The following is a 144,179-nucleotide window of genomic DNA, read 5'->3' as shown; positions in this document are numbered from 1 at the left end:
TCTGTTCTGAATTTGTATTCTGGACTGACAATAATGATTTTTTTAAACTCCTTTTACAGGATATTATAAGTAGAGGATTTGCAGACAGAAATCTCAAACCAAACTCCACGTCATGATCTGACAGAATCACTCAATTCACCGGGACCTGAATATTATTGGCCTTTGAATCTAGAAGGAGAAATGGTTGTCTGTTCTGTTTTCTTCGAAAGGTTTTAAATATCACTGTGACTGGAAAAGCACCGAGACACACACACCTGAGTGAGAGTGTTCCAGTGCACTGACTGTGGAAAGAGCTTTAACCAGTTACACAGCCTGAAAGAAACATCACACCATTCACAGTGAGGAGAGACATTATACACGTTGTGTGTGTAGGCAAGGCTTCAGCTGATTGTCAGTCCTGGAGAGACACAAGGACACCCGCACCATGGAGAAACTGTGGAGATGTGGGGACTGTGGGAAGGAATTCAAATACCCATCTCAGCTGGAAGCTCATCGACGCAGTCACACTGGGGAAAGGCCATTCATCTGTTCTGTGTGTGGGAAGGGATTCACTCATTCATCCACCCTACGAAGGCACCAGCAAATTCACACTGGGAAGTGGCCATTTGCCTGCCCTGAGTGTGGGAACAGATTCAGACAGTTATCCAGCCTGCAGTCACACCAGCAATTTCACACTGGGGAGAAGATGCCATTCATCTGCTCTGTGTGTGCAAAAGGATTTGCCCACTCATCCAACCTGCTGAAACACCAGCGAATTCACACTGGGGAGAGGCCGTTCATCTGCTTTGAATGTGGGAAGGGATTCAGTAATTCATCCGACCTGCAGAAACACAAGCGAGTTCACACCGGGGAGAGGCCGTTCTCCTGCTATGAGTGTTTGAAGGGATTCAGTAACTCATTCAACCTTCTGCGACACCAGCGAGTACACACTGGAGAGAGGCCATTCACCTGCTCCGAGTGTGGGAAGGGATTCAGTCAGTTATCCAATCTGCAAACACATGAGCGAATTCACATCAGGGAGAGGCCGTTCACCTCTGAGTGTGGGAAGAGATTCCGTAATTCATCAGACCTGCAGAAACACAAGCGAGTTCACACCAGGGAGAGGCCATTTACCTGTTCTGAATGTGGGAAGGGATTCAGTAACTCATCCGACCTTCAGAAACACATGCGAGTTCACACAGAAGAGAGGCCATTAACCTGCTCTGAGTGTGGGAAGGGATTCAATCATTCATCCGACCTGCAGAGACACATGCGTGTTCACACTGGGGAGAGGCCGTTCACCTGCTCTGAGTGTGGGAAGGGATTCAGTCAGTTATCCAACCTGCAGACACACCAGCGAATTCACACCAGGGAAAGGCTGTTCACCTGCTCTGAGTGTGGGAAGGGATTCAGTGATTCATCAGACCTGCATAAACACAAGGGAGTTCACACTGGGGAGAGGCCATTCACCTGCTTGCAATGTGGGAAGGGATTTGTTGATTCATCAAACCTACTGCGACACCAGCGAGTTCACACTGGGGAGAGACCGTTCACCTGCTTGGATTGTAGGAAGGGATTCAGTCATTCATCCGACCTGCAGAAACACATGCGAGTTCACACTGGGGAGAGGCCATTCACCTGCTCTGAGTGTGGGAAGGGATTCACTCAGTTATCCAACCTGCGGACACACCAGCAAGTTCACACCAGGGAGAAGCCGTTCACCTGCTCTGAGTGTGGTAAGGGTTTCGATGATTCATCAGATCTGCATAAGCACAAGGGAGTTCACACTGGGGAGAGGCGGTTCACCTGCTCTGACTGTGGGAAGGGTTTCAGTGATTCATCAGACCTGCAAAAACACAAGGGAGTTCACAATGGGGAAAGGCTGTTCACCTGCTTTCAGTGTGGGAAGGGATTCAGTGATTCATCCAACATGCTGCGACATGAACGAATCCATACTGGGGAGAGACCGTTCACCTGCTCTGATTGTGGAAAAGGATTCACTCAGTCATCCGACCTGCAGAAACACAAGCGGGTTCACACGGGAGAGAGGCCGTTCACGTGCTCTAAGTGTGGGAAAGGATTCACTCAGTTACCTAACCTGCGGACACACCAGCGAGTTCACACCAGGGAGAGGCCATTCACCTGCTCTGAGTGTGGGAAGGGATTCACTCATTCAACCCACTTGCTAAGACACCAGCGAGTTCACAAGTGATTATCGGGGCTGGATTCTGTTGTTATTGCTGCTGTTAATCACATCCAGGACTGAACCATGTTCATTCTGACACTTGGCGAAGTGGGAGGGTCGGTGGGTTTCTTTCGGTGGACTGGCTGGTCTCACGACTTTGCTTCCAGTGCTCTTTGAGCCTGGGAGTGCACATTTCCACTGAAATGATCCACAAAAGCTGATGAAGGACATTTATTTTATCCTGGACAGTACATAGTGTTTTTCCTACCACTACTGGATCTAAAATAAATTCAAGAAGTTTAGGAAAACTCAGCAGGTCTGGCAGCATCTGTGAAGAGAGAGAAACAGAGTTAATTTTTCCAGTCCAATATGACTCTCCCTCAGAATTTTAGAGAGGGAGAAATGTGATGGGTTTGATGCTGTTGAGAAAGGAGGGAGGGTCTGGTAGAATAAAACGGAAAGTCAGGGATTGGTTAGAGGGCAGACGAGATTAAATAACAAAAATGTCATGGGACAAAAGGCAAAGGGAGAGGTAATGTTTGCAGTAAAGAAACAAAGCATTGGTCCAGAGTAAGTGTTAATGGCAGAATAAAGGACAGCTCTGTCTGAAAGCACAAACATGAAAACAAGATGCAGACTGGCACTTGGCAAAAAAAGAGTCAAAATGGAGGACAGAGTTGATGGTCTGAAGTTGTTGAACTCAATGTTGAGTCCAGATGGCTGTAAAGTGCCGCATCGGAGGATGAGGTGCTGTTCGTCCAGCTTGTGTTGGGCTTCTCGGGAACATTGCAGCAGGCCGAGGACAGAAATGTGAGCATGAGAGCAAGGTGGTGAATTATAATGGCAGCAACTGGAAGGTCAGGGTCATGCTTGTGGACTGAGCGGAGGTGTTCCACAAAGAGGGCAGCGAACAGGGAACAGATGAATTAAAGAGAAACCATTTGGGTCCAGAACATTGTGCACATCCTTTTAGTCTGATTGTCTTCAGTCCTCAAGTAATTTTCTGTTTTTTAACCATGTTCTGTTTCATTAATAAACTTGTATCAGTAAAAATATTTGATTTTTCTGGCTTTTTCATGGTTAGATTTCTACACTTTAGGGAAAGTGGGTGAGAGGGGTTGGCAGGCTCTTTAACAGAGAGTGAGTCCCTCTAAGGTAATTGGCAATTTGCAGGGCCAAGGGGAAAAAACAGAGCAGTTGGATGAATCAGAAAGTCTTTTCAAAGAGGTGGCAGGGGCACGATGGGCTGAATGGACTCCTTCTGCCTGTGAATCTGAGCCTCCTGCTTTTGTGCAGGTTATAAGGGACAGATTTCATTTCAGCCTATTCCTTGTATGTGTATTTAAAGAGACGGGTTTCTGTTCAGCTCTGAGTGACCGATATAACAATGTCCCCACTCCTCTGTATATTGAAGCATCGAACAAAAATTGGCATGGCCAATTAAAATTAACAGCCTTCCTGTAGCTCTCTCTGGACGCAGCAAAAAATGTTTGCTTTACAATAGTGGTGTCCCCTGAAAATAATTCAAACACCTGAACAAAAACAACCTGCATTTATGTAGCACCTTTAAACATCCAGGGAGCTTCAGAGGAGCGATTACTGACACTGAGCCACGTTAAGAGATATTAGCTCAGATGACCAGTAGCTTGGTCAGAGAGGTAAGTTGAAGGAGAGTCCTGAAGGAGCAAAAAAGATCGAGGGGCAGAGAGGTTTAGGGAGGGAATTCCAGAGCGTGGGGCCCAGGCAGCTGAAGACACGGCCCCCAATGGCTCTGCAATTGAAACCGGAGATCATGAAGAGGCCAGAGTTAGTGCAGCACAGATATCTCGGAGTGTTGTAGGGATGGAGATGATTACAGGGATGGGAAGAGTGAGAGAGACCACGTGGTGATTTGAAAAAAAGGCCATGGAGGGATTTGAAAAGAATGAGCCAGAATTTAGCTCAATCAACATCCCTTTCATTTTTATAGAGGTAAATTGGGCCCAAGGAGGAGAATTTTAAAATTGAGGCATTGCTTGAGTGGGAGCCAATGTCGGTCAGTGAGCACAGGGGGTGATAGGTGAACGGGGCTGAGTGTGAGTTGGGAGACGAGTAGCAGAGTTTCTCTATTGAAGAAAACTGGTCCAGTTCTGTACATTTCCCATCACACCCCTTATGTCTAAGATCAAGCTGACATCATCGCATTCCATTGGGATTGTGTAATCTGCTGATGTCAGCACATTCTAAGATGACATCAGCTTGTTTGTGATTCCACAATCAGCTGACACCAGACTACAGACTTCATTGGGAGTGTGGGATTAGCTGATGGTTGCACATTGCTTTATCATTGTGCATTGAGCAGAAATGATTGTTTGTGTGAGCTTTTAAACAGAATTTTAACAACATGTGTAGAATTGCTCTTCAGATCTGGAAAATGATCTGGATCTGGAACATTTACCACTAAAATTAACAAATTTGCTCGTGCAAATGTATGTGACTTTTTCGACGACAGTTTGTTATCATTGTTTACAATAAATTGTTGTGGAGAAAAAAAACATTGGGTGAAATAATCTCCCAAGAAAAAGCCCCTTAAGAAAACGGAAAAGGGGTTGTAATAATCTACTACAACTAACACAGACGTGGTCCACGGGCTCCACAAGGCTGTAAAAAACGCAGGCATCTTGGGAATCTGTGAACCCCCTTAACCTACGGTTGTCTGGGACTGCTGAGTGCAAAACCCTCCACCACAGGTCCCCGATGGAAAGGGAAAGGACACCATGTAGAGAGCCCCCCCCCCCATCCCCACTGGGGACCTTCGCCCCCCCAAATGGTAAGAGAGGCGTGTCTGGCTGGCGGGCGAAGACAAGGAGGTGAAGGGTGTGCAGCAGCAGCCCAGACAGGAAACTCCTCCACGGCGAGCTAAAAGGCACAGAGCGCATTTCCACGAGGCAGCTCAGGCTGTGGGGCCCAGGCTCCTGAAGGAGGGTAAAGGGCTTGGGGCCAATGTGGAATTCTGTCCGAGCAGGGGTACACTCAGACGGGAACCACCGAGCACCTGAGTGTTCTCTAACCCACGTGTGCCGTTGGGGCTGAACACCACTGTTTGAAGCTGCTGGATGACATCGGCCGCGAGCTGGACACCCACTGACGCACGATGCACCAGTTCAAAGGAGGTCATCCAGCCCACTCCTCCCCCACCAGCAAATAGAGGTGGGGAGGGTTCTGGAGAGGGGACACATAGGCTTACAAAGCTAAAGGATATGGCAGCATTGCAGGGCAGCTATTTAGGTAATGATTCCCAGAGTGTGACAGGAAGGGACAGAGTGTACAAACATAAAAACAGCAGCAAATATGGTCAAAGGGGGGAAAAAACGGTAAAATGAATGGCTCTTTACTTAAATGCTCCTAGTGTTCGGAACAAGATAAATGAATTAACAGTAAAAATAGAGGTTAATGGGTATGATCTTATAACCGTTGCGGAGACATGGTTACAAGGAGATCAAAGCTGGGAAGTAAATATTCAGGGGTATGTTACTTTTCGAAAGGACAGGCAGGAAGGAAAGGGTGGTGAATAAGTGCAAGAGCAAGAAATGATCTTGGATTGGAAGATGTAGAATCCATATGGGTGGAGGTAAGAAATAGCAAAGGGAAGAAGACATTGGTATGAGTGGTCTATAGTCCCCCTAACAATAGCTGTACTGTAGGGTAGAGAATAAATCAGGAGATAATGAAGGTATGTAAAAACGGCAGTACATTAACCATGGATGACTTTAATCTTCATGTAGATTGGGAAAATCAAATTGGCTGAGATAGCCATGAGCAAGAATTCCTTCAGGACAGTTTCCTAGAACAATATGTTGTGAATCCAACCACGAATCAGGATATTTTGGATGTAGTAATGGGTAATGAGGCAGGTTTAATAAACGATCTCAGAGTAAAAGATCCCCTCGGAAACAATGACAATAACATGGTAGAATTTAGCATTCAATCTGAGAGTGAGAAACTTGGGTCAGAAACAGCTGTGCTAAACCTAAATAAGGGAAGGGAATTACAAGGGAATGAGGGCAGAGTTGGCTGGAGTGGACTGGGGAAGAAGTTTAGCCGAAAAGATGGTTGATGAACAATGGCAGGCGTTTAAGAAGATAGTTCATGACTCACAACAAAGATACATCCCAGTGAGGAAGAAGGATTCTAGGAAGGGGATAAACCAACCGTGGTTAACCAAGGCAGTTCAGGATACTATCAAATTGAAAGAAAAAACGTACAATGTGGCAAAGATTAGTGGTAAGCCAGAAGATTGGGAAAGTTTTAAAAACCAACAAAAGATTACCAAAAAAAAGGAAGAAAATAAACTTTGTGGGTAAACTAGCAAGTAACATAAAGACAGACAGAAAGAGCTTCTTTAAGTATATAAAAAGGAAGAGAGAGGGAAAAGTGAACAGAGGCCCCTTAGAGAATGAGGCTTGGGAGATAATAATGGGGAACCAGGAAATGGCAGAGGAGTTGAATACATACTTTGCCTCAGTCTTCACAGTAGAAGACACTAACAGCGTTCCAAAAATACTAAATCATCCAGGGGCAAAGCCGGCGGCGAGTGGTGTTGGGGGAGGAAATAAATACAAAAACTATCACCAGAGAAAAAGTACTAGGGGAACTAATGGGGCTAAAGGCCGATAAGTCCCCTGGACCTGATGGGTTGCATCCTAGGATATTAAAGTAAGTCGCTACAGAGATAGTGGATGCAGTGGTAGTGATCTTCCAAGAATTCTCTGATTCTGGAAAAGTCCCAAAGGATTAGAAAATTGCCAATGTAACACCCTTATTCAAAATGGGAGGGAGACAAAAAAAAGTAACTATTTGCTTAACATCTGTCATTGGGAAAATATTTAGTCTACTATAAAGGATGTAATAGCAGAGCATTTAGAAATACATTATATAATCAAGCAGAGTCAGCTTCATGAAGGGGAAATCATGCCTGACAAATTTATTTGAAATCTTTGAAGAGCTAACAAGCAGGATAGATAAAGGGGCCAGTAGATGTAATATATTTGGATTTCCAAAAGGTATTTGATAAGGTACCGCACATAAGGCTAATTAATAAGATAAGAGCCCATGGCGTTGGCATGGATAGAGGATTGGGTAACTAATAAAAGACAGAGATTTGGGATAAGGGGGGCATTTTCAGGATGGCAACTTGTAACTTATGGTGCGCCAAAGGGATTGGTGCCACAATTATTTACAACATATATTAATGAGTTGGATGAGGGAAGTGAATGTACTATCGCCAAGTTTGCGGATACACAAAAATAGGTGGGAAGGCAATTGGTGAGGATGACACAAAGAGTCTACAGAGGGATATAGACAGGTTAGGTGAGTGGGCAAAAACTTGGCAGATGGAATATAATGTGGGAAAATGTGAGGTTATACACTTTGGCAGGAAGAATAGAGGAGTTGAATATTATTTAAACATAGAAAGACAACAGAAAGCTGCAGCACAGAGGGATTTGGGGGTCCTTATGCATGAATCACAAAAAGTTTACATACAAGATCAACAGGTAATAGGGAAGGCAAATGGAATGTTGGCCTTTATTTCAAAGGGAATGGAGTATAAAAATAGGGAAGTCTTGCTAAAACTAGACAAGATGCTTGTTAGACCACACCTGGAATACTGTGAACAGTTTTGGTCCCCTTATCTAAGGAAAGATATACTGGCATGGGATTCAGTCCAGAGAATCACTAGGTTGATTCCGGGTATGGAGGGATTTTCTTATGAGGAGAGGTTGAGTCGGTTGGGCCTCTACTCATTGGAGTTTAGAAGAATGAGAGGTGACCTTATTGAAGCATATAAGATTCTTAGGGGGCTTGACAGGGTAGATGCTGAGAGGTTGTTTTCCTTTACGGGAGAGTCCAGGACTAGAGGGCACAATCCCACAGTAAGGGGTCGTCCATTTTAGACAGAGATGAGGAGGAATTTCTTCTCTTATGGGGTAGTCAATCTGTGGAATTCTTTACCACAGAGGGCTGCAGAGACTGGGTCATTAAGTATATTGAAGGCTGAGATAGACAGATATTTAATCAGTAAGGGAATGTAGGGTTATGGGGGAAAAGGCAGGAAAGTGGCGTTGAGGATTATCAGATCAGCCATGATCTCATTGAAACGTGGAGCAGACCCGATGGACCGAATGGCCTACTTCTGCTCCTCTGTCTTAGGTCTCCAATTAGTGTGGCTTTATACTCTTGATTAAACCAATTAAACTAAATTAACAAATCAGGAACAAAGTGAAAAGCAGCCCCTTAAAGGGATACTGCAAAAAGTAAATAATAATCTTAAAGGAAACTTACAGCCTCAAATTAAAATGTGATTCGAGAGGTCAATAAAGCACCCCAGGCCCCACTGTGCCCACCGGGCACGGAAGGCCTCGATGGTACCGACAGACACCGTGTCTCCCTCTCCAGGGACACCCGGCCGTGAATGTAGCCACGGAAAAGGGGCAGACAGGCTGGACGACCCCCTCAATCGCCCACTGCCTGTTCCTGTTGATGACCACCTTAGCCAGGCCTTGCAGCAGGATTATGAGGAGGTCCTCCTCCCTCCTCACCCCCCTCCACAACGCTTGAGTGTTGCTTTATGTGTGCTCAAGTAAGCATCTAATCAATGCCCTCCATCTGTATGTGCTTAACCTCAATTCATTCAATTAACACCCTGAACATAAGCCTCTCTGATCAGGGTGACTGCCAGGGTGTCTCAGTCGGTTGGATGACTCAGTGAATCCCTTTCCACACTCACAGCAGGTGAACGGCCTCTCTCCTCCATGTGTACTTGCCTGTGCTTCTGCAACCTGGATGAATCTGCGAATCCCATCCCAAACTCAGAGCAGGTGAACGGCCTCTCCCCAGTGTGAACCAGCTCATGTCTTCTGAGGCTGGAGAAAACCCCGAATCCCTTCCCACACTTGGAGCAAGTGAACGTCCTTTCTCCACTGTGAACTCGCTGGTGGGTCAGCAGATTGGTTGACCGTGTAAATCGTTTTCCACACAGGGAGCAGGAGAATGGGGAATGGTCTCTCTCCGGTGTGGACCGCCTGGTGTCGCAGCAGGGTTGATAACTGAGTGAATCCCTTCCCACACTCAGAGCAGGTGAACGGCCTCTCCCTGGTGTGAACTCGCTGATGTGAGTGGAAGTGAGATGGCCGAGTGAATCCCTTCCCACACTCATAGCAGGTGAATGGCATCTTCCCAGTGTGAACTCGCTGGTGATTCTGCAGGGCAGATGAATTAGTGAATCCCTTCCCACACTCAGAGCAGGTGAACAGCTTCTCCCTCACATGTAGTCGCTGGTGTCTCCACAGGTTCAATGAAAGAGTGAATCCCTTTCCACAAAGGAAACATTGGAATGACCTCACCCCAGTATGAACTCACTGGTGTCTCACGAGGCTGGATGAATCGCCGAATCCCTACCCACACACAGAGCAGATGAATGGCCTTTCCCTGGTGTGAACTCGCTGGTGTGTCAGCAGACTGGATGATCTTGTAAGTCCCTTCCCACATTCAGAACAGGCGAAGGGCATTTTCCTGGTGTGAACTTGCTGGCGTGTCAGCAGACTGGATGATCGAGTAAATCCCTTACCACATTCAGAGCATGTGAATGGTCTCCCTCCAGTGTGAACTGCCTGGTGTCAAAGCAGGGCTGATAAATGAGTGAATCCCTTCCCACAAATGGAGCAGGTGAATGGCCCCTCCCCGGTATGAACCTGCTCGTGCGCCAGCAAGTTGGATAGTGAGTGAATCCCTTCCCACACTTGGAGCAGGTGAACGGCCTCTCCCCGGTATGCCATGTGAGTGTGTCGATGTGTTTTGAGTTCAGATGGTTCTTTGAATCCCTTCCCGCAGTCCTCACATTTTCAGGGTTTCTCCATGGTGCGCGTGTCCTTGTGTCTCTTTAGGTTCTACAATCAAATGAAGCCTCGTCCACAGAATATGCACGTCCATATGCACGGTCTCCCCTCACTGTGGATAGCGATGTTTTTTCGGGCTGTGTAACTGGTTAAAGCTCTTTCCACAGTCAGTGCACTGGAAAAACTCTCACTCGTGTGTCACAATGTCTTTAAGAGAGAGAGACCTGGGCCAACCTTTCCAGAGTCTGCACCCTCCATGGATTCACTTCCTTTCCCTTCAGTTCCTGCAAGTCAACAATTTACCCCCAGAATGAGAAAAGAAATGGAAAAGGGGAAACATTGATTTCCTCACACATGTTGCCCAAAGGAGGAAGTTGTTCCCCCTCCCTCTCCACCTCCTCGAGCCAAGGTTTCCAGGCAACCAGCTGACGGCTCCGACCAGAGCAAGAAGCCGCTCGGAGAACTCGGGAGAGGGGAAGTTGCGCATGTGCGGGGCAGAGCCCGCCCCTTCCCGAAATGCTGAGGAGTTGACCAATGGGAAAAGTTGGAGGACCGGAAGGACTCCGGTCCTCCAGCCAATCAGAGCGCGGATTTTGTGAAAATGAAGCTTGAGCTTCACAGACTGAAGCTTCTTCTTGTGTCCAACATCTGTGAGTAAAACTTTCTTTTCTCCCCCTTTCCATTTCTTTTCTCATTCTGGGGGCAAATTGTTGACTTGCAGGAACTGAAGGAAAAGGAAGTGAATCAATTTAAAGGAAAATCAGCATTTGTTTTGAAAATGCTTCTGATTTTTTTAGACCCCAAGGGGATCAATGTTGGGTCCCTGGTATCTGCCCGGGTGGGGGGAGGGGCACCAGACCTGGCCTCAGTGCCACAGGAGACAAAGCCGGGATTCCTGCTCCTCACAGTGATCCCCCGGCTGGGTGGGAGCCTGGGGTCTTATTCATCAAGAATGTGCCCCCCTCACGTCGGTCCCGGAGGGTCATTTGGCAAATGATGGAGCCAACGTGCAGCCAGTGCCAGGTTGTGAAGGGTGGACACTGAGAGGCTGTTTCCCCCTGGCTGGGGAATCTAGAACATGGGGGCACAGCCTCAGGATAAGGGGCTGATCATTTCAGACTGAGATGAGAAATTTTTTCACTCAGAGGCTTGTGAATCTTTGGAATTCTCTTATCCATCTGGTTCACCAATGCCTTTCAGAGAAGGAAATCTGCCGCCCTTACCTGGTCTGACCTACATGTGAATCTGAACCCACAGGGATGTGGCTGACCCTTAACTGCCCTCAGAAATGGCCAAGCAAGACACTCAGTTGGACCAAACCACAACAGAAAAGTCACTCCTGATGGACTGCAGAGGCTCACAAGGTGGCTCAGCCCCAACTTCTCAAGGGCAACTAGGGAGGGGCAACAACTATTGGCCTTGCAGTCACTCCTACATTACATGAAAGGATAATAAAAATCCCAGAGTGTTGTGGGTGCCCAGTCGCTGAGTATATTTGAGCAAGAGAATGATAGGTTTTTGAATATTATAGGATGAACGGATTTGGGGACAGTGCAGGTCAGGCATGATCTTACTGAATTACAAAATAGGCTTGAGGGGCTGAATGGTTTCTTCCTGCTCCTATTTCTTATGTTCTTATGTTACCAGGATCATCAGGAGAGAATGGGAATAATTAACACGTCGAGTAATCACTGAGGACAGAAGGAGGGAGGGGAGTGAGTGTGGGTGGGTGGATGGGTGGGGAGGATTGACAGATGAGATGGACGAACAATTGAATCCAATCAAGGATTATCTGTTCTGAATTTGTATTCTGTACTCACAGTGATGTCTTTTTGTCTTTTGTAAACTCCTTTTACAGGACATTAGAAGGGGAGGATTTACAGACAGAACTTTCGAATGAAACGTGACGTCATCGGGACCTGAATATCATCGGCCTTTGAATCTAGAAGGAGAAATGTTTGTCTGTACTGCCTCCTTCAAAAGATTTTAAACATAAGTGTCACTGGAAAAGCACTGAAACACACACACCCGAGTGAGAATGTTTCCAGTGCACTGACTGTGGAAAGAGCTTTAACCAGTTACACAGACTGAAAAACATCACATCATTCACAACGGAGAGAGACCTCTCATGCATTCGCTGTGAGGACGAGGCATGAACTGATCGTCGAATCTGGAGAGACACAAGGATACTCACACCATGGAGAAATCGTGGAAATGTGGGGACTGTGGGAAGGGATTCAAAGTCCCGTCTGAGCTGGAAACTCATCGGCGCAGTCACACCGGGGAGAGGCCATTCACCTGCTCTGAGTGTGGGAAGGGATTCACACAGTTATCCCACCTGCAGATACACCAGCGAGTTCACACTGGAGAGAGGCCATTCACCTGCTCTGGGTGTGGGAAAGGATTCACTAATTCATCCAACCTCCTGACACACCAGCGAGTTCACACTGGGGAGAGGCCGTTCGCCTGCTCTGAGTGTGGGAAGGGATTCAGTGATTCATCCACCCTACGAACACACCAGCGAGTTCACACTGGGGAAAAGCCGTTCACCTGCTCTGAATGTGGAAAGGGATTCACTCAGTTATCCAACCTGCGGAAGCACCGGCGACTTCACACCGGGGAGAGGCCGTACACCTGCTCTGAGTGTGGGAAGGAATTCAGTGATTTATCCAACCTGCTGGCGCATGAGCGAGTTCACACTGGAGAGAGGCCGTTCACCTGCCATGTGTGTGGGAAGAGATTCACTCAGTCATGCCACCTGCTGAGACATCAGCGAGTTCACAAGTGATTACAGAGGTTGGATTCTGCTGTTAATGCTGCTGTTAATCACATCCAGGACTGAACCATGTTCATTCTGACACTTGGTGAAGTGGGAGGGTTGGAGGGTTTCTTTCTGCCGGACTGGCCGGTCTCATGACTTTGCTTCCAGTGGCGGATGCTCTTTGAGCCTGGGAGTGCACATTTCCACTGAAATGATCCACAAAAGCTGATGAAGGATGTTTATTTTATCCTGGATAGTAAATAGTATTTCTCCTACCACTACAGGTAGATTTCAAATAAATACATCTGTGAGAAATGAGTCATTGAATGAATGATAATTTTGAGCATAGATATAGAATTCTTACAGAATTTGTTGTGTTACATAACTCTGAATTTAAAAAACACATAAATCGTCTCTACAAACAGGCTCAGGTTCGATGAGATGATAGTGTAGTGTAATGTCATCGGATCCGGAGGCCCAGCCTAATGATCTGGGGACATGGGTTCAAATTCCACTGTGGCCCGTTATATGAATTTGATTAATTATGTTTGGAATATAAAACTGGTCTCAGTAATGGTGACCATGAAAGTATCATTGGTTGTTGTAAAAACCCATCTGGTTCACTCATGTCCTTTAGGGAAGGAAATCTGCTGTCCTTACGTGATCTGGTCTGTCTGTGATGACAGAGCCACAGCAATGTGGTTGACCCTTTACTGCCCTCTGTAATACTGTATCCAGGAGGTATTAGGAATGAACAACAAATGCTGTCAGCAACACCCACATCCCATGAAGGAATTTTTGACAGGTCCCTGGAAATGTCGAGATCTCCTGTTTCAGGTGTCCATGTCGACATTCCTCAGTGGATAGGACAGCGTCTTGTCGCCTCTTCTCTGTACAAGTGCCTGGGAAGAGCTAACAAATGGCCCTCAGCAGGAGCTAAACTCAAAAGTGTTGCTGAAAAGAGAGACATGTCGAAGCTTTTCATCTGGCACTCAGCAACATTTGAGCAGCAGCTGAAGCTCGCTGTTTCACGCTGCTGCTATGCAGTAGCAACACGAGTGGTATTCACCACTAACAGGATGCTGCCGCCAAACCAAAAAAGCATTCTGCCTATCAGACAAATGTGTAATGTGGGACATGAATTTTAGTGCCAATGTGATGCTAGTGTTAGAAAATAGAGATAGTTTAAGGAAATTATATTTGTATTTGTGGGTGTTAGGAATGAGCTTTAGCTTTAATGTTTAAGTTTGATTTGTATTTCTGTATCTGCGTGTTAATAAAGGTCAAATTGAGGTTTAGCTTCACTCTAAAAGGTGCCGTGTTTTTCATGAGTTTTATGACTCCTAAACAGAAGTTAAGCAAACACAAGAGTCGAAAAAACAGTGCTTCTGCCTAGCAACAGGGGCCCAAAGAGACAGGTCCCTGCCACAGCTTCCAGTACGAGTAAGTGAATCACACTACGAGACCAGCTGCTAATCTTAAATTGATTGTCAGTTTAATTCTTAGCACAATCAGGATTGCTTAGCAAGTGCTGTCCATTCACAGAATCACATCTCACGTTGGACGCTATGTTTTGAGTTTTGCAAGCACAGGCTGATTGGGTACAGTCAGTACTTTACCCGTTGTGAACAGCTGAAGGAACATCCTGTTTGACACAACCCACCAGTTGGGACATATGACCTACATACCTGGCATCACACTAGCACTGAAATTCATATACCAGTCGCTCACTTGTGTGATAGGCGGAATGTCTTTTTGCCTTGACAGCAGTATCCTGTTAGTCGGGAATACCACTCAAGTTGCTACTGAATAGTTCTGTCCTACCAAATGACTATTTGCTCCTATTTCCTTCTTCTACATGGAGGTCACAAATGTTAACAGTACACCCAGTGGAGTCGTAGTATGGAAAGAATCAGGTGAAGCATTTCAAATCTTTCCTTTTCAAAATGAACACTTTTATGGACTCCTCACTCACTGAAGCTAATAACGAAAACCCCAGGATAAATGACAGGTTTTTGACAGACAAATGTTGAAGTTTTGGTTTCGAGCCACAAGTTTCAACTTCCCATTTGAGCCTCCGGCACCTTTCTGTCTCCCTATTGCTCATGTCAGTGACAGCCAAGCGACGGAGCTGAGGGGTGAATTTTGCTGAGAATAATGGGGCCTGCACCCCAGTTGGGAAATTGCCATGGCCGTCGCACTAATAGAGAGACAGGAAGGTGCTGGAGAACTGACTGGGAAATGGGCCTCCAACCAATCAGGGCACGGGAGGAGGTGACCAGGGCTGAAGGTGATACCACCCCCGGGGTTCAGTGCCCCCGTGTACAAAGCGGGGATTCACGGGAACAGGGTACAGAGGATCTGAAGAGAAACCATTTGGGTCCAGAATGTGTGCACATCCTTTTACTCTGGTTCTCTTCAATCCTCAAGTAATCTTTTGTTTTTTTTAACCATGTTCTGTTTCATTAATAAACTTTGATGAGTAAAAATATTTGATTTTTCTGGACTTTTCATGTTTAGATTTCTGCACTTTAGGGAAAGTGGGTGAGAGGAGTTGGATTGGATTAATTAAGGGCTTGGGAGAAATAATACTGAGTGAGAACTCTCCACAAGTTGGACAGGGGTAAGGAGAGAGCTGGAGAATCTTTTACATCCATGCTTGATCTGTTATTTGAAGCCTATATCCTTATGTACTAGTAACCTAGAACTCATGGCGCTCCTTCAGGCTCTTTAACAGAAAGTCAGTCCCTCTAAGGTAATTGGCAAAGGAGCCAGAGGGGGAGATGAGATTTTATTTTTGACACAGCGATGTTAGAAAATGGGGTTCAGGGAGTCAATTAACCTTTTATCCCCTTTTCCCAAACTCTGAAATGATTCACAGTGATAACTCTTATTGGTGACAGTGGTTAGATTTTATTCAGTATAAATAAGACCTGACATGTGCTCACGTCTGAGCAGTAGTATCAAAGTGCAGCAGCATTACCATTACACTCTGGGTAGAAGCACCATCTCCACGTAAATGCTCCCTGGTCTGCCCCAGATGCCATGGCACCAGTCAATGCAACATGTAAAACCTCTACAAATCTCTGTGCTCGGGGAATCCCTTCTGATACTTTTTTACATCACAAAGTCGATGGAGACTGATTTAACCCAATCATTGCTGAGCTAACATTTGAACGGACCAATTACAAAACCTGTCATTGAACCATCTGTACCTGCCCAAGCCACATCAAACTCTCAAACAATTGGCTTCCCACGCTCCGTCCCCGGTACAGGGAGTCAGCATTCCCATGCCAAGCAGTGAAAACATGGTGGCCTTGACACCCAGGTGTTGTCTAGGATTCAAGACACTCCTGTTTTCTATGTCCTCAGGGAGCTGTTCATCTCCCTGTTCCCACATAGCAAGTCGTCTGTTCTCAGCTGTGCCAGATTTCTGCTGAAGTTTGGCCCCTTTTACACCTTTCGGATCAATAAAACATTTGGTCAATGAAGACCCAAACCACAATTTCCCATCCTGTCACCGGTCAACCATCCTCACCCAGAGAGTAATCACAACAGGAATACAAACAGAAGTGTAACAATTAAATTAAAAAAAATGCACAGCCAGTCATAGTTTTTAATTTAGTTTTCACTAATTAGCAAGAAAACCCGAAGTAGGGGGTCCCCCAGGAATCTTACAGTCCACACCTTGAGGGAGAGGAGAACTCTCTCTCCGACCCCTCACTCAATTTCACTCCATTATTTTCCAGTTCTGTTCTGGCCCCGCCTGGGGTAACATCTACTCAGTCTTTTCTTCTCCTGAAGCAGCGCCATGAGTTCTAGGTTACTAGTACATAAGGACATAGGCTTCAAACAACAGATCAAGCATGGATGTAAAAGATTCTCCAGCTCTCTCCTTACCCCTGTCCAACTTGTGGAAAGTTCTCACTCAGTATTATTTCTCCCAAGCCCTTAATTAATCCAATCCCAATGTTTATCTCTGTTACTTCAATTTTACTCATTTTGTGACCATGACCAGTGTGTTTAATACTACACTGATTGTTTTAAAGTCAGTTTCTCTCCGGAGTATGTGTCAATACCCTGTTAATGTCAAAATGTCGTCTCATTCACCTGGTCACATTAACTATTTCACGTCATGTTGTTTGTCAAGTAGCTGGGTATGTTTGGGACCCAGTCTTCAGTCCTCTTCACCATGAATTAAGGTGGACAAAGAAAAGCTGTTCCCATTCGCTGATGGTACAAGGAGGAGGGGGACACAGATTTAAGGTTTGTGGTAGGAGATACAGGGAGGATGTGAGGGGGAATATTTTCACACAACGAGTGGTAAAGACCTGGAACTGGCTGCCAATGAGTGGGGTGGAAGCAGAGATGATTCATAATTGGATGGACACATGAAAGAATATGGCCTTGATGGGCTGAATGGTCTCCTTGTATGTCCAAATGACTCCATATTCCAAAGAGAGAAATTTCAGCTGCTGCAGTCTCTCCAGCCAACTTAAGTCCTTCATCCTTGGTGCCATTGTTGTCAATCTCCTCTGCTCCCTCTCTAAGAACTTCACATCTTTCCTAAAGTGTGGGGCCCAGATATAGGGTTCCAATCTAGAGGGATAGAATTGAAAAGCAGGGAGGTTATGTTCAACTCGTTTCAAACCATGGTTAGACTACACTGGGAGCACTGTCAACATTTGTGATCTTCATTTAGAAAAAGGAAATAGAGGCATCGGAGAAGGGGCAACAAAGATTCACAAGAATAATACCAGAACTGAGAGCAGGAAAGGCTGGGGCTGCTTTTCTCTAGAAAAGAGAAGACTGAAGGGTGACCTGATGGAAGTCTTTAAGATGATGAAGGGGTTCAATCAGAACCTCTTTACCCAGCGAGTGCTGTGAATGTGGAACTTGCTACCACAGCGAGTGGTTGAGGTGAAGAGCATGAATACATTTAAGGGGAAGCTAGATACATACATGAGGGAGAAAGGAATATAAGGATATGCTGATGGGGGAGATGAAGAGGGGTGGGTGGAGGCGCATGTGGAGCATAAATACTGACAGAGACCAATTGAACCGACTGGCCTGCCCCTGTGCCGTAGACTCAATGGAACAGAGACAAATGTACTTACTTCAGATCTACCTCCACTCGTAAGAAAAGCATTATTTACTATCTAGGTTAAAATAAATGTACTTCATCAGCTTTTGTGGATTATTTCAGTGGAAATGTGCACTCCCAGGCTCAAAGAGCATCAGCCACTGGAAGCAAAATCGTGAGACCGGCCAGTCCAGCAGAAAGAAACCCTTCGACCCTCCCACTTCACCAAGTGTCAGAATGAACATGGTTCAGTGCTAGATATGATTAACAGCAGCAGTAACAGCAGAATCCAACCCCTGTAATCACTTGTGAATTCACTGGTGTCTCAGGAGGTTGCTTAACTGAGTGAAGCCCTTCCCACACACAGGACAGATGAACGGCCATTCCCCTGTGTGAACTTGCTGGTGAGTCAGTAGGGTAGATGAATCTCTGAATCCCTGCCCACACTCAAAGCAGGTGAATAGCCTCTCCCTAGTGTGAACTCGCTGATGTGTCCGCAAACCAGATGAATCACTGAATGCCTTCCCACAATCGGAGCAGGTGAATGGCCTCTCCCCAGTGTGAACTTGCCGGTGTGTCTGCAGGTTTGATAACTGAGTGAATCCCTTCCCACACTCAGAGCAGGTGAATGGCCTCTCCCCAGTGTGAATGCGTTGGTGAATCTTCAGCTTAGATGGGGATCTGAATCCCTTCCCTCACTCAGAGCAGGTGAACGGTCTCTCACCGGTGTGAACTAGTTTGTGTGACATTATGTTGGATAAATGACTGAAACCCTTTCCACACACACAGCAGGTGAACAGTCTCTCCCCGATGTGACTAAGTCTATGGATCGCCAGCTGAGATGGGCCTCTGAATCCCTTCCCACAGTCCCCACATTTCCTGGGTTTTTTCATGGTGCAGGTGTCTTTGTGTCTCGCCAGGTCTAACGGTCAGTTAAAACCTCCTCCATACACACAACATGTACAATGTCTCTCCTCACTGTAAATGGTGATGTTTTTTCAATCCGTGTCACTGGTGAAGGCTCTTTCCACTGTCAAACCACTGGAACACTCTCACTCAGGTGTGTGTGTCTTGGTGATTTCCAGTCACACAGATGTTTAAAACTGATTGAGGCAGACAGAAAAGACAAACATTTCTCCTTCTGGATTCAAAGGCTGGTGATATTCAGGTCCTGATGAAATGGGTTGCTCTATCAGATCTTGATGTGATGATTACATTGAGATTCTGTCTGCAAATCCTCCTTTTCTAATATACTGTAAAAGGCATTTACAAAATTCATCACTGTCAGTACAGGACAGAAATTCAGAAACAACAATTCTAGTCTGTATGGAGCATTCTTTCCTCTCTCATTCCCCAAAAGCTGTAAATCTCCATTCCACACACTCTCCCACCATTCTCACCCTGCTGCACTTGATGTACACCCTCCCAATTCTCCTGAAGGTGCCGATTCATGCTCATCAAAAGAAGCATGCTCACTGATTCCTGTCCAATACTTGAAAATCTTCATAGAAGTTTATTTACCGGTGAAAGCTACAGGGAGAATGCGAGGAAGAACTTTATTTCAGCAGCGCATGGTCACGATCTTGGACTCGAGTTGCCAAATGGACTCTTTCAGTGCTGTAATGAATGTAAGGTTGGATATATATAAGGTAGCTACACTACTATATCACAAGACTAGAAATAATAATAAATGAGCTTGATTACACAGCCAAAAATATATTGAATATGTAAGGACCTACATGTATTAAAAGACTAGAAATAATAATAAAAGTACTTTATTCCTGAACCATAAATAATATATCTAATATGTACTATATAACAACATTGGACATATCCCTGTCCTATATTAATTTACTGTTCCCTTAAATGTCGGCCATCTCCTGGGGAAACCACCCCTTTAATTGTGAACATTAGAAAAGAGACCATCCTTTTAGCCAGACAAATAAATGGCAGCAAAGGATGTCAATATCTCTAAGAGAGAGAGAGAGAGAGAGAGACCTGGGCCAAGATCGTGACCATGCGCTGCCGAAATAAAGTTCTTCCTCGCATTCTCCCTGTAGCTCTCACCAGTAAATATACTTCTATGAAGATTTTCCAGAGTCTGCACCCTCCCTGGATTCACTTCCTTTCCCTTCAGTTCCTGCAAGTCAACAATTTGCCCCCAGAATGAGAAAAGAAAGTGTTTTACTCACAAATGTTGGACACATGAGGAAGTTTTAGTCTGTGTGAAGCTCAATCTTTATTCACACAAAGCCCGCGTCTGATTGGCTGGAGGACCAGAGTCCTTTCGGTCCTCCAATTCTCGCCAATGGTCAATCCCCGGCATGAAAACAATGGGCAGCGTAAGCATTCGGGACGGTGGGAAACACTTTGACCCCATGTCGCATCAACTGCTAGCCAATGAGGAACGCCGCTCTCCGCACATGCGCAGCTTCCCCTCTTGCCCCCACCCCCTTAAACCAGTTTATATTTCACCTCTGTTCTATTTTTACTTAGTTCTGTTGAAGGGTCATTCGTACTCGAAACGTTAACCGTGTTCCTATCCGCATATGCTGCTAGACTTGCTGAGTTTTTCCAGGTATTTTTGTTTTTGCTTTTGTTTTATCTTCCCCTCTTCCTTGGACATGCGCAGTCACGGGCCGCCCGTCAGCGCGGCGGATAGAGCTGTTCCACCACCGCGGCGGATTGTGGGAGCTCCGGCTACCATTACTAATCCGGAGCCCAGTCTCCATACTCCTGGGACTGGGATGGAAAGTCGGGGTGGGGGACGCAGTGACCCCGCCCTGACACCAAGTACATGCGTAATCACTGGATTTGATTGTGATGCCCCCTTACCTAAACAGTTTGTTTTCAGGTGTAAAGATTTAGACTGAAATAGAAAGAGAAAGTGCTGGAGACACTCAACAGGTCTGGAATCATCTGTGGAGAGAGAAACAGAGTTAACGTTTCGAGTAGAATATGACTCTCTTTCTGTAAAGATGCAGGCACCTGGGTGACATATTGGGGAGGGAAATAGGAAATGGAGGAGATCTTGTGGAGCAGTGGGTAGTGTCCCAGCGTTTGAGCCAGAAGCTCCTGGTTCAAGTCCAACTCCAGGACTTGATGGCCAAGGAAAGTGACTTCACGATGCAGCCAAATAGGTTTAGTATCAACTTGTAAAACCTTCCAACACAACAATGGCAGGTAGTAAGGGCAGGAGAGATTCCTGCTCAGCCACATGGTGGAAGGAAATTGGAGCCATGACCATCACTATCCATAGCTCCAGACTGTGAGTTGAGTTTAACAAACAGTGTATGTTGCCACAGCAACTCCCACTCCTTGGGATGCCGGTTGGCTCAGTCGCCTGGAAGGTGAGTGTATATTGGATTGGTGGAACAACCCCTTCTGGCTGGGGTGGATTCAGGATCTGCCTCCTTGCCCTACCCACCCGTGGTGGAGGTCGTGGCGCTGTGGATCAGACCTGTCTTTGGGCAGATAACTCAAGAAGGAGGAAAAGGATTCACTCCCTCAGTGAGAACGATTACAAATGTGTGAGGCCATTCACCTGCTCCGTATATGGGAATGGATTGATTGGGTCAGCCAACCTGCTGGCCTACCAGCGATTTTGGACTGGCGAGAGGCTAATTAAATGTTCTGAATGTGGGAAGGGATTCACTCACTCATCCCACTTCCTGACACACCAGTGAGTCCCTCCTTGACTGCAGGGGTTGGATTCTGCTTTTTATTGCTTCTGCTAATCACATCTACGACTGAACCATGTTCACTTTGACAATTGGGGCCTGTTTCTGCAGATGATAATCCCTGTAACTGGGCTGGAGATTAATATTCTGGATAAATGTCAAATCAATCAGCTTTGATTTGGACACACAGTTTGTCAAGTCTCTGATGTCACTTAGAGAAGTAAAGGTACGTTTTAAGCACAGACTTAAAGGAGGATAGAGAGAAGTAGAGGGGTTAAGGGAGGCAAATCCAGAGTTTAGGAACCTGGCAGTTGAAGACTGAGTGTCAGCCCTGGATAAGGGGGACTCGAGTCTTTGGAATGGGGATTGAACCCACAACCTTCAGACTCAGAGGCTAGAATATGAGACTGACTGAACCCTGGTGTTCGATGTGAAGTCTCAGTTGCCTCATCCTTTCTCTGTCCTTCATCCCATTCCAGGATCAGCAGATCGAGCTGAGAAACTGGGCAACAATTAAATGGGGCAAGAAGAAAGTTAAGAGAATAAAATGCTTCACCCAGAGAGTGGTGAGAATGTGGAACTCGCTCTCACACAGAGTGGTTGAGACAAATAACATAGATCCATTTATGGGGAGCTTGGTATGTTCAGAAGGAAGAAAGATGGGGCTTGATGAAGTAAAACGGGAGGAGACTCGTGTACAGTGTAAATGAGATAGACTGAATGGCCTGGTTCTGTGCTGTACATTGTGTGTGAAGAATTTGTACCACACAACATCTTCCAGCCCCTCAGCCAATGAAATACTTTTTTTAACGTGAGGCATTTCAGCTTTTTTTTAACTAATGTAGAGTCAAGGGGTTTTAACATATAAACCACTCCCAAGTTTAGGTTCAGGATCTTACTGCACAAACAGCCACACTTATAAACATAGAGATAGCTGGGAATCAGAGGATAGTGGCTAAAGATCAGGAAATGGTCAAGTTAAAACCTGCCCAGAATGCAGCAGGATGGGCTGAGCAACGTGACGCTGAGCTAAAAAGGGTTTGTGTACATGCAGACTCTGATTGAAAGGGGTTTACATATACACAGACTCTGATGGAAAGAAGTTTGCATACATACGGGCTTTGACCTAAAGGGGTTTGCATATACACAGACTCTGATCGAAAGGGGTTTGTGTGCACACTGGCTATGATTGAAAGAGGTTTGCATACACACAGGCTCTGAGCGAAAGGGGTTTGCGTACACAAAGGCTCTGATCAAAAGGGGTTTGCGTACACACGGGCTCTGATCAAAGGGGGTTTGGGTACTCACAGGCTCTGATCGAAAGGGGTTTGGGTACACACAGGCTCTGATTGAAAGGGGTTTGCATACACATGGGCTTTGATCAAAAGGGGGATTGAACCCACGACCTTCAGACTCAGAGGCTAGAATATGAGACTGGCTGAGCCCTGGTGTTCGATGTGAAGTCTCAGTTGCCTCATCCTTTCTCTGTCCTTCGTCCCATTCCAGGATCAGCAGATCGAGAAACGGGCAACAATTAAATGGGGCAAGAAGAAATTTAAGAGAACTTTGATCAAAAGGGGTTTGCGTACACACGGGCTCTGACTGAAAGGGATTTGTGTACACAGGGGCTCTGATCGAAAGGGGTTTGTATACACACAGACGCTGATTGAAAGGGATTTATGTACACATGGACTCTGATGGAAAGGGTTTGCATACACACAGGCTTTGATCGAAAGTGGTTTGCATACACACGGGCTCTGATCGAAGGGGCTTTGGGTACACACAGGCTCTGATCGAAAGGGGTTTGCATACACATGGATGCTGATCGAAAGGGGTGTGCATACACACAGACTCTGATGGAAAGGGGTGTGTGTACACACGGGCTCTGATCAAAAGGGATGTGTGTACACATGGACTCTGATTGAAAGGGGTTTACGTACACTCAGACTCTGATCAAAAGGGGTTTGCGTACAAGCAGACTCTGATTGAAAGGCGTGTACGTACACTTGGACTCTGATCTAAAGGGGTTTGCATACACAAAGACGTTGAACTAAAAGGGTTTGCAGACACACAGACCACGAACTAAAGAGGTGTGTGCATACACAGATATTGAGCTGAAGGGCTTTTCATATACACAGACCCGGAGCAATTGAGGTCCAAGTCAGGATGGTGTGCCACTCGGAGGGGAATCTCAACTGGTGCTTTCCCCATGTGTCTGTTGCTGTTCGAGATAGTAGAGATAGTGGAGTTGGAAGGTGATGTTCAAGGAGCCTTGGTGAGTCAATGCAGTGCATTACACACTGCAGCCACTATACATCACTGGTGGAGGGAGTGAATATTGAAGGTGGCGGATGGGGTGCCATTAAAGTGGGCTGCGTTGTCCTGGATGACACAGACTCTCCAATTTGAAAAAGACTGGCTGATAAATAATAATTGTTTTAGGAAATGACTGGGGCCCAGTAAATTTAAATAGTTTCAGTCCAAAGTTTTATTGGAACAAATCACTTGAGATATTTGTAGTTGAATTGAATGTCTTAGCTCCTCACTTGGACATTTGACTGACAAGAGGCAGTGATTGGACAATAGCTGGAAGCAACGAGCTGAAATGTTCTTCTGTGAGTTAAACTGTTTCCCTTTAACCCAAAATGGACAATGTCAGAGTTAAAGGCAATACCAGACTCAAATACATTGAATATACAGCACCAAACAGGCCATTCAGCCCACCCCATCCATGCCAGTGTTTATATTTCACTTGGGCCTCCTCTCATTCTTTCTCATCCCACTCACACTGAATCCTTCTGTTCATTTCTCCCCATGTGTTTACCCAGCTTCCCCTTAAATATATCTATGTTATTCACCTCCACTACTCCCTGTTGTGGCGAGTTCCACGTTCTCACCACTCTCTGGTAATAAAGTTTCTCCTGAATTCCCCATTAGATTGAGAAATCACTGTCTTATGTTGGTTGTCTCTAGTTTTGCTCTTCCTCCTACAAGTGGAAACATTCTCTGTGTCTATCAAAACCTTTCAGAATATTATAAACCTCCATTAGCCCTCAGCCTTGTCTTTCCAAGAGTGAAGTGACCCAGCCTATTCATCGTCTCCTGGTGCATTAAACCTTTCAGAGTGAAAATCTGAAGACAAAAATGTTTTGTTCACACGTGAACTCAACACAGTGAGAGAGCAGGGACAGAGTCACAAGGGAGCCTGAAAAGAGGAGATTCACTGAGATTGGCTGGGCTGGGCTGGCCTATGGTGTGATTGTTGATCAGACTGTTCATTATGGGGGTTTTGGAATTAGGGGGCAGTGAGGGAATTCAAGTGGCAGCCTTCAATAAAGCAACAACCTGTATTTCTAAAGCACTTTTACTGTAACATAACGTCCTGTTTCTGTGCTGTATTTTCAATGTAATTGAACCCAGTATGGTCTTGAACTCGGACATAGTCCATTGCGGGTTCAAGGTCAAGGTCCCAAGGAGCATTTTGAAACAGAAGTTGACAAAAGCTGATAAAGTTGTCTATGTCATAGAACATCCCACTCCCTTTTCTCAGTCATTTCTGGGATGCGGGTGAATCGTCCCAAATTGTTCAGAGGCCATGTAAGGGTAAACCGCATTGCTGTGGGTCTGGAGTCACATGTAGGCCAGACTGGGTAAGGACAGCAGATTTCCTTATGGAATCAGAAGGGTTTTTGCAACAACTGGCAATGGTTTCACTGTCATCATGAAACCTTAAACCCCAGGTATGCGTTGAATTCAAATTTTGCCAGCTGCCGTGGTGGCGGACTCGGGTCCCCAGAGAATTACCCAGGGTCTCTGGAATACCAGCCCAGTGACAATGCCACTATCCCACCGTCTCTCGAGGTATAAATCTCTGTGCCCCAGACATTCCCTCATCCCTATTGATTGTAACTAAATCATCCGATTATTCTCCTCCAGCTTTTTCCCTAATTCTCCTCCCCTGAAGGTGCTGACTCTCGGGTTCAGTTTCACATTCACCAATTGCCCTCCCCAATCTGTCACCCAGGTGTCTAAATCTTTACACCTGAATTTAACAAACTGTTTTGCTAAGGGGGCGTCACAATCAAATCCAGTGACTACCTACATGTACTTTGTATCAGAGTGGGGTCATTCGCCCCCCATCCCCACTTTCCATCCCGGTCCCAGGAGTTTGGAAACTGGGCTCCGGATGAGTAATGGCGGCAGCAGCTCCCACAATCCACAGCGCCGTGGAAACCGCTCTATGCGCCGCGCGAGAGGGCGGCCCGGGACTGCGCATGTCCGATGGAGAGGCGAAGCTGCGCATGTGCAGAAAGAGCCCGCCCCCCCCCCTCGTCATGCTGAGGGACTGACGAATAGGATGAGTTGGAGGACCGGAAGGACTCTGGTCCTGCAGTCAATCAGAGCGCGGGCTTTTTGTGAAAAAAATTGAGCTTCACACAGACTAAAACTTCATCCTGTGTCCAACATCTGTGAGTAAAACACTTTCTTTTCTCATTCTGGGGGCAAATTGTTGACTTGCAGGAACTGAAAGGAAAGGAAGTGTATCCAGGGAGGGTGCAGACTCTGGAAAGGTTGGCCCAGGTCTCTTTCTCTCTCTGAAAGACATTGACATCCTTTGCTCCCTCAGCTTGACACATTTATTTGTCTGGCTAAAAGGATGGTCTCTTTCCTAATGTTCACAATTAAAGGGGTGGTTTCCCCTGGAGATGGCTGACATTTAAGGGGACAATAAATTAATAAAGGACAGAGGTATGCCTAGTGTTGTTATGTGGTGCATATTAGATATATTGTTTGTGGTTCTGGTGAAAAAATACATTTATTATTATTTCTAGTCTTGTAACATAGTATAGTATCTACGTTATATATTTCCAGTTCCAGGATCATTATGGCACAGATGGAGTCCATTCTGAAACTTAAGTCCATGCCAACTTTGTGGAGTAATCCAGTCAGTCTGGTGAAACTTCTCTGAATTGCTTCTAATCCAAGTATATCCCTCCTTAAAGAAGGAGCCCACAACTGTATACAGTACTCTAGGTGAGGTCTCACCAATACCCTGTACAGCTGCAGTAAGACTTCCCTACTTTATACTCCATCCTCCTTGCAATAAAGGCTTACATTCCAATTGCCTTCCTCATTACTTGCTGTGCCTGCAGACTGACGTTTTGTGATTCATGTGCAAGGACACCCAGATCCCTCCGTATTGCAGCATTCTGCAGTCTCTCTCCATTTAAATAATATTCTGCTTTTCCATTCTTCCTGCCAAAGTGGATAACCTCACATTTTCACACATTATACTCCATTTGCCAATACGTTACCCCCACACTAAACCTTTCGCTATCCCTTTGTGGACTCTTTGTAAAGTCCTTGCTTCCCTACTTATTGTTGTATCATCAGCAAATTTGTCTACAATACAGCCAGTTCCTTCATCCAAATCATTCATATGGATTGTAAATAGTTGGAGCCCCAGTAGTGATCCCTGCAGGACTATGGAGGCCCCAGGTTAAATATATTCAAGACAGTGATGGATAGGTTTTAGATATTGAAGATATTAAGGGTTTTTTAGGATAGCGCAGGAAAATGATGCTGAGGCAGATCAGCCGTAAACTGATTCAATGGTGGAGCAGACTCGATGGGCCAAATGGCCTACTCCTGCTCATATTTCTTATGATCTCTGATCCCTGGACAGGAAGTGGTGCACATGGATCTGTTGATCAGCATGAACCTTAAGGAGAATTGGAAGGGTGTATGTTAGGTACAGCAGAGTGAGAATGGAGAGAGTGTGTGTGTGACAGAGATTCAAAGCTTTTGTGGAATGAGAGGGGAAAGAATGTTCCTTAGAAACTGGAATTGTCTGTTCTGAATTTCTATTCTGTGCTGACAGTGATGTCTGTTGTGAATTCCTTTTACAGGATACTAGAAGGGGAGGATTTGCAGACAGAAGTCTAAAATCAAAGGTTCAGATCACACAGAGTCAGTCGATTTATTGGAACTTGAATATGATCAGCTTTTGAATCTAGAAGAAGAAATGTTTCTGTGTTCTGTCTGCTTCAAAATGTTTTACACATCAAGGGGACTGGAAAAGGCCTGAGACCCCCACACCCGAGTGAGAGTGTTTCCAGTGCACTGATTGTGGAAAGAGCTTTCACCAGTTACATAGCTTGAGAAAAACGTCACCATTCACAGTGAGGAGAGACATTATACATGTTCTGTGTGAGCACAAGGCTTCAACTGACCATCAGACCTGGAGAGGGACACAGACAAGTGCACCATGGAGAAACCATGGAAATGTGGGGACTGTGGGAAGGGATTCAAAACCCCATCGAAACTGGAGACTCATCGACGCAGTCACACTGGGGAGAGGCCATTCACCTGCTTTGAGTGTGGGAAGGGATTCGCTCAGTTACACCACCTGCAGTCACATCAGCAGGTTCACACTGGGGAGAGGCCGTTCACCTGCTCCGTGTGTGGGAAGGGATTCGCTCGGTTATACAACCTGCAGACACACCAGCGAGTTCACACCGGGGAGAAGCCGTTCACTTGTTCTCAGTGTGGGAAGGGATTCACTCAGTCATCCAACCTGCTGACACACCAGCGGGTTCACACCAGGGAGAGACTGTTCACCTGCTCCATGTGTGGGAAGGGATTCACTCGGTCATCCAACCTGCTGACACACCAGCGGGTTCACACTGAGAGGCAGTTCCCCTGCTCTGAGTGTGGGAAAGGATTCACTGAGTTATACAGACTGCAGGTGCACCAGCGAGTTCACAATGGGGAGAGGCCGTTCACCTGCTCTCGGTGTGGGAAGGGATTCGCTCGGTTACACCACCTGCAGTCACACCAGCAGGTTCACACTGGGGAGAGACCATTCACCTGCTCCGTGTGTGGGAAGGGATTTGCTCGGTTATACAACCTGCAGACACACCAGCGAATTCACACCAGGGAGAAGCCGTTCACCTGCTCTCAATGTGGGAAGGGATTCACTCAGTCGTCCCACCTGCAGACACACCAGCGAGTTCACAAGTGATTGCAGGAGTTCGATTCTGCTGTTTTTGCTGCTGATAATCACATCCAGGAATGAACCATATTCATTCTGACAGTTGGTAAATTGGGAGGGTCAGAGGGTTTCTTTCTGCTGGACTGACCAGTCCCACAACTTTGTCCCCAGTGGCTGATGCTCTTTGAGCCTTGTTACAAATATCTAATTTCATATTTCACAAAGATCACAGAATGAATGGGTGTTTGGAATGTAAAAGATATTCAGTTTGCATTTCTGTTTGGAACCCCCCAAAGCATGCCACTTTGCTATGGAGATGGGCTGTGCTGGCTAGATGGTTCTTTTGTATCCTTTATCTGGGTGTTTCTCACAGAAGAAAACTATCACCGTTTGAGGGTCAAGTTGGCTGTGGTAGATGGGAAACTCCATGAAAAGTTATGACGGTAGACAGGCAATAGCTAGCATTGAAGGAATTATTACACATTTACAACAAATATAAATCCCTTTAAGGAACATAAACCCAACAGGAAAAGTGATGCAACTGTGGCTAACGAGAGGAGTTGAAGATTGAATTAGGTCTCAATAAGTAGTAAGCCTGAGGATTGGAGCGTTTTTTTAGAATTCAGGAAAGGAGGACCAAGAAAGTGATAAAGTAAGAGAAAACCGAACATGAGAGCAAACTGGCGAGAAACATAAAAAGCGACTGTAAAAGCTCCTATAGGTATGTGAAAAGGAAAAGATTAGCAAAGAGAAATGTGGGTCCATTCCAGGCAAGAGAGGGGAGAATTTATAATGGGGAATAAGGAATTGGCAGAGAAAATAAACAATGTGTGTCTGCCTTCACAGAGGAAGATACAGAAATCATCCCAAAAATACTTTTACTTCTTGCTTATCAAGAATCTATCGCACTCTGCCTTAAAAATATTCAAAGACTCTGCTTCCCCCGCCCTTTGAGGAAGAGAGTTCCAAAGACTCACTACTTTCTAAGAGAAAAAAGCTCTCCTTTGTCTTAAAGGGGTGATCTATTACTATTAAACCCCAATTCCCAGATTCTCCCACAAGAGGAAACATCATTCCACATCCACCCTATCGAAGCCCCTCAATCAAGTCACCTCTTACTCTTCTAAACTGCAGCGGATACAAGCTCAGCCTGGCCCACCTTTCCTCATAAGACAATTCTCCCATTCCAGGTATTAGTCCAGTACACCTTCTCTGAACTGCTTCCAACACATTTACATCCTTTCTTAAATAAGGAGACCGATACTGTACACAGTACTGCAGATGCGGTCTCACCAATGCCCTGTATAACTGAAGCATAACCTTCCTACTTCTAATGATAACATTCTGTTAGCTTTCCTAATGGCTTGGTGTCCCTGAATAATTAGCTTTTGTGATTCATGTACAAGGACACCCAGATCCCTCTACATCTCAGAGCTCTGCAATCTCCCACCATTTCAGTAATATGCTTCGTTTTTATTCTTCCTGCCAAAATGGACAATTTTACATTTTCCCACATTACGCTTCATTTACCAGATCTTTGCCCACTCACTTAACCTGTCTATATCCTTTAGTAGTCTCCTTTTGTCCTCTTCACAACTTACTTTTCTACCTGTCTTTATGTCATCAGCAAATTTAGCAACCATACCTTGGGTCCCTTCATCCAATTCATTTATGTAAATTGTCAAAAAGGTTGAGGCCCCAGCACTGAACTCTGTGCACTCTATTCGTTATATCTTGCCAACCAGAAAATGACCCATTTATGATTACTCTATTACCTCCCACAAAATGAGCCTTTGTTTTCCACAATAACCTTTGATGTGGCACCTCATCAAATACCTTCTGGAAATCTAAGTTAGTGTTCCACCGGTTCCCCTTTATCATCAGCACATGTTACTTCTTCAAAGAACTCCAATAAACTGGTTAAACGTGATTTCCCTCTCACAAAACTGTGTTGACTCTGTCTAATTACCCTGAATTTATCTACATGCCCTGTTATAACGTCTTTAATAATAGCTTCTCACATTGTCCCTCTGACAGATGTTTAGCTAACTGGCTTGCTTTCTGTCTCCCTTTTTGAATGAAGGAGTTGCACTCACAATTTTCCAATCTAATGGAACCTTCCTGAATCTAGGAAATTTTGGAAATTTCAACCCACACATCAAGTTTCTCACTGGCCACTTCTTTTAAGACCCTGGGATGATGTCCATCAGGAGCTGGGTTCTTGTCAGCCCAAAGCACCAACAATTTGGTGATTGCAATTTTCCTGAGTCCCTCCCTCCCTTCCATTTCCTGTTTTACAGCTATTTCTGGGATGTTACTTATAACCACTGTAGTGAAGACCGATGCAAAATATCAGTTCAATTCATCTGCCTTCTCCTTATTTTCCATTATTAATTCCCCAGACTCACTTCCAAAAGACCAATGCTCACTTTATCTCTTTTTTAAACATCAGTTTCCAGCTAGCTTTCTCTCATACTCTAATTTTTCCCTGCTTATTAATCTTTTAGTCATTCTTTATTGTTTTTTTATATTCTTTCCAATCTTCTGACCTGCCAACCATCCTTGTGCAATTACATGCTTTTTCTTTGAGTTCGATGCTATCTTTAACTTTTGTAGTTAACCATGGATGGCCAGTTCTCCACTTCATTTTATTCTTTCTTGTTGGAATGTATCGATTCCGTTTGTTCTGAAATATCCCCTTAAATGTCTGCTACTCCATCTCTATTGGCCAATCCCATAACCTAAATCGTCAGTTCACTTTAGCTCTGCTTTCATGCCCTCATACTTTCCCTACTTTAGTTTAAAATACTAGTCTTGGACCCACTGTTCTCTCCCTCCAACTGAATGTAAAATTCAACCATATTGGGTTCAATGCTACCCAGGGGCGTTTTCACTATGATGTCATTAATTAATCTTGTTGCACAATGTTGGCATTTATTTCGAGAGGACTATAATATAAAAGCAGGGATGTGCTGCTGAGGCTTTATAAGGCTCTGGTCAGCCACATTTCGAATATTGTGAGCAATTTTGGGCCCTGTATCTCAGGAAGGATGTGCTGGCCCTGCAGAGGGTCCAGAGGAGGTTCACGAGAATGATCCCAGGAATGAAAGGCTTAACATATGAGGAATGTTTGAGGACTCTGGGTCTATACTTGATGGAGTTTAGATGGATGAGGGGGGATCTGATTGAAACTTACAGAATACTGAAAGGCCTGGATAGAGTGGATGTGGGGAAGATGTTTCCATTAGTAGGAGAGATTAGGACCAGAGGGCACAACCTCAGAATAAAGGGAAGACCTTTTAGAACAGAGATGAGGAGAAACTTCTTTAGCCAGAGAGTGGTGAATCTATGGAATTCATTGCCACAGAAGGCTGTGGAAGCCAGGTCATTGAGTGTATTTAAGACCGAGATAGATAGGCTCTTGATTGGTAAGGGGATCAAAGATTATGGGGAGAAGGTGGGAGAATGGGGTTGAGAAACTTATCAGCTATGATTAAATGGCAGAGCAGACTCGATGGGCCAAATGGCCTAACTTCTGCTCTTATGTCTTATGTATTACCAGGTCCAGTTGAGCTCGCTCTCTGTCTCCAGAACATGCTGTTCTAGAAAACCATCACAAAAATATTCGATGAACTCCCCATCAAGGCTACCTTTGTGTATATGACCTTTTCGGTGTATATGTAGATAAAATTCCCCCTAATTATTGCCGTACCTTTCTGAAAAGCTCACATGATTTTTCTCCTTATACCCCATCCTACCATGTGGTTACTGTTAGGGTGCCAGTGCACCACTCCCACAAGTGGCTTTATCATTTCTCATCTCTACCCAAACTGCTTCTACATCCTGGTTTCCTGAACTTAGGTCACCTCTCTTTATTCTGCTAATGCCATCATTAATTAACAGTGCCACCCCTTCACATTTTCCTAGCTTCCTGTCCTTCCTAAATGTTATGCATCTTTCAATATTCAGTTAGTCTGTTCATCTCCAAAGTCCCAGGAAGATGTTAAAAATGTCAGATTTTGTAAATGGCTATACTTGAATTTTCTATAAATTTCAAGATAGAATGAAGTTGGGAGTCTAAAATGTAACTAATCAGCATGTCTACCTGGATACAAGGGTCATTGATTCACATTGCCATGGAGATGAGTTTTAATAGGGGAAGGATCCATGGGAAGCTATTGTAGGATCAAGGTTGGAAAGTTCTCCTAAAAGCAATCCCTGAATTCCACAGACAGATCAGTCTGTCAGGATCCAAGAGAGAGAGAGAGCTGATAGAGGCGGCAAGTCTCTGTTCCACCACGCGGGAATGTGGATGGGACATTGTGCTCACGTTGAAAAGACCAATTTCATTACGATTTAAGGAGAGACTGGAAGATTTACCTTGCTTGAGTTAGAGGGATGACGCAGGAGAACCTTCACCTGAAGGACAGTTCTGATGTTAAAGGTTGCTCGACTGGGAAAGGAAAAGAATGGAAGTAAACCCTTGGGAACGATGAATCACTTTGGACAGGTTCCAGGAGAATTGAGTGTCTATTTCAAGGACAGAGTAAAATATGACCGTGGAGTGGGATTTTTGATTATGTTCAAAGTAAAATGGTAAATTTCTATTTGATAGTTTAAGGTAAATGTTGCCAACAAAAATGGTGTTTCATCAAAGTTGGTCCTAGATTGTTTGTTGCAGTAAAAGTCACAAAACTTGAAGTCTTGTCATGTTTAATTTGTTCAATGGAAATTTGAATTTAACTTTAGAAGTTACCAGTCTTTACAGAGATCCTAACATTTGGTTTAGAGCCATAAGTTTCAACTTCCCATTTGAGCCTCCAGCACCTTTCTGTCTCTCTGTTGCTTGTGTCAATGACAGCCAGGCGATGGAGCTGAGGGCTGAATTTAGCTGAGAATAACGGGGCCTGCGCCCCAGTTGGGAAACTGCCATGGGCGTCGGACTGATAGAGAGACAGGAAGGTGCTGGAGGACTTATTGAAAATCAGCCTCCAATGGGGCGCAGGAAGGGGTGACCAAGGCTGATGGTGACATGACCTCCGGGGTTCAGTGCCCCTCTGTCCAAAGTGGGAGTTGTGGGAACAGGTTACAGAGGAGCCAAAGAGAAACAATTTAGGTCCAAACCATTGTGCATATCCTTTTACTCTGTTGTCTTTGATCCTCAAGTAATTTTCTGTTTGTTTTTTTTTAAACCACGTCCTGTTTCATTAATAAACTTTTAGCAGTCAAAATATTTGGTTGTTCTGGACGTTTCATGATTAGATTTCTGCACTTTAGGGAAAGTGGGTGAGAGGGATTAGCAGGCTCTTTAACAGAAAGTGAGTCCCTCTGAGGTAATTGGCAAAGGAGCCAGAGGGGGAGATGAGGTTTTATTTTTCTTTTGACACAATGTTAGAAAATGGGGTTCAGGGAGTCCATCGCGATTTACTAATTTATCCAAGTCCTTTGAGGAAGTAGCAAGAAATGTGGATAAAGGGGAACATGCAGATATGGTTTACTTAGATTTCCAGACAGCATTTCACAAGGTGCCACATCAAAGGTTACTACACAAAATAAGAACTAGTGGTGGACAGGGTAACATATTAGCACGGGTAGAGGATTGATGGGCTAACTGGAAACAGAACGTAGGCATAAATGAGTCATAGAAACATCAAAATATAGAGAGCAGGAGTTGGCCATTCGGCCCTTAGAGCCTGCTGCACCATTCATTATGATCATGGCTGATCATCCAACTCCTGCTTTCTCTCCACATCCTTTGATCCCTTTTGCCCCAAAAGCTATATTTAACTCCTTCTTGAAAACAATGTTTTGGCCTCAACTACTTTCTGTGGTAATGAATTCCACAGGCTCACCACTCTCTGGGTGAAGAAATATTTCCTCATCTCAGGAATGGTCTACCCCATATCCTCAGACTGTGACCCCTGGTTCTGGACTCCCCCACCATAGGGAACATCCTTCCTGCATCTACCCTGTCTAGTCCTGTTATAATTTATAGGTTTCTATGAGATCCACCCTCATCCTTTTGAACTCCAGTGAATATAATCCTAACCGACTCAATCTCTCCTCATATGTCAGACCCACCATCCCAGGAATCAGTCTGATAAACCTTCGCTGCACTCCCTCTAAAGCAAGAACATCCTTCCTCAGATAAGGAGACCAAAACTGCACGCACTATTGCAAGTGTGGTCTCACCAAGGCCCTGTACAATTGCAGCAAGACATCCCTGTTCCTGTACTCGAATCCTCTGTCTATGAAGGCCAACATACCATGTGCCTTCTTTACTGCCTGCTGCACCTGTATCGCTTACCTTCAGCGACTGGTGTACAAGGACACCCAGGTCTCATTGCACATTCCCCTCTCTCAATTTATAGTCATTCAGATAATAATCTGCCTTCCTGTTTTTGCTACCAAAATGGATAACCTCACATTTATCCACATTATACTGTATATTCCATGCATTTGCCCACTCACTCAGCTTGTCCAAATCACACTGAAGCATCTCTGCATCCTCCTCACAGCTCATCTTCCCACCCAGCTTTGTGTCATCTGCAAATTTGGAGATATTACATTTAATTCCCTCATCTAAATCATTAATATATATTGTGAATAACTGGGGTCCCAGTACCAATCCCTGCAATGCCCCATTAGTCACTGCCTGCCATTCGGATTAAAGACCCATTTATTCCTCCTCTTTGTTTCCTGTCTGCCAACCATTTTTCTATCCATTTCAATACACTACCCCCAATCAAATGTGCTTTAATTTTACACGCTAATCTCTTATGTGGGACTTTGTCGAAAGCCTTCTGAAAGTCCAAATAAACCACATCCACTGGCTCCCCCTCATCAACTCTACTCATTACATCCTTGAAAATTTCCATTAGATTTGTCAAGCATGATTTCCCTTTCATAAATCCATGCTGACTGTCCGATTCTGCCACTGTTTTCCACGTGCTCTTAAATCTTTTATAATGGACTCTCGAATTTTCCCCATGACCGACGTCAGACTGACTGGTCTAAAATTCCCCTTTTTCTCTCTACCTCCTTTTTTAAATAGTGGGGTTACATTAGCTACCCTCCAACCTGTAGGAACTGCTCCAAAGTTTATAGAATCTTGGAAGATGACCACCAATGCATCCACTATTTCTAGGGCCCCTTCCTTAAGTACTTTGGGATGTAGATTATCGCCCTTCAATCTCATCAATTTCCCCTACTAATACTGATTTATTTCAGTTCCTCCCTCTTACTAAACCCTGTGTTCCCCAACATATCTGGTATGTTATTTGTGTCCTCCTTTGTGAAGACAAAGTACGTATTTAGTTGATCAGCCAGTTCTTTGTTCCCCATTATAAATTTCCCTGTTTCTGATTGTAAGGGACCGACATTTGTCTTCACCAATCGTTTTCTCTTCACATACCAATAGAAACTTTTACACTCAGTTTTTATGTTCCCCGCAAGCTTACTCTCATACTCTATTTTCCCTTCTTAATCAATCCCTTGGTCCTCCTTTGCTGAATTCTAAACTGCTCCCAATCCTCAGGTCTGTTTTTTTTCTGGCCAATTTGTATGCCTCTTCCTTGCATCTAATACTATCTCTAATTTCCCTTGTAAGCCATGGTTTGGTCACCTTTCCTATTTTACTTTTGCGCTAGACAGGAATAAACAATTGTTGCAGTTCACCCACGCGCTCTTTGAATGTTTGCCATTGCCTATCCACCATCACCCCTTTAAGTAATGTTTCCCAATCCATCATAGCCAACTCACGTCTCATACCCTTGTAGTTTCCTTTATTGAGATTCAGGACCCTAGTCTCAGAATCAACTACGTCACTCTCCATCTTGATGAAGAATTCTATCATATGGTCGCTCATCCCCAAGGATGATAGCACAACTAGACTGCCAATTATTCCTTTCTCATTATAAAATGCATCCATAATTGCAGATGTTCCTTTATTGCATGCGTCTCTAATTTCTTGTTTAATGCCATTCCCAACATCACTACAGTTTGGGGGTCTATATATAACCCCCACTAACGTTTTTTGCCTCTTAGTGTTTCTCAGCTCTACCCATACGGATTCCACATTGTCGGAGCTAATATCTTTCCTCAATATTGTGTTAATTTCCTCTTTAACCAGCAATGCAACTCCACCACCTTTTCCTTTTTGTCTGTCCTTCCAAAATACTGAATACTCCTGGATGTTCAGTTCCCAACCCTGGTCACCCTGAAGCCATGTCTCCGTAATCCCGACTATATCATACCTGTTTACATCTATTTGCATGTTTAATTCATCCACTTTATTGCAAATGCCCCTTGCGTTAAGGCACAAAGCCTTAAGGCTTGTCTTTTTAACATTACTTGTCCCATTCCCACTATTTTTCACTGAGGCCCTGTTTGATTCTTGCCCTTGATTTCTCTATCACTTTTCTTATTCCCCTGTCTTTTGTTTTTATCCTTGATTCCCCTTCCTTTGACTCCTTGCATAGATTCCCATCCCCCTACCATTTTAGTTTAAACCCTCCTCAACCATTCTAACAAATATTCCCCCCAGGACATCAGTGTCCCAATGTCCCAGGAATCTGAAATCCTCCCCCTCACACCATCTCTTCAGCCAGGTATTCATCCGATATATGCGGCTATTTCTACTCTGAAGAGAATGTGGCACTGGTAGAAATCCTGAGATTATTACCTTTGAGGTCCTACTTTTCAGCTTACTTCCGAACTCCCTATATTCTGTTTTTCGGACCTCATCCCTTTCATTTTTGCATTGGTAAAATGTGACAACTGGAGTGCCACACGAGATCAGTGCTGGGTCCTCAACCATTTACAATCTATCTCAATGATTTGGATGATGGGATAAAATGTATGGTGGCTATATTTGCTGATGACATAGATACGTAGGAAAATAATTTGTGAAGAGGATTTAAGGAGCCTGCAAAGGGATATGGATGGTTAAGTGAATGGGCAAAAATTTGGCAGATGGAGTATAATGTGGGAAAATGTGAACTTGTCCACTTTGGCAGGAAGGATAAAAAAAACAGCATATTATTAAAATGGAGACAGATTACAGAAATCTGAGGTACAGAAGGATCTGGGTGTCCTGGTACATGAATCACAAAATGTGAGTCTGCAGGTACAGCGAGTGATTAGGAAGGCAAATAGTATGTTGTCGTTTATTGCAAGGGGAATAGAATATAAAAGTAGGGATGTTTTTCTGCAGTTGTACAGGGCCTTGGTGAGACCACATCTGGAATACTGTGTACAGTTTTGGTCTCCTTATTTAACACGCGGCATAATTGTATTTGAAGCTGTTCAGAGAAGGTTCACTCGCCTGATTCCTGGAATGAGGGGGTTATCCTCTGAGGAAAGGTTGGACAGGTTAGGCCTGTATCCATTGCAGTTCAGAAGAATGAGAGGTGGTCTTATTGCAACTTAAAGATCCTGAGGGGACTTGACAGGGTGGATGCTGAAAGGATGTTTCCCCTTGTCAGAGAGAATAGAATTGGGGACACAGTTTAAAAATAAGGGAGTCTCCCATTTCGGACAGAGATGAGGAGAAATTCTTTCTCTAAGGGGGTTGTGGGTCTGTGGAACTCCCTTTCCCAGAGAGTAGTGGAGGCCGGGTCACAGAATAGTTTTAAGGCTGAGTTTGATAGATTCTTGATTGACAAGGGAGTGACAGGGTTTCAGGGGTGGGAAGGAAAGTGGATTGAGACCACAGTCAGATCAGCCATGAATTTATTGAATAGTGAAGCAGGCTCGAGGGGCCGAATGGTCTACTCCTGCTCCTAATTTGTATGTATTAACCCTTTAACCCCCTTTCCCAAACTCTGAAATGATTCACAGTGATAACCCTTATTGGTGACAGTGGTTGGATTTTATTCAGTATAAATAAGACCTGACACATGCTCATGTCTGAGCAGTAGTATCAAAGTGCAGCAGCATTACCATTACACTCTGGGTAGAAGCACCATCTCCATCTAAATGCTCCCTGGTCTGTCCCAGATGCCATGGCACCAGTCAATGCAATATGTAAAACCTCTACAAATCTCAGTGCTCGGGGAATCCCTTCTGATACTTTTTTACATCACAAAGTCTATGGAGACTGATTTAACCCAATCATTGCCGAGCTAACATTTGAACTGACCAATTACCAAACCCATCATTGAACCATCTGTACCCGCCTAAGCCATGTCAACCTCTCAAACAATTGGCTTCCCACGCTCCGTCCCCAGTACAGGGAGTCAGCATTTCCATGTCAAGCAGCGAAAACATGGTGGCCTTGACACCCAGGTTGTCGTGCAGGATTCAAGGCACTCTTGTTTTCTCTGTCCTCTGGAGCTGTTCATCTCCCTGTTCCCACATAGCAAGTCATCTGTTCTCAGCTCTGCCAGATTTCTGCTGAAGTTTGGCCCCTTTTACACCTTTCGGATCAATAAAATATTTGGTCAATGAAGACCCAAACCACAATTTCCCATCGTGTCACCTGTCAACCATCCTCACCCAGAGAGTTATCACAACAGGAGTAAAAACAGGAGAAGTATAACAATCAAATTAAAAATAAATGCACAGCCAGTCATAGTTTTTAATTTAGTTTTCACTAATTAGCAAGAAAACCTGAAGTAGGGGGTCCCCCAGGATTCTTACTGTCCACATCTTGAGGGGGAGGAGAACTCTCTCTCCAGCCCCTCACTCAATTTCACTCTGTTATTTTCCAGTTCTGTTCTGGCCCTGCCTGGGACAACATTTACTCGATCTTTTCTTCTCCTGAAGCAGCGCCGTGAGTTCTAGGTTACTGGTACATAAGGACATATGCTTCAAGCAACAGATCAAGCATGGATGTAAAAGATTCTCCAGCTCTCTCCTTACCCCGTCCAACTTGTGAAGAGTTCTCAGTGAATATTATTTCTCCCAAGCCCTTAATTAATCCAATCCCAATGTTTATCTCTGTTACTTCAATTTTACTCATTTTGTGACCATGACCAGTGTGTTTAATACTACACTGATTGTTTTAAAGTCAGTTTCTCTCCGGAGTATGTGTCAATATCTTGTTAATGTCAAAATGTCGTCTCATTCACCTGGTCACATTAACTATTTCATGTCATGTTGTTTGTCAAGTAGCTGGGTATGTTTGGGACCCAGTCTTCAGTCCTCTTCACCATGAATTAAGGTGGACAAAGAAAAGGTGTTCCCATTTGCTGATGGTACAAGGACGAGGGGGACACAGATTTCAGGTTTTGGGCAGGAGATGCAGGGGGGATGTGAAGAGGAATATTTTTACACAGCCAATGCTAATAACATGGAACTCGCTGCCTATGAGGGGGGTGGAAGTAGAAATGATGAACAAGTAAAAAAGGCAATTGGATGGGTACTTGAGGGAAATAAACTTTCAGGGATTCAGTGATAGAATGGAGGAATGGGACTGACTGGATTGCTCTACAGAGAGCTAGCATGGACTCAATGGGCTGAAGTGTCTCCTTGTATATCTTAATGACTCCATGATCCAAAGAGAGAAATTTCAGCTGCCCCAATCTCTCTAACTCACTTAAGTCCCTCCTCCCTGGTGCCATTGTTGTCAATCTCCTCTGCACCTTCTCTAAGAACGTCACATCTTTCCTAAAATGTGGGGCCCAGATATAGGGTTCCATTCTAGAGGATAGAATTGAAAAGCAGGGAGGTTATGTTCAACTTTTTTTGAACCATGGTTAGACTACACTGGGAGTACTGTCAACATTTCTGATCTCCATTTAGAAAAAGGAAATAGAGGCATCGGAGAAGGGGCAACAAAGATTCACAAGAATAATACCAGAACTGAGAGCATTTAACCTTCAGGAAATGCTGGGGCTGCTTTTCTCTAGAAAAAAGTTGACTGAAGGAAGACTTTAAGATGATGAAGGGTTCCGGATTTCATGAGAAACCTCTTTACTCAGCGAGTGGTGAGAATGTGGAACTCGCTACCACAGCGAGTGCTTGAGGTGAATAGCATGAATACATTTAAGGGGAAGCTAGATACATACATGATGGAGAAAGGAATATAAGCATATGCTGATGGGGAGAGTTGAAGAGGGGTGGGTGGAAGCTCATGTGGAGCATAAATATGACAGAGACCAATTGAGCTGCCTGGCCTGGCCTGGCCCTGTGCTGCAGACTCAATGGAACAGAGACAAATGTATTTATTTTAGATCTACCTGTAGTGGTAGGAAAAACACTATTTACTATCCTGGATAAAATAAATATACTTTATCAACTTTTGTGGATCATTTCAGTGGAAATGTGCACTCACAGGCTCAAGGAGCATCAGCCCACTGGAAACAAAGTCGTGAGACCGGCCAGTCCAGCAGAAAGAAACCTTCTGACCCTCCCACTTCACCAAGTGTCAGAATGAACATGGTTCAGTTCTGGATGTGGTTAACAGCAGCAATAACAGCAGAATCCAACCCCTGAAATCACTTGTGAACTCGCTGGTGTCTCAGCAGGTGGAATGACTGAATGAATCCCTTCCCACATGTGGAACATGTGAAAGGCTTCTCCCCAGTGTGAACTCGCTGATGTGTCAGCAGGCTGGATGACTGAGTGAATCCCTTCCCATATGTGGCGCATGTGTAAGGCTTCCCCCCACTGTGAATTTGCTGGTGAGAAAGCAGGGTGGATGACTGTGTGAATCCCTTCCCACACACAGAGCAAGTGAATGGCCTCTCACCATTGTGAACCGGCTGGTGTGTCCGCAGGTGGGATAACTGATTAAATGCCTTGCCACACTTGGAGCAGCTGAATGGCCTCTCCCCGGTGTGAACTCGCTTGTGTTTCTGCAGATTGGACGAATTAGTAAATCCCTTCTCACACTCAGAACAGATGAATGGTCGTTCCCCAGTGTGAACTCGCTGATGTGTCTGCATGTGGGATAACAGAGTGAATGCCTTCCCACACTCCGAGCAAGTGAATGGCTGCTCCCCATTGTGAACTCGCTGATGTGTCTGCAAGTTGAATAACCGAGTGAATCCCTTCCCGCACTCAGAACAGGTGTATGGTCTTTCCCCAGTGTGAACTCGCTGGTGCATCAGCAGGGTGGGTGAATCACTGAATCCCTTCCCACACTCAGGGCAGGTGAAAGGCCTCTCCCCGGTGTGACTGCGTCAATGAATCTCCAGCTCAGATGGGGCTTTGAATCCCTTCCCTTCCCTTCCTTTCCATGGTTTCTCCATGGTGCGCATGTGCTTGTGTCTCTCCAGATTCAACGATCAAAGGCAGCTTGATCCACACACAAAACACACATGCAGTCTCTCCCTACTGTGAATGGGGCAATGATTTTACAGCCTGTATGTCTGGTTAAAGTTCTTTCCACAGTCAGTGCACTGGAACACCTTCATTCGGGTGTGTGTATCTTGCTGCTTTTTCAATCACAATGAGGCTTAAAACCTTTTGAAGCAGACAGAACAGACAAACATTTTCCTGCTCGGTTCAAAGGGCCAATGATATTCAAGACCCAATTAATCAAGTGAGTTTGTCAGATCTTGAAGTGAATCTTGTTTTGAGATTTCTGTCTGCAAATCTTCCCCTTCTGATATCCTGTACAAGGAATTTATAAAAATCATCACTGTCAGTACAGGGTAGAAATTAAGAGCCAATTCTCGTTTGTACGGAACATTCTTTCCCCTCTCATTCTCCAAAAGCTGTAAATCTCCATCCCACACACTCTCCCTCCATTCTCACTCTGTTGTACCAAATACACACCTTCCCAATTGTCCTGAAGTTGCTGATTCATGCTGGTTGACAGATCCAGGGTCACTGTTTCCTGTCCTGGACACACAGACCTGAAAATCTTCAGACAAGCTGCTAACCCAAAAATCTATGTCTATATATATGTATATTTACTGATTAACAATAGAATGGATGAGGTGAAACTTTAATTCTGCAGCAAGTGTTAATGGCCTGAAAATCACTGCTGATGAGGATGGTGGAAGTAGAGACAATTACTGATTCCAAAATGAAACTGGATGGGGCACCTGAAGGAAGTAAACTTGCAGAGGAACTGGGATGGAGAAGGGAATGGGACTGACTGGATTGCTCCTCAGTGACTCAGCATGGACTCGAGTTGCTGAATATAACCTTTCTCTAATATAATGACTCTGGCTGGAAATATATAACTGTAGCTACAATACGATATTATAAACCAACAAATAATAATAAATGAAGTTTATAAAGCCTTAAATAATACATGGACAAGGCATCATATAACAACTAGACATATCTGCGTTTTATATTCATTTACTGCCCCCTTAAACGTCAGCAATCTCCTGGGGAAACCACCCCTTTAATTGTGAACATTAGGAAAGGGACCATCCTTTTAGTCAGACAAATAAATGTGTCAAAAACAAAAACAGAATTACCTGGAAAAACTCAGCAGGTCTGGCAGCATCGGCGGAGAAGAAAAGAGTTGACGTTTCGACTCTTTTCTTCTCCGCCGATGCTGCCAGACCTGCTGAGTTTTTCCAGGTAATTCTGTTTTTGTTTTTGTTTTTGTTTTGGATTTCCAGCATAAATAATGTATCAAGCTGAGGGAGCAAAGGATGTCAATGTCTTTAAGAGAGAGAGACCTGGGCCAACCTATCCAGAGTCTGCACCCTCCCTGGATTCACTTCCTTTCCCTTCAGTTCCTGCAAGTCAACAATTTCCCCCAGGATGAGAAAAGAAATGGAAAGGGGGAAAAAAGAAAGTGTTTTACTCACAGATGTTGGACACAGGAGGAAGTTTTAGTCTGTGTGAAGCTCAATCTTCATTCACACAAAGCCCGCGCTCTGATTGACTGGAGGACCACAGTCCTTTTGGTCCTCCAACTCTTCCCATTGGTCAATCCTTCATCATAAAGGGAAGGGGTGGGCTCTCCAACGCACATGCGCAGTTTCCCCTCTCCCTTGGATATGCGCAGTTCTGGGGCGCCCGCCTGCGCGGCGGATAGAGCGGTTTCCGCAACGAGGGGTATTGTGGGACCTTCGGCCGCCATTACGCATCCGCAGCCCAGTCTCCAAATTCCTGGAACTGGGATGGAAAGTAGGGGTGTGGGGAGCGCAGTGACCCCACCCTGACATAAAGTACATGTGAGTAGTCACTGGATTTGATTGTGAAGCCCCCTTAGCAAAACAGTTTGTTAACTTTAGGTGTAAAGATTTAGACACCTGGGTGACAGATTGGGGAGGGTAATTGGTGAGTGTGAAACTGAACCCGAGAGTCAGCACCTTCAGGGGAGGAGAACTTGTTTAAAAGCAGGAGGAGATAAGTCGGATGAATTAGTTACAATCAATAGAGAGGAGGGAATGCCTCAGGCGCAGAGATTTATAGCTCGAGAGGCAGTGGGATAGCAGCATTGTCAGTGGGCTGGTATTCCAGAGACCCCGGGTATTTCTCTGGGGACCCGAGTTCGAATGCCACCACAGCAGCTGGCAGAACTTGAGTTCAACGAATACCTGGAGTTTAATGTTTGATGATGACAGTGAAACAATTGCCGAATGTTGCAAAAACGCTTCTGAATGCATAAGAAAATCTGCTGTCCTTACTCAATCTGGCCTACATGTGACTCTGGATCCCAGTAGTGTGGTTGACTCTTAAATGCCCTCTGAACAAGGGCAATTTGGGATGAGCCACCCACATCCCAGAAAGGACTGAGAAAAAGGGAGTGGGATGTTCTATGGCATAATCTTGAACAACTTTATCAAAATCTGTTTCAAAATGCTCATTGGGGTCTTGACCTTGAACCTGCAATGGACTATGTCAGAGTTAAAGGCCATGCTGGTCTCAATTACATTGAAAATACAGCACAGAAACAGGCCATTCAGCCCACCCTATCCAAGCCAGTGTTTATACTTCGCTTGAGCCTCCTCCCATTCTTTCTCATCTCACTCTCAGTGAATCCTTCTGTTCATTTCTCCCCCATGTGTTTATCCGGGTTCCACTTAAATGTACTGGTGTCATTCACCTCCACCACTCGCTGCGGTAGTGAGTTCCACATTTTTACCAGTCTCAGGTAAAGAAGTTCCTCCTGAACTCCTGATTAGATTTATCAGTCACTACCTTATGTTGGTGGCCTCTAGTTTTGCTCTTCCTCCTACAAGTGGAAACATTCTCTGTGGCTATCAAAACCTTTCAGAATTTAAAAAACTTCCATTAGCCCTGAGCCTTGTCTTTCTAAGAGAGAAGTGACCCAAGCCTATTCATCGTCTCCTGATGTATTAAAACCCTCAGAGTAAAAATCTGAAGACAAAAATGCTTTGTTCGTACCTGAGCTCAGCACAATGAGAAAGCAGGGACAGAGTCACAAGGGAGACTGAGAACAGAAGCTTCACTGAGAATGGCTGGGCTGGGCTATGATGTGGGAATGAGACCGTCGATTAGACTGTTCAGCATAGGGCTCTTGGAGTTGGGGGGCAGTGAGGGAGTTCAAGTGGCAGCCTTCAATAAAGCAACAACCTGTATTTATATAGCACCTTTAACGCAACAAAACGTCCTGCTTCTGTGCTGTATATTCAATGTAATTGAGCCTGGTATTGCCTTTGACTCTGACTTAGTCCATGCGTGTTCAAGGTCAAGATCCCAAGGAACATTTTGGAACAGAATTTGACAAAAGTTGATAAAGTTGTTCAAGATTATATCATCGAACATCCCGCTCCCTTTTTCTCATTTGCTTATGGGATATGGGTTGCTCATCCCAAATTGCCCTTATTCAGAGGGCAATTAAGAGTCAACCGCATTGCTGTGGGTCTGGAGTCACATGTAGGCCAAACTGGCTAAGGACAGCAGATTTCCTTATGGGATCAGAAGGGTTTTTGCAGCAATCGGCAATGGTTTCACTGTCATCATCAAACCTTAAATTCCAGGAATTTGTTGAATTCAAGTTCTGCCAGCTGCCGTAGTGGCGAACCCGGCTCCTCAGAGAATTACCTGGGGTCTCTGGAATACCTGTCACTATCCCGCCGCCTCTCGAGCCCCGGCCCCACCCATTGTTCCCCCTCCACCTCCAAGGTTTCCAGGCAACCGGCTGACGGCTCCAGCCAGAGCGAGAAGCCCCTGGGGAGAAGGGAGGCTGCGCATGTGCGGGGGAGAGCCCGCCCCTTCCCTTCATGACGACTAATGGGAAGAGTTGGAGGACCGGAAGGGCACTGGGCCTTCAGCCAATCAGAGCGCGGGCTTTGTGTGAATTCGGATTGAGCTTCACACAGACTGAAATTTCCTCCTGTGTTCAACATCTGTGAATAAAACACTTTCTTTTCTCATTCTGGGGGCAAATCGTTGACTTGCAGGAACTGAAGGGAAAGGAAGTGAATCCAGAGAGGGTGCAGACTCTGGAAAGGTTGGCCCAGGTCTCTCTCTCTTAAAGACATTGACATCCTTTGCTCCCTTAGTTTGACACATTTATTTGTCTGGCTAAAAGGATGGTCTTTTTCCTACTGTTCACAATTAAAGGAGTGGTTTCCCCAGGAGATGGCTGACATTTAAGGGGACAGTTAATGAATATAGAACAGAGATATGTTTAGTGTTGTTATATTGTACATATTAGATATATTATTTATGGTTCTGTAATAAGATACATTTATTATTATTTCTAATCTGGTTATATTGCACTGTAACTATGCTATATGTTTCCAGTTCTAAAATCATGGCACAGCTGGAGTCCATTCGGAAACTTGAGCCCATGCCGACTCACTTTAAAGTAACCCAGTCAGTCTGATGAACCTTCTCTGAACTGTTTCCAATGCAAGTATATCCCTCTTTAAAGAAGGAGCCCACAACTGTACATCGTACTCGAAGTGTGGTCTCACCGATACCCTGCACAGCTGCAGTAAGACTTCCCTACTTTTATACTCCATTCTCCTTGCAATAAAGGCTGACATTCCAATTGCCTTCCTCATTACTTGCAGCACTGAGAGACTGACTTTTTGATTCGTGTACAAGGACATCCAGATCCCTCTGTACTGCAGCATTCTGCAGTCTCTCTCCATTTAAATAATATTCTACTTTTCTATTCTCCCTGCCAGATGGACAACCTCACATTTTTACACATTATACTCCATCTGCCAATATTTTCCGCCCTCAATAAACCTATCATTATTCCTCTGTGGACTCTTTGTAAAGTCCTCACAACTTGCTTCCTTGACCTATTATATCATCGGCAAATTTGTCAACAATACAGTCAGTTCCTTCATCCAAGTCATTAATATGGATTGTAAAAAGTTAGATCCAGTACTGATCCATACAGGACCAAGGAGGCCCCGGGTTAAATATATTCAAGACATAGATTGCTAGGTTTTAGATATTGAAGATATTAAGGGTGTTGGGAGATAGTTCAGGAAAATGGCACTGAGGCAGATCAGCCATAATCTCATTCAATGGCGGAGCAGGCTCGATGAGCCAAATGGCCTACTCCTGCTCATATTTCTTATGATCTTTGTGTCCTGGACATGGAGTGGTGTGCACGGATCTGTCGATCAGCATGAACCTTCAGGAGAATTGAGAGGGTGTATGTTAGGTACAGCAGAGTATGAATGGAGAGAGAGAGTATGTGTGTTATGGAGATTCACAGCTTTAGTGGAATGAGAGAGGAAAGAATGTTCTATAGAAACTGGAATTGTCTGTTCTGAATTTCTATCCTGAACTGACAGTGATGTCTGTTCTGAATTTCTTTTAAAGGAGACTAGAAGGGGAGGATTTGCAGACAGGAATCAAAGGTTAAGATCTCACAGAGTCACTCAATTTATCAGAACGTGAACATGATCAGCTTTTGAATTTAGAAGGAGAAATATTTGTCTGCTTGTTAAGATTTTAAGCATAAGTGTGACTGGAAAGGCCCGAGACACACGGACCTGAGTGAGAGTGTTCCAGTGCACTGACTGTGGGAAGAGCTTTCACCAGTTACACAGCCCGAAAAAACATCACCATTACAATAAGGAGAGACATTTTACATGTTCTGTGTGTGGACGAGGCTTCAACTGACTGTCAGACCTGGAGAGACACAAAGACACCCGCACCATGGAGAAACCGTGGGAATGTGGAGACTGTGGGAAGGAATTCAAAACCCCATTGAAGCTGAAGACTCATTGGCGCAGTCAGACCCGAGAGTTCACCTGCTTTGAGTGTGGGAAGGGGTTTGCTCGGTTACACCACCTGCAGTCACACCAACAGGTTCACACTGGGGAGAGGCCATTCACCTGCTCCGTATGTAGGAAGGGATTTACTCAGTTACCCAACCTACTCACTCACCAATGAGTTCACACCAGGGAAAGACCATTCACTTGCTCTGAATGTGGGAAAGGATTCATTCAGTCATCCAACCTGCTGACACACCAATGAGTCCACACTGAGAGGCCGTTCCCCTGCTCTGAGTGTGGGAAAGGATTCCCCCAGTTATACAGACTGCCGCTGCACCAGCAGGTTCACATTGGGGAGAGGCCGTTCATCTGTGTTCTCAGTGTGGGAAGGGATTCGCTCGGTTACACCACCTACAGTCACACCAGCAGGTTCACATTGGGGAGAGGCCGTTCACCTGCTCCACATGTGGGAAGGGTTTTGCTCGTTTATACAACCTGCAGACACACCAGCGAGTTCACACCGGGGAGAAGCCATTCACCTGCTCTCAGTGTGGGAAGGCATTCACTCAGTTATTCCACCTGCAGACATATCATCAAGTTCACAAGTGATTGCAGGGTTTGGATTCTGCTGTTATTGCTGCTGTTAATCACATCCAGGACTGAACCATGTTCATTCTGACAGTTGGTGAAGTGGGAGGGTCGGGGGGTTTCTTTCCACTGTGATGAACTGTCCAAAGTGGAAAATCAGGGTCTTCAAAGTGACACATGACACACAGAATTCTGAGCTGAAGATGATGATGATCACCCTGAAGGAATTGTACTAGTCACGAGGAGCTTTGGTCCAATGATGAGTATGTTAGTCACAGACTCATTCAACTGTGCTGTGCTGCACCTCGTCAGTATGTGGATTAGATTGGTGAAAATGTTACCCAGATTCACCTCGTACTGAGGATTGACACAAGGTTAAGGAGTGTGAAAGTTCTCCTTGTCTTGGTTTGATGTCAACGCATTGAAGTCACTAAAAAGAATAGGGATTCCCTGCAAAATAACTGGAGTCAGCCTCTTTATCAGATAACAGCGTTAACTGTTAGACTTCACCCCAATGACACATTTGTGTAATTAATAAGGCTTATATTACCAAATTGTACCGTATGTAAGCTTAACGACGAAGTGTCTTCAATTGCCTAGGCTCTTTCAGTTCCAGATACTGTAATGTAGCTTTAAGAAAAAAAAACTGGTGTTAAGGTCAAGAAGGGGTCAGAGCACCAGATGTTCCAGGACACCCTGTTTAGATACAAGTTATAGTTTACAGTTAGAAGGGGCTCCAAGCTGATTGGCTCAATGTGTTGTGGTGAAATGAGGAACATTTTTCCCATTGGCCAAGTTACAAATATTTGTTTAAGAAGTTGTTAGTTTTATTGAACAGCTGCACCAACATGGGTTAAATGTTACAATGTTACCTCCAAAAAAGGTCCATTTAGTAACTCGAGTCCATGCTGGCTCTCTGTAGAGCAATCCAGTCAGTCCCATTCCCCCTCTATATCCCCGTATCCCTGCAAGTTTATTGCCTTCAAGTGCCCATCCAATTTTCTTTTGAAATCGTTCATCATCTCTGATTGCACCACCTCATAGGCAGCGAGTTCCAGATCATTCTCACTCGCTGTGTAAAAAAAACTTCTTCCTCACATCCCCCCCCCACATCTCACTTAAAACCTTCAACCTGTGTCCCCTCATCCTTGGCGGGAACAGCTTTTCTTTGCCCAGCTGATGTAAACATGTCATAATCTTGTACACCTCTATCAAATCTCCCCTCAACCTCCTGTGCTCCAAGGAGAACAGTTCCAGCCGGAACAAAGAAACAAGATATGTTCATACCTGGAATAAAATGGGAATGTTTACAATTCCACTGGGCAGCGAAGGAATTGGAATAATTCACCTTGGGTGTAGTTGAATGGAATAAATCAATCCGGTATCCATATAGATTCTAATGAAATTCAGGGAAGTGTAGACAAGAGAATAAGTCGATAGCTTTCTCTTGGAAATGTTTATATCATTTGCCTCTGAACTCTTTTTTAAAAGAAAACCACAGTTGAAATCCTGGCCACTACCTGAAATATTGGGACTGCACAGAGTGAGATCAGCAAAGCTCTTCAGCAGATCCACTGCTCTCATGAACTTTAGATAAATTAACATGAAAGTCAAAAAATGTCTGTCATGCTATTGGGATACCAGTGTAAGTGCAGATGTGATTTGTTAGATGTTAAGCAACTAATAGAAGGAAATTCATGGTGAAATACATGGAAAAGTCCCAAACATACACAGTGACTTGACGAACAGTATGACATGAAATGGTTAATGTGGCCAGAGGAATGAGACAACATTTTGATGTGATCAAGGCACTGACACATGCTCCAGAGAGAAACTGACTTTAAAACAGTCAGGATAAAATTAAAGACACCAGTCATGGTTGAAAAGTGAGTAAAACTAAGCTGAAAGTGATAGAAAATTATGGATTTGGACAATGAAGGGCTTGGGACAAATAATACTGAGTGACAACTCTCCACAAGTTGGTCAGGGATAAGGAGAGAGCTGGAGAATCTTTTACATCCAGGCTTGATCTGCTGCTAAGAGCATAGATCCTTATGTACTCGTAACCTAGCACTCACAGCGCTCCTTCAAGGGAAGAAAAGATCAAGTAGATGATACCCCAGGCAGGGCCAGAATAGAACTGGAAAATAATGAAGTGAAATTGAGTGAGGGCTGAGAGAGAAAGTTCTCCTCCCCATCAAGGTGTGGACTGTAAGAATCCTGGGGGACCCCCTACTTCGGGTTTTCTTGCTAATTAGTGAAAACTAAATTAAAAACTATGACTGGCTGTGCATTTATTTTTAATTTGATTGTTATACTTCTCCTGTTTTTATTCCTGTTGTGATTAATCTCTGGGTGAGGATGATTGACAGGTGACAGGATGGGAAATTGTGGTTTGGGTCTTCATTGACCAAATGTTTTATTGATCCGAAAGGTGTAAAAGGGGCCAAACTTCAGCAGAAATCTGGCAGAGCTGAGAACAGACGACATGCTATGTGGGAACAGGGAGATGAACAGCTCCCAGAGGACAGAGAAAACAAGAGTGCCTTGAATCCTAGATGACACCTGGGTGTCAAGGCCACCATGTTTTCACTGCTTGGCATGGGAATGCTGACTCCCTGTACCGGGGACAGAGCGTGGGAAGCCAACTGTTTGAGAGTTTGATGTGGCTTGGGCAGGTACAGATGGTTCAATGACAGGTTTTGTAATTGGTCCGTTCAAATGTTAGCTCAGCAATGATTGGTTTAAATCAGTCTCCATAGACTTTGTGATGTATAAAAGTATCAGAAGGGATTCCCCGAGCACAGAGATTTGTAGAGGTTTTACATATGGCATTGACTGGTGCCATGGCATCTGGGGCAGACCAGGGAGCATTTACGTGGAGATGGTGCTTCTACCCAAAGTGTAATGGTAATGCTGCTACACTTTGATACTACTGCTCAGACATGAGCATGTGTCAGGTCTTATTTATACTGAATAAAATCTAACCACTGTCACCAATAAGGGTTATCACTGTGAATCATTTCAGAGTTTGGGAAAAGGGGATAAAGGATTAATTGACTCCCTGACCCCCATTTTCTAACATCGCTGTGTCAAAAATAAAATCTCATCTCCCCCTCTGGCTCCTTTGCCAATTACCTTAGAGGGACTGACTTTCTGTTAAAGAGCCTGCCAACCCCTCTCACCCACTTTCCCTAAAGTGCTGATATCTAATCATGAAGGGTCCAGAAAAATCAAATGTTTTTACTGACAGAAGTGTTTATTAATGAAACAAAACATGGTTAAAACAAAGCAGAAAATTACTTGAGGATCAGAGACAACCAGACTAAAAAGATGTGCACAATGTTCTGGACCCAAATGGTTTCACTTCGGCTCCTCTGTAACCTGTTCCCATGACTCCACGCTTTGTACACAGGGGCACTGAACCCCGGGGGTCAGGTCACCATTAGTCACATTCACCCTCTCCTGCGCTCTGATTGGTTGGAGGCCCATTTCCCAGTCAGTCCTCCAGCACCTTCCTGTCTCTCTGTCAGTGCGATGCCCATGGCAGTTTCCCAACTGGGGCGCAGGCCCCGTTATTCTCAGCTCAATTCAGCCCTCAGCTCGGTCGCCTGGCTGTCATTGACACAAGCAATAGAGAGACAGAAAGGAGTTGGAGGCTCTAATGGGAAGTCGAAACTTGTGGCTCTGAACCAACACTTCAACATTTGTCAGTCAAACACTTGTTATGTCTCCTGGGGTTGTTATTATGAGATTTAGACACTGGAGGCAAAGGGTAACTTTCCATTTCTAAATTTGTATTGTCCATAGTGCCAGCCGTGGTTCAGTGGGTAACACTCTCACCTCTGGGTCAGGAGGCTGTGGGTTCAAATCCTACACCTGGGACCTGAGGACAAAAATCAAAGCCCACATTCCCAGTGCCAGCACTGAGGGAGTGCTGCACTGTCAGAGTAACCATCTTTCAAATGAGATATTAAACTGCCCAGCCCTGTCTGCCCTCTCAGGTGGATGTGAAAGATCCCATGGCCACTATTTCAAAGAATGGCTGGGGAGTTATTCCCTGTGTCCTGGTCAACATCCATCCCTCAATTAACTTCACTAAAAACAGATCACCTGCTCATGATCAGATTGCTGTTTGTGGGATCTTGCTGTGTGTAAATTGGCTGCTGTGGTTCCTACATTACAACAGTGACTACGCCGCAAATGTTCTTCATTGGCTGTAAAGCGCTTTGGGACGTCCTATGGTCATGAAAGGCGCTATAGAAATGCAAGTCCTTGTTTAATTGTCAGCAAACTTGGAGACATTACACTCGGTCCCTCATCGAAATCATTCATAGAGATTGAGAGCTCATTTTGTGTGTGAACCTCCTGTTTGACACCTTTCCAAACGCATTTTGAAAATCCAAACACACCACATCCAAGATGAGGAATTTTTTTGTTTTAAAAATCGCAGCGAATTCTTGTGATTTGGAATTCACTGCCTGAAAACGCGCTGGAAGCAAATTCAACTGTATCTTTCAGAAGGGAATGGGACAGATTCTTGAAAGGAAATGAAAATTGCAGGGCGATGGGATTAATTGGACAGCTCTTTCAAAGAGCTGGCAGGAGCACAATGGGCCGAATGGCCTCCTTCTGTGCTCTATGGGCTCATGTGCATTGAAAGGGAGCGGATCATCTTCATTGTGGGTGACATATTAAAGAAATTAGTGCCTCCTCTTCTCTGTGTGTTTAGTTTAACACTTAAATCTCCCCTCAACATTCTCTGAGGTGGCAGATGGAATTTAATACTTAGAAGTGGGAGGTGATGGGATTTGGCAGAGGGGGTAGGGAGAGGAAATATAGACTTAATGGCACAGTTCTAAAGAGTGAGCAGGGACAGAGGGACCCGGGGGTTCATGTGCAGAGATCATTGAAGGTGGCAGGACAGAGTGAGAGAGGAATTTGCAAGGTACATGGGATCTTGGGCTTCAGAAATAGAGGGATTGAGAACAAAAGCAGGGAAGTTTTGCTGAACCCTTATAAAGCTCTGGTTAGGCCACAACGAGAGTATTGAGTCCAGTTATGGTCACCTCACTTGAAGAAGGATGTGAGGGTCCCTGAGAGGGTGGAGAGGAGATTTACCAGAATGGTTCAAGGGTTGAGGGATTTTAACCACAAGGTTAGGTTGGAGAAGCTGGGGTTGTTCTACTTGGAGCAAAGGAGGTTGAGGGGAGATTTGATAGAGGTGTACAAGATTATGACAGGTTTAGATAAGGTGGACAAAGGAATGCTGTTCCCATCAGCCGATGGTACAAGGACGAGGAGGACACAGGCTTTGTATGGGAGATATATCTACATCACTGTTCCCTCACTGGCACTGGGTCAAATCCTGGAACTCCCTCCCTAACAGCACTGTGGGTGTACCTACACCACATAGACTGCAGCGGTTCAAGAAGCCAGCTCAACATCACCTTCTCAAGGGCAATTAGGGATGGGCAATAAATGCTGGCCCAGACAGTGACACCCACATCCCATGAAAGAATGAAAATGAAAAGATATGGGGGGGAAATTAGCAGGAATGTTTTTACACAGTGAGTGGTGATGACCTGGAACTCGCTGTCTACGAGGAGGGTGGAAGCAGAGACAGTGAAAGGTTTGAAAAGGAAATTGGATGGGCAGTTGAGGGAAATAAATTTTCAGGGCAACAGGGATAGAATGAGGAAATGGGATTAACTGGTTTGCTCTGCAGTGAGCCGGCATTGACACACTGGGCTGAATGGCCTCCTCTGCCCCAATGACTTAGTGATCTCCATTTAGAAAAAGGAAATAGAGGCACTGGAGAAGGTGCCACATAGATTCACAAGAATAATACCAGAACTGAGAGCATTTAACCTTCAGGAAAGGCTGGGGCAGCTTTTCTCTAGAAAAGAGAAGACTGAAGGGTGACCTGATGGAAGTCTTTAAAATGATGAAGGGGTTCAGTAATCCAACACAGATTTCACGAGAAACCTCTTTACCCAGCGAGTGGTGAGAATGTGGAACTCGCTACCACAGCGAGTGGTTGAGGTGAATAGCATGAATATATTTAAGGGGAAGCTAGATACATACATGAGGAAGAAAGGAATAGAAGGATATGCTGATGGGGGAAGGTGAAGACTGGTGGGTGGAGGCTCATGTGGAGCATAAATACTGACAGAGACCAATTGAGCCGACTGGCCTGGCCCTGTAGACTCAGTGGAACAGAGACAAATATATTTATATTAGATCGACCTGTCATGTTGGAAAAACACTATTTACTCTCCAGGATAAAAGGAATGGACTTGATCAGCTCTGCTGAAGATGTGCACTCCCAGGCTCAAAGAGCATTAGCCACTGGAAAAGTGGTGAGACTGGCCAGTCCAGCAGAAAGAAACCCTCCGACCCTCCCACTTCACTGACTGTCATAATGAACATTGTTCAGTCCTGGATGTGATTAACAGCAGCAATAACAGCAGAATCCAATCCCTGTAATCATTTATGAACTCGCTGGTGTTTCTGCACGTTGGATGAATCACTGCATCCCTTCCCACACTCAGAGCAGGTGAATGGTCTCTCTCCAGTGTGAACTCACTGGTGTATATGAACGCTGGATAACATTGCAAAGCTCCTTGTACAGTGAGAGCAGCTGAACGGTCTCTCCTCAGTGTGAATGCGCTGGTAGACCATCAGAACCACAGCACTTTTGAAGCCACACCCACAGTCAGAGCATTTAAAGGGTCTCTCATGCTGTGACTGGCATGGTGGCTCAACAGGCTGGATGACTGAGTGAATCGCTGCCCACACATGGTGCCGGTCGACGGCATCTCTCCAGAGTGAACCTGGTGGTGTGTCAATAAGTTGGATGAATCACTGAATCCCTTCCCACACTCAAAGCAGGTGAACGGCCTCTCCCCGGTGTGAACTCGCTGGTGTGTCAACAGGTGGGATGACTGAGTAAATCCTTTCTCACACACAGAACACATGTATGGCCTCTCTCCGGTGTGAACTTGCTGGTGTGTTTGCAGATGGGATGACTGAATGAATCCTTTCCCACACTCGGAGCAGGTGAAATGCCTCTCCCCAGTGTGTCTGCATCGATGGGTTTCCAGCTTAGATGGGGATCTGAATCCCTCCCCACAGTCCCACAGTTTCTCCATGGTGCTGATGTCCTTGGGCCTCTGCAGGTGGGACAATTAGTTGAAGCATCGAACACACAGAACACGTGTAGAGTCTCTCATCACTGTGGATGGTGCAATGATTTTTCAGTCTGTGTAACTGATCAAAGCGTTTTCCACAGTAAGTGCACATCAACACTCTCACTTGGGTGTGTGTGTCTCGGTGCTTTTCCAGTCACACTGATGTTTAAAATCTTTTGAAGCAGACAGAAGAGACAAAGATTTCAAATGGTAGATTCAAATGCCGACAATATTCTGGTCCCAATGAATGAAATGATTGTCAGATCTTGATATGATGTTTGGTTTGAAATTTTTGTCTGAAAATCCTTCCCTTCTAATATCCTGTAAAAGGACAGGGTCAAAATTCAGAACAGACAATTCCACTTGTTATGCAACATTCTTTCCTCTCCCATTCCACACACTCTCCCTCCATTCTCACTCTGCTGGACCTAAAATACACCCTCCCAATTCTCCTGAAGGTGCTGATTCATGCTGATCATCAGATCGATGCTCACCATTTCTTCTCCTGGATACAAAGACCTGAAAATCTTCATGCAGCTCACTCGGCTACATCTTTATTTAGTGGACTAAATGTACAGTGTTTAATATACATCGATTCGAGATAGAGGGTGGTTCTGAGCAGTCTTGACCTGGAAGTCACTGCCTACGAGGGTGATGGAAGTGGAGAAGATCATGAATTTGAAAATGGAATTGGATGGGCAGTTGAAGTAAATAAACTTACAGAGGAACAGGGATATAGAGGGGGAATGGGACTGAGTGGATTGCTCTACAGAGAGTCAGCATGGACTCCAGTTGCTGAATGGACTCCTTCTGTACTGCAATGACTCTTATATTCATTCATGGGATGTGGCCATCACTGGCGAGTCCAGAACTTATTGCCCATCCCTAATTGCCCTTGAAAAGGTGCTGGTGAGCTGCTGCTGCTGGAAATATACACAGTACTATATTAAAAAGGTAGAAATAATAGTAAATGGATTCTATTCCTAACCAGAAATAATATATTTAATGTGTACCGTATAACAGCACTGGACAAATCTCTGTCCCATATTAATTTACTGTCCCTTTAAATGTCAGCCATCTCCTGGGGAAACCACCCCTTTAATTGTGAACATTAGGAAAGAGACCATCCTTTTAGCCAGACAAATAAATGTGTCAAGCTAAGGGAGCAAAGGATGTCAATGTCTTCAAGAGAGAGAGACCTGGGCCAACCTTTCCAGAGTCTGCACCCTCCCTGGATTCACTTCCTTTCCCTTCAGTTCCTGCAAGTCAACAATTTCCCCCCAGAATGAGAAAAGAAATGGAAAGGGGGAGAAAAGAAAGTGTTCTACTCACATATGTTGGACACAGGAGAAAGTTTTAGTCCGTGTGAAGCTCAATCTTCATCCACACAATGCCCGCGCTCTGATTGGCTGGAGGACCAGAGTCCTTCCGGTCCTCCAAGGATTCCCATTGGTCTATCTCTCGGCAGTGTGGTAAGGAGACCCTTTGACCCACGTGACGGAGGAGCAGTTAGCCAATGGGAAAAGCCAGTCCCCGCACATGCGCATCTTCCCCTCTCCCTTAGATATGCGCAGTCCCGGCCCATGGATAGAGCGGTTTCCTCAGCGCGGTGTATTCTGGGAGCCCCATTATTCATCCGGAGCCCAGTCTCCAAACTCCTGGGACTGGGATGGAAAGTGGGGGTGGGGGGCACAGTGAACCCACCCTGACACAAAGTACATGTGGGTAGACACTGGATTTGATTGTGACGCCCCCTTCAGGGGAAGAGAATTAGGGAAAAATCAGGAGGAGGATCGTAGGATTAATTAGGGTTGCAATCAATAGTCTGAAGAGAGTGTGTGGGGGACGGAGATTTATAGGTTCAGAGGGAGGATGATTCTCTATCACATAATCTATGACAACTAACATGATGAGTTCTGAATTTCTATCCTGTACAGACAGTGATAACATGATGATGTAAAGCTTGTTGCTTCCCTTCGTAATCTTAAAGTCCTCGATCAAGTCAGTCCTCAGCCTTCCCTTTCAAGAGAATAAAGCCCCAGCCTGTTCAATCTTTACTGTAACTTAAACACTCTCAGTCCTGCTCTTGTCCTTGGGAATCTTTCCTGCATATTCTCAAATTCCCCTCTAACCTTATTATAATGATGGAGACCCAGAACTGTTCACACTATTCTAAGTCTGGTCCAACCAAGGCTCGATACGAGTTTAACATGACTTCTCTGCTTTTCAATGCTATTTCTCGAGAAATTATCCCCATTTTAGGCCTTGGAAAGAGTGCAGGGATTTAGTACGGTGACAGGAATGAGGAACTTCAGTTATGTGAACACACTGGAGAGGTTGTTCTCCTTAGGGCAGCGAAGGCTGAGAGGAGATGTGATAGAGGTGTTCAAAATCGTCAATGGTTTCCATCAAGTAAATAAAGACCAACTGTTTCCATTGACAAAAGGTTTGTTAACCAGAGGACACAGATTGAAGGTGATTGATACAAAAGCCAGAGGGGAAATGAGGAAGATAAATCTTTACATAGTGAGTTGTTGTGATCTGGAATGCACTGCCTAAAAAGCTGGTGGAAGCAGATTCAACAAAAGGAATTGGATAAATCCTGGAAGGGGACCAATTTGCAGGGCTCATGTGGAAAGGGGAGGATATTGGGACTAATTGAGTAGCTCTTTCAAAAAGCCAGCACAGGCATGATGGTCCGAATGGCCTCAATGGCAACAAAGGATATTGGATAAATACTGGAAGGGGACTAGTTTGATAGTAACTTTCCCTATCAAACTTTGTATTAAAGTGTCAGCCATGGCTCAGTGGATCGCCTATTCACCTCTGAGTCAGAAGGCTGCTCGTTCAAGTCCCAGTCCAAGGACCTGAAAGCTAAAACCACATCCAACATTCCAAGTGTCAGCATGGAGGGAGTGCTGCACTGTCAGAGTTGCTATCTTTGGATGAGATGCGAACCAAGGGCCCTGTCTGCAATCTTGGGTGGATTTATAAGTTCCCATGACAACTATTTCTAAGAAGAGGGGAGTTACCCCCGGTACCCTGGCCAATATTTATCAATCAACATCAATAAAAACATATCTGTTCATTCTCACATTGCAGTTCGTGGGATGTGGCTGTGTGTAAATTGGCTGCAGCCTCTCCTGCATTAGAATGGTGACTACATTTCAAAAGTACTTCATTGTCTGTAAAGCACTTTGGAGTGCCATGTGGTCAGGATAGGCACAATAGAAATGCAAATTTAAGATTTATATATTCTTGTTATCTGAAACGTAATTGATTTCAGCCACCCGCAACTTGCCATTTAATAAATTCACTGGTTCAGACAAGACTTTAACCAATTAAAGTAAAGGCAGAATTCTCTGGATAGTAAATTTAAAAAGAAGTTTATTAAAAGAAAAATGTTTACTTAATAACTTTAAGAAATCGACTTTTACAACTTCATGTGGGTGATCAGTCTGTAGAAGTGTAACCCACTCTGGCTCCTTCTTTCACAGTAATTCTTGTGGTTTTCGTCCTCGGGAGTCTGGCTCCTTTTCTGACAGTAATTTCCTTGGAACTCAGCCTCGGGAGTCTTCAGTACTTGGCCGGCAAGGAAGACCTTCAGAACCTCTACTTTTATCCCCAAAGTGACCATGACCTCACGTCAGAGTTGGGCCTGTTGTAACATGACAATTAGTCAATTTGATGATTAGATTAATTTAATTGGATCCCCAATTACTTACACCACCTTCTCTCATTATCTTAGACAGGAATACAATAGAACTGTTTCATACTATCTTTATCTGATTCTACACCATCCCTTATACAGATTCAAATTTTGAGGCTAATCAGAGTTTGAAGATCTCTCTTATCAATACATTTATCTTCATTGCACATTCTTTACATACACAGAAATTAAGGTTTTACATTTTTACCGCAAATAAAACTCACTCTTTTAGAATAACTTCTGATTCATTAACTGTCGCTCAATTAAGGCTCACTACTTATTCAATCATCTGCTGCTTTTTTTTGTATAGTTGGGTGAAATTGAAACCTTTTCTATTTTGTTAATCATTTGTCATCTTTTTGTAAAATTGAAATTTTGAATAATGCATTCAAAAAGACAAAAAAAACAGTAATTGCAGAAAAAAGAGAGATGTCGCAGCTTTTCATCTTGTACTCATCAGGACATTCACAAGAATACCAAATGTAAAGGGAACAACAATTTATACTCCATCAGAAGAGAGTGCTGATTGGTTGGAAAGTGGACACTGACTGGTAGAAGCTTTGCCATGGAGAATGCAGCAGTCAACTGATGAGTGACAGTTAACCACCAAGCTTTGTTTAAATTCAAACCAGGCATGTTGACTGATTGGTCAAGGCATTCACCTGGGGAATGAACCAAGGAACAGTTGTCATCTGTTTTGTTCAGTTGAAACAGGCGAAAGTGTGTCCATGTTCTGTCTGCAAAGAGCAGGGTCCTGTGTATTAATATATGTCGCTTCCAGCAGACGTGAGTGTGTCACACTGCGAGCCCGACTGACAATCTTAAACTGGTTGTCAGCACAAATCTCAGAACATTCAGGATTGTTTAGCAAATGTTGTCCAATCGCAGAATCACATCCAATGTTGGTCACTGTGTCTTGAGGTTTGTAAAACCCAGTATAACTGAATTTCATGACTTAATAATTATCTGTTTCATCACTGGGCTTTTAATACAAGATCAATATATTGTTAATGAAGAAAAATTACAGGGAGTGAAACAGCTGCATGAAGTCTTATGTGAGAGTTAAAATGGTTTCCTTGACCTTGCTACTTATAACAGTGAATACAGTATGAAAGTGATGGATTTTTAAAATTAAATGTGATTACCCATCCCTACCTCCAGTTTCCTATATTACAACAGTGACTACACTTCAAAAATGCTTCATCGGCTGTAAAACGCTTTAGGAGGTCATGAAAGGTGCTATAGGAATGCATTTTCTTTTGCCAATTATCCACAAATTTGGATATATTACACTCGGTCCCCACATCAACATCATTAATAAAGATGGAGTCTTAATTTTGTGGAATAACCATGTCTTTCACATAATTTCAAATACTCTGTGAAAATCCAAACACACTATATCTGACTATAGTCTAACCATGATTCGAAACAAGTTGAACATAACCTCACTGCTTTTCAATTCTATCCCTCTAGAATGGAACCCTATATCTGGGCCCCACACTTTAGGAAAGATGTGAAGTTCTTAGAGAGGGTGCAGAGGAGATTTACGAGAATAGCACCAGGAATGAAGGATTTCAGTCAGTTGGAGAGACTGGAGCAGCTGAAATTTCTCTCTTTCGACCAAAGAGTTATTCGACAGAGAAGGAGGCCATTCAGCCCATCAAATTAATGCCCACTCTCTGTAGTCAGTCAGTCCCACAGCTCCCTTCTATCCCCATAGCCCTGCAAGTCTATTTCCCTCAATTGCCCAACCAATTCTATTTTGAAATCATTCATTGTCTCTCCATCCACCACCCTCATAGGCAATGAGTTCCAGGTCATCACTGTTCGCTGTGTAAAAATATTCTTCCTCACATGCCCCTGCATCTCCTGCCCAAAACCTTCAATTTATGTCCCCCTCATCTTGCACCATCAGCTGATGGGAACAGCTTTTCTCTGTCCACCTTATCAAAACCTGTCATAATCTTGGACACCTCTATATAATCTCCCCTCAACCTCTTTTGCTCCAAGGAGAACTACCTCAGCTTCTCCAACCTAACCTTGTCACTAAAGAGCAGAAAAGTATGAAAAAGAGTGATGTGACTGCTGACGAGAGTGTTTGTTTGAACTGCAGGCACGAGTGTGATGTTTGGAATTTGAATCTTTCCTGAATGTTCTGGAACATTTCTTTGGAGCCTGGACTTTTCTGGAATCATCCGAGACTGCTGTTTGTCATCAGCCAGTCAGTAAGAACTTGAATCTTTTACCGTTAGATGAAAAGAAACAAAAACACACCTTTCCACATTGAGACTTTTAATCACTGAAGTGTTTTTTTTGCTCACTGCGATTGAGAGTTGGAATTTTGTGGACAACTTTTTCCCTGACGAAGCAACAGAAATTGACAGAGAAATAGAAATTGTGAAACGTGTTAGGAATATAACCAAGTAATTTCTCAACCGTCATATCATCAGCATCATTTTCAGTTAATTTTGTAACATTACACAAACACCCTCAGGAAAGGAGCAGTTTTTGAAACACAGAAGGTCACCCTCAGCAAAGGAGACCAAAAAGATGATTGCTACTTTATCTAATTCCATAACAAAGACAACAGATCTTCAAAAAGAGGAAGAGTTGTCGATCTGGCAAGATCATCCTGACCGGAAAAAGCATCCTCGGAAAAGGAGCAAATTCTAAAACACAAGGACCATCCTCAACAGAAGAAACCAACAGCCTCGAATAACACCCTGAACCATATTGGGGCAGCTCAGTCCCATCAGAGAAAAGAATTTTATCACACAAAAAGCTGGCCTCAACAGAAACGTCCAACAAACTCTAGCAGCAGGTTGGACCTATTTTAAGGGTGGGTCCCATTTTAATTGGTTTCTTAGTATACGAATATGTACAAAATATTTTGGTTAAAAACTATTCTCAATTTATCAAGATTATTTCCGTTTTTGTCTCCTTTTGTTTTCTCTCCTTTTTAAAAAAACATAATTAAAATCAGACTAACACACATCCTGAATTCCCTACAGTAATCTCCTCATCAATTTCCTGGACAGTCCTCGAAGGCAAGACGAACTCTACAATGGGGATGAATTCCATCTCCAATCCCACTGACCCAAAAGAGAATTTTGCAATGTCAGTAGGACTAATATAAAAAATGATTCAAAAGATCCACCGTTTAATGTGATTGGAAGAAGAAGATGGTGCCCCGAAGGGAATTAGGAGACAAGCAGAACAATTAACACGATCAATAAAACCTGCGAACCTCACAGAGGAAACCACAAAAAAACGGGCAACAAATTGAGAAAATTGGGCCGGCGAAACAAGACGAATCCTCATTGAACATTCCACAACAAATCGAAAGGAACGAGATAATAAACAGAAGGAAACCATTCAAACTAATAGATTGGAGGAGGCTGTTTCAAAGGCATCAAACTGGAATAAAAAGAACTTGAAAGAAAAATTTAACTTCAGAACATTTAAAAACCATCTCTTGTGCCTGCTTTGGGAAAGTGAGGTGTCCTGTTGTGATGGGTCAGGGTGGGGCGCTGTCCCAGAGCGCGAATGGCTGAAGCACACTTCCAACCACACCACGAACCCCAGAGCCTGAGTTGCCAAGGTCTCAGCACTCAATGGGCCAGGCTTCATCAAAAAGGATTCAAAATAATCCAACAAATCCAGCTCAGACAATGATTCTCCAGAGCAGTCCTTGTGACACCGAGACTTTCTCTGTTCCAAGAAAGGAAGATATGTTCGGACTCAGAAAACAAATCAGAGCCAGAACTGACATCACAAACAGTCCTTCCACAATTCCCTCCATCAATGGGAAATCATTTGAGACCATCAAACCAACTGAGACAAAATAAAATCCAATTCCCTTCGGCCCGAGGTCAATTACAGACCCCAACATGTACCCTAAGGAAGGGAGCGCAGCCCAAAACACAGATCAGAGCAATAACCAATAAAAATGACCCCGATACATGGGCCTCTGGGGGTGGAGACTGGAGTCAGCCACATTTACAGAGAATAACAGACAATAGCGAACCATCGGTGACTCCGATGCAACCTTTTCTGGAGCTGGGTCCACTCCAGCCACAGGAAGGGCTTCCCAGTGATATTGAAACAAGCATCTTGGCAGCGCTGATGGGACCAGCGAACATAACATATCGAACAATACTCGCTGATCCTGAGCCGAGCACCTGAACAGACCCCACAGAACTTAAAGGTTCCCCCACCCACACCCCCACACATTTTCAACACCTGAACAGACCCCACAGAACTTACAGAGATTCCCCCACCCACACCTCCCACACATTTTCAACACCTGAACAGACCCCACAGAACCAAGAGATTCCCCCACCCACACCTCCCACACATTTTCAACACCTGAACAGACAAGTTGGAATCGAGTGAAACCATTAAAGACCCCAATCCAGGCAGCAGGTTGGTCCAATATGGCTCAAGGCTCTGAAGGTAGTGAGACCGATGAAATACAAATACCTGACCAGAAATATGAATCATCTAACTCACTGACCACAACATCGAAATGGAGACCAAGCCAACAAAGTAAAACAATAAACACAGTTACAAAACACCCCAATATAAATAAAAAAAATAGAATCTGGACAATAACCCCAAGGAAACTGATACTAATAATAGGGGATTCCAACCTCTCCAGGATTCAAAATTGCCCCAGGACAATAACTCAAACTGATTGCTTCCCAGCAGCCAAATGTATACATGTGACAGCATTCTTAGATAAACTACACTGCTGCCCAAACATAAAACAAATAATAATTTCAGTTGGAACAACCAAATTCAAACATCTCTCACCGCAATTAAACTACTTCAAATATTATTAAAAAGGGTGAAAAATGAATTTCCAAATGCCCAGGCCAGGATCCCTGAACTAAACTACAGTAAAAATCTCCCACAATCGCCAAAGGACACAATCATGGAATTAAACCATTATATTAAAGAACAAACATATATCCCAGCAAAACCAAATATATCCTTTGGAGTAGAATCTGACAACATCTATTAGACTCAAAACACAACTAATTCTATTATTAACAACTGGATGAAGTGTTTAACCTAAAAGAGAATCAAGTGCTAGAAAATGAGCCTCTAAATCTAAAGGAAACAATGATGAACATTTCTAAAACATTTAAACCCACACTAATACAGGAAAAAGTCTGAAACAGAGGCTTAACTTTAGTTCCGGTAGTGAAATAGCATCATATACAAATTCAAACAGACTTAGACACATTTTACAGATAAATTAAACTTTGAGATTTTTTTGGCATCTCAATCTCAGAGAGGCAACAGTTTCCATCCAAATCAGACTGGATTCCACCGAAAAGTAAAATAAACCCAAAAATATTTCATTTCATCAAAACAACCCAATCAGAAACCAAGACGATTGAAAGGATAAACAAAACCTCACGAGAAGAGAAGAACAAGCACTTGGGTAATTAACATCCCACACAGATATTGTTCTAAAACCAACGGACAAAGGCAGCAATAGTGTTATTGTGGATCGACAACAATACCTTTTTGAAGCTTACAGACAATTGAACAGTACAAATTACTATACTGAATAGACTAAACCCACATATCAAGAAACACAAAAACTGGTTACAGATGTACGAATAAGACTTAAAAATTCCAAATACATGAATCAGTAGCAAATGGAGTATCTAAGGAGACAGCACCCACACCTATGAAAAAGTTACAAACTTCCAGTGTTGTAGACTGGCACATTCCAAGGTCCAGGACTACGTGCTGAGGGACGCATTAAAGCTTGGAGCAGCCGTTGCAAAGGCACAATGGGGAAAGGTCACAGTCGAAGACCTTTCAGCCATAGTGCACCAAAGGGCTGGGAATTATATAGACCCCTCAGGCTGTATGACTCACATTGAATGTATGCAGTGAATACGACATGTATCACAATTGTACTTAAGCATCTTAGAATGCAACATGATCTATGTCGATAAAGTGAATCCCATTGCACTGTCGGACTGTCTGTAATGACCATGTTGAAATGTCCAGAATGTTCATTGATTGTATTGAAGCATCTCATGATCTATGTGGAAAACTGGAGATTGCACTTTTTGTGATGGCAATTTTAAAATCTTTTGCAATGTTCTTTCAGATATTTTATGAATAAAGTATGTTTTTCCATAAAATAGTCAGCAGCACCGAGAGGAGAGTGCAAGAGGAGGACCCTGGGACAGGCAGTCAGCAGCACCTAGAGGAGAGTGTGAGAAGAGAACCCTGGGGCAGGCAGTCAGCGGCACCTAGAGGAGAGTGTGAGAGGAGGACCCTGGGACAGACAGTCAGCAGCACCTAGAGGAGAGTGTGAGAGGAGGACCCTGGGACAGGCAGTCAGCAGCACCTAGAGGAGAGTATGAGACGGGTACATGTTTCTACCTGTCTGAGCTGAAGTGTAACATCAAAAAGAAAACAGGTAGGTGATTGATCTGTATCTCTTTTGTGTCTCTTTTGATTGGCCAAGTGGTTTAAATCAGAAGTCGTTATTACAGCTGAAGAGTACAGTTAAGAAATTCACTGTTAAAATTTAACATCCAAATTAATTAATTAAATAGAATAGAGATGGCTGGGCAGGTGATGTGTTGGAGCTGTAGTATGTGGGTGCTGGTAGACACCGGTACGATCCATGGTGACTACATCTGCAGCAAGTGTTGGCTGCTCGAGGAACTTCGGCTCAGAGTTGATGAGCTTGGGTTCGAGCTGCAGACACTGTGACACATCAGGGAGGGGGAGAGTTACCTGGACACTGTGTTCCAGGAGACAGTTACATCCCTTAGATTAATTACATCAAATTTGGACCGTGATCAGGAACAGGAGGGTGTGACTGTGAGTGACGGATCCAAAATTTAGCTTTGGAGGAGCCTCAGCCAGTGCCCTTGTCCAATAGTTACGGGGTTCCTGCTCCCGGTGGTCTGGATGAGGGCACAGACTGCAGGGAGGATGGACGAATTGACCACAGCATCATGGTACAGAGCGCCATTCAAGTGGGGGAAGAAAAGAGCAATGTAATAGGGGATAGCATAGTGAGGGGAATAGATACTGTTCTCTGCAGCAAAGACAGAGAATCCCAAAGGCTGTGTTGCCTACCTGACGCCAAGGTTAAGGACATCTCTTCTGGGCTGGAGCGAAACTTGGAGTGAGAGGGGAAGGATCCAGTTGTCATGGTCCACGTAGGTACCAAGGACATAGGTAGGACCAGGAAAGAGGTTCTGCTGAGTGACTATGAACAGCTCAGGGCTAAAGCTTGGCAGATGGAGTTTAATGTAGGAAAGTGTGACGGCATGCACTTTGGTGGGAAGAATCAAAAGGCAGACTATTATTTAAATGGAGAGAGACTCCAAAAAAGTGCAGCACAGAGGGATCTGGGTGTTCTTGTGCATGAAACTCAAAAAGTTAGCATGCAGACGCAGCAAGTAATTAAGGAGGCAAATGGAATTTTGGCTTGTATTGCTGGGAGTTGGAGCTTAAAAATAGGGAAGTCTTGTTACAACTGTACAGGGTGCAGGTGAGGCCGCACCTGGAGTACTGTGTACAGTTTTGGTCCCCATATTTAAGAAAGGATATACTGGCATTGGAGACAGTTCAAAAGAGATTCATTAGGCTTATTCCTGGGATGAATGGGTTGACTTATTAAGAACAGCTAAAAAGGTTAGACCTTTATTTGTTAGAGTTTAGAAGAAAGAGGGGTGAAACGTACAAGATTCTGAGGGGATTTGACAGGATAGATGTTGAGAAGATATTTCCACTTGTGGGGGAATCTTGAACTAGGGGACGTAGTTACAGAATGAGGGGACAATCACTTAAAACTGAGATGCAAAGGAATTTCTTTTCTCCGAGGGTAGTGAATGTCTGGAATTCTCTACCCCAGAGAGTTGTGGAGGCTAGATCACTGAAAGTATTGAAAAAAGGAGGCAGATAAGACTTTTGAAATATCGGGGAGCTGAGGGCTATGAGGAGCTGGCACGAAAGAGAAGTTGAGGCCTGGGGCAGATCAGCCATGATCTTAACAAATGGTGGGGCAGGCGTGAGGGGGTGAATGGCCTACTCCTGCTCCTATATCTTATGTTCTTAAACCTAACGCCTTTATCCTTTTATGTTTTAAACCCTCCAGAGAACCTGTCTTCTATTAACATTTGCCCAGTTGAATTAAGTCATTGACACACACAACACACCACACACACACACAGTCTTCTTCACAAAATAACAGAATATTCCCCAAGAATATTTTTTTTTAAAAAAACCTCATTCCTCACACCGTGGGGACCACTGGGAATTTCTTCCTCTCGCTTAAAGCTGGGCAAATTGTCCAACTTCTTTTCTCCTCACACGAACTGAAGTGAGCAGTGGCCTACGGAAGATTAAATCTGTAACTGTCTTCTGTGAGAAACAACCAGATAAATTCACAAAAAAACCTTCTAACCTGTACAGACTGTTTCCATGGCAAAGTGGCACGCTTTGGGAACTTCCAAACAGAAATGCTAACAAAATACCTTTTGCCTTTAAAACACCTTTTGATATTATGATCCATATGAAATATGAACCGATATATTTGCAATAAGGTTCAAAGAGCATCAGCCCACTGGAAGCAAAGTCATGAGACCAGCCAGTCCAGCAGAAAGAAACTCTCCAACCTTCCCACTTCACCAACTGTCAGAATGAACATGGTTCAGTCCTGGACCTGATGAACAGCAGCAATAACAGCAGAATCCAACCACTATAATGACCTGTGTCCTCAATGGTGTATCAGCAAGTGGGTTGAATGAGTGAATACCTCCCCACACTCAGAGCAGGTGAATGGCCTCTCCCCATTGCGATCTTGCTGTTCTTGCAGAAGATTCGATGAGTGTTTGAACAGCTTTCCACACCTGGAGCAGGCAAATGGCCTCTCCCCAGTGTGAACTCGCTGGTGTATCTTCAGATGGGATAACTGACTGAATTCTTTCTCACATTCAGAGCAGGTGAACGGCCTCTCCCCAGTGTGAAGTCGCTGGTGTGTCCGCAGGTTGGATAAACAAGAGAATCCTTTCCCGCAGTCAGAGCAGGTGAACGGCCTCTCCCTGGTGTGAATCCGCTGGTGTGCCTTCAGGTTGGATGAATCACTGAATCCCTTCCCACAGACGGAGCAGGTGAATGGTCTCTCCTCGGTGTGAACTCGTTGGTCTGTCTTCAGGTTGGACGACCAAGTGAATCTCATCCCACACTCAGAGCAGGTGAAGGGCCTCTCCTCAGTGTGAACACGTTGGTGTATCTGCAGGTTTGATAAGCAAGTGAATCCCTTCCCACACTCAGGGCAGGTGAATGGCCTCTCCCCGGTGTGAACTCGTTGATGTGTCTGCAGATTGGATGCATCACTGAATCCCTTCCCACACACAGAGCAGGTGAACGGCTTCCCCCCAGTGTGAACCCGCTGGTGTGTCTGCAGGCTGGAAAACTGAGTAAATCCCTTCCCACACTTAAAACAGACAAACGGCCTCTCCCCAGTGTGAATGCGTTGATGAATCTCCAATGCAGATGGAGATTTGAATCCCTTCCCACAGTCCCCACATTTCCACAGTTTCTCCATGGTGCATGTGACCTTGTGTCTCTCCAGGTTTGATGATCAGTTGAAGCCTCATCCAAACACTGAACGCATGTACAGTCTCTCCTCACTGTGAATGGTGTGATGTTTTTTCAGGCTGTGTAACTGATGAAAGCTCTTTCCACAGTCAGTGCACTGGAAACACTCTCACTCGAGGTGTGTGTCTCAGTGCTTTTCCAATCATACTGATGTTAAAAATCGATGAAATTCAGTTCCCAGGAATCAACTGATTTTGTCAGATCTTAACATGATGGTCAGCTTGGGATTTTTGTCTGCACATCCTCCCTTTCTAATGTCCTGTAAAAGGAGTTTACAAGGGTCATCACTGTCAGCACAGGATAGAAATTCAGAACAGACAATTCTAGTCTCTATGGAACATTCTTTCCTCTCTCATTCCCCAAAAGCTGTAAATCTCCATCCCATGCACACTCCCTCCATTCTCATTCTACTGATCAAAAGACACATGCTCACTGCTTCTACAGATACATTTACTAGACTCAAAATGTGTGCAGTATACCGGTCTGCATAACTTGATTAGAGATACCTCGGGGATTTGAAGGTGAACTTTATTTGGACAGTGATTCTTCATGATCTGGAACTCGCTGCCTATTATGGTGCTGGAAATGGAGACAATCAATGATTTACAAAATAAAATTGAATGGGCACTTGAAGGAAATAAACTTACAGGCGAACAGCGGGGGTGGGGGGGGGGGGGCTGGAGAGAGGGAATGGGACGGACTGGATTGCTCTCCACAGAGTCGGCATGGACTCAAGTAGTCGAATGGACTCCTGTGCTCTAATGACGCTCTGACTGTGAATATATACGGTAGCTACAGTAATATATTACAGGACTAGAAATAAGAATACATGAAGTTGAAATGGTCATAAATAACATATCTTATCGAAACCATATGACAACAGTAGACATATCTCAGTCCTGTGTTAATTTATTGTCCCCTTAAATGTCAGCCATATCCTGGGGAAACCACCCCTTTCATGGTGAACATTAGGAAAGAGACCATCCTTTTAGCCAGACAAATAAATGTGTCAAGCTGAGGGAGCAAAGAGTGTCAATGTCTTTAAGAGAGAGAGACCTGGGCCAACCTTTCCAGAGTCTGCACCCTCCCTGGATTCACTTCCTTTCCCTTCAGTTCCTGTAAGTCAACAATTTGCACCCAGAATGAGAAAAGAAATGGAAAGAGGGAGAAGAGAAAGTGTTTTACTCACAGATGTTGGACACAGAATGAAGTTTTAGTCTGTGTGAAGCTCAATCCTCATTCACACAAAGCCCGCGCTCTGATTGGCTGGAGAACCAGAGTCCTTCCGATGCTGCAGACTTCCCATTGGTCAATTCCCCACCTGAAGAGATAGAGAGGCGGAACCCCACGTGGGAGAGCCAGCCGCGCTGAGCTGTTGTCCAATGGGAAAGGCTGGAAGACGGAACAGACAATGGTCCCCCGGTCAATCAGAGCGCGGGCTTTGGGCCGGTCCCCGCCTCACTTCTGCACATGCGCATTCATGCCAAAAACACGCAGTCTCACATGCGCTGTCCATCGTCTCCCCAGCACATGCGCAGCTTCCCCGCTCCCATAAACACGCAGTTCCGGGCCGCACGCCCGTGCGGCGGATAGAGCGCTTTCCCCAGCGCGTGGGATTGTAGGAACTGCCGCCGCCATTGCTCATCCGGAGCCCAGTCTCCAAACTCCTGGGACTGGGATGGAAAGTGGGGGTTGGGGGGGCGCAGTGACCCCACCCTGACACAAAGTACATGTGGGTAGTCACTGGATTTGATTGTGACGTCCCGTTAGCAAAACGGTTTGTTAACCTAAGGTGTAAAGATTCAGACATCTCGGTGACATACTGGGGAGGGCAATAGGTGAGTGTGGAACTGAACCAGAGAGTCAGCACCTTCAGGGGAGGAGACATGGGGATAAAGCAGGAGGATAGTAGGATGAATTTGGGTTACAATCAATAAGGAGGAGGGAGTGTGTGAGGGGCAGAGGTTTATAGTTTCAGATGGAATGTGAGTTTCTATCACATAATCGTGATCTAGTACAACTTCATCAAACATTTGTCAAATTTTGTTTCAGCATGATCCTGTGAAACACCATGCAATGTTATATTATGTTAAAGGAGTGGCATAAATACACATGGTTGTTTTATTTGGCTGCCACTTGAACTCCCCCACTGCCCCCAACTCCAAGACCCCTATCATGAACTATCTGATCAACTGTCTCATTATCACACCATAGCCCAGCACAGTGAACCAATTCAAAGTGAATCTCCTGTTGGACGGTTTGTTAATTTCAGGTGTAAAGATTCAGACACCTGGGTGAAATAATGGGGAGGGCAAGAGGTGAGTGTGAAACTGAGCCCAAGAATCAGCACCTTCAGGGGAGGAGAACTGGGGAAAAAGCAGGAGGAGGATAGTCGAATGAATTAGGATTACAATCAATAGAGAGGAGTAAGTGTGTGGGTGACAGAGATTTATAGTTTGAGAGGGAGAAATATGTTTCATGAGAACTACAATTCTCAGTTCCAAATTTCTATCATGTACTGACAGCGATGACCTGATGACATCAACCCTATTGCCCCCTGTCATAATCTTAAAGTCCTCTATCAAGTCAGCCCTCAGCCTCTCTTTTCTAGACAAAATATTCCCAGCTTGTTCAATCTATCCTGTGACTTAAAAAATCTCAGTTCTGGTAGCATCCCTGTGAATCTTTCTTGCACCTTTTCGAGGCTCTCTCTCAGTGTTAAAGGGGTATGTACATAAAATTGGTTGCAGGTGCCTAATCACTGAGTTCCAAATTGAACGCTTAAATTTCAAATTGACCCTCTCAAATGCATTAATTTGAAAGAGACTTAACCATCAGGCAAGACAGGACTCTGAAATAACAAATAATATTAATGATCATTTAAAGTAAAAGGCATACTTCTGAAATACATGAACGACTTTCCCCACCTCAATTGGTTGACCACCCCAGGTAGAAGTGTGAATCTTCCTCAGGTTCCTGAACCAACAGAGATTTCCCACAATCCTGCCCCAGGGGTCACTCAGCACCTCCACCGCTGGAGTCCAACTCGCAAACCCAAGATGGTTCTCAAAACCCACTTTTCATCCTTAAATTAGCATTACCACATCTCAAATAAGGCTTGTTGTCATTAGACCATTGATCATTGTTGTTACTGGGTTAATTTTATTGGATTTAATCATTTTCGTACATTGTTCCATGGAGCAGATCAATGGGACCATTGCTGCATCCAGAGAGAACAACAGGAAGGCTGTTGACTATAATCGGCCATGCAAGGCTTTGTTTCATGTTTAAATATTCAGAGGAGTGGAGACATTGTTATATCGGTCACACAGAGCTGAACATAAACCCGTCTCTTTAAATACAGATACAGGGAAGAGGCTGAAATGAAATCTGTCCCTTTTAACCTGCACAAAAGCAGGAAGCTCAGATTCACAGGCTGCAGAAGGAGTCCATTCAGTCCATCATGCCCCTGCCATCTATTTTGAAAGGACTCTCTAATTCACCCAACTGTTCTGCTCTTTCCCCACAGCCCTGCAAATTCGTCCCCTTCAAGTATCTATTCTTTTGAAAGATACTATTGACTCACTTTCTGTTGAAGAGCCTGCCAGCCCCTCTCACCCACTTTCCCTAAAGTGCAGAAATCTAATCATGAAAACTCCAGAAAACTCAAAATATTTTAACTGATAAAAGTTTATTAATGAAACTGAACATCGTTAAAAGAAAATTGAAAATTACTTGAGGATCAAAGACAACCAGAGTAAAAGGATATGCACAATGCTCTGAACCCAAATGGTTTCTCTTTAATTCATCTGTCCCCTGTTCGCTGCCCTCTTTGTGGAACACCTCCGCTCAGTCCACAAGCGTGACCCTGACCTTCCAGTTGCTGCCATTAATAATTCACCACCTTGCTCTCAGGCTCACATTTCTGTCCTCAGCCTGCTGCAATGTTCCTGAGAAGCCCAACACAAGCTGGACGGACAGCACCTCACCCTCCGATGAGGCACTTTACAGCCTTCTGGACTCAACATTGATTTCAACAACTTCAGACCATCAACTCTGTTCTCTGTTTTGATCTTTTTTTGCCAAGTGCCAGTCTACATCTTGTTTTCATGTTTTTGCTTTCAGACAGAGCTGTCCTTTATTCTGCCATGAACACTTACTCTGGACCAATGTTTTGTTTCTTTACTACACCCATTACCTCTCCCTTTGTCTTTTGTTCCATGACATTTTGGTTATTTAATCTCACTCGCCCTCTAACCAATCCCTGAATTTCCCTTTTGTTCTATCGGACCCTCCCCCTTTCTCAACAGCATCAAACCCATCACATTTCTCCCTCTCTGAAATTCTGAGCAAGAGTCATACTGGGCTCAAAACGTTAACTCTGTTTCTCTCTCCAAAGACGCTGCCAGGCCTGCAGACTTTTCCCAACACTTCCTGTATTTATTTTAGATTTACCTGTAATGGTAGGAAAAACACTATCTACTATCCAGGATAAAATAAATGTCCTTCATCAGTTTTTGTCGATCATTTCAGTGGAAATGTGCACTCCCAGGCTCAAAGAGCATCAGCCCACTGGAAGCAAAGTCCTGAGACTGGCCTGTCCAGCAGAAAGAAACTCTCCGACCCTCCCACTTCACCAACTGTCAGAATGAACATGGTTCAGTCCTGGATGTGATTAACAGCAGCAATAATAGCAGAATCCAACCCCTGGAATCACTTGTGAACCTGCTGGTGCCTCGACAGGTGGGATGACTGAGTGAATCCCTTCCCACACTCAGAGCAGGTGAACGGTCTCTCCCCAGTATGAACTCACTGGTGTCTCAGCAGGGTGGATGAATTACTGAATCCCTTCTCACATTGAGAGCAAGTGAACAGCCTCTCCCCAGTGTGAACTCGCTGGTGTTTATGCAGGTCAGTTGAATTACTGAACCCTTTTCCACATTCAGAACAGGCAAATGGCCTCTCCCCAGTGTGAACTCGCTGGTGTTTATGCAGGTCAGTTGAATTACTAAACACTTTTCCACATTCAGAACAGGCAAATGGCCTCTCCCCAGTGTGAACTCGCTGGTGTTTATGCAGGTCAGTTGAATTACTGAATCCTTTTCCACATTCAGAACAGGCAAATGGCCTCTCCCCAGTGTGAACTCGCTGGTGTATCTGCAGGTTGGACGAATGACTGAATCTCTTCCCACACTTGGAGCAGATGAATGGCCTCTCCCCAGTGTGAACTCGCTGGTGTATCTGTAGGTTGGATGAATGACTGAATCTCTTCCCACACTCGGAGCAGGTGAATGGTCTCTCCCTGGTGTGAACTCGCTTGTATTTATGCAGGTTGGATGAATGACTGAATCTCTTCCCACACTCGGAGCAGGTGAACGGTCTCTCCCAGGTGTGAACTTGCTGGTGTGTCAGCAGGTGGGAAAAATGAATAAACCCCTTCCAACATTCAGAGCAGGTGAACGGCCTCTCCCCAGTGTGAACTCGCTTGTGTTTATGCAGGTCGGATGAATTACTGAATCCCTTCCCACATTCAGAACAGATAAATGGCCTCTCCCCAGTGTGAATTCGCTGGTGTGACTGCAAGCTGGATAACTGACTGAATCCATTCACACACACACAGCAGATGAACGGCCTCTCCCCAGTGTGAACTCGCTGGTGAGTCAGCAGGTTGGATGAATGAGCGAATCCCTTCCCACACACGGAGCAGACGAATGGCCTCTCCTCAGTATGACTGCGTCAATGAGCTACCAGTACAGAGGGGGATCTGAATCCTTTCCCACGGTCCCCAGTTTCTCCATGATGCACGTGCCCTTGTGTCTCTCCAGATCCGATGATCAGTTGAAGCCTCATCCCCACACATGATATGTACAGTAACTCTCCTCACTCTGAATGGTGTGATGTTTTTTCAGGCTATGTAACTGGTCAAAGCTCTTTCCACAGTCAGTGCACTGAAACACTCTCACTCGGGGATCTATGTCTTGTTGCTTTTCCAGTCACACTAATGTTTAAAATCTTTTGAAGCAGACAGAACAGACAAATGTTTCTCCTTCTAGATTCACAGGCTGATGATATTCAGGTCCCGATGATTTGAGTGTCTCTGTCAGATCTTGATGTTTGGTTTGAGATTTCTGACTGGAAATCCTCCTCTTCTAATATCCTGTAAAAGGAGTTCACAAGAGTCATCTTTCTGCCTCCATTCTCACTCTGCTGTAATATACACTCAACATTGGTTTCAAAGAGGTGGGTGAGGAGAAGGGGTCTTGAGACAATAATCATGGGAGGGGTGGTGGGTTTTAAAATCAACTAAAACTTACAACTCATCTTATTCAGTCACATCATCTCTCTGCTGGCCAACTCACTGACTTGCAGTCCCACTTGAATCACTAAAAACTCACCCTGGAAACTCCAGTGATTAGTTTCCCACCGGCTGTCCTAGAAATATGGGACAAAAGGTAAAATAAGGAGCAATCCTTTAAAATACAGGACAGTTAATTACCCTGAAATTGTCCCCTTAAATGTCAGCCATCGCCTGGGGAAACCACCCCTTTAATTGTGAACATTAGGAAAGAGACCATCCTTTTAGCCAGACAAATAAATGTGTTAAGTTGAAGGAGCAAAGGAGAGAGACCTGGGCCAACCTTTCCAGAGTCTGCACTCTCCCTAGATTCACTTCCTTTCCCTTCAGTTCCTGCAAATCAACAACTTCCCCCCAGAATGAGAAAAGAAATGGAAAGGGGGAAACATTGATTTCCTCACAAATGTTGCCCAGAGGAAGAAGTTTCAGTCTGAAGCTCATTGTCCAACTTCCGCGTTATGACGTCCACAATGGAACCCTGCCTGAATCAGCCAATAGCAATCACTCTGCTCCATGGTGACGTCCTCGGGTTCCAGTCTGCAGGCCAGGTGCGCATATTGTTCCCCGTCCACCTCCACCTCCTTGCACCATGGAGAAACCATGGAAATGTGGGAACTGTGAGAAAGGATTCCGGTTCCCATCTGAGCTGGAAACTCATCAACGTGTTCACACCGGGGAGAGGCCATTCACCTGCCCTGTGTGTGAGAAGGGATTCAGTGGTTCATCACTTCTGCAGGCACATCAGCGAGTTCATGCCATGGAGAGGCCATTCACCAGCTCTGAGTTTGGGAAGGGATTCAGTGACTTAGCCACCCAGCAGAATCACCAAAGAATTCACACTGGGGAAAGACCATTCACCTGCTCCGAATGTGGGAAGGGATTCACACAGTTAACCACCCTGCAGAGACACCAGCGAGTTCGTTCACCTGCTGTGTGTGTGGGAAGGGATTCGCTCAGATATCCAATCTGCTGAGACACCAACAAGTTCACAAGTGATTCCAGGGGTTCGATTCTGTTGTTATTGCTGCTGTTAATCACATCCAGGACAGGACTGAAGCATGTTGACTCTTATGGTTGGCAAGGAGGGAGGGGCAGAAATAGTGGCTGTGTCACTTTTTATATCCCCCTGAGAGGGCACACAGGCCCTTTGTTTAACAACTCATCCATAAGACAGCACCTCCAACAGTGCAGAGCTTTTCCTCGGTACTGGCTTTGATTTTTGTACTTGGGCTCCTTGAACTGGGATTTGAACCCACAACCTTCTGACCTAGAGGTGAGAATGCTACCCACTGAGCTACGGCTGACACTATAGACAATACAAAGTTAGGAAGGGAAAGTTATCCTTGAAAAGCCCCCACCCTTCACCTCCAACTGCTAAATCTAATAATAAAAACTCCAGTATAAATAACAAATGTATTGACAAATGTTGAAGCGTTGTGTTACAAACATGAGGTTCTATATGATTGTTCTGTTTTGAGACAGTGTTTTCACTTTAGGGTAAAATGGAGGAATGAAGGGGGGTGATGTGACCTGTTCTGAACTCTGCTTATAGCAAACCCAGTGTCTTGACTGTTAAAGATTAAAGGGAGCCCCAGGTTATTTTACTGGAAAGAAGTTGCAGGGTGGTCACACCTGTAGAAAATGGCAAAACTATCTCTGCTGACAGTGGATGGACTGTGAGTCTCCAAAATCCCAGGAAGATGTTGAAAATTTCAGATTTTGTAAACGGTTATGCTTTAATTGTCTATTTAATTTCAAGATAGAATGAAGTTGGGAGTCTAAAGGATAGCCAATTGATATGTCTACCTGGATACAAGGCCCATGTGCGATTCCTGTTGCCATGGAAATTGGCTTTGAGAGGGGAAGGGTGCATAGGAAGCCACTGTACAATTGGATTGGAAGGTTTTCAAAGATATCCCTGAATTTCACAGACAGATCAGTCTGCCAGGATGGAGAGAGGGAGGGAACAAATAGAGGTGACAAGTCTGCATGGTTCACCATGCAGCAATGTGGGTGGGACTTCACGCTCAGGTTGAAAAGACCAAATTTGTGGGGATTGAAAACGAGGCTGGAAGATTCACCTTGCTTGAGTTAGAGGGAGAATCCTCTGGAGAACATTCATGGTGAAAGTCAGTTCTGGCATTAATAATTGCCAGACTTGGCTAAGAAAAGAATGGAAGTAAAGCCTCGGGGGTGAAGAATCACTTTGGACTGGTTCTGGGAGTGTTGAGTGTCTACTTTAGGAACAGAGTAAAATATAACTGTGGAGTAGGATTTTTAATTGTGTCACAAGTTAAAGAGCAGAATTCTGTTTTATAGTTTAAGGTATACGTGTACTTTGTCTACAAACGTAGTGTGTAGTCAATGTTGCTTCTAGTTTGTTTGCTGCAGTAAAAATCATAAAACTTGAAGTTTTGTCATGTGATCCCTTAATTTGTTCACTGGGAATTTTCATTTCTTTTTAGAAATTAGCAGTCTTTACAGAGATCCTAACATTTGGTTTAGAGCCACAAGTTTCAACTTCCCATTTGAGCCTCCAGCTCCTTTTTGTCTCTCTATTGCTCATGTCAATGACAGCCAGGCGATGGAGCTGAGGGCTGAATTTAGCTGAGAATAACGGGGCCTGCGCCCCAGTTGGGAAACTGCCATGGGTGTCGCACTGATAAAGAGACAGGAAGGTGCTGGAGGACTAACTTGGAAATGGGCCTCCAACCAATTGGGACACAGGAGGGGGTGACCGGGGCTGATGGTGACCTGACCCCCGGGGTTCAGTGCCCCTGTGTTCAAAGTGGGGAGTCACAGGAACGGGGTACAGAGGAGCCAAAGAGAAACCATTTGGGTCCAGAACATTGTGCACATCCTTTTACTCTGGTTGTCTTTTATCCTCAAGTAATTTTCTGTTTGTTTTGTTCATCATGTTCTGTTTCCTTAATTAACATTTATCAGTAAAAATATTTGATTTTTCTGGACTTTCCTTGATTAAATTTATTCACTTTAGGGAAGGAGGGTGAAAGTGGTTGGCAGGCTCTTTAACAAAAAGTGAGTCCCTCTAAGGTAGTTGACAAAGGAGCCAGAGGGGGAGATGAGATTGTATTTCTCTTTTTACACACAATGTTAGAAAATGGGGTTCAGGGAATCAGTCGTGATTTACTAATTTATCAAAGTTCTTTGAGGAAGTAACAAGAAATGTGGATAAAGGGGAACCTGTAGATGTGGTTTACTTAGATTTCCAGAAGGCATTTCACAAGATGCCACATGAAATGTTACTACACGAAATAAGAGCTCATGGTGGAGGGGATAACATGTTAACATGGGTAGAGGATTGGTTAGCTAACAGGAAACAGAGTAGGGGCATAAATGGGCCATTTTGGTTTGGTAAGATGTGACAAGTGGACGCCACAGATCATTGCTGGGCCCTCAACCATTTACAATCTATATCAATGACTTGGATGACGGGATCAAATGTATGTGTCTAAAGTTGCTGATGACACACGGATATTTAGTAGAATAATTTGTGAAGAGGACTTAAGGAGTCTGCAAAGGGATATAGATCGGTAAAAGAGAGTAGACAAAAATTTGGCAGATGGAGTATAATGTGGGGAAATGTGAACTTGTCCACATTGGCAAGAAGAATTTAAAAAAAAGCATATTATTAAAATGGAAAGAGATTACAGAACTCTAAGGTATGGAGGGATCTGGGTGTCCTGGTACATGAATCACAAAAAGTTAGTCTGCAGGTACAGCGAGTGATTAGGAAGGCAAATGGCATGTTGCTGTTTATTGCAAAGGGAATAGAATATAAAAGTAGGGATGTTTTACTGCAGCTTACTGAGGCCACATTTCGAGTACTGTGTACAGTTTTGTCCTCCTTATTTAAGGAGTGATATAATTGTATTCAAAGCAGTTCAGAGAAGGTTCACTTGCCTGATTCCTGGAATGAGGGGGTTATTCTCTGAGGAAAGGTTGGACAGATTAGGCCCGTATCCATTGGCGTTCAGAAGAATGAGAGGTGACCTTTTTGCAACTTATAAGATCCTGAGGGGACTTGACAGGGTGGACGCTGAAAGGATGTTTCCCCTTGTCAGAGAGAATAGCAGAAGGGACACAGTTTAAAAATAAGGGCCTCTCCCATTTAGGACAGAGATGAGGAGAATATTTTCCCAGAAGCTTGTGTGTCTGTGGCACTCTCTTTCCCAGATAGTGGCGGAGGCCGGGTCACTGAATATTTTTAAGGCTGAGTTTGATAGATTCTTGATTGACAAGGGAGTGAAAGGGTGTACGGTGTTGGAAGGAAAGTGGATTGAGACCACAATCAGATCAGACATGATCTTATTAAATAGTGAAGCAGGCTCGAGGGGCTGAATGGACTACTGCTTGTAATTTGTATGTATTAACCCTTTATCCCATTTTCCCAAACTCTGAAATGATTCACAGTGATTGGTGACAGTGGTTAGATTTTATTCAGTATGAAAAAGACACATGCTCATGTCTGAGCTGTAGTATCAAAGTGCAGCAGCATTACCATTACACTCTGGGTAGAAGCACCATCTCCATGTAAATGCTCCCTGGTCTGCCCCAGATGCCATGGCACCAGTCAATGCAATATGTAAAACCTCTACAAATCTCTGTGCTCGGGGAATCCCTTCTGATACTTTTTTACATTACAAAGTCTACGGAGACTGATTTAACCCAATCATTGCCGAGCTAACATTTGAACAGACCAATTACAAAACCCGTCATTGAACTATCTGTACCTGCCCAAGCCACGTCAAACTCTCAAACAATTGGCTTCCCACGCTCCATCCCCAGTACAGGGAGTCAGCATTCCCATGTCAAGCAGTGAAAACATGGTGGCCTTGACACCCAGGTATCGTCTAGGATTCAAGGCACTCTTGTTTTCTCTGTCCTCTGGGAGCTGTTCATCTCCCTGTTCCCACATAGCAAGTCGTCTGTTCTCAGCTCTACCAGATTTCTGCTGAAGTTTGGCCCCTTTTACACCTTTTGGATCAATAAAACAACCAGAGAATGAAGACCCGAGTGTGGTTTTCTTTAAAAGAAGTCCACAGGCAAAGAATACAAATTTCGCCAAGATACAACAATCAACTTATTCATTTCATCTCCACTTTCTTGCCTTTCACTAGAATGTATGTAGAACCCAGATTGTTACATTCCACTGAACTGCACCCAGGGTGAGTTATCCCAATTCCTTTACTGTCCAGTACAATATTTCCCTCATAGCTTCAAAACAGAAATCAAACATTCCATTTGATTTCAAGCATTAACATATTTTATTTGCTCTTTATTGTAGATGTCAGGCTGGGGTCGTTTTGCTTTGAGCACAGGAGGTTGAGGGGAGATCTGATAGAGGGGTACAAGATTATGACAGGTTTAGATAAGGTGAACAAAGAAAAGCTGTTCCCATTCGCGGATGGTACAGGACGAGGGGGGACACAGATTTAAGATTTTGTGTAAGAGATGCAGGGGGGATGTGAAGAGGAACTGTTTTATGCAGCAAGTGGTAATGAGCTGGAACTCGTTGCCTATGTGGGTGGTGCAAGCGGAGACGATGAACGATTGCAAAAGGAAATTGGGTAGAGAACTGAGGGAAATAAACTTTCAGGGATATGGGGATAGCACGAGACAGTGGGACTGGTTTGCTCCACAAAGAGCCGGCATGAACTCGATGGGCTGAATGGCCTCCTTCTCTGTCCCAATGATTCTCTGATCCAAAGAGAACAATTTCAGCTGCTCCAGTCTCTCCGACCAACTGAAATCCCTCATCCCTGGGGCCATTCTCATCAATCTCCCCTGCACCCTCTCTAAGAACTTCACATCTTTCCTAAAGTGTGGGGCCCAGATATAGGGTTCCATTCTTGAGGGATAGAATTGAAAAGCAGGGAGGTTATGTTCAACTTGTTTTGAACCATGGTTAGACTACACTGGGAGTACTGTCAACATTTGTCATCTCCATTTAGACAAAGGAAATAGAAGCACTGGAGAAGGGGCAACAAAGATTCACAAAATAATCCCAGAATTGAGAGCATTAAATCTTCAGGAAAGGCTGAGCTGCTTGAATATTTAAGGGGAAGCTAGATACTTACATGAGGGAGATAGGAATAGAAGGATATGCTGATGGGGGAGATGAAAGAGGGGTGGGTGGAGGCTCATGTGGAGCATAAATACTGACAGAGACCAATTGAGCCGACTGGACTGGCCTGGCCCTGTGCTGTAGACTCAATGGAACAGAGACAAATATATTTATTTTCGATATAACTGTGGTGGTAGGAACTCGCTGGTGTCTCATGCAGGTGGATGAATGGCTGAATCCTTTCCCATGCACAGGGAAGATAAATAGTCTTTCCTCAGTGTGAATTCGCTGGTGAACCATGAGGCCCATTTTTGAAATATTGGGGAGTTGAGGGCTATGAGGAGCTGGCACAAAAGAGGAGTTGAGGCCTGGGGCAGATCAGCCATCATCTTATTGAATGGCAGGTCGGGCTTGAGGTGCCGAATGGCCTACTCCTGCTATTTCTCATGTTCTTATTTAGTTTTTAAAGCTGCCCCACCATCAGAGCATTTAAAATGTCTCATTAGTGATACTGTCCTGGTGTCCCAGCAAACTGGACAAGTGAATCTCTTCCACATACAGAGCAGGTGAACGGTCTCTCCCCGGCTTGAATGCATTGATGAGTTTCCAGGGAAGGCCAGGAATGGAATCCCTTCCCTGAATCCCCACATTTCCACAGTTTCTCCATGGTAAGTGTGTCCTTGTGCCTCTCCAGGTCCAATGCTCAGTTGAAGCCTCATCCAAGGTAATCCGATGCTGGTGTGTCTCCAAGTGGAATAACTGAGTGAATCCATTCCCACACTGAGAGTAGGTGAATGGCCTCTCCCCAGTGTGAACTCACTGGTGTGTCAGCAGGTTGGATGAATGAGTGAATCCCTTCCCACACAACGAGCAGATGAACGGCCTCTCCCCAGTGTGACTGTGTCGATGAGCTTCCAGTTCAGAGGGGCATCTGAAATCCTTCCCACAGTCCCCACATTTCCATGGTTTCTTCATGGTGCGCATGCCCTTGTGTCTCTCCAGGTCCGACGATGAGTTGAAGCCTTCTCCACACACAGAACATGTATAATATCTCTCCTCACTGTGAATGGTGCAATGTTTTTTCAGTCTGTGTAACTGGTTAAAGCTCTTTCCACAGTCAGTGCACTGGAACAGTCTCACTTGGGTGTCTGTGTCTCAGTGCTTTTCCAGTCACATGTTTAAAATATTTTGAAGCAGACAGAACAGATAAATGTTTCTCCTGCTAGATTCAAAAGCTGATGATATTCAGTTCCTGATGAAATGAGTAACTCTGTCAGATCTTGATGTGAAGTTCGGTTTGAGATTTCTGTCTGGAAATCCTCCTCTTCTAATATTCTGTAAAAGGAGTTCACAAAAGTCATCAATCTCCCTCCATTCACACTCTGCTGTACTAAATATACACCCAACAGTACAGCACTAAAATGAGTGCAATATACAGTGCTTTATTACAAGATTAGAGATGTGTGTAGTATACAGTACTCTATTACATGATTTGGGGAGGCGGTGGCATAGTGGTATTGTCACTGACTAGTATTTCAGAGACCCAGTCAATGCTCTGGGGACCTGGGTTCGAATCCCACCACAGCAGATGGAGAAATTTGAATGCAATAAAAATCTGGAATTAAAAGTCTGATGACGACGGTGAAACTGATTGTATGTAAAAGCTCATCTGGTTCACGAGTGTCGTTTAGGGAAGGAAATCTGTCGTCCTTACCTGGTCTGACCTACATGTGACTCCAGGCCCACAGTAATGTGGTTGACTGTTTAAATGCTCAGGGACAGTTGGGGATGGGCAATAAATGCTGGCCGAGCCAGTGAAGCCCACATCCCATGAACGAATAAAAAAAATGATACATGGGGTGTGAGGGGTAACTTTTTTCAGCATTGAGTGGTGATGGTCTGGAACCCACTGCCTATGCAGAGACAATCAATAATTTCAAAATGAAATTGGATGGACACTTGCAGGCGAACAGGGATATTGAGGGGGAATGGGACTGACTGACTTACTGAATGGGATTGCTCTCGACTTGTCAAATGGACTCCTTCTGCGCCTATGACAGCAAATATATAACATTGTTACAGTGCTATATCAAAAGACTGGGAGATAATGAACTTAATAACAGAAATATAAATTATATATCTAAAGTGTCCCCTATCACAACATTAGACATATATATATCCTATATTAATATATTGTCCAGGGTGCAGAACTCATAAAATGAAATAAGGGACACGTCAGCTGGAGGAATTGGTGGGGGGGGGGGCAGTTAGGTGGGATGCTGGTATCTCTGAGAACAGGTTGGGGGTGTGCGGGTATTAATATGAGAGGGGGGGTAGGGGTGGGGAGGAGGGGACTTGAGACAATATTAGTGTGAGAGGTGGGATTTAAAATCAATTAAAACTTACAACTTAACCTGTTCAGTGACATCATAATCTCTTCGCTAGCCGACTCAGTCACTTGCCATTCCACTCGAATCACTCAAACTCACCCTGGAGACTCCTGGGATCAGTTTCCCACAGGCTGTCCTAAAATTACAGCAAAAAGGCAAAATAAGGAGCAATTCCTGAAAATACAGGAAAGTTAATCACCCTGAAATTGTTTCCTTAAATATCAGCCATCTCCTGGGGAAACCACCCCTTTAATTGTGAACATTAGGAAAGAGACCATCCTTTTAGCCAGACAAATAAATGTGTCAAGCTGAGGGAGCAAAGGATGTCAATGTCTTTAAGAGACAGGGAGAGAGAGACCTGGACCAACCTTTCCAGAGTCTGCACCCTCCCTGGATTCACTTCCTTTCCCTTCAGTTACTGCAAGTCAACAATTTCCCCCCAGAATGAGAAAAGAAATGGAAAGGGGGAGAAAAGGAAGTGTTTTACTCACAGCTATTGGACACAGGAAGAAGTTTCAGTCTGTGTGAAGCTCAATCTTCATTCACACAGAACCCGCGCTCTGATTGCCTGGAGGACCTGGGTCCTTCCAGTCCTCCAAATCTTCCCATTGGTGAAGCCCTCAGTATGAGGGTAAGGGGCGGGCTCTCCCCCGCACATGCGCGGCATCCCCTGTCCCGAGTTTTCCGAGCGGCTTCTCGCTCTGGCCGTTGCCTGGAAACCTTGGTTCGAGGAGGGTGGGGGCGGCGTAGGGGGAACAATGGGTGGGGGCGGGGCTCCCGTGTCCGCGCGTCTGGCCTGCAGCCTGGGACCCGATGACGTCACCGCGGAGCAGTGTGATTCCCATTGGCTGATTCAGGCGGTGTTCCATTGTGGACGTCACAACGCGGAAGTTGGACAATGAGCTTCAGACTAAAACTTGCACCTCTGGGCAACATCTGTGAGGAAATCAATGTTTCCCTCTTTCCATTTTTTTCCTCATTCTGGGGGCAAATTGTTGACTTGCAGGAACTGAAGGGAAAGGAAGTGAATCCAGGGAGGGTGTAGACTCTGGAAAGGTTGGCCCAGGTCTCTATCTCTCTTAAAGACATTGACATCCTTTGCTCCCTCAGCTTGACGCATTTATTTGTCTGGCTAAAAGGATGGTCTCTTTCCTAATGTTCACAATTAAAGGGGTGGTTTCTCCCGGAGATGGCTGACATTTAAAGGGATAATTTCAGGATGTTTAACTATCCTCTATTTTAAGAAATTGCTCCTTATTTTACCTTTTGTCCTGTATTTCTAGGACAACCTGTGGGAAACTGATCCCGGGAGTCTCCAGGATGAGTTTGAGTGATTCGGCCAGCAGAGGGATGATAATGCTATGACTGAACAAGGTAAGTGGGAAGTTTTAATTGATTTTCAACCCCACCCCTCCCACTATTATTGTATCAGGACCCCTCCTACCCACCCCCATCTTACATTGAAATCCAGCCCCCCCCACCCCCCAACCTGCTCTCACAGTCACAAGCATCCCACCCCCACGCATGCTTCCAGCCCCACGCCTGAAGGGTTCCTTATTTTATTTCATAAGAATTCTGTCCCCTGGAGAACACAGTACTAGAGGGCAAAGATAGGTCTAATGTCGTGATAGGGATGTTATGATGTGGCAGATGATGTGTGCCAGGTGGACCAAATCCACAAGGGAAACTTGGCCACTTTATCACAACAGTTTTGTAATTTCTATTTATTACGAGAAGATGTGTGCACTGAATTCAGAAACAAGGAGTCCACCAAGACCTTTAGAGATTTGCAAAAAGAAATTAAAATATTTATTAACAATAAAAGATTTCAAGCACATATGTAAGACTGCAATTAATACTGTAACAAATCCTAAAATTCCTAATTAACCTGACTCTAAGTTACACACCCTCTTTAAGGCAACAATCCAAAATAGATTTTAAATTTAAAAAGCAAGGCAGCAAGTTACCACAGTACACACCTGACAGTGGACTTCCAAAAGCTTGTCTCCATCTTTAGTCACTGGATACAGTAGACTTATGCACACATGAGTGGAGGCTTCCTGAAGGCTGTTTCACACACTCCTGCTAGATTTCACATGGCCCCCCAAAAAACCTTTCATCCTCCTTTATATATGTTTCTCTCCTTTTAATATGTAAATTCCATTGTTCCATAGGTCTTTGGAACTTTACCTTTCCGATACTATAAACATTTTCATGTTGCCAATATTGCCAGTAACCTTTGGGAAAAATAAACACACTGCTTAGCCTTGCTTATCTGGTTCATTGTAAAAATCTTAACGTTCCTTTGAAATCCAAAGAATTCCATCACTTATCTAAAAATGCAAATTCCCTTCACACCTTACATACTAAGACCCCATTGTCATTTACAAATTAGCATTTCAAGTACATTTCTACACCTAACTTCTTTTGATAATTTCAATCTTGCAGTCTCCCTGACTCCAGATGTAGTTAAATCACACAGAGAGAACCATCCACACTCACACCCATAAAGCTATTGGACAATAGACCAGAATAATATTGTGAAAATTGTTATATTTTTGTAAAGGGGGGCACTTTAGATATATTATTAATAGTTTTGTACTGAAGTTCATTTGTTAGCCTTCTAGTCTTGGAGGACAGTACTGTAGCTCCTTAATATATTTCCTGTCATAAGAGTCGTTATGACACAGAAGGACTCCATTTGACAACTCAAGTCCATACCGACTCTCTGTAGAGCGATCCAGTCAGTCCCAATCCCATTTCCTTCAAGTGTCAATTCAATTTCATTTAGAAATTATTGATCATCTCTGGAACCACCACCCTCATAGGCAGTGGATTCCAGGTCATCACCACTGGCTGTTGAAATAAAGCTCATCCCCACTGCACTATGTATCTCCAATCATGTAATAGAGCACTGTGTCTTATACACATTTTCAGTACAGTACTATTGGGTGTATATTAGATACAGCAGAGTGAGAATGGAGCAAGCGTGTTTGGAATGGAGATTTACTGCTTTTGGGGAATGTGAGAGGAAAGAATGTTCAATAGAAAGTAGAATTTTCTGTTGTGAATTTCTATCCTGTACTGACAATAATGACTTTTGTAACCTCCTTTAGCAGGATATTAGAAGGGGAGGATTTGCGGACAGAAATCTCAAAACAAACATCACATGAAGATCTGACAGTCAATCGATTCATCAGGACCTGAATATGATCAGCCTTTGAATCTAGAAGGAGAAACGGTTGTCTGTTTTGTCTGCTTCAAAAGGTTTTAAACATCAGTGTAACTGGAAAAGTTCTGAGACACAGACACCCGAGTGAGAGTGTTCCAGTGCACTGACTGCGGAAAGAGCTTTAACTAATTTCTCAGCTTGAGAAAAACATCACACCGTTCACAGCGTTGAGAGACCATACACGTGTTCTGTGTGAAGACGAAGCTTCAACTAATTGTAGAACCTGGAGAGACACAAGGACACGCGCACCATGGAGAAACTGTGGAAATGTGGGGACTGTGGGAAGGGATTCAAAACCCTGTCTGTGTTGGAAACTCATTGGCGCAGTCACACTGGGGAGAGGCCATTCACCTGCTGAGTGTGGGAAGGGATTCACCCAGTCACCTCACCTACAGACACACCAGAGAGTTCACACTGGAGTGACACCGTTCACCTGCCCTGAGTGTGGGAGTGGATTCAGTCAGTTATTCAGCCTGCAATCACACCAGTGAGTTCACACTGGAGAGAGGCCGTTCAGATGTTCTGAATGTGGGAAGGGATTCAGGAATTCATCCCACCTGCAGAGACACCAGCGAGTTCACACTGGGGAGAGGCCGTTCACCTGCTCAGAGTGTGGAAAGGGATTTAGTGATTCATCCCCCCCTGCTGATGCACAAGTGAGTTCAGACCGTGGAGAGGCCATTCACCTGCTCTGAGTGTGGGAAGGGGTTCTCTCGGTCATTCTACCTGCTGACACACCAGCGAGTTCACACTGGGGACTGGCTCGTCTGTTCTGAATTTGGGAAGAGATTCACTCGGTCATGTGACCTGCTGGCACACCAGCAGGCTCACACTGGGGAGAGCCCATTCATCTGTTACATATGTGGGAAGGGATGCCCTCGGTCATCCACCCTGCAGACACACCAGCGAGTTCACACTGGGGAGAGACCATTCACCTGCTCTGAGTGTGGGAAGGGATTCACTCGGTCATCCGACCTGCAAAAACACCAGTGAATTCACACCGGGGAGAGGCCGTTCACCTGCTCTGAGTGTGGGAAGGGATTCACTCAGTCATCCCATCTGCTGGTACACCAACGAGTTCACACTGGGGAGAAGCCATTCACCTGCTCTGAGTGTGGGAAGGGATTCAGTGATCCATCCACCCTGCTGAGACACCAGCGAGCTCACACGAGGGAGATGCCATTCACAAGCTCTGAATGTGGGAAGAGATTCACTTGTTCATCTGAGTTGCTGAGACACCATGACAGTCACACAGATTAGAGACCGTTTAGATGCTCTGACTGTGGCTGTCAATTGAGATTAAGTATACACACGTGGACATCATGGACTGGACAGTTACTTGAGCACATCTGAAGGGACCCTTACTGACATAGAGTGAAGTCAAGTCAGGACGCATATACCCGTAATGTTTCATTCAGTGAATAAATCTGTACCAAGTAAAGACTGGCTCCGGTTTCTTCCTTCATCATCAGGCTGTTAGGATTATAATGTGGTAATGGGGAATGCATGTCTAATGGTGAAGGTTGGAAACAAAAGGAAAATTAAATTTCAGACAGAAACTTACAACCTGAGTAGCTTTTGTGAAAAATGGCTGAAAGCAAGTGGAAATTGTCAGAGTCTGATTACCTGCCGATGTTTTCAGAGTCTGAGCCACACGACCATTGGAAGAATGAAGTGGATATGTGAACACGAGTTACATCTCCACCAAGGAGGAAACAAAGTCTGGTCTTGGCATTGTCAATTCCCAACAGATGTAAAATCAGAAGCAAAGTATTTAGTGAGCTGGATGCTGGTCAGTTGGATACTGATGAAGGTTTGGATCTTCTATTCGGATTCATTGATGAGATTTACAAGAAAGATGATCTATTGGATGCCTATGAAGCATAATTGGACTTTGACGTTTCAAATATGGGTGAAACCATCTTTAGCAGATCTGGATATCACAACAAAAGACAGGATTGGAACAGCACTAATAGGTGAATGAACTCCAGGAATGACCAAGGAACAATTAACAGGTGTTTCCGGTCTGACTCAAAATATCATTATGTGATGAACTGCCCAAAGTGGAAAATCAGGGTTTTCGAAATGACACATGACACACAGAATTCTGAGGCTGAAGATGATAATGATGATCACTCTGAAGGAATTGTACTAGTCACAAGGAGCTTTGGTCCACTGATATGTTAGTCACAGACTCATTCAACTGTGTTGTGTTAGACAGTGGCTGCATCTCATTAGTATGTGGATTAGATTGGTGAAAATGTTACCCAGATTCACCTGGTACTGAGGTTCGACACAAGGTTAAGGACTGTGAAAGTTCTACTTGTTTTGGTTTGGTGATGTCAACACTTTGAAGTCACTAGAAAGAGTGGGGATTCCCTGCAAAATAACTGGAATCAGCCTTTTCATCAGTGTTAACTGTTAAACTTCACTTCGATGACACATTTGTGTAATTAATAAGGCTTATATTACCAAATTGTACTGTATGTAAGCTTAACGATGAACAGTCTTCAATTGTCTGTCTCTTTAAGTTCCAGATACTGTAATGTAGCTTTAAGGAAAAAAAACTGTTGTTAAGGTCAGGAAGGGGTCAGAGAACCAGGTGGTCCAGGACACCCTGTTTAGATACAAGTTATAGTTTACAGTTAGAAGGGACTCCAAGCTGATTGGCTCAATTTGTTGTGGGGAAATGAGGAACACGTTTCCCGTTGGTCAAGAGTCACAAATATTTGTTTAAGAAGTTGTTAGTCTGCACCAACATGGGCTAATTGTTACAATGTTACCTTCAAAAAGGTCCATTTGGTAACTCGAGTCCATGCTGACTCTTTGTAGAGCAATCCAATCAGTCCCATTCCCCCTCTATATCCCCGTATCCCTGCAAGTTTATTGCCTTCAAGTGACCATCCAATTTTCTTTTGAAATTGTTCATCATCTCTGATTGCACCACCTCATAGGCAGCGAGTTCCAGGTCATTCTCACTCGCTGTGTAAAAAAAGCTTCTTCCTCACATCCCCCCCACATCTCACATAGAACCTTCAACCTGTGTCCCCTCATCCTTGGTGGGAACAGTTTTTCTTTGCCCAGCTGATGTAAACCTGTCATAATTTTGTACACCTCTATCAAATCTCCCCTCAACCTCCTGTGCTTCCAGGAGAACAGTTGCAGCCAGAACAAAGAAACAAGATTTGCGCATCCGCCCTCACGCCTTCTCCTCCCTACAAGAAACATGATAGGGTCCCCCTTGTCCTCACTTATCACCCCATCAGCCTCCGCATTCAAAGGATCATCCTCCGCCATTTCCGCCAACTCCAGCATGATGCCACGACCAAACACATCTTCCCTTCACCCCCACTGGCGGCATTCCGTAGGGATCGTTCCCTCCAGGACACCCTGGTCCACTCCTCCATCACCCCCTACTCCTCAACCCCCACCTATGGCACCACCCCATGCCCACGCAAAAGATGTAACACCTGCCCCTTCACTTCCTCTCTCCTCACCGTCCAAGGGCCCAAACACTCCTTTCAAGTGAAGCAGCATTTCACTTGCATTTCCCCCAACTTAGTTTACTGCATTCATTGCTCCCAATGTGGTCTCCTCTACATTGGAGAGACCAAACGTAAACTGGGCGATCGCTTTGCAGAACACCTGCGGTCTGTCTGCAAGAATGACCCAAACCTCCCTGTCGCTTGCCATTTTAACACTCCACCCTGCTCTCTTGCCCACATGTCTGTCCTTGGCTTGCTGCATTGTTCCAGTGAAGCCCAACGCAAACTGGAGGAACAACACATCATCTTCCGACTAGGCACTTTACAGCCTTCCGGACTGAATATTGAATTCAACAACTTTAGGTCTTGAGCTCTCTCCTCCATCCCCACCCCCTTTCTGTTTCTTCCCCCTTCCTTTTGTTTTTTCCAATAATTTATATAGATTTTTCTTTTCCCACCTATTTCCATTATTTTAAAATATTTTTAAATCTTTTATGCTCCCTCTACCCCCACTAGAGCTATACCTTGAGTGCCCTACCATCCATTCTTAATTAGTACATTTGTTTAGATAATATCACCAAGTTCAACACCTATGTGTTCTTTTGTTCTGTTGTCTGTGACATCTTTTGATGATCTGCACCTATCACTGCTTGTTTGTCCCTACAACCACACCACACCCCTCCACTTCTCCCCCCCCCCCCCCCACACACACACACACACACACACACACACACACACCTTAAACCAGCTTATATTTCACCCCTTCCTTGGATTCACCTAGTTCTGTTGAAGGGTCATGAGGACTCGAAACATCAACTCTTTTCTTCTCCGCCGATGCTGCCAGACCTGCTGAGTTTTTCCAGGTAATTCTGTTTTTGTTTTGGATTTCCAGCATCCGCAGTTTTTTTGGTTTTTAAGATTTGTTCATGCCTGGAATAAAATGGGAATGCCACTGGCAGTAAAGGAATTGGAATAACTCACCTTGGGTGTAGTTGAATGGAATAGATCAATCTGGTATCCATGTACATTCCAGTGAAATTCAGGGAAGTGTAGACAAGATGAATAAGTCAATAACTTTCTCTTGGAAATGTTTAAATCATTTGCCTTGGAACCCTTTTTTTAAAGAAAACCGCAGTTGAAATCCTGGCCACTACCTGAAATATTGGGACTGCACAGAGTGAGATCAGCAAAGCTCTTCAGGCAGACCCACACACCCCCACTCCCCCGCCCCCCCCCCCTCCCACCACCCCCATGAACTTTTGATAAAATAACATGAAAGTCAATACATGTCTGTCATGCTATTGGGATACCAGTGTATGTGCAGATGTGATTTGTTAGATGTTAAGCAACTAATAGGAGGAAATTCATAGTGAAATGCATGGAAGTGTCCCAAACATACACAGTGACTTGACAAACAGTATGACATGAAATGGTTAATATGACCAGAGGAATGAGACAACATTTTGATGAGATCAGGGCATTGACACAGAGAGAAACTGACTTTAAAACAGTCACGATAAAATTAAAGACACCAGTCATGGTTGAAAAGTGAGTAAAACTAAGCTGAAAGTGATAGAAAATTATGGATTTGGACATTGAAGGGCTTGGCAGAAATAATACTGAGTGATGACAACTCTCCACAAGTTGGACAGGGGTGAGGAGAGAACTGGAGAATCTTTAACATCCAGGCTTGATCTGTTGCTTGAAGCATATGTCCTTACGTACCAGTAACCTAGAACTCAGGGCGCTCCTTCTGGAGCAGACAAGATTGAGTAGATGTTACCCCAGACAGAGCCAGTACAGAACTGGAAAATAATGGAGTGAAATTGAGTGAGGGGTTGGAGACACAGTTCTCCCCCTCAAGGTGTGGACTGTAAGAATCGTGGGGGACCCCCTTCTTCAGGTTTTCTTGCTAATTAGTGAACACTAACTTAAAAACTATGACTAGCTGTGCATTAATTCTTAATTTGATTGTTATACTTCTCTTGTTTTTATTCCGGTTGTGATTATTCTCTGGGTGAGGATGGTTGACAGGTGACCGGAAGGGAAATTGTGGTTTAGAATGCTGACTCCCTGTCCCGGGGACGGAGCGTGGGAAGCCAATTGTTTGAGAGTTTGATGTGGCTTGGGCGGGTACAGATGGTTCAATGACAGGTTTTGTAATTGGTCCGTTCAAATGTTAGCTCGGCAATGATTGGGTTAAATCAGTCTCCATAGACTTTGTGATGTAGAAAAGTATCAGAAGGGATTCCCCGAGCACAGAGATTTGTAGAGGTTTTACATATTGCATTGACTGGTGCCATGGCATCTGGGGCAGACCAGGGAGCATTTACGTGGAGATGGTGCTTCTTCCCAGAGTGTAATGGTAAAGCTGCTGCACTTTGATACTACTGCTCAGACATGAGCATGTGTCAGGTCTTAATTATACTGAATAAAATCTAACCACTTTCACCAATAAGGGTTATCACTATGACTCTCGACTCCTCTTGCGCTTCCCTTCAACTCTCAACTCCTCTGGCGCTTCTTTTCAACTCCCAGCTCCTCTCATGCTTCTCTTCAACTCCCGGCTCCTCTCGCGCTTCTCTTCCTGAACAATAGAGATCCAAGTCAGGATGGTGCACCACTCAGAGGGGAATCTCAGTTGATGCTGTTCCCATGTGTCTGTTGCTATTCGAGATGGTAGAAGTAGTGGGTTTGGAAGGTGATGTTGAAGGAGCTTTGGTGAGTCAATGCAGTGTATCTTGTAGATGGTACACACTGTAGCCATTGTATGTCACTGGTGGAAGGAGTGAATATTTAAGGTGGTGGATGGGGTGCCATTAAAGTGGGCTACATTGCCCTGGATGAAACAAACTCTCCAATATGAAAAAGGCTGGCTGATAAATAATAATTGTTTTCAGAATTGACTGGGGCCCAGTAAATTTAAATCATTTCCACCCATTTTCAAAAGATCTGCTTCTCAAATTATATTGGAACCAATCACATGAGATGTTTGTAGTTGAATTGAATGTCTTGGCTCCTCACTCGGACACCTGACTGACAAGAGGCAGTGATTGGACAATAGCTGGAAACCATGAGCTGAACTGTTCTTCTGTCAGTTAAACTGTTTCTCTTTCACCTGGAATTAACTATGGCAGACTTAAAGGCAATACCAGGTTCAATTACATTGAATATACAGCACAAAAACAGGCCATTCAGCCCACCCAATCCATGCCAGTGTTTATACTTCACATGAGCTTCTCATCTCACTCTCGGTGGATCCTTCTGTTCGTTTCTCCCCCATGTGTTTACCCAGCTGCCCCCTAAATGTATCTATGTTATTCACCTCCATCACTCTCTGTGGTAGCGCGTTCCACATTCTCTCCATTCTCTGGTAAAGAAGTTTCTCCCGAATTCCTAATTAGATTTATCAATCACTATCTTATGTAGATGGCCTCTAGTTTAGCTCTTCCTCCTACAAGTGGAAACATTCTCTGTGTCTATCAAAACATTTCAGAATTATAAAAACCTCCATTAGCCCTCAGCCTTGTCTTTCCAAGAGTGAAGTGACCCAGCCTATTCATCATCTCCTGACCCATTAAACCCCTCAGAGTAAAAATCTGAAGACAAAAATGCTTTGTTCACACCTGAGCTCAGCACAATGAGAGAGCAGGGACAGAGTCACAAGGGAGACTGAGAACAGGAGATTCACTGAGAATGGCTGGGCTGGACTGGGGTATGTTGTGATAATGAGATGGTTGATCAGGCTATTCATCATAGGGGTCTTGGGGTTAGGGGGCAGTGAGTGAGTTCAAGTGGCAGCCTTCAATAAAACAACAACCTGTGTTTATATCGCACCTTTAATGTAACAAAACGTCCTGTTTTGGTTCCAGAATGGCCTTTACCTCTGACATAGTCCATTGCGGGTTCAAGAAGCATTTTGAAACAGAAATTGACAAAATTTTATAAAGTTGTTCCAGATTATGCCATAGAACATCCCACTCAATTTTTCTCAGTCATTTCTGGGATGTTGGTGGCTCATCCCAAATTGCCCTTGTTCAGAAGGCATTTAAGAGTCAACCACATTGCTCGGGTCTGGAGACACATGTCGGCCAGACTGGGTAAGGACAGCATATTTCCTTATGGAATCAGAAGGGTTTTTGCAACAATCGGCAATGGTTTCACTGTCATCATCAAACCTTAAACTCCAGGTATTCGTTGAATTTAAGTTTTGCCAGCTGCCATGGTGGCATTTGAACTCAGGTCCCAGAGAATTACCCAGGGTCTCTGGAATAACAGTCCACTGACAATGCCATTATCCCGCCACCTCTCGAGCTATAAATCTCTGCGTGCCAGACATTCCCTCCTCCCTATTGATTGTATCTAATTCATCCGACTATTCTCCTCCTGCTTTTTCCCCAATTCTCCTCCATGAAGGTGCTGACTCTCGGGTTCAGTTTCACACTCACCTTTTGCCGTCCCCAATACGTCACCCAGGTGTCTAAATCTTTACACCTGAAGTTAAACTGTTTTGCTAAGGGGGGCGTCACAATCAAATCCAGTGACTACCCACATGTACTTTGTGTCAGGGCGGGGTCACTGCGCCCCCCACCCCCACTTTCCATCCCAGTCCCAGGAGTTTGGAAACTGGGCTCCGGGTGATTAATGGCGATCCCCGGGTCCCACAAGCCCCCACGCTGGGGAAGCCGCTCTATCTGCCGCGCAGGCGGGCGGCCTGGGACTGTGCATGTCCGAAAGAGAAGCGAAGCTGCGCGTGTGCGTGGAGAATCCACCCCCGCCCTCCCGCCCGCCCCCCCAGACTGCTCGTCATGTTGAGGGATGGACGAATAGGAAGGGGTGGAGGACCGGAAGGACTCTGGTCCTGCAGCCCATCAGAGCTTTGTGTGAATGAAGTTTGAGCTTCACACAGACTAAAACTTCCTCCTGTGTCCAACATCTGTGAGTAAAACACTTTCTTTTCTCCCCCTTTCCATTTATTTTCTCATTCTGGGGGGAAATTGTTGACTTTCAGGAACTGAAGGGAAAGGAAGTGAATCCAGGGAGGGTGCAGACTCTGGAAAGGTTGGCCCAGGTCTCTCTCTCTGTCTTAAAGACATTGACATCCTTTGTTCCCTCAGTTTGACACATTTATTTGTCTGGCTAAAAGGATGGTCTCTTTCCTACTGTTCACAATGAGAGGGGTGGTTTCCCTCGGAGATGGCTGACATTTAAAGGGGACAGTAAAATAATATAGGATAGAAATATGTCTAGTGTTGTTATATGATACATATTAGATATATTATTTATGGGTCTGTAATACATTTAATTGATTTTTATTTCTAGTCTTGTAATATAGTCCTGTAGCTACGTTATAAATTTCCAGTCATAGAGTCATTACAGCACAGAAGGAGTCCATTCAGCAATGTGAGTCTATGGCCGACTCTCTGTATAACAATCCAGACAACCCCCTTCCCCTGTAAGTTTATTTCCTTCAAGTGACCGTACAATTTTATTTTTACATCATTGATCATCTCCCCTTCCAGCACCCTTACAGGTCATTACAACTCGCTGCTAAATTATGTGCTTCCATGCATCCCCTCTGTATCTCTGATCAAGTAGTATCGTGTATATTACACACATTTATGGTCCAGTATATACACATATATATGGCTAGCAGACTGCACAAGGATTTTCAGATCTCTGTGTCCATGACATGAAGCAGTGACTATATATCTGTCATTGGGAAAATGCTAGAAGCTATTATTAAAGATGTTATAGCAGGGCACTTGGAAAAATTCAAGGAAATCAGGCAGAGTTGATATGGTTTTGTAAAATTGAAATCATGTTCAAACAATTTATTAGGGTCTTTTGAAGGAGCCACTTGTGCTATGGATAAAGGGAACCGGTGGATGTCCTGTACTTAGATTTCCAGAAGGTATTTGATAAAGTGCCACATCAAGGGTTATTGCAGAAAATAAAAGCTCACGGTGTAGGAGGTAACATATTGGCATGGATTGAAGATTGGTTAGCTAACAGGAAGTTGGCATAAATGGGTTTTTTTCTGGTTGGCAGGATGTGACGAGTGGTGTGCCACAGGGATCAGTGCTGGGGCCTCAACTTTTTCCAATTTATATAAATGAATTGGATAAAGGGACCAAAGAAATTGTGGCTAAATTTGCTGACGACACAAAGTTAGGAAAGTAAAATGTAGTGTGGATGTAAGGAGGCTACAAAGTGACAGATATAAGTCAAGTGAGTGGGCACTGATCTGGTAAATGGAGTATAATGTGGGCAAATGTGAAATCATTCATTTTGACAGGAAGAATAAAAAGGTGAAAAATTGCAGAGCTCTGAAATTTAGAGGGATCTGGGTGTTCCAGTGCATGAATCACAAAAGGTAATATACAGACACAACAAACAATTAGGAAAGCTGATAGAATGTTATCATTTATTGTGAGGGGAATTGATTACAAAAGTAGGGAGCCTATGCATCAGTAGTACAGGGCACTGGTGAGACCACATCTGGAGTACTGTGTACAGTGCTGGTTTCCTTATTTCAAGAAAGATGTAAATGCATTAGAAGCAATTCAGAGAAAGTTCACTTGACTAATACCAGGAATGGGCGAATTGTCTTATGAGGAAAGGCTGGACAAGTTAGGCTTGTTTCCACTGGAATTTAGAAGAGTAATAGGCGCCTTAATTGAAACCTTTAAAATCCTGAGGGGTCTTGGCAGGGTAGAAGTGGAGACGATGTTTCCTCTTGTGGGTGAATCTTCAACTCGGGGTCTTTAAAAAAACTCTTTAAAAATAAGGGGTCGCTCATTTCAGACAGAGCTGAGGAGAAATTTTTCTCTCAGAGGGTTGTGAGACTTTGGAACTCTCTTCCTCAAAAGGTGGTAGAAGCAGAGTCTTTGAATATTTTTAAGGCACAGCTAGATAGATTCTTGATTAACAAGGGGGTGAAAGGTTATTGGGGGTGGGCAGTAATGTGAGGTTGAGGTTACATTAGAATCAGCCATGATCTTATTGAATGTGGAGCAAGCTTGAGGGGGCAAGTGGCCAACTCCTGCTCCTAATTCATATGTTCGTATGTTTGTGCATTTGTATGTATGGATCTGTACATCAGCATGAATCAGCACCTTCAGGAGAACTGGGAGCATGAATGTTAGGTCCAGAAAATGGTGGAAGAGTGTCTGGAATGACTGTTGGGGTAAGAGAGGAAAGAATGGTCCACAGAAACTAGAATTGTCTGTTCTGAATTTCTATCCTGTACTGACAGTGAGGACTTTTGTAAACTCCTTTTACAGGATATTCAAAGGGGAGGATTTGCAACAGAAATCTCAAACCAATTGTCATGTCAAGATTTGACAGAGTCGCTTGATTTATTAGGACCTGAATATCATCAGCCTTTGAACGTGGAAGGAGAAGTGTTTGTCTGTTCTGTCTGCTTAAAAGGCTTTAACATCACTGGGACTGGAAAAGCACTGAGACACACACACCCAAGAAAGAGTGTTCCTGTGCTCTGACTGTGGAAAGAGCTTTAACCAGTAACACAGACTGAAAAAACATTGCCCTATTCACAGCGAGGAGAGACTGTCTGTAGATGAGGCTTCAATTGATCATTGAACCTGGAGAGACACAAGGACACCCGCACCATGGAGAAACCATGGAAATGTGGGGACTGTGGGAAGAGATTCCAGACCCTATCTGCACTGGAAACTCATCGACCTGCTCTGAGTGTGGGAAGAGATTCAGTGATTCATCCAACCTGCTGATGCACCAGCGAGTTCACACTGGAGAAAGGCCATTCAACTGCAATGAATGAGGGAAGGGATTCAGCCGTTCGTCTACTCTGCGGAGACACCAGAGAATTGACAGTGGGGAGAGGCTGTTCACCTGCTCTGATTGTGGGAAGGGATTCACTCAGTTATCCAGCCTGCAGACACACCAGCGAGTTCACACCGGGGAGAGGCCATTCACCTGCTCTGAGTGTGGGCAGGAATTCAGTCAGTTATCCCACCTTCTGACACACAGAAGAGTTCACACTGGGGAGAGGCTGTTCACCTGTTCTCAGTGTGGGAAGGGTTTCACTCATTCATCCCAATTGCTAACATACCAGGGAGTTCACACTGGGGCGAGGCCGTTCACCTCCTCTGAGTGTGGGAAGAGATTCAGTCAGTCATCCCAACTGCTGACACACCGACGAGTTCATACCGGAGAGAGGCCTTTCACCTGTTCTGAACGTGGGAAGGGATTCACTGATTTATCTGCACTGCAGAAACACCGATGAGTTCACACTGAGGAGAGGCCCTTCATCTGCTCTGAGTGTGGGAAGCGATTCAGTGATTCATCCCACCTTCTGACACACCAGCGAGTTCACACCGAGGAGAGGCCATTCACCTGCTCTGAGTATGGGAAGGGCTTCACTCAGGTATCCAACCTGCTGAGACACCAGTGGGTTCACAAGTGATTCATGAATTTGATTCTGCTGTTCTTGCTGCTGTTTGTCACATCCATGATCAAACTGTAGTAGAAAGGGTTAACAGATGGGATATGCTAATGTATGACATATAATGATGTACCACTGACATCAGTCAGTCACGTGTTGGACTCTCTCTCTGAGAGAGAGAGGTTGGAATCGTGCCTCGGAACAACGTGCCTTCTCTGTAACCTGTTTGGATGTAGTACTAATAACTAAGTGTTTAGCAGATACTAGAGTATGTCTACAGTCCGTCTGCTAACCACGTCCCAGGCTGAGACTCTGAGATCGAAGGACACATCTCCGAAAATGGTGGCAGCAAGTGAGACATCGATGTAAAAAACAGATCGGTGTTAGCGAAGGAACCACAGAGTGAAGAAAACTCTGAAAGTAGCTCATAAGAAACTGGCAGAAAAGAAGGCTCTGAAGAGAGGTAATGATGACTGTACCTGGTGAGCATTCCCTGTCCCTGTCCTGAAGGAGGCGCTGGAGAGAGGTAACGATGACTGTACCTGGTGAGCAGTCCCTGTCCCTATCCTGAAGGAGGCGCTGGAGAGATGTAATGGTGACTGTACCTGGTGAGCAGTCCCTGTCCTGAAGGAGGCGCTGGAGAGAGGTAATGATGACTCTACCTGGTGAGCAGTCCCTGTCCCTGTCCTGAAGGGAGGTGCTGGAGAGAGGTGACAGTGACTGTACCTGGTGAGCAGTCCCTGTCCTGAAGGAGATGCTGGAGAGAGGTAACGATGACTGTACCTGGTGAGCAGTCCCTGTCCCTATCCTGAAGGAGGCGCTGGAGAGATGTAACGGTGACTGTACCTGGTGAGCAGTCCCTGTTCCTGTCCTGAAGGGAGGCGCTGGAGAGAGGTGACAGTGACTCTACCTGGTGAGCAGTCCCTGTCCTGAAGGAGACACTGGAGAGAGGTAACAATGACTGTACCAGGTGAGCAGTCCCTGTCCCTGTCCTGAAGGAGGCGCTGGAGAGAGGTAACTATGACTGTACCTGGTGAGCTGTCCCTGACCATGTCCTGAAGGAGGCGCTGGACAGAGGTAACGGTGACTGTACCTGGTGAGCAGTCCCTGCCTCAAGGACCCACAGAGAGACCAGCAGTGGGAGTTATGGAAAAGCCATTTTCTCCAGTACCGAGCACTGTCAGGCCTTCACTAAGAGGAGCAGAAGTTTTGAGCTTCCCTGTCAGCATCCTGGGGATCATCATTGACCAGAAACTGAACTGGATTAGCCATATAAATAGGGGGAGGGGGTGGCGAGTGTTAGTGTCACTGGACTGGGAATCCAAGCACCCAGGGTAATGCTCAGGGGGTCCAAGTTCAAAACAGGACACAGCAGATGGTGAAATTTCAATTCAATAAAAATCTGGACCATGAAACAAACCATTGTTGATTGTTGTAAAAACCCATTTGGTTCATTAATGTCCTTTAGGGAAGGAAATCTGCCATCCTTACCTGGTCTGGCCGACATGTGAATCCAGATCTGCAGTAATGTGGTTGACTCTGGCCTCGCGAGTCACTCGGTTGTATCAAATCGCTAAAGAGTCAATGAAAAGGAATGAAACCAGACGGACCACCCAGCATCGACCGAGGCACTGGAAACGACAACTGCAAACCCAGCCCTGTCGACCCTGCAAAGTCCTCCTTACATCTGAGGCTAGAGCCAAAATTGGGAGAGCTGTCTCACAGACTAGTGAAGCAACAGCCTGACATGGTCACTCTCACGGAATCATTCCTTACAGATAATGTGCCAGACACCACCAAAACCACCCCCGGGTATGTCCTGTCCCTCCGGCAGGACAGGCACAGCAGAGAAGGTGGCACAGTGGTATACAGTCACAGAACCACACAGTGCACAAGAGGCCCTTCGGCCCATTGAGTCTGCACCAACAGTGAGAAACAGCTGACCAACCTACCTAATCCCATTTACCAGCATAAAAGCAAAAAAAACTGCGGATGCTGGAAATCCAAAACAAAAACAGAAACAGAAATACCTGGAAAAACTCAGCAGGTCAGGAAGCATCGGCAGAGAAGAGCACAGTTGACAATTCGAGTCCTCATGACCCTTCAACAGAACTAAGTTAAAATAGGAAAGGGGTGAAATATAAGCTGGTTTAAGGGGGGTGGGGGGTGTTGTTGGGACAAACAGCCAGTAATAGGTGAAGATAACCAAAAGATGTCACAGACAAAAGGACAAAGAGGTGTTGAAGTTGGTGATATTATCTAAAGGAATGTGCCAATTAAGAGTAGAAAGCAGGACAGACAAGGTACAGATAGCTCTAGTGGGGGTGGGGTGAAGGAATACTAAAAGACCAAAAAGGTAGAGATAAATGATGGGTGGAAATATATTTAAAAATAATGGAAATAGGTGGGAAAAGAAAAATCTATATAAATTATTGGAAAAAACAAAAAGGAGGGGAAAGAAACGGAAAGGGGGTGGGGATGGAGGAGGGAGTTCATGATCTAAAGTTGTTGAACTCAATATTCAGTCTGGAAGGCTGTAAAGTGCCTGGTCGGAAGATGAGGTGCTGTTCCTCCAGTTTGCGTTGAGCTTCACTGGAACAATGCAGCAAGCCAAGGACAGACATGTGGGCAAGAGAGCAGGGTGGAGTGTTAAAATGGCAAGCGACAGGGAGGTCTGGGTAATGCTTACGGACAGACCGAAGGTGTTCTGCAAAGCGGTTACCTAGTCTGCGAATGCAGTAGACTAAGTTGAGGGAAGTGCAAGTGTAATGATGCTTTACTTGAAAGGAGTGTTTGGACGGTGAGGAGAGAGGAAGTGAAGGGGCAGGTGTTGCATCTTCTGCGTTTGCATGGGAAGGTGCCATGGGAGGGAGTTGAGGAGTAGGGGGTGATGGAGGAGTGGACCAGGTTGTAACGGAGGGAACGATCCTTATGGAATGCTGCCGGGGGGTAAAGGGAACATGTGTTTGGTGGTGGCATCATGCTGGAGTTGGCGGAAATGGCGGAGGATGATCCTTTGAATGCGGAGGCTGGTGGGGTGATAAGTGAGGACAAGGGGGACCCTATCATGTTTCTGGGACGGAGGAGAAGGCGTGAGGGCGGATGCGCAGGAGATGGGCCGGACATGGTTGAGGGCCCTGTCAACGACCGTGGATGGGAAACTTCGGTTAAGGAAGAAGGAGGACATGTCAGATGAACGGTTTTTGAAAGTGGCATCATCAGAACAGATGCGACGGAGGCGAAGGAACTGAGAGAATGGGATGGAGTCCTTACAGGAAGCGGGTGTGAGGAGCTGTAGTCGAGGTAGCTGTGGGAGTCGGTAGGCTTGTAATGGATATTGTTGGACAGTCTATCACCAGAAATTGAGACAGAGAGGTCAAGGAAGGGAAGGGAAGTGTCAGAGATGGACCATTTGAAAATGATGTAAGGGTGGAGATTGGAAGCAAAATTAATAAATTTTTCCAGGTCCTGACGAGAGCATGAAGCATCACCGAAGTAATCATCAATGTACCAGAGAAAGAGTTGTGGAAGGGGGCCGGAGTAGGACTGGAACAAGGAATGTTCCACATACCCCATAAAGAGACAGGCATAGCTGGGGCCCATGCGGGTACCCATAGCCACACCTTTTATTTGGAGGAAGTGAGAGGAGTTAATGGAGAAATTGCTCAGTGTGAGAACAAGTTCAGCCAGACAGAGGAGAGTAGTGGTGGATGGGGATTGTTCAGGCCTCTGTTCGAGGAAGAAGTGGAGAGCCCTCAGACCATCCTTGTGGGGGATGGAGGTGTAGAGGGATTGGATGTCCATGGTGAAGAGGAGACGGTTGGGGCCAGGGCACTGGAAATTGTTGATGTGACATAAGGTGTCAGAGGAATCACGGATGTAGGTGGGAAGGGACTGGACAAGGGGAGAGAGAAGGGAGTCAAGATAACGAGAAATGAGTTCCGTGGGGCAGGAACAGGCTGACACGATCGGTCTGCCGGGACAGTCCTGTTTGTGGGTTTTGGGTAGGAGGTAGAAGCGGGCCGTCTGAGGTTGGGCAGCTATCAGGTTGGAAGCTGTGGAAGGAAGATCTCCAGAGGAGATGAGGTCAGTGACAGTCCTGGAAACAATGGCTTGATGTTCAGTGGTTGGGTCATGGTCCAGGGAGAGGTAGGAGGAAGTGTCTGTGAGTTGACGCTCAGCCTCCGCGAGGTAGAGGTCAGTGCGCCAGACAACAACAGCACCACCCTTGTCAGCGGGTTTTATGACAATGTCAGGGTTGGACCTGAGGGAACGGAGTGCAGTAAGTTCAGAGAGAGACAGGTTAGAATGGGTGAGAGGAACAGAGAAATTGAGATGACTAATGTCACACCGACAGTTTATCAGCACTTGGTTCATAGCTTTGCTAGTCAGGAGGGAATTGCCCTGGGAATTCTCAACATCGACTCCAGACCCCATGAAGTCTCATGGCAGCAGGTCAAACATGGGCAAGGAAACCTCCTGCTGATTACCACCTACCGCCCTCCCTCAGCTGGTTGGTTTTGTTATGAGTTAAGCTTATAATGTTCCCAAGGTGATATGTTTAATTGTAAAATGTGACAAAGGGAAAACATTATCTTTACAGTGTGTAAAAAGGTAGTTGTTACAGTGTTTATCATGTTAAAATGTGTTATAGTTTGAAAAGTATTGTGAAAACTTCCTTACTTCAGTCAGGTTTTTCAGGGATGGGGTGTGGGAGGAGCATGTGATGACCCACGTACCTTGGGAAAAGGATGTTTTTTCTCGGGCAATGTCCCCTTTAAACCCAAAATGAAACTGGGGATTTTTCTGAGGGAGAAGTCATTGATTTCCTGGTTCTGAGGTCATTAATTTCAAGAAATGCCCATGCGGTCATACCGGAATGAACAGCTCAGAAGCCAAGAGTAAATAGACAGCAAATTGCAGATTGAATTACAGTTTGAGCCCTGCTGAAGCAGCTTCAGTTACAGGGGCAAATGACAGACACAGTCAAGAAAAAAAGCAGTAGTTCAAAACAGAACCTGGTGTTGAAGCAGGGCTCTCGGAATAGAGTAGGGACTGTGATACCCTGCGTGTTATACAGTTGGAAAGGACAGAGAGCAGAGAACTGAAGACGAGAGCAGGGAGTTGTGGATTGGAAAAGACCCCTGGCTTCTATTTGTTTTGCCAGAGCAAACCAGACCTTTTAAAGGGGTTGAAGAAGGGAGTCTCTGGGGATTCTGTGACATCAGGACTGTCATGACTGAAGAGGGAGAGCATTTGTAGGCGTGCACTTTGTTGGTGTTCACCGTATTCAGGGACCTCAGGTAGAATAATGGTGCCAGTGAACGTGACTCCAGGGCCAAATCCATTGAGTGGGAAGTGAGAGATCCGACAGAGGGAGGGCAATTGGAAAGACTGTGAGATTGCCCATGGTGCAACATGTGTGCAGGACGTAATGTGGGTGTTAATAACAACCTGAAGTGTATCTTTGTTTTATCGATTATTTAAAGTGAAATTTACCCTTTTCTTTGAAATATCCATCGCCTGTTAATTAATGTTTGTGTTTATTTCAGTTGGTTTATTAGAGTAAAAGTTTTAAAAGGTGAAATCTTGTCCATTGGTTTTCTTTCCATTGGTGTTGTGGGGATTCCTTTCATTTAATAAGTTATCGGTCTCTACAGGAATTGGAAAGAGAGTCATAGAGTCATTAAGGCAGAGTAGGAGGCCATTCCACACATCAAGTCCTTGCTGACCCTCTTTTTAACAATATAGTCAGTCCCATTTTCCAGTTATAACCCTGCACCCCTGCAAGTTTAGTTCCCTCAAGTGCCCATCCAATTTCCTTCTGATATCTGGATAAAATGACCAATAGCTGGGAGGGACCCAAAAAAAAGCCTGTTTAACCTGGAACATCTGCTGTTTATTATTCAGACCTGGAAGGTGAGAAGGGGTTTAGTTAATCAGCAAGTCGAGCCTGGATCAGGTCAATAAAATGGGGATGAAATGGGTTTGATGTGTAAATGAGATGGGAAAGCTTTATGTAAACCCGATCAAATCTTTGAGAGGAGAGAGAGAGACAAACATTAGAACAGGTCCCAGTCCCCATTAAAAAACGCAGCCTGGGAAGATTAGGAAGGGGACCTCCTCTGCCACTCAGTTAGCTCATGGCTGATCTCCACCTCCTGTGTTTGCTGCACTCTGCACAGGGTTGGGTCGATGAGGGATGGAAGCCAGTGAGATTAGAGTGGGGGTGGGGCCGGGGAACCAGAGCCCAATGAATGCACACGTGAACACTGCAGGAGGCAGATCCCCCCACAACTGACCAAGCCAGAAGGAAGAGAGCATCCTGAAACGCAGCAAGAATTCTCTCAGCTGGGAGCTAACCAGGCAATGTGTTGTGAGGAGGCTTTAGAGACATACCCTGGTAGACTCGTTCTCCGAAGCTGTGGGCTTGTCAGCTTGTCAGTGAAACTAGGCGTCCAACAGCCACAGCCGCCTCTAATATTGGACGGTGGGTGTAACCCTGTTCTGTTTAAGCAGACCGAGCTGTTGCTGGGTTATCATGATATTTTTAATCTGACCCTTAATTAATTCAATTCCATCCGTTAATCACATTGATTCAACTACAGTGCTTACTCTGTTAATCTGCAAATAAAGTGTCCCTACTCACACTCAGTCCATTCACCTGTCACCCCCTGTGCTCACCGACTGACAGTGGCTCCCACTCAAGCAATGCCTCCATTTTAAAATTCTCCTCCTTGGGCCCGATTTTACCTCTGTAAAAGTGAATGGGATTTTGAATGAGTTAAAATCGGGCCCTTTCTTTTCAAATCCCTCCAGGATCTCGCCTCTCCCCATCTCTGTAATCTCCTCCATCCCTACAACCCTCTGAAATATCTGTGCTCCTCTCATTCTGGAGTATCCCTGATTTTAATCGCTCCACCATTGGCGGCCGTGTCTTCAGCTGCTTGTGTCCCAAACTCGGGAATTCCCTCCCTAAACCTCTCTGACTCCCTCCTTCACTTTCCTCCTTTAAGATTCTCCTTAAAATCTGCCTCTTTGTCCGAGCTTTTGGTCACCTGACCTAATATCTCTATGTGGCTCAGTGTCAGATCTGGTTTGATAATCGCTCCTGTGAAGCTCCCTGGGAACTTTTATTCCATTAAAAGTGCAATCTAAATGCAGGTTGATTTTGATGTGGTGTTTGAATTATTTTCAGGGGACGGTGCTATTGTTAAGCAGTCAAACACTTTCTTGCTGTGTCCAGAGAGAGCTACAGGAAGGCTGTTCACTATGATCGGCCCTGCAAGGCTTTGTTCCATGTTTAAATATACAGAGGAATGGAGACATTGTTATATCAGTCACTCAGAGCTGAACAGAAGCCTGTCTCTTTAAATACAGATACAGGGAAAAAGCTGAAATGAAATCTGTCCATTTTAACCTGCACAAAAGCAGGAGGCTCAGATTCACAGGCTGCAGAAGGAGTCCATTCAGCCCATCGTGCCCCTGCCATCTCTTTGAAAGGACTCTGATTCATCCTGCAGGCCTGCGCATGGTTCCCAGGGAGTGTTCACAACTCCTACATTCTTGGTCACAGATCCCTGACATGGCCGCTATCTTCGCGAGGGCACAAACCTTTGTGCAGTTCATCTGAGACCAGGAGAGCCAGGTTACGAGAACGATTGGGTTTGCCCAGATTTTGGATTTCCCACAGGTGCAGGGTGCCATCAACTGCACTCACGTGGCACTCAGATCTCCGTGGCAACAAGCGGCCAATTCTGTCTACCGGAAGGGCTTCCATTCTCCGAATGTGCAGCTGGTGTGTGACCAACTGCTCTGCTCTTTCCCCACAGGTCTACAAATGCTTCCCCTTCCAGTATTTACCCTTTGGAAAGATACTATTGAATCTGCTTTCAGGTGGATCAGAACAACTCGCTGTGTCAAAACATAAATCTCATCTCCCCTTCTGGCTCCTTTGCCAATTACCTTAGAGGGACTCACTTTCTGTTAAAGAGCCTGCCAAATCCTCTCACCCACTTTCCCTAAAGTGTACAAATCTAATCATCAAAAGCCCAGAAAAATCAGATATTATTACTGATAAAAGTTTATCATGAAACAGAACATGGTTTAAAAAAAATAGAAAATAATTTGAGGATCAAAGACAACCAGAATAAAAGGATATGCACAATGTTCTGGACCCAAATGGTTTCTCTTTAATTCATCTGTCCCCTGTTCGCTGCCCTCTTTGTGGAACATCTCCGCTCAGTCCACAAGCATGACCCTGACCTTCCAGTTGCTGCCATTATAATTCACCACTTTGCTCTCATGCTCACATTTCTGTCCTCGGCCTGCTACAATGTTCCCGAGAAGCCCAACACAAGCTGGACAAACAGCACCTCATCCTCCGATGAGGCATTTTACAGCCATCTGGACTCAACATTGAGTTCAAAAACTTCAGACCGTCAACTCTGTCCTCCATTTTGAGTGTATTTTTGCTAAGTGCCATTCTGCATCTTGTTTTCATGTTTTTGCTTTCAGACAGAGCTGACCTTTATTCTGCCATTCACACTTTCCCTGGACCAATGCTTTGTTTCTTTACCACAACCATTACCTCTCCCATTGCCTTTTGTTCCATGATATTTTGTTATTTAATCTCGTCTGCCCTCTAACCAATCCCTGACTTTCCCTTTTGTTCTACCGGACCCTCCCCCCTTTCTCAACAGCATCAAACCCATCACATTTCTCCCTCTCTGAAGTTCTGAGGAAGATTCATATTGGATTCAAAACGTTAACTCTGTTTCTCTCTACATACATAGTACCAGACCCGCTGAGTTTTTACAACACTTTCAGTATTTATTTTAGATCTACCTGCAGTGATAGGGAAAACACTGTTTACTATCCAGGATAAAATAAATGGCCTTCATCAGCTTTTGTGAATCATTTCAGCAGCAATAACAGCAGAATCCAATCCCTGGAATCAATTGTAAACTTGCTGGTGTCTCAGCAGGATGGTTGACTGAGTGAATCCCTTCCCACACTCAGAACAGCTAGATGGCCTCTCCACAGTGTGAACCTGCTTATGTGTCTGCAGGTTTGATAACTGAGTGAATCCCTTCTCACACACAGGGCAGGTAAATGGCCTATCTCCAGTGTGAACCTATTTGTGTGTCTGTGGGCTGGATAACTGAGTGAATCCCTTCCCACATTTGGAGCAGGTGAACAGTCACTCCCCAGTGTGAACTCCTTAGTGTCACAGCAGAGTGGATGAAACAATAAATCTCTTCCCACACTCAGAACAGGTGAAGGGTCTCTCCCCAGTGTGAACTGCCTTGTGGTTTTTAAGTTCGGATGAATTACTGAATCCTTTCCCACACTTGGGGCAGGTGAATTGCCTCTCCCCAGTGTGGACTTGCTGATGCTTCAGCAGGTTGGATGAATCAGTGAATCTGTTCCCACAGGTGGAAGGAGCGATACCCAGGTGACATTAGTTTAAGATGATCGGAAAAAGAAGCAATAGCAACACAAGGAGAAACTTTATTCCACAGCGAGTGGCTTGGATCTGGAATACAGTGTCTGAGGGGCTGGTGGAGGCAGATTCACTCATGGTTTTCAGCAGAGAATTGGATCAGTATCTGAAGAGGAGATATAATCCATTGTGGAAAGTGGCCATTGAAAGAGGATGCCTTATCTTGATGGTCTGAGAATCCAGCCCTTTTCCCCCTGTGTAATGATGGCAGAGAATAGACATCGGGGCTGCTCAATGTACTGAAAGTGATTTGTTTTTGTTCGCTTTTTCTAAAACCAGATTAGAAGGAAAGGGATAAAATTCCGAAAATTAAAAAAAGGGAATTGCAGGCATCATTGACATCACTATACATATTGCAGACAAACATTTATTTATCTGTGATCACAAAATAACACAGCACAGAATGAGGCCACTCAGCCCATCGTGCCTGTGCTGTCTCTTTGAAAAAGCTTCTCCATTAGTCCCACTTTCCTGCCCTTTCCCCATGAGCCCTGAAAACTAGTCCCCTTCCAGGGTTTATTCAAATTCCCTTTGTTGAATCTGCTTCCACTAGCCTTTGAGGCAGTGCATTCTGGATCACAACACTTCACTGTGTAAAGATTTATTTACCTCATTTCCCCTCTGGCTTTTATGTCAATCACCTTCAATCTGTGTCCTCTGGTTAACAACCCTTTTGTCAGTGGAAACAGTTCCTTTTTATTTCATCGATGTAAACCGTTGATCTTGAACACCTCTATCAAATCTCCTCTTAGCCTTCACAGCTTTAAGGAGAACAACCTCAGCCTCTCCAGTGTATTCACATCGCTGATGTTCCTCATTCCTGTCTCCATACTAAATCCCTGCACCCTTTCCAAGGCCTTAACATCCTTCCTGAATTGTGGGACCCATATATGTTGTTAATTTCTAGAGAAATAGCATTGAAAAGCAGAGATGTCAGGTTAAACTTGTATCGGGCCTTGGTTAGACCACACTTGGAATATTGTAAACCGTTCTGGGTGTCCGTTTTTCTTTAAAGTATAGGGAGGACCTTGAAAAAGTGCAAGAAAGATTCACAAGGATGATCCCAAAACTGAGAGTGTTTCAGTTACAGGATGTATTGAACAGGTAGAGAACTTTTTCCCCAGAAAAGAGAAGGCTGAGGGCTGACTTCATAGAGAACTTTCAGGGTATGGACGGGTGCTATCGGGTTCATGTCATTAAATCCTCACTGTTGGTACAGGAGAGAAATTCAGAATTGATAATTCTGGTGCACATTGAACATGTTTCACCCTTTCACACCCTAAATCTCCGTCCCCCACATACTCCCTCCTGTTCTCCCCCAGTTTCCCTCCCCTGAAGGTGCTGACTCTCGGATTCAGTTTCACACTCACCTATTCCCCTCCCCAATATATCACCCTTGTGTGTAAATCTTTACACCTGAAGTTAAAAAACTGTTTTGCTAAGGGGCTGTCACAATCACATCCAGTCACTACCCACATGTACTTTGTGTCAGGGCGGGGTCACTGCGCCCCCCATCCCCACTTTCCATCCCAGTCCCAGGAGTTTGGAGACTGGCCTCCAGATGAGTCATGGCGGTGGCAGCTCCCACAATCCACCCGCGCTGGGGAAACCGCTCTATCCGCCGAGCGGACGGCCGGGCCGGGACTGCGCATGTCCAAGGGAGAGGGGAAGCTGCGCATGTGCAGAGAATGACGTTTCCCATTGGCCAACAGTTGCGCAATGGGTTCAAAGTGTCTCCCACTGGCACGACGGCTTCCGCTGCCCCATTGTCTGCATGTGGTGGGTTGACCAATGGGAAGAGTTGGAGGACCGGAAGGACTCTGGTCCTGCAGTCAATCAGAGCGCGCGTCTTGTGTGAATGCAGATGGAGCTTCACAGACTAAAACTTCCTCCTGTGTCCAACATCTGTGAGTAAAACACTTTCTTTTCTCCCCCTTTCCATTTCTTTTCTCATTCTGGGGGTAAATTGTTGACTTACAGGAACTGAAGGGAACAGCGCTGGAGGAACAGCACCTCATCTTCCGACTAGGCACTTTACTGCCTTCCGGACTGAATATTAAGTTCAACAACTTTGGATCATGATCTCTCTCCCCCATCCCCACCCCCTTTCCGATCCACTTTTTTCCAATAATTTATATAGATTTTTCTTTTCGCACCTATTTCGGTTATTTTTAAATGTATTTCCATCCATTGTTTTATCTCTACCTTTTAGCCAATTTCGATCCCTTCCCCCCACCCCGCCCCCACTAGGACTATCTTTACCTTGCTTGTCCTGCTTTCTACCCTTAATGACCTCATTTCTCAGCTAATATCACCACTATCAACACCTCTTTGTTCTTTTGTCTACGACATCTTTTGGCTATCTCCACCTATCACTGGCCCTCTATCTAGCTCTACCTGTCCCAATCCCCCCCTCCCCGCTTAAAGCAGCTTATATTTCACCTCTCCTCTTTTCTATTTTTCCTTAGTTCTGATGAAGAGTCATTTGGTCCCGAAATGTTAACTGTATTCCTCTCTGCAGATGTTGTCAGACCTGCTGAGTTTTTCCAGGCTGTTTTTGTTTTGGAAAGGAAGCGGATCCAGGGAGGGTGCAGACTCTGGAAAGGTTGGCCCAGGTCTCTCTCTCTTAAAGACATTGACATGCTTTGCTCCCTCAGCTTGACACATTTATTTGTCTGGCTAAAAGGATGGCTTCTTTCCTTATGTTCACAATTAAAGGGGTGATTTCCCCAGGAGATGGCTAACATTTAAGGGCACAGTAAATTAATATAGGTCGGAGATATCCCACACACAGAATCTCAATGCAGAAGAGACCCTTTGGTCCATTGAGTCTGCACCGATATGAGAAACACCTGACCTACCTACCTAATCCCATTTACCAGCATTTGGCCCAAAGCCTTGAATGTTATGACATGCCAAGTGCTCATCCACGTATTTTTTAAAGGATGTGAGGCAACCGGCCTCCACCCTCCCAGACAGTGCATTCCAGACCTTCACCACCCTCTGGGTAAAAAGGTTTTTCCTCGCATCCTCCCTAAACCTCCTGCCCCTCACCTTGAATTTATGTCCCCTTGTGACTAACCCTTCAACCCAGGGGAACAGCTGCTCCCTATCCACCCTGTCCATGCCCCTCATAATCTTGTACACCTCGATCAGGTTGCCCCTCAGTCTTCTCTTCTCCAACGAAAACAACCCAAATCTATCCAAACTCTTTTCATAACTTAAATGTTTCATCCCAGGCAACATCCTGTTGAATCTCCTGTGCACCCCTTCCAATGCAATCACAACCTTCCTATAATGTGGCGACCAGAACTGCACACAGTACTCCAGCTGTAGCCTCGCCAAGATTCTATGCAACTCAAACATGACCTCCCTACTTTTGTAGTAGATGTCTGGTGTTGCTATATGGGACATTTAAGATACATTATTAATCGTTCAGGAATAAAATACATTTATTATTATTTCTAGTCTTTTAATATATGTAGGTACGTACATATTCAATATATCTTTGGCTGTGTCATCAAGTTCTTTTATTATTTCTAGTCTTGTAATATAGTACTGTAGCTACCTTATATATTTCCAGCCTTACATTCATTACAACACAGAAAAAGTCCATTTGGCAACTTAAGTCCAAGATTGTGACCATGCGCTACATAAATAAAGTTCTTCCTCGCATTGTCCCTGTATCTCTCACCAGTAAATATACTCCTATGAGGATTTTCAAGTCTTGGACAGGAATCGGTGAGCATGCATCTTTTGATGAGCATGAATCGGCACCAGGAGAATTGGGAGGGTGTAGCAGAGTGAGAATGGAGGGAAAGTGTGAGGGATGGAGATTTTAAGCTTTTGGGGAATGAGAGAGGAAAGAATGTTCCACACAGACTAGAATTGTTGTTTCTGAATTTCTATCCTGTATTGACAGTGATGAATTTTGTAAACTCCTTTTACAGTATATCAGAAGGGGACGATTTGCAGACAGAAATCTCATGTAAACATCACATCAAGATCTGATAGAGCAACCCATTTCATCAGGACCTGAATATCACCAGCCTTTGAATCTAGAAGGAGAAATGCTTGTCTGCTCTGTCAGCCTCAATCAGTTTTAAATGTGTGTGTGACTGGAAAAGCACCGAGACACACACACCTGAGTGAGAGTGTTCCAGTGCACTGACTGTGAAAAGAGCTTTCACCAGTTACACAGACTAAAAAAAAATCACCATTCACAGTAAGGAGAGACATTGTACATGTTCTGTGCGTGAACGAGGCTTCTACTGACCGTTGGACCTGGAGAGACACAAAGACACCTGCACCATGGAGAAACCGTGGAAATGCGGGGACTGTGGGAAGGGATTCAGATGCCCATCTGAGCTGGAAATTCATAGACGCAGTCACACCGGAGAGAGGCCGTTCACCTGCTCTGTGTGTGGAAAGGGTTTCAGTCATTTATCCAACATAATGTCGCACAACCTAGTTCACACCGGTGAGAGACCGTTCACCTGCTCTGAGTGTGGGAAGGGATTCAGATCCCCATCTAAGCTGAAAATTCACCGACGCACTCACACCGGGGAGAGGCCATTCACCTGCTCTGAGTGCGGGAAGGGATTCACTCAGTTATCAAACCTGCAGACACACCGACGAGTTCACACTGGGGAAAGACCATTCACCTGCTCTACGTGTGGGAAGGCATTCAGTGATTCATCTGGCCTGCGGACACATCAGCGAGTTCACACTGGGGAGAGGCCGTTCACCTGCTCTGAGTGTGGGAAGGGATTCAGAGATTCATCCAGCCTACTGACTCACCAGCGAGTTCACACAGGGGAAAGGCCGTTCATCTGCCCTGTGTGTGGGAAGGGCTTCAATCAGTCAAGCAACCTCCTGCGACACCAGCGAGTTCACAAGTGATTGCAGGGTTTGGATTCTGCTGTTATTGCTGCTGTTAATCACATCCAGGACTGGACCATGTTCATTCTGACAGTTGGTGAAGTGGGAGGGTCAGTGGGTTTCTTTCTGCTGGGCTGGCCGGCCTCAGGACTTTGCTTCCAGTGGGCTGATGCTCTTTGAGCCTTGGAGTGCACATTTCCACTGAAATAATCCACAAAAGCTGATGAAGTACATTTATTTTATCCTAGACAGTAAATAATGCTTTTCTTACAACTGGAGGTAGATCTAAAATAAGTACATTTGTCTTTGTTCCATTGAAACTACAGCACAGGGCCAGGCCAGTCGGCTCAATTGGTCTCTGTCAGTATTTATGCTCCACATGAGCCTCCACCCACCCCTCTTCATCTCCCCCCCATCAGCATATCCTTCTATTCGTTTATCCCTCATGTATGTATCTAGCTTCCCCTTAAATGTATTCATGCTATTCACCTCAACCACTCGCTGTGGTAGCGAGTTCCACATTCTCACAACTCGCTGGGTAAAGGGGTTTCTCATGAAATCCCTATTGGTTTATTGATCCCCTTCATCATCTTAAAGACATTCATCAGGTCACCCTTCAGTCTTCTCTTTTCTAGACAAAGGCAGCCCCAGCCTTTCCTGAGGGTTAAATGCTCTGGTTCTGGAATTATGCTTGTGAATCTTTGTTGCCCCTTCTCCAGTGCCTCTATTTCCTTTTTCTAAATGGAGATGACAAATGTTGACAGTACTCCCAGTGTAGTCTAACCATGGTTCGAAACAAGTTGAACATAACCTCCCTGCTCTTCAATTCTATCGTTCTAGAATGCAACCTATATCTTGGCCCCACACTTTTGGAAAGATGTGAAGTTCTTAGAGAGGGAGCAGAGGAGATTTACGAGAATGGCACCAGAGATGAGGGACTTCAGTTATTTGGAGAGATTGCAGTAGCTACAATTGTTCTCTTTAGATCATTGAGTCATTAGGGAAGAAAATGGGGCCATTCTGTCTATCGAGTCCATGGTAGCTCCATATAGAGCAAACCAGTCAGTCCCATTGCTTTGTGATATCCCCGTAGACTGGCAGCTTTATTTACCTGTAGTGCCCATCCAATTTTGTTTCAATTTCGCTCATCTCCTCTCTTTCCCCCACACTCAAAGGCAGCGAGTTCCAGGACATTACCACTCACTGTGTAAAAATATTCCTCCTTACATCCCCCTACATCTCCTGCCCAAAACCTGAAATCTGTCCCCCTCGTCCTTGTACCATCAGCGAATGGGAACAGCTTTTCTTTGTCCACCTTCTCTCATCCTGTCATAATCTTGTACACCTCTATCAAATCTCCCCTCAACCTCCTTTGCTCCAAGGAGAACAATCCCAGTTTGACATCGAAAATAAAATATGTTCATGCCTGACATCAAATGTGAATGTTGAATTTCTGTTTTGAAAATATTATGAATATATTGTACTGGACAGTAAAGGAATTGGAATAACTCATCTTGGTCGTTCAGTGGAATATATCAATCTGGTTTCCACCTACATTCTAGTGAAAAGCAAGAAAGTGGAGATCAGATGAAGAATTTGATATCTTGGAAATTATTTGTTTCCTTTGACAATGATATTTTAAAAAAAAGAAAACCACATTTGACAGCCTGGCGAACACCTGAAATATCAGGACCATATAGGGAGAAATAAGCAAAGATCTCGAGGTCGACATCCTTGTTGAAATTTTCATAAGAGCAGCTGAAAGTTCAGAATATGTGACAAGTTATTTGAATACCAGTGTGAGTGTGCAGATGCGATTTGTTACATGTGAATCAATTAACGTGTAAACTCCTGGTGAAATGCACTGAGAAATGGGTCCCAAACATACACAGCTACTTGATAAACAGCCTGATATCAAATGGTTAATGCAGCCAGAGAGAACATTTTGACATCATCAAGGCACTGACACACACTCCAGAGAGAAACTGACTTTAAAACAGTCAAGATAGAATTAAACATACTGGTCAAGGTCACAAAGTGAGCAAAATTAAAGTAAAACTGATAAAATAATGGATTGGAACAATGAAGGGCTTGGGAAAAATAATACTGAGTGAGAACTGTCCACAAGTTAGACAGGGGTAAGGAGAGAGCTGGAGAATCTTTTACGTCCAGGCTTGATCTGTTGCTTGAAGCATATGTCCTTATGTACTAGTAACCTAGAACTCACAGCACTCCTTCAGGAGAAGAAAAGTTTGAGTAGATGTTACTCCAGGCGGGGCCAGAGCAGAACTGGAAAATAACAGAGTGAAATTGAGTGAAGGGTCGGAGAGAGAGTTCTCCCTCACAAGGTGTGGACTGTAAGAATCCTGCGGGAACCCCTACTTCAGGATTTGTTGCTAATTAGTGAACATTTGATTAAAAAGTATGACAGGCTGTGCATTTATTTTTAATTTTATTGTTATACTTCTCCTGTTTTTATTCCTGTTGTGTTTACTCTCTGGGAGAGGATGGTTGACAGGTGACAGGATGGGAAATTGTGGTTTGGGTCTTCATCGACCAAATGTTTTATTGATCTGAAAGTTGTAAAAGGGGCCAAACTTCAGCAGAAATCTGGCAGAGCTGAGAACAGATGACTTGCAATGTGGGAACAGGGAGATGAACACCTCCCAGAGGACAGAGAAAACAAGAGTGTCTTGAATCCTAGACGACACCTGGGTGTCAAGGCCACCACGTTTTCACTGCTTGGCATGGGAATGCTGACTCCCTGTACTGGGGACGGAGCGTGGGAAGCCAATTGTTTGAGAGTTTGATGTGGCTTGGGTGGGTACAGATGGTTCAATGACAGGTTTTGTAATTGGTCTGTTCAAATGTTAGCTCGGCAATGATTGGGTTAAATCAGTCTCCATAGACTTTGTGATGTAAAAACTATCAGAAGGGATTCCCCGAGCACAGAGATTTGTAGAGGTTTTACATATTGCATTGACTGGTGCCATGGCATCTGGGGCAGACCAGGGAGCATTTACGTGGAGATGGTGCTTCTACCCAGAGTGTAATGGTAATGCTGCTGCACTTTGATACTACTGCTCAGACATGAGGATGTGTCAGGTCTTATTTATACTGAATCAATTCTAACCACTGTCACCAATATGGGTTATCACTGTGAATCATTTCAGAGTTTGGAAAAGGGATAAAGAGTTAATTGACTCCCTGACCCCCATTTTCAAATATCGATGTGTCAAAAATAAAATCTCATCTCCCCCTCTGGCACCTTTGCCAATTAGCTTAGAGGGACTCAATTTCTGTTAAAGAGCCTGCCAACCCCTCTCATCCACTTTCCCTAAAGTGCAGAAATCTAGTCATGAAAAGTCCAGAAAAATCAAATATTTTTACTGATAAAAGTTTATTAATGAAACAGAGCATGGTTAAAAATCAAACAGAAAATTACTTGAGGATCAAAGATAACCAGAGTAAAAGGATGTGCACAATGTTCTGGACCCAAATGGTTTCTCTTTAATTCATCTGTCCCCTGCTCGCTGCCCTCTTTGTGGAACACCTCTGCTCAGTCCACAAGCATGACCCTGACCTTCCAGTTGTTGCCATTATAATTCATCACCTTGCTTTTATGCTCACATTTCTGTCCTCGGTCTGCTGCAATGTTCCCGAGAAGCCCAACACAAACTGGACGAGCAGCATTTACTATCCAGGATTAAATAAATGTCCTTCATCAGCTTTTGTGGATCATTTCAGTGGAAATGTGCACTCCCAGGCTCGAAGAGCATCAGCCCAATGGAAGCAAAGTCGTGAGACCGGCCAGTCCAGCAGAAAGAAACCCTCCGATCCTCCCACTTTACCAAGTGTCAGAATGAACATGGTTCAGTTCTAGATGTGATTAACAGCAGCAATAACAGCAGAAGCCAATCCCTGGAATCACTTGTGAACTCGCTGGTGTCTCAGCAGGTGTGGTGACTGAGTGAATCCCTTCCCACACATGGAGCAGGTGAACAGTTTCTCCCCAGTATGAATTTGCTGGTGTGTGAGGAGGGCAGGTGAATCACTGAATCCCTTCCCACACTCAGAGCAGGTGAATAGATTCTCCCCAGTATGAACTCGCTGATGTTGCAGCAGGTGAGATAATCGAGTAAATCCCTTCCCACACATGGAGCCGGTGAATAGCCTCTCCCCGGTGTGAACTCGGTGTGCCAACAAGTTACATGAATTACTGAATCCCTTCCTACACTCGCTGCAGGTGAATGACCTCTCCCTGGTGTGAACTCGCTGGTGTGTCCCCAGATTGGATGATGTAGTAAATCTCATCGCACAGCGAGAATAGCTGAATGGTCTTTCCTCAGTGTGAATACGCTGGTGGACCCTCAGAACTCCAGCACTTTTGGAGCCGCTCTCACAATCAGAGCATGTAAAGGGCCTCTCACTGGTATGAGTGACGTGGTGCCTCCAAAAGATGGATGACTGAGTGAATCGCTTCCCACACACGGAGCAAATAAATGGCCTCTCCCCGCTGTGAACTCGCTTGTGTGACTGCAGAGTGTATAAATCTCTGAATCCCTTCCCACACACAAAGCAGGTGAATGGCCTCTCCCCAGTGTGACTACATCGATGAATCTCCAGCTTAGATGGGGTTTTGAATCCCTTCCCACAGACCCCATATTCCCAGGGTTTCTCCATGATGTGGATGCCCTTGTGTCTTCCCAGGTCCGACGGTCAGTTGAACCCTTGTCCTCACACAGAACATATATGCTGACTCTCCTCACTGTGAATGGTGTGATGTTTTTTCAACTTAGTTACTGGTTAAACCTATTTCCACAGTCAGTGCACTGGAACACTCACTTGGGTGTGTGTGCGTCTTGCTGCTGTTCCAGTCACATGGATCTTTAGTACCTTTTGAAGCAGACAGAACAGGGAAACATTTCTCCTTCCACATTGAAAAGCCAATGATATTCAGGTGCCGGCAAATCAAGTGACTGTCAGATTTGACATGCAATTCGGTTTGTGACTTCTGTCTGCAATTCCTCCCCTTCTAGTATCCTTTAAAAGCAGTTTACAAATAGCATCAGTGTCAGTACAGTTGAGAAATTCAGAACAGAGAAGTCTAGTTTCAGTATATCATTCCTTCCTTGCTATTGCCCCAAAGTCCATTCCAGACACATTCTCTCCATTCTTACTCAGCTGTACCGAATATACACCCTCCCAATTCTCCAGAAGGAATGATCAATGCTGGTCTACATATCCATGGTCACTGCTTCATGTCATAGACACAGACATGAAAATGTTGATGCAGGCTGGAAATATGGAGGGAGATGTGAGGATGAAGTTCGTTTCGGAAACAATTAGTCATGTCCTGGAACTCGCTGCCTGGGCGTGTGGAGGTAGCAGAGGTGATCAATGATTTCAAATTGAAATTGGACAGGCACTTGAAGGGAATAAGCTTGCAGGGGAACGGGGATAGAGGGGGAATGGGACTGACTGGATTACTGCACAGAGAATCGGCATGAACTCAAGTTGCCAAATGGACTCCTTCTATGCTGTAATGAATCTATGACTGGAAATATATAATGTAGCTACAGTACTATATTGCAAGACTATAAATAATATAAATGTACTTTATTACAAACTGATAAATAATATATCTAATATACACCACATAATAACACAAGACATATCTCTGTCTTTTTATTAATTTATTGTCCCTTTAAATGTCAGCCATCTCCTGGGAGAAACCTTTAATTGTGAACATTAGGAAAGAGACCAACCTTTTAGCTAGACAAATAAATGCGTCAAGCTGAGGGAGCAAAGGATGTCAACATCTTTCAGAGAGACCTGGGTCAACCTTTCCAGAGTCTGCACCCTCCCTGGATTCACTTCCTTTCCTTTCAGTTCCTGCAAGTCAACAATTTCCCCTCAGAATGAGAAAAGAAGTGGAAAGGGGGAGAAAAGAAAGTGTTTTACTCACAAATGTTGGACACGGGAGGAAGTTTTAGGCTGTGTGAAGCTCAATCTTCATTCACACAAAGCCCGCGCTCTGAATGGCTGGAGTACCAGAGTCCTTCCAGTCCTCCAAGTCTTCCCATTAGCTAAAACAAAAACAGAATTACCTGGAAAAACTCAGCAGGACTGGCAGCATCGGCAATGAAGAAAAGAGTTGACGTTTTGAGTCCTCATGACCCTTCAGCAGAACTGGGTGAATCCAAAGAGAGGGGTGAAATATAAGCCAGTTTAAGGTGGGGGGGGGGGGGGGGGGGGGGGGGGGGGGGGGGGGTGAGGTGGGGGGGGGGTGTTGGTAGAGAAGTGGAGGGGGGGGTGTGGTTGTAGGGACAAGCAAGCAGTGATAGGAGCAGATAATGAAAAGATGTCACAGACGAAAGAACACAGGTGTTGAAGTTGGTAATATTATCTAAACAAATGTGCTAATTAAGAATGGATGGTAGGGCACTCAAGGTACTGCTCTAGTGGGGGTGGGGGGCATAAAAGATTTAAAAATAATGAAAATAGGTGGGAAAAGAAAAATCTATATATTTTATTGGAAAAAGCAAAAGGAAGGGGGAAGAAACAGAAAGGGGGTGGGGATGGAGGAGGGAGGTCAAGATCTAAAGTTGTTGAATTCAATATTCAGTCCGGAAGGCTGTAAAGTGCCTAGTCGGAAGATGAGGTGCTGTTCCTCCAGTTTGCGTTGGGCTTCACTGGAACAATGCAGCAAGCCAAGGACAGAAATGTGGGCAAGAGGGCAGGGTGGAGTGTTAAAACGGCAAGCGACAGGGAGGTTTGGGTCATTCTTGCGGACAGACCTCAGGTGTTCTGCAAAGTTTACGTTTGGTCTCTCCAATGTAGAGGAGACCACATTGGGAGCAACGAATGCAATAGACTAAGTTGGTGGAAATGCAAGTGAAATGCTGCTTCACTTGAAAGGAGTGTTTGGGCCCTTGGACGGTGAGGAGAGAGGAAGTGAAAGGGCAGGTGTTACATCTTTTGTGTGGGCATGGGGAGGTGCCATAGGTGGGGGTTGAGGGGTAGGGGGTGATGGAGGAGTGGACCAGGGTGTCCCGGAGGGAATGATCCCTAAGGAATGCCACCAGGGTGGGTGAAGGGAAGATGTGTTTGGTGGTGGAACATGCTGGAGTTGGCGGAAATGGCAGAGGATGATCCTTTGAATGCGGAGGCTGGTGGGGTGATAAGTGAGGACAAGGTGGACCCTATCATGTTTCTGGGAGGGAGAAGGAGGCCTGAGGGCAGATGCGCGGGAGATGGGCCGGACACGGTTGAGGGCCCTGTCAACCACCGTGGGTGGAAAACCTCGGTTAAGGAAGAAGGAGGACATGTCAGAGGAACTGTTTTTGAAGGTAGCATCATCGGAACAGATGCGACGGAGGCGAAGGAACTGAGAGAATGGGATGGAGTCCTTACATGAAGCCGGGTGTGAGGAGCTGTAGTCGAGGTAGCTGTGGGAGTCGGTAGGCTTGTAATGGATATTGGTGGACAGTCTATCACCAGAAATTGAGACAGAGATGTCAAGGAAGGGAAGTGTCAGAGATGGACCACGTGAAAATGATGGAAGGGTGGAGATTGGAAGCAAAATTAATAAATTTTACCAAGTCCCAGCGAGAGAATGAAGCAGCACCGAAGTAATCATCGATGTACCGGAGAGTTGTGGAAGGGGGCTGGAGTAGGACTGGAACAAGGAATGTTCCACATACCCCATAAAGAGACAGGCATAGCTGGGGCCCATGCAGGTACCCATAGCCACACCTTTTGTTTGGATGAAGTGAGAGGAGTTAATGGAGAAATTGTTCAGTGTGAGAACAAGTTCAGCCAGACAGAGGAGAGTAGCGGTGGATGGGGATTGTTCGGGCGGAACAATTAGCTAATCCCATTAGCTAATCACTCAGCATGAAGACAATGGGGCGATCGAGACCCTCTGACTCTCATGACGACAGAGCGGCTGGCCAATGGGAAACCCCATTCCCCGCACACGCGCAGCTTCACCTCTCCCTCGGACGTGCGGAGGCCCGGGCCGTCTGCCCGCGCGGCAGTTAGAGCCGTTTCCCAAGCGCGGCGCATTGTTGGAGCTGCGGCCGCCATTACTCCACCGGAGCCCAGTCTCCAAACGCCTGGGACTGGGATGGAAAGTGGGGATGGGGGCGCAGTGGCCCCACCCTGACACAAAGTACGTGGGGCTAGTTACTGGACTTGATTGTGACGTCCCCTTAGCAAAACAGTTTGTTAACTTCAGGTGTAAAGATTTAGACACCTGGGGGACGTATTGGGCAGGGCAATAAGTGAGTGTGAAACTGAACCCGAGAGTCAGCATCTTCAGAAGAGGGGAATTGGGGAAGGAGGAGGAGAGTATTCGGATGAATTACTGTTACAATCAATAGTTGGGAGAGAATGCCTGGGGCACAGAGGTATATAGTTTGTGAGGCATAGTGGCATTGCCATTGGACCAATATTGCAGAGACCCTGCGTAATACTCTGGGAATCCGGGTTAGAATCACACCACGGCAGATGCTGAAATTTGAATTCCAGGATTTAAAGTTCTGATGACGACCATAAAACCATTGCTGATTGTTTCAAAAACCCATTTGATTTGTTTCACTAATGCCCTCGAGATAAGGAAATGTGGCCGACACGTGACTCCAGACCGACAGCAGTCTGGTTGACTCTTAAATGCTCTCTGAACAAGGACAATTTGAGATGAGCCACCCACATCCCATTATGACATAATCATAATCTTGAACAAATTGATCAAATATTTTGTCAATTTCTATTTCAAAACGTTCCTGTGAAAAACTTGGGGCATGTTGTTACATTAAAGGTGCTATATAAATCCAGGTTGTTCTGCTACTGAAGGCTGCCACTTGAACTCCCCACTGCCCCCAACTCCAAGACCCCTACGATGAACAATCTGATCAACCATCTCATTCCCACAGCACAGCCCAGCCCAGCCCAGCCATTCTCAGTGAATTTCCTGTCCTGCCTCCCTTGTGACTCTGTCCCTGCTCTCTCACTGTGCTGAGCTCAGGTGTGAACAAAGCATTTTTGTCTTCAGATTTTTACTCTGAGATGTTTAACCCATCCGGAGACGATGAATAGGCTGGGTCACTTCTCTCTTGGAAAGACAAGGCTGAGGGCTAATGGAGGTTTTTAAAATTCTGAAAGATTTTAATAACCACAGAAAATCTTTCCATTTGTAGGAGGAAGAGGAAAACCAGAGGCCATGGTAAATTTAATCAGGAATTCAGGAGAAACGTCTTTACCAGAGAGTGGTGAGAATGTGGAACTCGTTACCACAGGTAGCGATGGAGGTGAATAACACAGATACATTTAAGGGGAAGCTGGATAAACACATTGGGGAGAAATGAACAGAAGGATTCACTGGTAGAGTGAGATGAGAAAGCATGGGAGGAGGCTCACATGAAGTATAAACCCTGGCATGGATTGGGTGGGCTGAATGGCCTGTTTCTGTGCAGTACATTCAATGTAATTGAACCTGGTATTGCCTTTAACTCTGACATCATCCATTCCGGGTTAAAGAGAAACAGTTTCACTCACAGAAGAACATTTCAGCTCATTGTTTCCAGCCATTGTCAAATCACTGCCTCTTGTCAGTCAGGTATCCGAGCGAGGAGCCAAGGCATTCAATTCAACTACAAACATCTCATGTGATTTGTTCCAATATGTCTTTTAAGAGCAAATATTATGCAAATTGACTGAATTTTTAAAAAATTCACTGATCCCAGTGCTTTCCCAAAACAATTATTATTTTTCAGCCAGTCTTTTTCAAATTGGACAGTCTGTTTCATCCTGGGCAATCTGCCCACTTGATCAGCACCCCATCCGTCATCTTGAACATTCACTCCCTCCACCGCTGACACACTGTGGTTGCAGTGTATACCATCTACAAGATACGCTGTAGCAACTTGCCAGGCATCTTTCGACAGAACCTTCCAAATACAACTTCTACCAGCTCGAATGACAAGGGCAGCAGGCACATGGGAACGGCATCAGTTGAAATTTCCCATTGTGTGATACTCCTGACTTGGACCTATATTGCTCAGGATCTGTGCGTATGAATACCCCTGCAGCTCAGTAACTGTGTGTATTCAAACCCCAGTATTTCAGGGCCTGTGTGCATGTAAACCCGTTTAGTTCAGGGTCTGTGTGTACTCAATCCTCTTCAGTTCATGGTCTGTGTGTACAGACACCACTTCAGTTCAGGGTTGAAGAGGACACAAACCCTTTTAGTCCATTGTCTGTGTCTAAAACCCCTTTAGTTCAGGCTATGTGTGTATGTAAACCCCTTTAGTTCAGTTTAGTGTACACAATCCACTTTAACTCAGGGTCGGCGGGTACACTATCCCCATTAGTTCAGGGTCTGTGTGTGCACGAACCCTTTTAGTTCAGGGCTTGTGTGTATGTAATCCCCTTTAATTCATGTTCTGTGTTCACAAACCCCTTTTTTCAGGGCCTGTGTGGATGAAAACCCCTTTGGTACTATGAAAGAATTTATTATTAGGAAGGTAAAGTCCAAAGACATTTTGGAACAATGGGATTTACATTAGAAAGGGAGAAACATGTGTAAAGGAAATGAGGTTATGTGTAAGGGGAAGGAATTCTAATATCTAGTAAGTGAAAAGTCTCCAGCCTCTATGTACCAAGCTGCTGCCTATAAGGACCGAAGCTAAAATAATTCAGTGTGAATATCCCTGACCAGGGCATTGTGTACCTTGTCTGGGTCTGTTAAAATCCATTTTGTTTTTACTGTTGCCTTCACAGGGGTGTAACTGGGAGCCTGATTAATTCGGGGAGCTTGGAGTTATCATAGTAGTAATTTGTAGACCTATGTTTGTCCTTAAAGTTATTTATTTTATTGATAAATGTTGATATGACACAGCAGTTGGTAAAGGCTGAGTTATATAAAATCCCAGAGGGAAACTTTAAACAACTGCTGCACCTATATTTTCAATTGGTATGTTTTGACTTGCAGCTCTAAATTGAGGAATAAGACCACCAAGTCTAGAGAGGTTTTTATATCAAACTAAATTAAATATTTATTAATTTACAACAAATTAAACACATGCACATGGCTACAAATTACTACAATCATAACTTTTTAACAAATTCCCAAATTAATCTCTACTAAGGCAACAACAACCAATAGACTTAAACAGACATCAGGCAAAGCATTTTTCACTTTATGAAATCAAAATGAGGTTCCTTTCAAATTGTTCCTTTGCAAACACAGTGGCAGGCTTACAGACTTAGATCTTCCGTGCCTCTGACTTCCACAAAGGAAATCTTCTATATATACCTAGCCTTAGCTTTGAATGAAAATTCTCATTGTATCACCAGGCCCTTTGAACGCCGCCTCCTCTAACAATTAATACTCTTTCATCGTCCCAATTTTATTAGCAATATAAACATATTGCTTGGTGTCTCCTTGCTTGGTGCAAGATTTCACTCCCGATCTTTGAATGGTTTATTCAACAAAATGTAAACGTACTCTTTACCTTAACTTCATCACTGTTTAACGTCTCAAAACTACTATGCATCACAGCACCCAGACTAGCTGGCTTCAATCCAATTAAGACACACACACAGACACACCCACAGACACAGACCCTACTCCAAGTCCAAGTTAACATAATTTCGAATAGCATTGTATACATTAATATCTCTTCGTGACAATGTTTGATTTAGTTTTGTACCACTGAATTCAAGGCACACATCTCAAAAGCAAAACACAAATTGCAAACCAGATGTGGCAATTGTTTCAGGTTTCCATCTGGGATTTGAGCAGTTGAGTATTTATGTGCTGCTGTGCCAAACATAAACCTCATCTTTCTTCCCCCTGAACATATTCAAATTCTCATAAATGGATCTATGCTTTTCGTCTCAACCATCTGTGTGGGAGCAAGTTCCACATTCTCACCGCTCTCTGGGTGAAGAAATTTATTTTCTTAACTTTCTTATTTCCTCTTTTAATTGTTGTCCAGTTTCTCAGCTGATCTGACCCTGGAATGGGACAAAGGACAGATGAAGAATGAGGCAACTGAGACTTCATATCACTTCTTCAAACACCAGAGCTCAGTCAGTTTCATACTCTTGTCTCTGAGTCTGAAGGTCGTAGGTTCAATCCCCACTCCAGAGACTCGAGTCCCCCATAATCCAGGGCTGACACTCTTTCAGTCTTCAACTGTCAGATTCCTAAACTGTAGAATTCCCACCCTTAACCCCTCCACTTCTGTTTCCTCCGTTAAATCTCTGCTTAAAACCTGCCTTTTTTTATCAAGGACTTGACAAACTGTGTGCCCAAAACAAAGCTGATTTATTTGACATTTACCCAGGATATTAAACTCCAGCCCAGTTACAGGGATTATTAACATCAGCTGAAACAAACCCCAGCTGTCAGAATGTACATGGTTCAGTCCTGGATGTGATTAGTAGCAGCAATAACAGCAGAATCCAACCCTGTAACCACTTGTTAACACGGTTGTGTCTCAGCATGTGGGATGACCATGTGAATCCCTTCCCACACTTGGAACATTTAAGCAGCCCCTTGCTAGCCCAAACTCGCTGCTGGGCCAGCAGGTTGGCTGACTGAGTGACTCCAATCCCACATACAGAGCAGGTGAATGACCTCACTCCGCTGGGAGCTCACAGGTTGTAATAAATCTCGATGAGAGACTGAATCTCTTCTCTTCGCCTTGAACCTGACCCTCAGCATCATGACCTGCACCACGGGTAGGGTAAGGAGGCAGATCACGAACCCATCTCAGCCAGAACGAGGATCAATCCCTGTGCTGTTGTCACCAATCTGATCCACACACCTTCCAGGCAACTGAGCCTACTGGCCCCCAAGGAGTGTGAATTGCTGTGGCAAAACACACTGTTACACGCAAGTTACAGTCCTTCCTAACCCATGACCACTACCATTTGAAGGACAAGGGCAGCAGATATATGCGAACACCACCACCTGGAAGTTCCCCTCCGGGTCACTCACCATCTGGACTTGGAAATATATCACTGTTCATTCACTGTCGCTGGGTCAAAAATTTGGAACTCCCTTCCTAACAGCACTGTGAGTGTACCTACAGAACATGGACTGCAGAAGTTCAAGAAGGCAGCTCATCACCACCTTCTCAAGAGCAACTAGGGATGGGCAATACTTGCTGGCCCAGCCAGCGAAGCCCACATCCCATGAACGAATAAAAAAAAAAAGCCATGGATAATGATGGTCAAGATTTCGATTTCTTTACATCACGTCGCTGACCAGGAACCTCTATGCCTTTCATGGGTGCGTGTTGAAAGGTTTTATAAGTTGATACTAAACCTGTTTGGCTGCATCTTGAAGACACTGTCCTTGGCCATCAATTTCTGGAGTGGGATTTAAACCAGGAACTTTTGGCTGAGAAGCTGGTACACTATCCACTGCTCCACAATACCTCCTCTGTTAGGTTGTTCATCTCCCTAATATGTCACTGAGGTGTCTACATCTTTACAGAAAGAATCATATTCTCAAAACATTAACCCTGTTTCTCTCTCCACAGATGATTCCAGACCTGGTGAGTGTCTCCAGTATTTCTCGTTTTATTTCAGTCTAAATCTTTACCCCTGAAGTTAACAAACTGTTTTGCTAAGGGGGCATCACAATCAAATCCAGTGACTACCCACATGTATTTTGTGTCAGGGCGGGGTCACTGCGCCCCCCGCCCCACTTTCTATCCCAATTCCAGGAGTTTAGAGACTGGGCTCCGTTTAAGTAATAAAAACAAAAAACTGCGGATGCTGGAAATCCAAAACAAAAACAGAATTACCTTGAAAAACTCAGCAGGTTTGGCAGCATCGGCGGAGAAGAAAAGAGTTGACGTTTTGAGTCCTCATGACCTCTGTTGAAGGGTCATGAGGACTCGAAACGTCAACTCTTTTCTTCTCCGCCGATGCTGCCAGACCTGCTGAGTTTTTCCAGGTAATTCTGTTTCCATTTAAGTAATGGCGGCCGTAGCCCCCACAATGCCCCGCGCTGAAGAAACCGCTCTATCCGCCGCGCGGGTGCGCGGCCCGAGACTGCGCATGTCCGGGGCAGAGGGGAAGATGCGCATGTGCGTACAATGACGTTTTCCATTGGCCAACCGCTCAGCTCAGCATTTTGTCAAAGTGGATCCCTTTCCGGTGACCCCTTGTCTTCATGCTGAGGGATTGACCAATGGGAAGAGTTGGAGGATCTCCAATCAATCAGAGCGCGGGCTTTGTGTGAATGAAGATTGAGCTTCACACAGACTAAAACTTCCTCCTGTGTCCAACATCTGTGAGTAAAACACTTTCTTTTCTCCCCCTTTCCATTTCTTTTCTCATTCTGGGGGAAATTGTTGACTTGCAGAAACTGAAGGGAAAGGACGTGAATCCAGCGAGGATGCAGACTAATATGGAGGGAAAAATGAGAATATGAGGGGATGCTGGCCAGAAATATAAAAACTGAAAGCACGAGTTTTTTTTAAATAAATATTTTAAAAAGAAAGAGTTCACAAAGTGAGCGTTATTTCTATGGAAAGTGAGTTTGGGGAAATGATAATGGAAAACAAGGAGATGGCAGATGAACAGGTATTTTGCTTCAGTTTTCACTATAGAGGATACAAATAACATCCCAGAAGCAGCTACAAACCAGTAAATGGAAGTGAAGAAGGAAGTCAGGATAATTACAAGTGTTACTGAGTAAATTGTTGGAGCTGCAGGCTGACAAGAGCCCAGGTCCTGATGGACTTCATCCTCGGGTCTTAAAAGAAGTGTTTAGTGAGCTTGTTTTTGCATTGGTTTTAATTTTCCTAAACTCCCTAGATTCAGGGAAAGTCCTATTACATTGGAAGATAGGTAATGTAGCTCCATTATTCAAAAAGGGAGGGAGACAGAAAGTGGGAAACTACAGGCCATTTAGCTTAATATATGTCATAGTGAAAATGTTAGAAGCTATTGTTAAAGAAGTCATAGCAGGGCAATTGGATAAGCTCAAGGTCATGCAGAGCCAACATGGTTTTGTGAAAAGAAATCATGTTTAGTCAACTTACTGGAGTTCTTTGAGGAAACAACATGTCCTGTGGTTACAGGGATATACTATATCTGGATTTCCAGAGGGCATTTGATAAAATGCCACGTCAAAGTTTATTGCAGAACATAAAAGCTCACAGTATAGGGGGTAACAAATTGGCATGGTTAGAAGATTGGTTGGCTAACAGAAAGCAGAGAGTTGGCACAGGAGGCGTCCATTCAGCAACTCAAGGCCACGCCGACTCTCTGTAGAGCAATCTAGTTACTCCCATTCCCCCTCGATATCACCGTTTCCCTGCAAGTTTATTTCCTTCAAGTGATCATCCAATTTCATTTTGAAGTTGTTGACCATCTCCAGTTCCACCGCCCTTATAGGCAACGGGTTCCAGGTCAGCATCACTCGCTGCCTAAACGAAGTTCTCCCTCACAGCCCCATGTATCTGTAATCATGTAATAGAGCACTGTGTATTACACACGTTTTTAGCGCAGTACTGTTAGGTGTATATTAGGTACAGCAGGGTGAGAATGGAGGGAGAGTGTGTGGGACAGAGATTTACAGCTTTGGGGGAATGAGAGGGGAAAGAAAGTTCCATACAAATTAGAATTATCTCTTCTGGATATCTATCCTGTACTGACAGTGATGACTTTTGCAAACACCTTTTACAGGGTATTCGAAGGGGAAAATTTGCAGACAGAAATCTCAAACCAAACATCACGTTCAGACCTGACAGAGTCATTTGATTCATGGTACCTGAATATCACCGGCCTTTGAATCTAGAAGGAGAAATGCTTGTCTGTTCTATCTGTTTGAAGAGATTTTAAACATCTGCGTGACCATAAAAGTATCCAGACATACACACCCGAGTGAGAGTGTTCCAGTGTACTGACTGTGGAAAGAGCTTCAACCAGTTACATAGCCTGAAAAAACATCACACCGTTCACAACCGGGAGAGACTGTAGACATGTTCAGTGTGTGGATGAGGCTTCAACTGATCACTAGACCTGGAACGACAGATGGCCAACCGCACCATGGAGAAACCTTGGAAATGTGGGGACTGTAGGATGGGATTCAAATCCCCATCTGAGCTGGAGATTCATTGATGCAGTCACAGCGGGGAGAAGCCGTTCACCTGCTCCGTGTGTGGGAAAGGATTCACTTATTCATCCTTGCTATTGACACACCCCGAGTTCACAATGGGGAGAGGCCGTTCACCTGCTCTCTGTGTGGGAAGGGATTCAGTAGTTCATCCCATGTGATGACTCACCAGTGAGTTCACACGGGGGAGAGGCCGTTTACCTGCTTCGAGTGTGGGAAGGGATTCAGTGATTCACCCAACCTGCTGATGCACCAGCGAATTCGCACCAGAGAAAGGCGGTTCACCTGCCCTGATCGTGGGAAGGGTTTCACTCAGTTATCCCACCTGCAGTCACATCAGCGAGTTCATTCTGGAGAGAAGCTGTTCGCTTGCTCTCAGTGTGGGAAAGGATTCAGCAATTCAACCCAGCTGCAGACACACCAGCGAGTTCACACCAGGGAGAGGCCGTTCACCTGCTCCGAGTATGGGAAGGGATTCAGTAATTCAACTGACCTGCAGAAACACAAGCGAGTTCACAGTGGGGAGAGGCCATTCATCTGCTCTGTGTGTAGGAAGGGATTCATTGTTTCATCTGCCTTGCTGGCCCACCAGCGAATTCACACTGGAGAGAGGCCTTTTACCTGCTTAGAGTGTGGGAAGGGATTCAGTAATTCATCCACCCTGCTGACACACCAGCGAATTCCACCGGGGAGAGACGGTTCATCTGTTCTGAGTGTGGGAAGGGATTCACTGATTCATTCACCCTGGTGAGGCACCAGCGAGTTTACACTTGGAAGAGGCCGGCACCTGCTCTGAGTGAGGGAAGGGATTCACTCTGTCATCCCACCAGCGAGTTCACAAGTGATTTACAGGGGTTGGATTCTGCTGTTATTGCTGCTGCTAATCACATCCAAGACTGAACCATGTTCAATCTGACGGTGAAGTGGGAGGGTTGGAGGGTTTATTTCTGTTGGACTGGCCGGTCTCACAACTTTGTTTCCAAGCTGATGTATTTTGAGCTTTGTTAACAGAATGTAGTTTCAAATTTTGTATGGATCACTGAAGCAAAGGGTGTTTTAAGGTAAAAGGTAGGTACCTTTCATTTCTGTTTGGAATGTCCCAAAGAATGCCACGTTGCCATGGAGATGGACTGTGGGGTTTAGAAGGATCTTATGAACATATACGAACTTACGAATTAGGAACAGGCCCCTCAAGCCTGCTCCACTATTCAATAAGATCATGGCTGATCTGAATGTAACCTCAACGTCATGCTCCTGCCTATCCCTGATAGCCTTTCACCCACTTATTAATCAAGAATCTATCTAGCTGTGCCTTAAAAATATTGATAGACTCTGCTTCCACCACCTTTCGAGGAAGAGAGTTCCAAAGACTCTCGACTCTCTGAGAGAAAACATTTCTCCTCATCTTTGTCTTAACTGAGCGACCCCTTATTTTTAAACTGTGACCACTAGTGCAAGATTCTTCCACAAGAGGAAACACCCTCTCCACATCCAATCTGTCAAGACCCCTCAGGATCTTAAAGTTTTCAAGTAAGCCACCTCTTACTCTTCTAAACTCCAGTGGATACAAGTCTATCTTGTCCAGCATTTACCGATAACACAACCCACCCGTTCCTGATATTAGCCGAGTAAACCTTCTCTGAATTGCTTCTAATGCATTTACACTTTCCTTTAAATAAGGAGACCAGCACTGTACACAGTACTCCAGATGTGGTCTCACCAATGCCTTGTACAACTGAAGCATAACCTCACTAATTTTGTATTCAATTCACCTCACAATAAATAATAACATTCTATTAGCTTTCTCATGACCTGTTGTACCTGCATACTAACCTTTTGTGATTCATGCACTAGGACACCCATATCCCTCAGAATCTCAGGGCTCTGCTAATCTTTCACCATTTAGATAAGAAGCTTCTTTTTTATCCTTTCTGCCAAAATGAATGATTCCACATTTGCCCACATCAGATCTTGTTGAATTTATCTGGGTGTTTCTCACAGAAAGCAGTTACAAAATTGGTTGCGTAGTTTGCAGCTAATTTGGAATTGTTGAGGGGTAAAGAAGCTTAAAGATCTGCCTAGCTTGGAGCTAGAGGAGGAAAACTACAGTGACCCTACTGGTGCAAGTCTTCCGGGCATATGAAATCAGAGAAGAAGTCGGCCACCCTGCTCCTCAAGCCTGCTTCGCCTTTCAGTATGGTCATGGCTGATCTGTTTGTGTTTCAAGTTTCACATTCCCGTCGTGTAGCAGAAAGCAGTCAGCTTGAACACTTAGCTTGGAAAGAGCAGTGAAAAGAAGCTGTGGGCACAGGCTGGGAAAAGCGGTCAGACTGTCCAAAGTCAGGGCCAGAAGGCAGTGAGGCTTAAGCTTGAGCAGAGGAACCCACAGTCGTGAGGCCTTAAAGAAAGGTTGGAGGGTCAATTTGCCAAAAGCTCATGGAAAGATGCTGAGGGACCTCAAAGAGAAGCTGGATCACTGAGGAGAAATCAAAGTGAATTCCAGAGGGCTGTGGCATATTTTTAGGCTTGTCCCAGGAAAGGTAAATGAATCTTTAGGATCTCATAGGGAACTCTTGGGTGGAACTAAAATGTAAAAAGGACTTTACAACTGAAGTAATTACACAATAAGGTGTTAGGCTAATTTTGCTTAGTTTCTTTTTTTTTAATTTTACATTAAAATTTGTGTCAGGCGTGGAATCTTGTGGTGGAGTTCTTTCAGTTCATTACTGGGTTCAGATTTCTCTTGAAACATTGACAGTCCCGATCGAGATCCTTTTAGTCTAGGAGTGCACATTTCCACTGGAATGATCCACAAAAGCTGACGAAAGACATTTCTTTTATCCTGGACAGTAATCTGTATTTTTCCTACCACTATTGTTAGGTCTAAAATAAATACATTTGTGTCTGTTCCATTGAGTCTACAGCACAGGGCTAGGCCAGTCGGCTCAATTGGTCTCTGTCAGTATTTATGCTCCACATGAGCCTCCACTCACCCCTCTTCATCTTTCCCCATCAGCATATCCTTCTATCCCTGTCTCCCTCATTTATGTATCTAGCTTCCCCTTAAATGTATTCATGCTATTCATCTCAATCTGTGGTAGCGAGTTCCACATTCTCACCACTTGCTGGGTAAAGATGTTTCTCATGAAATCCCTACTGGATTATTGAACCCCTTCATAATCTTAAAGACTTGCATCAGGTTACCTTTCAGTCTTCTTTTTTCTAGAGAAAAGCAGCCCCAGCCTTTCCTGAGGGTTAAATGCTTTCATTTCTGGTATTACCCTTGTGAATCTTTGTTGCCCCTTCTCCAGTGCCTCTATTTCCTTTTTTTAAATGGAGATCACAGATGCTGGCAGTACTTCCAGTGTAGTCTAACCATGGTTCGAAACAAGTTGAACATAACCTCCCTGCTTTTCAATTCTATCCCTCTAGAATGGAATCCTATATCTGGGTTCCACACTTTAGGAAAGACGTTAAGTTCTGAGGGTGCGGAGGAGATTTACGAGAGTGATACCAGGGATAAAGGGAGGCAGATTGAGTCATGGTTTTCAACATAGAATTGGCTCATTATTTGAAGAGCAGAAATTGGCAGGGTTATGGGAAAAAGGTAGGGGAGTAGTTCTGGGTGAGTTGCTCTTGCAGAGAGCTGGCACAGACACAATGGGCTGAATGGCCTCCTTCAGTGTTGTAACAATTCCATGATTCTAGAACACCAGCACACTTATTCTATTCAACATGGCATGATGGTGGGTAGCACTCTCGCCTCTGACTCAGGAGGTGGGGGTTCGAATCCACACTTCTGAGACTCAAGACCCATAACCCAGCGCCCACACTCCCAGTGCCAGTACTGAGGGGGAGCCGTCCTGTCAGAGCGACCCACTTTCGAGTGAGACGTTAACCCGAGGGCCCCGTCTGCCCTCTCAGGTGGATGTACAAGACTGAATGTTCACAATTGGAAGGAGAGCAGGAGGGGGAGGAGTTCACCCCCAGTGCCCTGGGACCTGATATTTATCCCTCAATCAACAGCAGTAAAAATTGGTCATCATCACATTGCTGTCTGTGGGATCTTGCTGTGCACAAATTGGCTGCCATGATTCCTACAATAACATACTTCAGATAGTGTTTCATCGGCAGTGAAACACTTTGAGATGCCCTGAGGTAGTGAAAGGCGCTTTATAAATACAAGTTTCCTTTTAAACTGACAAACTCCTATCCTTACAGGCAGATCGTCCATACGAGCATATGAATTAGGAGCAGGAGTGGGCCATTCGGCCCCTCGAGTCTCCTCCACCATTCACTAAGATCATGGCTGATCTGATTGTGGCTTCAACTCCACATTCCGCCTCTCCCCGATAACCTTTGACTTCCTTGTTAGTCAAGAATCTATCTACCTTTGCCTTAAAAATATTCATTGACCCTGCCTCCACCGCTGCCTGGGGAAGAGAGTTCCAAAGACACATGATCCTCTGAGAGAAAACAATTCTTTTCATCTCCATCTCAAATGGGAGACCCTTATGTTTAAACAATGTCCCTTAGTTCTAATCTCTCCCACAGGGGAAACTTCCTTTCAGCATCCACCCTGTCAAGTCCCCTCAGGATCTTGGCGGCTTCAATAAGATCACCTCCCATTCTTCTAAACGGCAGTGGATACAGGCCCAGCCTGTCCAACCTTACCTCCTCAGATAACCCACCCATCCCAGGTATCAGTCGAGTGAACCTTCTCAGAACTGCTTCTAAAGTATTTACCCTTTCTGATATAAGGTGACCGGAACATAACACAATGTGGTCTCACCAATGCCATGTACATCAGGAGCATGAGCCAGCACGAGCCAGCCAACTGGGAAGCAGGAACTCCCAGCGTGGACTGAGGCTGCTTCCCTTCAGAGGTCACTGAATCCATTGTGGGAAGTGACCATTCAAAGAGGGAGCCTTGACTTGCTGGTCTGACAATCCAGCCCTTTTCCCCCTGTGTAATGCTGGCTGAGAATAGACATCGGGGCTGTTCAATGTACTGAAAATGATTTGCTTTTGTTCTCTTTGTCTGAAACTAAACTGGAAGGAAAGGGATAAAATTCTGAAACGTCACAAAGAGAATTCCAGATATTATTGACGTCACTGTACATATTACAGACACACATTTATTTATCTGTCATCACAGAGTCTCACAGCACAGAAGGAGGCCATTCAGCCCATATTTCCTGTGCTGGATCTCTGACAGAGCTACTCAATTAGTCCCACTATCCTGCCCTTTCCCCATGTGCCCTGCAAATTAGTCCCCTTCCTGGATTTATCTAATTCCCTTTGTTGAATCTGCTTCCACCAGCCTTTCAGATCACAACACCTCACTTTGTAAAGATTTATCTTCCTCATTTCCCCTCTGGCTTTTATGTCAATCACCTTCAATCTGTGTCCTCTGGTCAGTGGAAACAGTTTCTCTTTATTTACTCGATGTGAACCATTCATGATCTTGTTGTGAGGAATGGGTTTTTGGACAATTTGAAGAACATTGAATTTTGGACATTCTCCCTCCTGAGTTATTTTTAAAATCTGCAATATTAACTCAGGGTTGAGAAAGTGCCATTCTTCAATAAACCGCGGGTGAATTGAGATGTCCATCAGGAACATCTGGAGAGGGAAGAGATACTTTGGAGATCTAAATTAACAAAGAACCACTGTTGCCAGACTAAAGGCTCTTGCTGATTGGTGGAAAAGCACCTGGCCTAAGAGAAGTATTCTTTGAATATCTTAGTCCTTTAGAACTCTCAGTCTGAGTGTGTGTGTGCCCTAGAATCAGGCTGCAAAAAATACTCTTTCTTTGCCCCACGTTTGTCTTAAACCTGCCTCAAAAAAGACCCATCAGGATAATTTGTCTCAACAAAAACAAAAATATCTGGAAAAACTCAGCAGGTCTGACAGCATCTGCAGAGAGGGATACAGTTGATGTTTCAAGTCCAAATGACCCTTCATCAGAACTAAGAAATATAGAAATGAGATGAAATATAAGTTGGTAGAGGGAGGTGGGACAGATAGAGCTCGATAGGGGGCCAGTGATAGGTGGAGGCCAAAGAGAGACTGCCAAAGATGTCATAGACAAAAGGACAAAGGGGTGTTGACAGTGGTGATATTATCTAAAGGATGTGCTAATTGGGACATTAAGGGTAGCAAGCAGGACAAGCTAGTGGTAGATGGCCCTAGTGGGGGTGGGGTGGGGGAAGGGATCGAAATGGGCTAAAAGGTGGAGATGAAACAATAGATCAAAATAAATTTAAAAATAGGTAGGAAATGAAAACATTTATTGAAATTTATTTTCTTTTCCCACCTCTTTTCAAATTTATTTTGATCTATTGTTTCATCTCCGCCTTTTAGCACAAACAGTTCATCTGACATGTCCTCCTTCCTCCTTAACTGAGGTTTTCCACCCGCCATTTCCGCCAAATCCAGCATAATCCACAACCAAACACCCCCCCCCCCCCCCCCCCCCCCCCCCCCGCAGCATTCTGTAGGGATCGTTCCCTCCGTGACACCCTGGTCCACTCCTCCATCACCCCCTACTCCTCAACGCCCTCCTAAGGCACCTCCCCATGCGAATGCAAGATATGCAACACCTGCCCCTTCACTTCCTCTCTCCTCACTGTCCAAGGGCCCAAACACTCCTTTCAAGTGAAGTAGCATTTCACTTGCATTTCCTTCAACTTAGTCTACTGCATTCGTTGCTCCCAGTGCGGTTTCCTCTACATTGGAGAGACCAAACACAGACTGGGTGACCGCTTTGCAGAACACCTTCGGTCTGTCCGCAAGCATAACCCAGACCTCCCTGTCGCTTGCCATTTTAACACTCCACCCTGCTCTCTTGCCCACATGTCTGTCCTTGGCTTGTTGCATTGTTCCAGTGAAGCTCAATGCAAACTGGAGGAACAGCACCTCATCTTCTGACTAGGCACTTTACAGCCTTCCGGACTGAATATTGAGTTCAACAACTTTAGATCTTGAACTCCCTCCACCATCCCCACCCCCTTTCCGTTTCTTCCCCTTCCTCCTTGTTTTTTCCAATAATTTATATAGATTTTTCTTTTCCCACCTATTTCCATTATTTTTAATGTATTCCACCGATCATTTATCTATACCTTTTATGTCCTTTTATTCTTATTTCACCCCCACCCCCACGAGAGCTACGTATTCCACCGATCATTTATCTATACCTTTTATGTCCTTTTATTCTTATTTCACCCCCACCCCCACGAGAGCTACCTTGCTTGTCCTGCTATCCATTCTTAATTAGCGCATTCTTTGAAATAATATCACCACCTTCAACACCTCTTTGTTCTTTTATCTGTGACATCTTTTGGTTATCTCCACCTATCACTGCTGGCTTGTCCCAACAACGCCCCCCCACCCCCCCTCCCACAAAACAGCTTATATTTCACCCCTCTCCAATTTTTACTTAGGTCTGTTGAAGGGTCATGAGGATTTGAAACATCAACTGTGCTCTTCTCTGCCGATGCTGCCAGACCTGCAGAGTTTTTCCAGGTATTTTTTATTTTTTGTTTTGGATTTCCAGCATCAGTTTTTTTGTTTTTAACTCATCATGGGGGCCAACAGGTCTCCCGCGCCAACGAAGGCTTCCTCTGTACCATTGACCTCAGGTGGGAGATTGACCAATGGGGAGAGTTGTAGGACCGGAAGGACTCTGGTCATCCAGCCAATCAGAGTGCGGGCTTTGTGTGAATGAAGATTGACCTTCACACAGACTAAAATTTTCTCCTGTGTCCCACATCTGTGAGTAAAACACTTTCTTTTCTCCCCCTTTCCATTTCTTTTCTCATTCTGGGGGCAAATTGTTGACTTGCAGGAACTGAAAGGAAAGGAAGTGAATCCAGGGAGGATGCAGATTCCGGAAAGGTTGGCCCACGTCTCTCTCTCTCTCTCTCTTAAAGACATTGACATCCTTTGCTCCCTTAGCTTTATTTGTCTGGCTAAAAGGATGGTGTCTTTCCTAATGTTCACAATGAAAGGGCTGGTTTCCCCAGGAGATGGCTGACATTTCAGGGGACAGTGAATTAGTATTGGACAAAGATATATCTAGTATTGTTATATGATACATATTAGCTACATTATCAATGGTTCTGTAACAATGTGTGTTTATTATTATTTCTAGTTTTGTTATAAAGTACTATAACTACATTATATATTGCCAGTCATGGAGTCATTATGACACAGAAGGAGTCCATTTAGCAGCTCGAGTAGGTGCCAACTCTCTGTTGAGCAATCCAGTCAGTCCCATTCCCCCTCTATATCCCCATTCCCCTGCAAGTTTATTTCCTTCAATTTCATTCTGAAATCAATGACTATCTCCGCTTCCACCACCCTTATAGGCAGTGAGTTCCAGGGCATCATCACTGGCTGTTGAAATAGATTATTCCCTCACAGCTCCATGTATCTCTAATCATGTCATGGAGTACTGTATATTGCACACATTTTAATGCAGTACTATTGGGTGTATATTAGATACTGCAGATTGAGAATTGAGAGGGAGTGTGTGGGATGGAGTTGTACAGTTTTTGCGGAACAAGTGCACCATAGAATTGTCTGTTCTGAATTTTTATCCTGTACTGGCAGTGATGACTTTTGTAATCTCCTTTTACAGGATATTAGAAGGAAAGGATTTGCAGACAGAAATCTCAAACCAAACATTGCATCAAGATCTGACTCACTCACTCGATTCATGGGACCTATGACTGGCCTTTGAACCTGGAAGGAGAAATGTTTGTCTCTTCTGTTTGCTTCAAGAGATTTTAAATATCAGTGTGACTGGAAAAGTACCAACACACACACCCGGGTGAGAGTGTTTCCAGTGAACTTACTGTGAAAAGAGCTTTAACTAGTTACACAGCCTGAAAAAATACCACACCATTCACAGTGCGGAGAGACTGTGCATGTGTTCTGTGAGGACGAGGCTTCAGCTGATCACTGAACCTGGAGAGACTCACAGACACCCGCCCTATGGAGAAACTATGGAAATGTGGGGACTAAGGGAAAGGATTCAAATACCCTTCTCACCTGGAAATTCATTGGCGCATTCACAGTGGGGAGAGGCCATTCATCTGCTCTGTTTGTGGGAAGGGATTCAGTCGGTTATCGTCCTTGGAGTCACACCAGCAACTTCACAGCGGGGAGAAGCCGTTCACCTGCTCTGAGTGTGGCAAGGGCTTCACTCAGTTATCCCACCTGCAGGGACACCATTGAGTTCACACTGGGGAGAGACCATTCACCTGCTCCAAGTGTGGGAAAGGATTCACTCATTCATCCCACCTGCAGACACATAAGCGAGTTCACACCAGGGAGAGACCGTTCTTCTGTTCTGAGTGTGGGAAGCGATTCAGTCATTCATCTGATCTCTGAAAACACAAGCGTATTCACACCGGGGAGAGGCCATTCACCTGCTCTGAGTGTGGGAAGGGATTTACTCAGTCATCCCACCTGCAGCAACACCAAGTTCACAATTGACCATAATTCAGTAAGTTGCAATGTACTGGTGGATAAGGAAAACAGGAGTCCTCGGGTTAAGATGCTTAATTGGGGGAAGGCTAATTATAACAATATTAGGCAGGAACTGAGGAATCTAGACTGGAGGCGGATGTTTGAGGGCAAATCAACAACTGACATGTGGGGGGCTTTCAAACGTCAGTTGATAAGAATTCAGGACCAGCATGTTCCTGCTAGGATGAACGATAAGCATGGCAAGTTTTAGGAACCTTGGATAATGAAGGATATTGTGAGATTAGTCAAAAAGAAAAGGGAAGCATTTGTAAGGGCCAGAAGGCTGGGAACAAATGAAGCCCATGGAGGATACAAAGAAAGTAGTAAGAAACTTAAGCAAGGAGTCAGGAAAGCTAAAAGGGGTCATGAAAAGTCATTGGCAACCAGGATTAAGGAAAATCCCAAGGCTTTTTATTTATATGTAAAAAGCAAGAGGGTAGCCAGGGAAAGGGTAGGCCCACTCAGGGAATCTGTGTGTGAAGCCAGAAGAAATGGGAGAGAAACTAAATGAATACTTCTCATCAGTATTCACCAAAGAGAAGGACTTAGCGGTCGATTTGTCTAGGGAAGAGTGTGTAGATAGCCTGGATCATGTTGAGATCAAAAAAGAGGAGGTATTAGGCGTCTTGAAGAATACTAAGGTGGATAAGTCCCCAGGGCCAGATGGGGTCTACCCCAGAGTACTGAGGGAGGCAAGGGAGGAGATTGCTGGGGCCTTGACAGAAATCTTTGTATCTTCACTGGCTATGGGTGAGGTCCCAGAGGATTGGAAAATGGCCAATATTGTTTCATTGTTTAAGAAAGGTAGCAGGGATAATCCAGGAAATTACAGGCCGGTGAGTAGTAGGGAAATTATTGGAGAAGATTCCTCGTGACAGGATTTACTACCATTTGGAAGCAAATGGGCGTATTAGTGAGAGGCAGCATGGTTTTGTGAAGGGGAAATTGTGTCTCACTAACTTGATCGAGCTTTTCGAGGAAGTGACAAAGAGGATCGATGATGGAAGTGTAGTGGATGTGTTTACATGGATTTCAGTAAAGCCTTTGACAAGGTCCCTCATGGCAGACTGGTACAGAAGGTAAAGTGGCATGGGATCAGAGGTGAGCTGGCAGGATGGATACAGAATTGGCTTGGTCATAGAAGACAGAGGGTAGCAGTGGAAGGGTGCTTTTCTGAATGGAGAGCTGTGACTAGTGTAGTTCCACAGGGATCAGTGCTGGGACCTTTGCTGTTTGTGGTATACATAAATGATTTGGAGGAAAATGTAACTGGGCTAATTAGTAAGTTTGCAGACGACACTAAGGTTGGAGGAGTTGCAGTTAAGAGGATTGTCAAAGGATACAACGAGATATAGATCGGTTGGAGACTTGGGTGGAGAAATGGCAGATGGAGTTTAATCCGGACAAATGCGAGGTAATGCATTTTGGAATGTCTAATACAGGCACGAATTATACAGTAAGTGGCAGAACCCTTAAGTGCATCGACAGGCAGAGGGATCTGGGTGTACAGGTCCACAGGTCACTGAAAGTGGCAACACAAGTGGATAAGGTAGTCAGGAAGGCATATGGCATGCTTGTCTTCATTGGCAGGGGTATTGAGTATAAAAGCTGGGAAGTCTTGCTGCAGCTGTATAGAATCTTGGTTAGGCCACACTTGGAATATTGCATGCAATTCTGGTCACCACATTACCAGAAGGATACGGAGGCATTGGAGAGGGTGCAGAGGAGGTTTACCAGGATGCTGCCTGGTCTGGAGGTTATTAGCTATGAGGAGAGGTTGGAGAAACTCGGATTGTTCTCACTAGAGCGATGGAGATTGAGGGGCAACTTGATAGAAGTTTACAAAATTATGAGTGGCATGGACAGAGTAAATAGTCAGAAGCTTTTTCCCAGGGTGTAAGAGTCAATTAGTAGGGGACATAGATTTAAGGTGAGGAGAAAACTATAAAGGAGATGTTTGCGGGGCAAGTTTTTTACGCAGAGGGTAGTGAGTGTCTGGAATTCGCTGCCAGAGGAGGTGGTGGAAGCAGGTACGATAGTGGTGTTTAAGAGGCAGCTTGACAAATACATGAATAGGATGGGAATACAGGGATACGGACCCAGGAAGTGCAAAATGTTTTAGTTGACGGGTAATATGATCAGCGCAGGCTTGGAGGGCCGAAGGGCCTGTTCCTGTGCTGTACTTTTTTTGTTCTTTGTTTTTGATTACAGGAGTTGGATTCTGCTGTTATTGTTGCTGTTAATCACATCCAGAACTGAACCATGTTCATTCTGACAGTTGGTGAAGTGGGAGGGTCGGAGGTTTTTTTCCTGCTGGACTGGCTTTGCTTCCAGTGGCTGATGCTGTTTGCGCCTGGGAGTGCACATTTCCTCTGAAATGATCCACAAAAGCTGATGAAAATAGATTTGTTTAATTCTGGATAATAAGTGGTTTTTCCCTCCCACTACAGGTAGATCTAAAATAAATAGAAAGTGCGCAGGAAAAACTCAGCAGGTCTGGCAGCATCTCTGGAGAGAGAAACAGAGTTAACGTTTCAAGTCCAATTCCTCTTCCTCAGAACTTCAGAGAGGGAGAAATGTGATGGGTTTGATGGTATGGTGAAAAGGGTGGGGGTCAGGTAGAGCAAAAGGGAAAGTCAGGGATTGGTTAGAGGGCAGACAAGATTAAATAAGAAAAATGTCATGGAACAAAAGGGAAAGGGAGAGGTAATGTTTGTGGTAAAGAAACAAAGCATTGGCCCAGAGTAAGTATTAATGGCAGAATAAAGATCAGTTCTGTTTGAAAGAAAAAACATGAAAACAAGATGCAGATTGGCACTTGGCAAAAAAAAAATCAAAACAGAGGACAGATTTGATAGTCTGAAGTTGTTGAACTCAATGTTGAGTCCAGAAGTCTGTAAAGTGCCTCATTGGAGGATGAGGTGCTGTTCGTCCAGCTTGTGTTGGGCTTCTCGGGAACATTGCAGCAGGCCGAGGACAGAAATGTGAGCATGAGAGCAAGGTGGTGAATTATAATGGCAGCAACTGGAAGGTCAGGGTCATGCTTGTGGACTGAGTGGAGGTGTTCCACAAAGAAGGCAGCAAACAGGGGACAGATGAATTAAAGAGAAATCATTTGGGTCCAGAACATTGTGCACATCCTTTTACTTTGGTTGTCTTTGATCCTCAAGTAATTATCTATTTTTTTAACCATGTTCTGCTTCATTAATAAACTTTTATCAGTAAATATATTTGATTTTTCTGAATTTTTCATTATGAGAATTCTGCACTTTTGGGAAAGTGGGTGAGAGGGGTTGGCAGGCTCTTTAACAGAAAGTGAGTCCCTCTAAGGTAATTGGCAAAGGAACCAGAGGGGGAGATGAGATTTTATTTTTTTGACACAGCGAATTGTTCTGATCTGCCTGAAAGCAGATTCAACAGTATCTTTCCAAAGGGTAAACACTTTTGAAAGGGAAGAATTTGCAGGGCTGTGGGGAAAGAGCAGTGCAGTTGGATGAATCAGAGAGTCCTTTCAAAGAGATGGCAGGGTCATGATGGGCTGAATGGACACCTGCAGCCTGTGAATCTAAGCCTCCTGCTTTTGTGCAGGTTAAAAGGGACAGATTTCATTTCAGCCTGTTCCTTGTATCTGTATTTAAAGAGACGGGTTTCTGTTCAGCTCTGAGTGACCGTTTGTGGGAGAATAAAATACGTCTACAGGATAACAAAGAGTTAAACCTTAGTGGAATACTACAACGAAGTGTCCTTGCACCAGTAGTAGACAAACCTGCGCTGTCAGCTATTGTGGAGGAAGGAAAACAAGTATCATAAACAAACTACCAAGAGTCCTTGAAACAAAGTTAGGATGTCTGTTATCAGCACATGAGACAGGGCCTAGTCATGCTATCTGTTGTCTGTCCAGATGACTAGTCGCCAGATGGGTTACTCAAGGTTTTTGTGTAACTACCCAAGGTTCTGTGTAATTATAAACTAAGACAGAACAATTGTATGCATGCCAAAGATAAAAATTTCAATGTTATTAATTACTAAGGGTCAAGCAGCTTTGTAATTTGCATGACCTCTGTTACACACGCTTTTGCTCTAACTATGTGTGTACTCTGATGCTTCCTCAGAGTGCTGGCTAGCTCCATTGTATGCTGCTGGGCTCTCCGTTATATCATGATTTAATAAAGACTTCCAAGACAAACCTCCTGGGTCTGAGTGTTCACTCCGTTTTCCACGACACTGTTATAACAATGTCCCCACTCCTCTGTATATTTAAACATGGAACAAAGCCTTACATGGCCGATTATAGTCAACAGCCTTCCTGTAGCTCTCACTGGACGCAGCAAGAAAGTGTTTGACTGCTTAACAATAGCGGTGTCCCTTGAAAATAATTCAAACCCCACAACAAAAACAACCTGCATCTATAGAGCACCTTTAATGTAGTAAAACTTCCCAGGGAGCTTCACAGGAGCGATTATCAAACCAAATCTGACACTGAGCCACATAAGGAGATATTAGCAAATGTGGTTGGAGAGACCAAACGCAGACTGGGTGACCACTTTGCAGAACACCTTCAGCCTGTCCGCAAGCATGACCCAGACCTCCCTATCGCTTGCCATTTCAACAGTCCATCCTGCTCTCATGCCCACATGTCTGTCCTTGGCCTGCTGCATTGTTTCATTGAAGCTCAATGCAAACTGGAGGAACAGCACCTCATCTTCCGACTCGGCACTTTACAGCCTTCCGGACTGAATATTGAGTTCAACAATTTTGGATCATGAACTCTCTCCTCCATCCCCACCCCCTTTCCGATCCCCCTTTTTTTCCCAATAATTTATATAGACTTTTCTTTTCCCACCTATTTCCATTATTTTTAAATGTATTTCCATCCATTGTTTTATCTCTACCTTTAAGCCTATTTCAATCCTTTCCCTTCACCCCACCCTGCCCCACCCCCACTAGGGCTAACTGTACCTTGCTTGTCCTGCTTTCTACCCTTAATTAGCACATTCCTTAGATAATATCACCACCTTCAACACCTCTTTGTCCTTTTGTCTACGACATCTTTTGGCTATCTCCAAAATCTTTTGGCCCTCTATCCAGCTCTACCTGTCCCACAACGCCCCTCCCCCCACCCCCTTAAACCAGCTTATATTTCACCTCTTCTCTATTTTTACTTAGTTCTGTTGAAGTGTCACACGGACTCGAAAGGTTAACTGTGTTCCTCTCTGCAGATGCTGCCAGACCGGCTGAGTTTTTCCAGGTATTTTTATTTTTGTTAAGGAGATATTAGGTCAGGTGACCCAAAGCTCAGACAAAGAGGCAGGTTTTAAGGAGAGTCTGAGAGGAGGAAAGTGAGGTAGGGAGTCAGAGAGGTTT

The 144,179-nt window shown here is 44.7% G+C and overlaps 2 protein-coding genes, 1 long non-coding RNA gene and 1 pseudogene across 3 annotated transcripts in view; 3 read left to right on the top strand and 1 right to left on the bottom strand.

The window, feature by feature from the left end:
* LOC121273744 (zinc finger protein 721-like) overlaps positions 1 to 14,097 on the top strand; it is a 15,822-nt gene extending 1,725 nt beyond the window's left edge. Inside the window, exons 2-3 of the mRNA XM_041180901.1 lie at positions 60 to 2,187; positions 12,313 to 14,097. Of these exons, the coding sequence (XP_041036835.1) occupies positions 425 to 2,187; positions 12,313 to 12,826 (2,277 nt within the window). The 5' untranslated portion in view covers positions 60 to 424 and the 3' untranslated portion in view covers positions 12,827 to 14,097. The remainder of the gene's footprint in view (positions 1 to 59; positions 2,188 to 12,312) is intronic.
* A 59,383-nt stretch (positions 14,098 to 73,480) lies between these two features.
* LOC121273561 lies at positions 73,481 to 84,234 on the bottom strand (annotated as a pseudogene).
* Positions 84,235 to 84,396: 162 nt separating this feature from the next.
* On the top strand, positions 84,397 to 87,387 carry LOC121273754. Its single transcript, XR_005942073.1, has 3 exons — positions 84,397 to 84,538; positions 84,884 to 84,974; positions 86,717 to 87,387. It is a non-coding gene; the product is annotated as an uncharacterized LOC121273754 (long non-coding RNA).
* Positions 87,388 to 95,219: 7,832 nt separating this feature from the next.
* LOC121273664 (zinc finger protein 239-like) lies at positions 95,220 to 114,643 on the top strand. The gene is made up of 2 exons (XM_041180820.1): positions 95,220 to 95,255; positions 112,201 to 114,643. Exon 2 carries the CDS (start codon positions 112,562 to 112,564, stop codon positions 113,150 to 113,152), a length of 591 nt encoding a protein of 196 aa, XP_041036754.1. The 5' UTR covers positions 95,220 to 95,255; positions 112,201 to 112,561; the 3' UTR covers positions 113,153 to 114,643.
* The last annotated feature ends 29,536 nt before the right edge of the window (positions 114,644 to 144,179 follow it).

This window comes from Carcharodon carcharias (assembly GCF_017639515.1).
Source record: "Carcharodon carcharias isolate sCarCar2 chromosome 27 unlocalized genomic scaffold, sCarCar2.pri SUPER_27_unloc_1, whole genome shotgun sequence".
NCBI lineage: Eukaryota > Metazoa > Chordata > Chondrichthyes > Lamniformes > Lamnidae > Carcharodon > Carcharodon carcharias.
This window is presented reverse-complemented; position numbering and strand designations above follow the sequence as displayed.

Coding starts and splice junctions, on each gene's coding strand:
- LOC121273664 (XM_041180820.1), top strand. CDS start 112,562: ATGGAGAAACCGTGGAAATGCGGGGACTGTGGGAAGGGATTCAGATGC.